At 39.1% G+C, this 144,179-nt stretch overlaps 4 protein-coding genes across 5 annotated transcripts; 2 read left to right on the forward strand and 2 right to left on the reverse strand.

The window, feature by feature from the left end:
- Positions 1-12,992: 12,992 nt before the first annotated feature.
- Positions 12,993-16,973, reverse strand: atox1 (antioxidant 1 copper chaperone). The gene is made up of 4 exons (XM_023287650.3): positions 16,815-16,973; positions 15,164-15,239; positions 14,243-14,391; positions 12,993-14,023 (listed from the first exon to the last, which is right to left on the reverse strand). Exons 1-3 carry the CDS (start codon positions 16,818-16,820, stop codon positions 14,267-14,269), a joined length of 207 nt encoding a protein of 68 aa, XP_023143418.1. The 5' UTR covers positions 16,821-16,973; the 3' UTR covers positions 12,993-14,023; positions 14,243-14,266.
- On the forward strand, positions 14,939-73,955 carry slc36a1 (solute carrier family 36 member 1). 2 transcript variants are annotated; one of them, XM_055016649.1, is made up of 13 exons: positions 14,939-15,082; positions 18,535-18,761; positions 22,971-23,077; positions 24,904-25,018; positions 25,103-25,193; positions 26,419-26,507; positions 28,877-28,966; positions 30,135-30,219; positions 31,358-31,585; positions 34,134-34,232; positions 38,000-38,166; positions 40,506-40,675; positions 70,573-73,955. In XM_055016649.1, exons 3-13 carry the CDS (start codon positions 23,041-23,043, stop codon positions 70,845-70,847), a joined length of 1,446 nt encoding a protein of 481 aa, XP_054872624.1. In that variant the 5' UTR covers positions 14,939-15,082; positions 18,535-18,761; positions 22,971-23,040; the 3' UTR covers positions 70,848-73,955. The 2 variants fall into 2 exon arrangements, with proteins under 2 accessions (XP_054872624.1, XP_035812031.1); XM_035956138.2 differs by lacking the exons at positions 14,939-15,082; positions 18,535-18,761 and adding an exon at positions 21,157-21,260.
- Positions 73,956-84,941: 10,986 nt separating this feature from the next.
- LOC111580153 (ezrin-like) lies at positions 84,942-94,182 on the forward strand. The gene is made up of 7 exons (XM_035956258.2): positions 84,942-85,095; positions 87,914-87,997; positions 88,985-89,080; positions 89,501-89,703; positions 90,416-90,562; positions 93,133-93,229; positions 93,510-94,182. The coding sequence occupies exons 1-7, from the start codon at positions 85,084-85,086 to the stop codon at positions 93,636-93,638; spliced, it is 768 nt and encodes a 255-aa protein (XP_035812151.1). The 5' UTR covers positions 84,942-85,083; the 3' UTR covers positions 93,639-94,182.
- Positions 94,183-98,084: 3,902 nt separating this feature from the next.
- On the reverse strand, positions 98,085-130,757 carry mtnr1al (melatonin receptor type 1A like). Its single transcript, XM_023287659.3, has 2 exons — positions 129,989-130,757; positions 98,085-104,355 (listed from the first exon to the last, which is right to left on the reverse strand). The coding sequence occupies exons 1-2, from the start codon at positions 130,281-130,283 to the stop codon at positions 103,586-103,588; spliced, it is 1,065 nt and encodes a 354-aa protein (XP_023143427.2). The 5' UTR covers positions 130,284-130,757; the 3' UTR covers positions 98,085-103,585.
- Positions 130,758-144,179: the final 13,422 nt, after the last annotated feature.

A 144,179-nucleotide genomic window follows, 5' to 3' on the forward strand; every position in this document is an offset into this window, starting at 1 on the left:
GGGATTTTTTGGTTTCTGACATTTTTGGATAAGTAAACATGCCAAAGGTCAAACTGACCCAAGAAGATCATTGCTGTTCCTGAGAAACAAACCTAACAGGAGGGTTAAATGATGTTACATTCCAGTAGAAGCCGATTAAACATGTGTGACATTTATTTTCTGTAGTGGCTCTGAGTCGTGTCCTGATCATAAGGTTTTGTAAAAGTCTGGACATTATAAAACCCTATTATTTGAATGTTGAATCTAATGGTACTGGGATGTTCTTTGCTCTTCAGTCTGCATGAACGCTTCTGTTGCGATGGAGCGTTTGTGTGTTAAAGGGACGTCTGTGATTTAGTCGTTCCTCAAAACAGTCTGGCTGAGGCGAAACCCTGATGGAGGGTTTCAGGCTGTAATTACACCGACACTGAGGACAGCAGATGAGCTCACTGCCTGACCGCTGGGATTACAGTCCAGGTTTGGAAGGATTTGTAAAGGACACACCGTCGCCCACAGGAGGTGTCAGTGGGAAGGAAACTAAATTACCTGAATGTGAAGACGGAGAAGATCTCTGGTGTGCACAGGTGATGACAAAACATGGCTTTGCTGCATGTGATTTGATTTTGTTCACAGAAACAAGCAGATGATATGGTTACCAGATAGTTAATGAACGCTTTTTGTCCTGTATCGCTCTAAGTCTGATGGGAAAACCATGATCCGGTCTCAAGATCAGGAAACAAGAGATTTTATATCAAAATCAGACATGACTTCATTTGTGATTTGGATTCAATCGTTGGTAGAAGAAGTACTAAGACTTGTACTTCAGTGAGAATATTTATACTACACAAAGTCCTGCACTGAAATTCTACCTAAGTAAAAGCATATAAGCATAACACAGCAAATTAGACTCACAATGGTATGGTGCAGGGTTTACACAGTATCATGAGTATGCCTACTTATTTAGATTTTTTCAGTTTAGCTCACATCTTATTCCATAACATGGATGTTGCAGTGCTTTTATCGTGGAACCAGCTACCTTCACTAACAACTGTAAAAAAGAACAAATAGGAAAAACAACTCATTTCAAACAAATAATACTTGCACATTTCAAAAAAAGGTAAACAAGTACAGTTAACCTTTATATCACTCTACAAAGACGTACAGTGCTGTGAAAAAAGTATTTGCCCCCTTCCTGATGTCTTCTATTATTTCAGACTTCTTACACTTAAGTTTCACCACTGTTCCATGTTTCTCCATTTGTGGATAATGTTATAATATTATGTTATAATATATAATGTTATAATTCCAACTGTGGTTTTCTGAAGTCCCAGAGCCTCAGCAATGGTTTTGTAACCCTCTAGACTGATGAATGTCAATGACTTTGTTTCTCATCTGTTCTTGAATCTCTTTAGAACGTGGCATCATGTGCTGCTTTTTGAGACCCTTTAGCTACTTCACAGTGAAGACAGGTTCTATTTAATGATGTTTAGATTAAACAAACCTGGCAGTGATCATATGTGAGTGTAGATGGTGAAACTGAACCCAATTGCAAATATAACCTGCTCTGGAAAGTGAGGAGTTCAGGATAAGTTACTATGGCAATGTAGTCCTAAAAATCCAGAGTTGAACTTGAAATTATCCTGATAACTTTGAATCCTGCTTCGTAGCACACAGCACTGGGGAGCTGTCATGTTGTTTGTCTTTATTGGAGTTTATGAGTTTTTGCTCCAACTTTTGCCAAACAGCAGCCACTGTGGCAACATGTGGTAATTATAGCAGATCATTATAAGAAACCTGACTGCACGCAACTGGAATGACTAATATTTTTGCTAAAGATTTATAAGATTAGCAAAGTAAAGTACATTTTACAGAACCTGACTTGTTTCTTCTTTAAGTGAATAAGTCTTACTTTAAGATGTTTATATAATGCACAGGGGGTTCTTTAGAGTCTTACCTAAGAGATATTTTTTAATCTCTGCTATAAATAATGGACAATAACACAAGGTTCAGAACAAGCTTCTAGAAAGAATTGCATTTATTTTGCTCTCATCTTATGTCTGCTATTAGTATCGTTCCTTTTTTGAGGGAAAATGGATCTAAGACTGACCCATTCTTGACTGTAGCGCTGTTTTATTTATAATAATGTCAGATCTGCTGGTATTCCATGTATAACAACCTCATTCCAAACATTCTTTCTTTAAGTTCATTTTAAATTCTTGTGATGATGACAAAATGTGCAAACATGACACATGTCAGGCTTAATTTGGGGAAATCTGTCCAATACGACACATGAGTTTTGGGTTTATGTCCTTCATTTGGTGTAAACATCAAATACGCTCCATAAAAAGCTGATAGAACATGTGTCTGATTGTGTCAGACGGCGTGGAATAAGATGATTTTACTGCACTGAAAGGGACGATGAAGCAGCAGACGTCAGCAGCAGCAGACAGCTTGGTGACGTGTAAACCAGAGAGCTGAACGTGGGCTCAGACACAGTGTACTGACATCACACACACACACAGACACACAGACACACAGACACACACACACACACACACAGACACACACACACACACACACACACACACACACACACACACACACACACACACACACACACACACACAGCCTACCCAGACACATCACAGGCTGGGGCTTGAGGCGGTGCAGTAAAAATGTGCTCTCAGCTCCCAGCACATAAAACTTTTTTTTGGTCAATTTTTACGGTGAAGTGTGGCAGGACGGATTTTTTTCTCCATCTTCGTCTCATTATTTTGAGATGTTCACCTTCTGGCAGACAGAAAGAAGAGCTCGGAAATTTGCTTCACACCTTTTCTTGAGATCCCCTTAAACATGTTAAGACTGTTTACTTTTGCAGTCATAACTGTTCTGATGGCTTCCTTTAAGGTTTGGGTCAATTAAACTGTGTTTATTGTGCAATTAGGGAAAATTTGAGACATTAAATGGTTGGGTTTAAAGTACACTATGTGCATAATTTGTGCATAAATTGTGCATAAAACACCACCTTTAGCTGCTCACCTTCTCTCTGAAGCAAAGTAAGCCTTCTGGTGGGCCCGTTTTGGCCCATGGACCACATGTTTGACGCCCTTGCCTTAACTCATTATCTGATTTTTGTTGTTGTTGTTGCACCCAGCCGACCCTAGAGGCAGATAATGTGACCAGAAAGTGCAGCATCTCTCATTTTACTTCTGTTTAAAAATGTAAAATTCCTCAGATATGTTGAGTCAGACTGGCCTGCCTTGGCCTGGACAGATGTGTAATTCATATTTGAGGTATTTCCAAGCAAAGAGGCTTTCTGGGCTTCCTTCAACGTGGGAATTAAATGGATTTCAGAATGCTTCTCCACAGGTTCGTACACGTTCATCTGCACGCTCAGCAAAAAACTCTATCTGAGCTTTTAATCTCTTTCATCAGAAGCACACAGACACAGAGGGAGGGTAGCTGGAGGATGGCTGCTAAATGCCAACAGGCTGCTAAATGTCACAATATTTAAGTCTGGCGCACAGAGAACCGAAATGAACTTAAACTTCCAAGAAAAGAGAATCACATTTACACCGCTGAGCACAACTCAGAGTTGCTGAGGTAGTAGACATCAGTCATGGCTGTGCAACATCAGCCCAGGGCCAAACCTGACATTACAGGCTCCTCTTTAGACTTATTAGTGTAATTATTCTTTCCTTGTGGGCATCTTTAGGCCATCGCAGGCTTGTTGCAAAGTCATCTTGGTTGCTGCAACACATTCTGCCACCACAGTCTGTTACCAGATCAAACCACATACTATACATGTATGTGTTGATGTTCAGATCCCTGTATGTACATGATGTATTCATGTGATTCTGAGGGTCTGTTTTTATCTATTTTTCATGCTCTGTCTATGTTTATGTTTGAATTACATGCATCTCTCTTCAGGTGTCGATTCAAGACAAGATCAGGCTGACGGCAGGAGTTCTAGATAACTCGTATCACATTCTGATCTGTGTCCTTGGCCTCTCATTCAGGGTTATCTGATCCACATATAGGCACTCTTTCCATTTTGGAACCCAAATCAAAGCTGGGATCATCAAGTTTATCTTTGTACATGCCAGCAGAACGAAGCAAAAACAAACTCCACCCGGCTTTGTGCTGATGTTTTTCACTAACGTGCCCCAGCGTCGCCCGAGCCTCGTGTTGATGAAGATTTAGAAGCAAAAGTAATGGAACGTACAAGACCACACAGGTACTATTCTGCATGATTTGTTTGGCTGGCATCTCCCACGCGCAGCGGTTTGTTAGTTTTGTTGCACCTGGTATGAGGGGAGACGCTTGGTGACCTCAGTTGTGAACCATGAGATGATGTTGGTGAGTTTGGTTGGAGGCCACAGTGGGAGATCACAGGTTTAACGAGACTGTGACAAACAAGAGTGTCCCAAACACCATGAAATGATGTTTTTAATGTCAGGATTTTAGCCACTGGGCTCATCAAAAACATTTGTGCATTATTTGTTTGTTTGGGGGACTAAAGGGAAAATGGAGACTGAAGGATTTAATTGTGTTGGATTCATATGTGCTTTTTTATTTCTATACTTTGTAAGAATTTTACCAATTAAAGCCAACTAGTAACTCACTTACTCATCTATTTATATGTCTTTGTAAGCTTCCTCTAAATGAAATGATGAGCTACCTACCCTGTAATTGTGTAGGACTCTCTCATAGACCTGATAGACGTCTTCTGAGGTGTTTGGTACCTGGTCTTCAGCAGCGAATCCTTTGGGCCTTGAGGGTTGTGGCGTCTCGGTTAATAAAGCTTGTTTACCGCAGATGCTTGATCAAGTTGGGATCTGGGGAGATTAGCTTTGGCTTTTTTTTATTGTGTTCCTCGAGTCTTTCCTGAGCATTTTTTTTTTTGGCATGGCAGGTTGCATTGTCTTGCAGTATAAACACACCTGTGCATGTATTTGTACTGCCTCAGTGTTTAGGTGGGTGTGATGTGCTGTCGGTGGTTTCAGAGTTGAGTCTGAGTTTGGAAAAAAATAAGAAAGAAATCAAATCCTAACATACAGATTATTTGATGTAGACAGTATTTACAGTTTTGACTTGTTTCTTTAACAGTAAACATGGAAATTTGTATGTTTTCTGTGATTTTATTAGACATTATGTGAAATTTAACAAAACGGGGGAAAAAAATCTTAATATTGATAATTTTTCCTGCAAGTAACAGCAAATACCTGTAAATAATTATATTTTTGCTGATTTACATATAGCAAATAAATAGAATTTTGCAGTCAAATGAATGAGTTACAATATATAAAAATATAGACAATAAAAAATTATACATAAGATATCTATTATATACACAAAATATCTGCCTGTCTGTCTATTTATTACTAAATAAACTGCTAAATAACTGCTAAATGTAAAACATTTGCATGTTAACTGTGACAAACCTTGTAGGTTAAAATAATGTATTTTTATATTTATATAAATATATATAACGAATGGTGAGCAAATGTAACCCATTCAAAAATAGAATATTGTGTTGGTTTGTGAGTATTGTTGCTGTTGTGTTTTTTCTAGAGTCTTATGAACAAATCAGCATCAGGAGTATCACACATTAATTTTTTTAACAGTAGATATTCTCTTGTTTTTCCATTTTTCATCTATTTAATAATGTCATTTCTTGGTGTGTAGCCATTCAATTTTGGGGTCCATAAAATCTCCTTAAATTTCTTTTTATTTTACACAAACATTAGTAGTTTGCTCTTACCACCCTTGCCAGTTTCTGTGCAAATACAGCACACGTAAATCTTTTTTTTTTCTGCCTGCAGTGACAGAAAAGGAGGGTCATTTATTTAACATTTCCCACATTATGAGTTATGGGCACAGATTCACCTGAATTTCCACCCAGAGCAGGATGATAAAGTTCCACCAAACAGAGAGGAAATCTACAGCGGAGACTCCCGGAGAGACGCGAAGCCACAGGGTCGGCTGATTGTTTGCTCTCGTCAGTCAAACTGCACATTTTCCTGACTGGCTGTAACCTCCCGGTGATGGGTGTGTTGGTTTTGGCGGCCTGGACAGGATGTGACAGCCCCTACTACACCCCATCCCACCTCACCCGGACCCATGGGACACACACGGACACATACATTACTGGTTACTGGTCAGATGAGGACAGAGTGTGTGTTTGTGTGTGAGAATCTTTAGTGTGTTAATATAGAGCCGTTTGACTGATTCTAGTTAAACTAAATCTGACAGAAAACAGCTGAGTCTGAGGCTAAAGGCGACCCTTATCTACACCTGAAAACACCACCCATATGATAGACTGCAACAAATTCACATTTTTAAACAGATTTTAACAGTAATCTTCTCAATAAGTTACTGGTATTGGCACAGATTTTCCCTGTTTTGGTAAATAGTAGATAATAACTTGTAGAATCCCCCAAAAAGCACATACACTACCATTCAAAAGTTTGTGGTCACTTAGAAATGTCCTTATTTTTGAAAGAAAATCCTTTTTTTTTTCAATGAAGATAACATTAAATTAATTACAAATACAGTCTAGACATTGTTAATGTAGTAGATGATTATTCTAGCTGGAAACAGCTGATTTTTAATGGAATATCTCCATAGGGGTACAGAGAAACATTTCCAGCAACCATCACTCCTGTGTTCTAATGCTACATTGTGTTAGCTAATGGTGTTGAAAGGCTAATTGATGATTAGAAAACCCTTGTGCAATTGTGTTAGCACATGAATAAAAGTGTGAGTTTTCATGGATAAAAACATGAACTGTCTGGGTGACCCCAAAAGTTTAATATGCAGTTTTATAAATGGTAATTTGGCCATGAAATTACACAGTTTTACTGTATTTAAATCAACAACAAAAAAACATTATTTTACCAATAATTGCTATTATTTTCACAATTTTTGAATGTTGCATTATTATACCATTATTTACATTATTAGTTATGAAGTTTTATCCTCTGTAGGGTAGCGGTGGAGCAGGAGCATCACAGTCACACTCATATTCACACCTGCAGACAATTTAGAATCACCGCTTCACCTCAGCATGTCTTTGGACTATGAGAGGAAGCTGGAGAACCCTGTAAGAACCCACTGCTCCACCATGAAGCTGAACATGCGATCCCAAAAGTATCTGCAATACTATATTTGTATTTTTCTGGTTTCAGTTAGGATCAAGCAACGACCTTCAGGGCTGAAACATGAAGTCAAAAACTGTAGTTCCACAAATGTCCACTTGAGGTTGGCTCAAAAAGCAAGTCAATCCCAATAGACCCCCAGGTTAAAATGCCCACCTTTATAGCACAGATAAGAATGTTTACAGCCTGGTGCAAAAGTCTGTTTTGGTGTCTATAGCTAATTTCCCTGTATGGGACGGTGACAAAAGGAAGATCATTTTCAAATTGAGAGTGCACAGATTTGATCAACAATTACAGCAAGCAGGCTCTATTTGCTTCAGTATATTACACTAAATGTATCAGCAGTTAAGATTTTCTGTACACACTGAAATACAGTGCCATGAATAAGTATTTGCCCCCCTGAAGAAATCCATTTTTCCATATTTCTCACAGGCAAAAGTTCCAGATCAAACAAATTGGAATATTATATATGTCCATATGTCCAGTCCATCTTGCCCTATGTGAAAAAGTAATTGCCCCCTTATCTACCAATCTACCAAATGACCAAATTCATTTGTCAGTTGGGTTCAGTTTCACCATCTACACTCATATGATCACTGCCAGGCTTGTTGAATCTAAACATCACTAAATAGAACCTGTCTTCATTGTGAAGTAGTTAAAGGGTCTCAAAAAGCAGCACATGATGCCATGTTCTAAAGAGGTTCAAGAACAGATGAGGAACAAAGTCATTGACATTCATCAGTCTGGAGGGTTCCAAAGCCATTTCTGAGGCTCTGGGACTCCAGAGAACCACAGTGAGAGACATTATCCACAAATGGACAAACATGGAACAGTGGAGAACCTTAAGCCTAAGAAATCTGAAATAAAAGACATCAGGAAGGGGGCAAATACTTTCTCACAGCACTGTACGTCTTTGTGGAATGATATGAAGACTAATGACCTTGTACTTTTTTACCCAATCTATTAACTTGGCAGTTGGGTTGAATGTCAATAAAATCATCGTCTAAAAAATGCATTTTATGTATTCTTAGTTTATCTTTGTTTAATATTAAAATTAGTTTGATGATCTGAAACATTTACCTGCAACAATTATGCAAAAATGGCTGATTTCTGTTAGGGGAGGCAAATACTCGTACATGGCACTGTAATTGTTCTGGTGTTCAGCTTCAACTCCACCTGCTATGGAGCCAGTTTCTTATGGACTGTATATTTCAAAGACCCAAAGATTCCTTGTTTCAATCAATTTCAGACTCTCTCCACACTGTACCATGCACTGGAGAGAGTATTTGTGTGAGTGTGGGAGGGTAATATGAGGAATCCTGTGACTGTGCTGACAACCTTGTTATCTGTGGAGTTTGTGCTGTACACAATGAGTCTCTGTTCACCTCGGTGGCTGGTTCAGACTGAGGGGGCCAGTGAGGGACTCTATACCCTCTACAGAACCTAAAACGGTCTCTTTCCAGCCTGGGTGGGTGAGCATCCATTATCCACCATGCTGTCATTTGTCTGTGGACATTATGATTCAAGGAACCTACGTTTTATTGAATTTTTTTTGGAGGGACAACAGTAAACCATTTTGCTTTGGTAAACACATTACACTTTATTAAAGGACAGCTTTGGTGATTTTTCTGTATTTTTCTTACAGTCAGATCCCAATGAAAAGACCAAAACAAACAATGGAATGACTCTACAAACAGGTTTTCTCTGTGTATACAAAGCCTGATTTAACAGTTTCTTCTCTGCTGTAGAGCTCCACTGTTATACTGAAACTACTCAGAATGAGCTGCACATGTTATTTCAGAACAAAAAAACTGGGGCACTTGATTTCTTAACTATTTTATTAGTTGTTTGATCTATAAAATGTCAGAAAATGTGCCCAAACTAGACATTAAATGATTAATATTGTTTCTATGGCTTGAGAAAGTGATTTTTTCATCTTGGTATCCAGCTTCTATATCTCCTCTACGCCTTGATGGTTACAGTCAAACTGGACATTGGTACATGGAGACAGACAATAGGTTGTGAGGGAGAGAGGAGCAGATCTGTCTCAGATAGCAACCTGATGAAGAGATAGACGTCTCAGTATCAGTTTTTTTACATTCTGTTATATAGGCCTACACTTGAAGCTATTTTGCCCTGGAACGCCTGGAATTTTTAATTTTTTACAACATTGTCAGCCTTGACTGAATGTCACTGTTACGTTTCCTTCACGGCTCAGGCGCAGGAAATGAGATGGACAGATATGTGTAAAACAAAGAGTTTTATTTCACAGAGGTTCACAAATAGAACTACAAAACAAAACCGGAGACTATAACCAGAAGTGACATACAGTCACCAAACCTTACAGACACAGACTAACTCAGGTGGGCTGGCAGAATGCAAACACATGAACAAGATTAAACTAACCCACGGAAGGTAACACCTAGGCAGGAAAGATACTAAGAAAATACAGAACCAAGAGTAAACTAGGAAGCTGATACTAACCTGACGACTACGCAACAAAACACCAGAATAACTGGAGACTAAATCTACTTGCGTGGAAGAGTGACTGTACTCATGGAATCTATAATACTCAAATACTAACCTGGAATTAAATGATTTAACAAGAGAACTAGGCTCACAATTTACTACGCAGAAAGTCAATACACTAAGAATAATTCAAAATCTATAAGAAACCGAGATGCTCAGACTGAGACTTAGCTGAGCTAACGGGAAGGGACAGGGGCTGAGAACCAGGGGATCTTCTCGTCAGAGTGTAAAGGATGGGAGCAGACACAGTGTGTGGCTCATGGTGGGGCTCCAGGGTGCAGAGGCTGCAGCAAAAGGCTTGTAGATTGAACGCCAGAGATGGTGGCTGAAAGGTCTGGGTGAGTGGAATCCGGGAGCGATTGAAGATCGAGAAGCCAACACAGGTGGGGAGTGTGCAGATGAGCTGTTCAGCCAGATAATGGGAAGAACTGGGTGGGCAGGTAACAGACGGAGCAGGAACAGGTGGAATCCAGAATAGAAAGAAGCAAAAAACACAATTACCAGCAGCTTAAAAAACTCAAGGGCTGGAGAGAACGGTGCAGAGAACTGACTACTGATTGTAGTGGTGAGTGGCGTCTGATTTTATTGCAGCAGGGATGGTTCTTGATTGGACGAGCTCCACCTGCTCCTGCCTCAGCTGGTGCTGATTACTGATCAGAATCACCTGCTGCCACAGAAAGGCGGGGGGGAGGGAAGAGCACTATCTTGAACCCGCAGTCACTCTACCTCATGCAATCCTGTTATGCATATTATCAGGAAAAGACTCATTCTTTTTACTTTTCTACATCAGTAGGTTTGTCCTCTTGGTCAGCAGTAACAGCTAGCTAAATATCTAGCTTCTACTCCTGAGGAAAAGCTAGCATTAGCATGGATTAGCAACCCTATTACTGTGATTAGAGTAGGGCTAGCAATCAAGCCTTTGATAGTGTATTACTTATTATTGATGAATATGTAGCAGAAAATTATAAAAGAGAAGGTCTATTTTTCAAAAATTTTAAGGCGCAAATGTCCTCCAGTTCTGGAACACCCATAATTTAACGTAATGTAGAAGATAAATAGGGGGAAAAAATTGGTGTAAACTTATTTTAAAGCTATTCTAGTTTTGTCAGTGCAACCTGCTGCTTATGCTAATTCTTGTCTTTGAATCCACAAAAAAAAAGCATTAAATTTGACATTATTTCACAATGTTTTGGCAGTAATCTACTACAATGCTGCGAAATCTTTGTGGATCTGAAAAGATATTCATGAAAACCATCTCAGGAGATACCACACATTGTAACCTGGCACACAACTCCAACACCTGCCTTTCACACTGAGCTGGAATACAACCTGATCTGAGCAGAAATGGGGACGTTCAACCTTTTGTAGGTTGTAAGGAAATCAAACAGCTGATGACATCATGATACTAAGAGAGAAATATTAAAAATGAAATTCATGTAGGACTATCCTCTGCCTATAATTGATCCAAACATTTCCTGCAGAAATCACACAATGTGTTTCTTAGTCTTGCAAAAGAAAAAAAGACACTGGAAAATCCTCGTACAAAAACATACATATGTGGTTTAAAAGTTACAGCTAAAAGACAAATTCTGCATTAAAAAAAACAGCGTTAAAGGCTCTCAAGAAAGTGAGAACAGCTTGATCACACAGCGCCTCCTAGTGGTTGAAGCACTGAATTATTCCAAGAGCTTCACATGAGCAGGAAGAGGTTGGATTTTGGTTGATGTACAGTCTAACTGGAGGATATGTGTACAGTGTATGACAGTGTGTTTATAGACAATATATTCATAATATAAAGAGGTTTTTGTGTTGTTTTTAGCATCAGCGTGGTTTCAAAGCACTATCTAAATCTTAAACAAGGAAGAGTGTTTTTCGTTAGGATTCTTAGAAATTACAAAATTTTTTAATTTTGTAATTTCTACTCAAGTTGTCATCTTTCCAATTCCATTTTTAAGATTTATGGAAGCAAACACCATGCAGTGGTGCAGACGCTCTGGCTGCAGTATTTAAACGTCCTCAATCTCGATTAAGTAATAAATCAATTTATAATGGCTACAGGATGCTGTGGTAGCCATGCTGGTTCATTGTGCCTTCAATTTAGAATCAATTTCCAACAGTGTCACCAGTAAAGCACCCCCACACCATCACACCTCCTCCTCCATGCTTCATGGTGGGAACCATGCATGTAGAGACCATCCGTTCACCTTTTCTGCGTCGCACAAAGACACGACGGGTGGAACCAAACATCTCAGATTTAGACTCAGCAGACCAAAGCACAGATTTTTGGTCTAATGTTCATTCCTCGTGTTTCTTGGCCCAAACAAATCTCTTCTGCTTGTTGGTTTCTTAGCAGCTACTTGACCATAAAGGCCTGATTGGTTCAGTCTCCTCTGAACAGTTGATGTAGAGATGTGTCTGCTACTAGAACTCTGTGTGGCATTTATCTAATCTGAGCTGCTGTTAACTTGCCATTTCTGAGGCTGGAGACTCAGATGAACTTATCCTCAGCAACATATGTGACTCTTGGTCTTCCTTTCCTGGGGCGGTCCTCATGTGAGCCACTTTGGTCGTAGCGCTGGATGGTTTTTGCAACCGCACGTGGAGATACATTCAGAGTTTTTGCAATTTTCTGGACTGACTGACCTTCAGTTCTTAAAGTAATGATGGACTGTCATTTCTCTTTACTTAGCTGATTGGTTCTTGCCATAATATGGATTCTAACATTTGTCAAATAGGGCTGTCAACTGTGAACTAACCTGACTTCTGCACAACACAACTGATGGTCCCAACCCCATTAAGCCAAGAAATTCCACTAATTAACCTTGACAAGGGACACCTGTGAAGTGAAACCATTTCAGGTGACGTCTTCATGAAGCTCATCAAGAGAAGGCCAAGAGTATGTAAAGCAGTAACCAAAGCAAAGGGTGGCTGTTTTGAGGAATTTAAAATATAAAACATGTTCAGAGTTATTTCACAATTGCTTGTTTGCTACATAATTCCATTTATCTTGCTTCATAGTTTTGATGTCTTCAGTATGTATCTACAATGTAGAAAGTAGTAAAGATAAAGAAAAGAACATTGAATGAGAAGGTGTGTCCCAACTTTTGACTGGTAGTGTACCTGTATCGGATAATTTTCTATATATAGAATACTTTCATTTACCCAGTCTTTACTGTGTATCTAAGCAGGAAGGGACACTTGTCTTTTGTGTGTGTGTGATTCCTGCACAGAAACATATTTAGTTCTTCATGCCATTATAGGGTGCATACGTTGTTTTACTAAATAATACAGAAATCATGCAAAACAATAAAGCATAAAGTGTCATCAGGAGGCAGATTTGATTTTATTTTCCCTGTGTGTACACAACATATTGAGACAGTTAATAGAAAAAGCCCAGGATAAAGAGATTATCTTTTCCATCAAAGTAACAAAAACCAAACCCAGAGTGAATTACAATAAAGAAAACAAAGATGGATGTTAGTAAATCTATAAGAGCATGATATTTTTGACGTGGTGTTGTGCTAGATTACTGTAGTGTAAACCTTGATGAAGCTAATTACAGGAGATGGTCCCTGAAAAGGAAGACAGACAGAGTTCCCCCCCCTTCGGTGCAGACCTGCAGACAACTTCATACATGGAGTTTTGAAGAATGACTTTATATGACGTTTAGGGCGGCGGCCCAGTTTCAAGCAAACACATCCAATAGTTTCCTGTTTACTTTATTATCTAGGGAATGTAAGCAAGTTTGACAGGAGTCCTGTTTTGGATATTTAGGGTTTCCTTTTCCACAGACAGTTACACCTTTTTGTATCTGAAAATTGATTTAATTTCATATTTAAGAACAAATGTGGAGTTACTGCATGGCCCTGTCTTGTCCCTGTCCGCTATTCATCAAACAGACGAATCTAGATGCTAAAACAAGACATTAAACATATTTTTTTTGTAAAAAAAAAAATTAAAAAAAAAAATAAATAAAAATCGTACATTTGTCTTAACATATAGGTATGTTAATCATTATGCTGACATTATAACCCTATCACCTCTTGATCCTACTCATGGAACAAAAAACAAAGTGGAGGATGTCAGGTTTGCACATAAATTAGCCATTTTTCTCAGGTGACAAGGCATCATTTGGGTTTTTTTTTTAATCATCCTCCATGCTCACCAGGTGTAGCCGACACTGAGACAAGATCTGCATCCAAAGGGTGTTTTTTTTTCTTCTTTTTTTGTGTGCGTAAAAGCTGGACGAGGCTAGCATCTGTGAGGAGTCACTTAGGGTCCATCAGACGCCTTCTAACAGGAAATTAACTGGGATTACATAGAAATCTTCACTTTGTATCAGCAGCAATGACTTCCTAAAGAAAACACACACAGGCACAAAACATAAAGAGAGATAAATTGATCATGGAAATAGTTATGACTTAGAGGACTAATACGCTTAATGTTCTTTAGATTTAATTAATAAATACAACATAAGTAACAGTAAAAACTACAAATTTCTAGTAAGTTAATGGGGACTGTCACAAATAAACAAAACTGAGAACAAATGGGGAAATAAATAGACTAATTGTCACCTGTTCTACATGAAGCAGGGTCCTTCATTTAGGCCCGATGTACTTGACTTCCTTTCCACACTTCTTCAGCGTCGCCATGAGATCTTCCACTTCTCTGTCAGACTCGATCAAAACCAGTTTCTTCTCCAGGTCGATCTCGAACTTCACATCTGACAGCAGAGAGCACAAAGAGGCACTTTGTTTAATTCCTGGAATCAACAGCGCTGATAAAAAACACCGTGCAGCGCCTCACATGACCACACTCGCACATGGTGGAATGTAGAAGGACCAGGTTCCTCATGATCATGAATTATTCTGACGCTTCATCAAAGCATTTCACCACAAATTAACAAGATCTGACCTGATCGGAGGATTTAATGGAAGAGATTTCCTTCAAGGGCTAATTTTTAAGAACAATTTCCTTGCTATGATGTGATGTAACAGCCTAGATTGAGTCACTGAGACGAGATGCAAAAAGAGAAGTGGGACTTTAATGAGTAAGCCAAACAAAAGTTTAAAAAAAGCATTACAGGATCAGGTGACTTGCTGGCTGACTCAGCATTCAGAGCCAAGAAGTCACGGGTCGGCATGTGACACAAGCTGCCTTTAAGTATCTGAAATGGCACTTTTTTGGCTGCTTAACTGATCTACTGAGTGGAAAGGCTGTAAGGATTAACTCATCCAGTCATATAATCCCAGCTAGACTCATAAACTGTCCACGGTATACAATAGTCCTCACATACGAGCTGGATAGATTCCATTCTCCTGACAGAAAACCTAACGAATGTGGGACTGGAAGTTGGGGATGGAATCAATTTTAAATTTTACTAAACATCAAGCTTGATCCTTGCTCTAGTGCAGGTAAGAACTTCATGTTTGGTCTTAGGGTGTCTCATTCTGTTCTGTCACAGAAGCAGAAGCCAGAGGACCAGTCAGGCTTACCTCCCAGCTTGTTGAGGATTCTGGTAACAGCTCCTGAGCATCCCTCACACGTCATCGCCACCTCAAACTCGTGCTTCTGTTACAAACACATGAAAATCATTTTATTGTAAGGTGGTAACTGTGCTATCAGATACTGTGGCTATTATTTCTTTCATAATTAATTAATTATTCGGTCTGTAAAATGCAAGAAAATTATGAAAAATGTCGATCAATGTTTGACAATGTCTTGTTTGTCCACAACCCTGGAAGGAAAACAAAAAATATTCATATTACAGGAGTTTTTTTTTCTTGAAACTCACTAAAAGATTATCAAAACAATTGCAGATTGATTTAACAGTTGAGAGCTACATGATTAATTACGCAGCAATTCCTTTACTAGTCATATTTATGACTGTTTTATCAGGTAAGGCAATCGTTTACTGGATCACATTCTCTGAGATCAGTTGTGATTAATGCAATATTTCAGCGTGGGTAATGATAGCAGCTTATACATCAATACCAGCACTACCACCATTGCCATTAAGCTCATGGTAGCATAGAATATGAACATAAATTAGAATCTCTGAGTCAAAAGACTGGACTCATAATGTTTCAATGCAAACAGTTTGCAAATTTTTCAGTTCACGTCACTTCTTGAGTTAACACACAATAACTATGTGTAACTATTCACCACTTATTACAAGGTATATTACACTTAATTTTCTGAGGAAAAGCACATTTTACACTTATACTTACACTGTTTCTACTTATGTTTACATTTTAGGACATATTTTTCTACTCGTTTATATTTTTAGGTCATATTTTCCTAGTTATGTGTATATTTTCAGCTCATCTTTCGTATTTGTGTTTATCGATATATTCTGTACTGTTTATATTTCTGATTTTGAATGGGAGCAAGTGTAACATGAGTAATTTCCTTTCGGAAATCTGATTCTGAAAAGTACACTTGATTCTAATTTCAATTATAAATCTTAGTCACTATGTCTGCGTTTGTATAAAAGAGCACAGAAGTTTAAAGTTTATTTAAATCTACTGACTGAAAACTAATCTGGCAAGTCCAAATGTTAGAATTCCTTTTCTCAGGGCTTTTTAGTAACACTGGGACCCAAAAATATGTTAGTTAGTCAGACAAAACAAGTAATTTAAAAACATCACATGGTGTTGAATAATCTTTCACTGGTTTCTAAATAATTGAAGGTTTACATAAAAACATACAGAAAGAAATGTGTAGTGTCATGCAAAACTGTATTTTTTAGCAGCATATTTTTGAGCTGTTGCTACTGTAGTACTTGATAAAGGATTGGCAAAATAAGGAAAGCATATTTGCATTTTAACTTCCACAGGCCTTGATAGAAAAGATAATCTCCAGTCACAAATTGAATTTAGCCAATAAGGTTTAACAATACTAAAACAAACTTTGCTGTGATTTTCACGCTATGGCTCAACCAAGTCAAGGAACAAAATCCACGTTGCTTTTACAAGTTTCTGGAATACATGACAGTAACTGCCAACTTAAAAATGGTTATAACGAGTTTTTGAAAGCTAGCTTATGAGCTACATACACATATCGAGAGTGAATGCTAATCCTAACTAGCTGCGTAGTAAAGCTAAACTTCACAACAAGTAAAGAAAATCGCTAGTAAAAACTCACCGTCATGTCTCAAGTGATGAGGCAACCTGTCGATCGGACCAGCTGTGAACTTCGGCCTCTGGCTGACTAGTAAGTGTTAAAAAAAATGACTGTGAGAACCTCCAGGAATGCTAACTGCCGGCTGAGCTGCTAACTGTCAAGCTAACTGCCAACGTCGCGAAAACCGGATGTCCGGTTGGAAAAATGACGCAGTGTAATTTTCCGTAAGAACATACTTTCATGTTGCTGTGTTTTTTAGTGAGGTATATAGGACTTAAGATGTGCATATATGAATACAGAGCAAGACTAAGGTTTGAAGAAATAAAATTAAAATGAGATAAAGAATTAACAATCCTGTTTACCTCCGTTTCATCCTGAGGGCATTTCAGTTAACTTTACATAAATTAATGGGCGTTTGTCTTTAAAGTTTATCGAACTTTGTGTTGCTTAATTTCTTCAGTTTATTTAGTTTATTTGTACATTCATTTCTTTAGTAAAGTTTTGAATAAGAAGCAAACTGCACAGGAAGCCTCAAAATGTAACCTCAGTGTGGTCTGACTGCCCCGGTGCAGAAAACAAGCGCTTCCAGAAATTATTCCAAAATAAAACCTTGAAAGAAATTTTACCTTCATCGAGTTTAATACCGTTTAATTTCAATACGACTTACAGCTAACAATATTGTGCTTTGTTGACAATAGTGATGTTAACAACCATAAAACGAATGATAATGATAATAATAATAATAATAATAACAATAATAATAATAACTTTTTATTTTTCAAATTAGAACCTTTTTGAAAAACAGTTTCAAGGCGCTGTACAAAGCAGACATTAAAATGCAGGGAATAAAACCAAGCAAACAGCACACTTCAATATTTAAAGACAAGAACAAATTAACAAAACACAAACAGACAAATGTGCCGATAAATTCTGTAAAGATCCAAGTGAAATATTCAAGGACAAAAATAAAATAACCACAGTTCAACAAGGTAAGAGAAGGCTTCCCAATTTAAATGTTTTCACTAATATTTTAAATGAAGATTCTGATATTGCCAGCATGAAAAGCTCTGTGAAGGAATTCCATTACTTAGGGGCAACAAAGAGTGTTTTTTTTTTTTTTAACAAGATCTGAAATGTGTAACTGTTAGCCTTAATATACTTACAATTCAGTTAAACTAAGTACAGAAATACTAGAGATGTATTCTCAGTAAAGTCTGAAAACCTTGCAAGTGGTGTGTGGTCTCAGAAAAAAAATCCACACATTTTTACCATTAATAATGGATTGTGTAAATGTGTAATTTAGGCTAATTATACCTGCAATTTAAGTCAGTTCGGTTTGCTTTATTGGCATGAATGTCAGGTGAAAATATTGTATCAATGATAGTGGTTGTAACTGAAAATTCAAGTAAGAAAATTTATTTTTATTTTTATATATATATATATATATATATATATATATTCTGTATCTATCTTTTGTGTCCTTTAGCCTGACTAAAAAGGTAGGTCTTGAGTTTGCCGTGAAAAAAAGCAATTATCAGCACATTATCCTATACACTTGATTGTACTTGAGTTTATTTAACATTATATTATCATTATGTTATTATTATATTATAACCATCATTCTTGATGCTTTGGCAATATTGCATTGAATTAATCGTAGATTATATTTATATTAAACGTATATTTACATGTTCTCTGACTCTCACTAACTGTAACTATTAATCCGTCGCTATGGCAACAGTACGTGGAGCAGCACGGCGCATGTCCTCGTCTGCGTGTCATGTGACCTCACCGTTGCCTCCGTGACGTGCCTAGCAGAGCCGAGTCCTGTTTTGCGTTTCAATCTGTGTAGCGGTGCAGCGCCGCCTTCAACCTGACATGACTACGATACGAAAATAAGTGGTTAGCCGCAAAAAGCCAGCCCGACAAGAGAGGAGAGGAGAGGAGCGGCCACACGTTATCTCCGAGGTAAGATACCGCTGCTGCTGCTGGCTGTTTACGGACACAAAGATGAACCCGACAGCTAACATTTGCTAACCGAATTTTATGACACATAACCTCAGCTAAGCTAGCTTGAATGTCTTCGTCGATCCCGAGCAATAAATACTGCAGGTTTCTAGCTGCCTTTCTCTTCAACATCCGTGTGAAGGGATCTAATCTGCCACTAGTAGCTCCAATTTTAGCTCAGCTCTTCCTTTCCTGCTATTTCAGTCTCTCCTTTCTCGGAGGCTAATAGCAACTAACCCGTCAATGAATAGCCTCGTTTTACCTGCTTGTCTTAGCTCAATTAATCATATGCAACTACAACTACTCTGGCCTTAAAACCATGCCAGCAAAGTAAAAATCTTGGAGTCATCCCGGACATAAACTAGTCATTACCAAGATGGCTTTCTAGCACTTGAAAAATATTGCCAGACTGCATTCTGTCCTCTCTAAAACTAATGAAAAGACACTAATACGTGCTTTTTTATTAAACTAGGCAGCACAAGTTCTGACTAAGACCAGAAGGAAGGACCACCAAATTTAAAGTCTCTGCACTGGCTACCTGTCTCTTTTAGATCATTTTATTAGTTTATAAAGTCCCTATTGGTCTTGGTCCTTCATATTTATCAGATTTTTGCTTTAATCTTATGAGCCCTCAGGTCTTCTGGTAGTGGGCTATTTAATAAAACTAAAACCCACAACAAAAACAAACGGTGAGACGGCATTTTGCTATCACTGCCCACATCTCTTGAACAGCAGAAGACCTGGATATGTAAAAAAGCAAACTCAAGACTGATCTTTTCAGTCAGGCTTTTGATTGATTTTGTTTATTACTCCGCTTAGAACTAATTTTTACTTATTGATTTCTCTATTTATTCACCTATTTCCATATTTTAGTCTGTTCAATGTATAGTTCATTACTTCATTATTATCATTTCTTATTCTGATTATATATATTTATTTCATTTATTTATTTTTTGTCTCTATTCTAATAATATATGTTTATTTCATTTATTTATATAACTCATTTAATCTTACTTTATTTGATTTTATCTCATCTGGTGTATCCTCATTGCATGTGTTATGATAGGATTGCGTGGTTGGGATGGCATCGGGGTGGGGAGTTGTTTGTACAGTTTTATTGCATTTTTTTGTAATGCACTTTCGGTTGCATTTTATTTTTTAGTTTTGTTTTGTCTGTCTCATGTCCATTGAAGTGGCCAAGACACTCGCATGTCGCCCGCCCAAAGATTAGTTTAAAATGATGGGATTACCCCGTTGATCCTGTCGGTCTGCCGTGTGTGTGTTTACATCGAAGGACAACACTAAGAAACCTGAAAGAAGAAGCTAAGACTGATCAAACTACCTGATTCAGTTTGGCTGCATCCTGGTTAGACCGGGAATGTGCTGTGTAATCTTATCAGCCACCCGAGGAGGTGGATCCAGTTTTATTTGTAGCACCACGCCTTTGAATGTAGAAGTCATGATTTACAGATATTTGGTTTGGCTGAAGAGCTTCATTACAAAATAAATGGAAAGCTTATGAATGCTGACACTATTAGAATAGCTTAGAAAAGTACATTTTATACAACCTTGAGGTTTGATTTAAAGTGCTGTTATTGTGCATCTGTTTCTATAAATCGGTACCAAAGTTTTGGAGGTTTTTTGAGCAAACTGACTGAAATAATTCTAATAAGGGATGCTTTGAATTTCTATTTTCCCCCTGAAATGTCCGCATTTGTTGCTTTTTGTCTAACATTTCAATGTGCAAAAGAAGCACTTTGAAAAATCTAAAAGCATCGCAAAATTATGTGGAAATTTCATTGCAGATTAACTGACAAGGAAAATAATTCTTAGTTAAACCCTACACAGCCTACATCATGTGAAAACAAAGAAAGTAATGTGTGATATAATTCAAAACTGTATTTTCAGGAGCATACTGTAAGCCACCGTCAGTGTGATTCTTGAAAAAAACATTGGCAAGAAAGCATATTTATTATCATGCCAAGTGCATGTATTATCAAGTCATGTGAGTGCATTAATAGAAATAGTAATTTCCAGTCACAATATTCAATTTATTACTGCTGCAGTCTCTTTTTTTTTTGTTGGAAATTGGCTTTTAATTTTATTCCTGTCCTGTAAAGAACATTAAGATACTTGCCGTACAAAGATCAAATATTATTATGAAGCAATATAAGTAATCTATAAATATAAATACTTATAAAGATGTCCAACATGAGCATCAATGAAATAAAGGAGGAAAATTGCACACCAAGCTATTTGGATTTCCCTGTTGCTTGGTTTAGTGTTCTCGTGTCGCAGCACATTGTGAAAGTTGCTGAATTGCTTGTAATTCAGAGACTTTGTTCTGCACACACAGTTACGCTGTAAGTTGTGGTGGACGTCACGCTACACTTCTGCATGCTCACTGAACCACTGCTGAACAACGGCCCATTGCAAAGACGAAACGCCAGCAGAAATCAAGTATGACTTCATGCGGACACACATGAAGCCTCACAGTGTTCCTTTCGATGCTTTACTTAGAATTATTCACAGAGTTAATGTAAGGTAAAGGTGGGATAAATTCCTCATGCTAATGCCTTTAAGTCCTAATATTTGGTCTCATTTAGTTCAAAGTCCGTGTTGTCATTATTCCGTATTATTCCTGAACTCATTATACACTAAATAGTGATGCTGCTGGGATGTATAAACAGTTTTGCTTCTTTAAAGTTACTACTTTGTCCACTTTTCTTGTCATCATATCCCTCTAGAATTGAATCAGCAGGTGGACAGCAAATTTGTTGTGCAAATCGTTGTATGAGCACACAGCAGGTCGTAAAGATGTTCTGTTTGAACTGCTAGTCGTTATCGTGCTCTTACATAACATCATGGCTCAGGGGGCTGGAGTGCCTTGCTCAGAGACGATGCGACACAGGCTGCAAGATACCCAACAGAGAATATTTTGAAGGGTGTAAAGCCAACAACACAGTCTTTTTTGTTTCTTAAATAGTGCCAAAGAGGTTTACCTCATCATCATGGCATGACTAGAAAGTATCAGATGACATTTATTGTGATGATCAGTACCACTAAAGGGTAGAATGTGTTGTCCAAGTGTTAATACATGAGCGAAATTTCACACCTAAAAGGATATTTGCAAATGGCTTTTCAGTTACAGTTTTAAGTGGAGTTAGAAGTCAGTCTGTTCAGCTGCACCAGACCTGTGATTAAGTGTATGTCAGCCTATTATATGTGTCTTTTGAAAGAAATTATTCTCTTTTCTTGCTGCAAACTACTAATTATTGTCATTGTCTACAAATCTGCAAATTACTCCACCAGTTAATTGTTTTGTCTATACATTTATGAGACATTTTTAGTGTCCAGCTGCTACTGTATGCTGTGAACAACCACAGTAACATCATGGTAGTTTACCTGTGATAAACGCATTATGCTTCTCACGGGTTCTTAGCAATTAATGCATCCCTTTCAGTTTCTAGTAGAAAGCTTTTAGCGTGATGCAACAGCATTCGTTTACGTGATCAGTAACCAAACACGTGGCCAGGAAACGATCAGACAACAGTAAAATGAGACTGATATTTACATTTGAATGCATAAACAGGGACTCGGGAAGGAAACCAAACTCTAAACCACAAACATTCGGGTACACACCATAAAAATACAGAGCACAGCGACTTTACAAAGAGATTGGAGGTCCGATATTTCATTAGTTGGACGAGCTAGAAGTAGTTATTTATTAACTTTTTAATTGATTTGCCAGATGATTTACCTTTTCATGATAAGAGCTGAAAATGGTCATTATTTCATAGGTTGACAGATGAATAATTGCAGACTTACTTGAGTTATTTTCTAATAAACATCAAATATGTGCTTGTTTTTTCCTTTTCACTGTGAGGATTTGCTTGTCTTTACTTTTTTTTGCATCACCTTTAATTGATTATTTTAGGGTATTGAACTTTTGAAGAGGTCACTCTAAACTCAGGAACACCGTAAAGGGGAATTTTCCATCAATTTCAACATCTTTAATCATTAATCCATAATGAAAAATAACTGCTAGTTGTTGTCTCTGTCATGATATATGGCTGCATATCTTTTTCAAAGAGCGTGTAACTGCTTTTCATTGGCTCGTTTCCTTGCTGCTGCCAAATCTCACACTGGACTACACTCTGTCTTTTTCAGTGGGAAGCTGTCAATGTTGGACTCCTTGATCTGCCAGCATTAGGACCCTGACGAAACCATCTGACCCACCATGATGGCATCCAGTGATGTAGACATCCGCGGCGAAGGTATCCAAATTATCCATATTGGATTGCATTAATATCAGTATTGTTAAACTTATCTTCAGGCCAGTGAAGCATATTGAACTGAAATGAAATTGATAGTGTAGATGTAGTACAACATGACCTGTGTCCATAGTCACAGAAGGATTATATGTAATCCCTAGTGGCAGGTAGACACTGAATCATCAAAGCGGCTTTCATTTCATTTACAAAATCCACCTGATGCCCCGACTGGTGTCCTCTTTGGCAGGAGGTCACAACAATAAATTAAACATTTGTTATGTTGTTACAGACATATTTATGATTCATTAACTCCTTATGCACGACTACTGTAAAAGACCCTTTGTTCTCAGAGCACTGACAAAAGTGAATTGCATTTTTTTGCCTTTGTGAAGTCTTGCAGACAGTGTTTGTGTTGCACTGATGCATTTCATGTATTGCGTTAGTGTGTTGTTGCAGAACTCGTTGAATAATCCTTAAAAAGCTTGAACATTGTCAATATTTGTTGTGCAGTAGTCTTGGGTGTCAAGGTTGTGGTCTGACCAAACAGGTTTTTGGAGCACTGGGCTTTATAGAGACTTGGGTGTCGGTTTCGTTTCAGTTTTTGTTTTCACACTGTGAGTAGGCCTCTCGTGAAAGCATAATAAGAAAGACTAATTTAAACTCCACTGAAGTCCTGGAGTCTGTGTGCTAAAGCAGCGACATGTCTCAGATCAGTAAACACATTCATCAGCGAGCAGGTAGCAGTAGTTGAGTGTAGCTGTGGGCCAGAGGACAGTGAATACTGTTGTGTGTTTATTAGAGTCAGCTGCTTTAAAGAAGAGAGGGATTTCTCTGTGAAATTAGGTCACTTTGACTTCACCAGTCATGAGATCTTTTTATGTGTTATGGGGCACAGCAGATATCAGACTGTGGACCTTGCAGCGCCCTGTTCAGGTTGAACTAGCATGACTTGCCTTTAATACCTTTAAGATCTTTAATTCTTTGTAATTACAGTACAGACTTTGCAGGCTTTTTCATAAACAATTACCTCTGCTCACCTCACCTTTAAGGAGATTCATAGCATTTTTCAGCTTGTTGTTTTGACATTCCATGCCACAGATTTACTGTTTCAGTTCATGCTTGCAGCTCTCTTTATCATCCTCTGTTTGACAGCAGCACCATTTTCAGAGAACACGCCGTCTTACACTATCTGCTCAGCACCAAAAACGAGGATGCTCTATTGCTGGTGAACATAGTGAAGCATTTAGCAACCAAATATTTTCCTCTGGAGTTTGTCGAGACCAAAAAACTGAGCTGAATAGCAATTAATATCAGACTTATAAGGATGAGGGAAGCTAATTTTAATGTTTAAATGTGTAAATGAGTAGCTGTTTGTCATTATTATACCTAAACAGTGACGATATTTGTCTTTCTGATTCTCCCAAATCGCCACAAAATAAGTCTTTGGTGTAATAGATCGCCTAATACAGTTGTAATTTGGCTTTTGCTGCAGCATTTTTTTAATCACTTGTATATGCTTGATTTCTCTGTCTTTCTCATGTTACAGTAAGTGGTGGCAATAGAACAGAGTGTTTTGTTAAATCAGAAATAGACAGACTGCCAAATGTCAGTCTCATGTTGGTTTTCCCCTGCCACTAATCAGATGTGCTTTAACTGCACTGGGCTGGGCCGTGGTCACACACTGTATGTTTTTCTGTTCAGGGCAAATTGCTAACTGTTACTTTAGGTTAACTCCATGGAAAATGGACTAGTGACTCTCACATTGAACCCGTGTAAATTATGTTTAGTACATTTAATAAAGCCATGCAAAATTCTGTCCATATTTCAAGGTTCTTTGTTCTCCGATCAAAATCCGTCAGAGATGGATGCTCTGTGTCCATCTCCTCCTGGACCATCCAGACCCCAGCGCAACTATGAGAGGATCGGAGGACGGACAGGAACCTCGTAAGTGATATAAAACCTACCATAAAGCACTCGATTGTGTCTGTCAGACTGTAGATGTAACTCACTGTGTTTTGCATTTTTCAGTTTTTGTCAGACTCTTATCCACCTGTTGAAAGGGAACATTGGTACAGGGCTGCTGGGGCTGCCTCTGGCTGTCAAAAACGCAGGGCTGGTGGTAAGTATAGAGAGATTTTATCATCCATGACAGGTCTGGACAAAGAAAATTAGATTCCGCTCCCATCCCTGTCAGATATTCATGACAAAGGCCAGACGTGGTCAAGCAGGTGTTGCAGCCTGAATCTGATGTAGGGAATTTGCAGGGAGGGATTTAGCCGCTGTATTTTTTGTAAAGCGCATATTGCTGTTGTCAGTTGTGAACAGTGACAAACCTCATGGGCAAGTGATTTCTCAAACAGAAATGTCAAGTTGAATTTTAAAAAATACTCTTAATCAGTTAATGTTATTGGTGTTTCTGCTTCCGCAAGCTGTGACACTTGAACCTTGCAGAGGGCTGTTGTTGTGGTGTGAAGACCTTTACATGTAGCACCGCAGTGAAACATTGTGGTCAGAGTAGTGAGAAAAACAGACTGTGCTACATGCAATGTAAAAATATTCTCACGGTGACAAGCCACTATGTTCAGACTTCATATTTAACCTTCCAATATTTTGCACTCACTTGTGAGAACCTTTCATGGATCCTGAAGAGATGAAGTTCAAGCTACTACTAACAAGAAAAGTAATCAAGTTAACACCTTCAAGTTTTGTTTGCGCTTCAACAGTTTTATTTAAGTCATTTTCTTTTCTTCGTGTTTCATAAACCATGTATACAACAATCTCTTATAGAATATAGAATACAGGCAGCAGTAGAGCTAAACTAAGAGTTATTACTGTGGTTGATTAATCCTATTTTCTCAATGAAGGAATCCTGTGGTCGATAATCATCGTAAAACCATGAAAAATTTCTGTTATAAAATTCTAAAAAGAGTCAAAAACCCAATTACATTCAAAATAAACCATGAGACCAAGAAATTAGAACATTCTCACATTTAAGAAGCTGAATCTGTCACTTTTTGGCAGATTTTCTGGAAAAATGCCTTTAGCCTGTTACCAAAATGGTCGCTGCTTCATTAATTTTGATTAGGTACATAGCTTATCAATTGCATCCACTGCTGAGACAAGATTGGTCACTAATTAACACTCTTATGTCGACATTTGCTTTTAATTACACTTAACAATTCAACTCGCAGGACGTCCTCCTGTTTTACATTGTGTTTTGGTATTTCGAAACATGCAGCATCATGAAATGTGTTTAATGTTGTGCTGTAACACTGTGATGCAGACATTAAATAGATCAATCATCATGCTCTTTGTCTGATCTCTTTGTCTGTTTTTCTGTGCAGCTTGGACCAGTCAGTCTTCTGTGTATGGGAATTGTTGCAGTCCACTGCATGAGGCTGCTGGTGAAATGTTCCCACCACCTCAGCGCAAAGTAAGTTTAAAAAAAAAAAAAAAAAAAAAAAGAACACTTCTCACTAAATTTTTTTATCATTTTTACCTACTTCCAGCTGATAAAGCGGCATTTACTCCCCGACAATGCCTGCCTCCAAAGCCACTTCCTCTTCTTTTAGTTTGCACATCACTAAACGTGGACATATTTAGTGTTGCAGCCCTTTTTTTGTAAAAAAAAATATTATATATTTTGCACAAAAGCAGCCTAAACATGCCGCCTGAAATCACAATGGTAGTTGGGTCTTGCAGCATTGCAGTTGTTTATACTGAAAAATTGATTTCTGTTAATCTTATGTAGACAAAAGTCTTCCTAGTGGTCTAGAAATTTTAATAGGGCATGTCATTTTAGGTGTTTTTGCTCCAAAACAGGGATGGAGTGAAAGAGATTAGTGAAACAGATAACTTTTTAGCTTTCTCAATTATCAGCTGTAAAATACCCGGTCTTGATCTCAGCTTCACGTCACAAAACAAACAACAAAGATCTAGTCTTGATACGCTTCCATGTAGTGCAGCCAGGGTCTTGTTCCCTTTAAATAAGACGCTGGACTTTGGTTTTCTTTCCTGCATAAAACCTCTACATGCTGTCATGTCACAAAAGCATTAAGCTGCTTCCTTTTTTCTGTCCCTAAACATGACAGTAAAAATACAGGTTGAATCAAATATAATGAATTTTAAGTAGGGATAACCCAATAAATTTCTTTTTTAGCCCTGTTCAAGTCATTTAGTGTTGATATCTCCGGTCACATCTCATGTGTTTGAGATGAGTCAGGATCAACTAGGATAGTGATCCTGTACCCTGATGGCATTTTAACAGAGCCTGTATCATGAAGCTGTTCTCTAAACTAACAATACGAGCACGGGACAAAATTCCACAGTTGGTGTCATCAGCTACCCACTTACTGATCGATATTGCCAGAGGTTATTAAAAAACATGTTCAGCTCTAGCGTCCTGCCACAAATTGTGGCAGTGCACGTAAACAAAGGATCAACCTGAGGTTCGTGCCGATGCCAATCAGAATAAAATGCCAAGTCTTTGAGATTTGCTCGGGACACCCCTAGTTATAAGCTCCAGTCCTTTGGATTTCAATTTTTTATTTGTCTTCCCTTTTGTTTCCAAAAAGCAGCCTGAAGCTACTATTTTGTCACTGTCTTCAATCCTTCACACTAGGTTCACTGTGGCTTTTTTTATTTTACCAGATAAACACACACAGCTTTCAATCTGCTGGCACTTGTTTACTTAGCTGTTCACTGTGCCAAGCCTGACTTGTTTGTTGTTGCTGGCTGACAGATTACACTCCAAGGTAGTCACATCTTTTTATTCCACTATGCAATCACAAGCACGCTGTCTGTTTAGAGTTCTCCCACCAAGATGTTTGTCAGCTCCACCAGACACGCTATGACTGTGACCTGCCATCAGCCCACCAATCAGATGTGGTTTACAGTAAATATTCTCACCAGTTCAATTTGAAACCATTAGATTATGTAACTGAACCGACGTGGCCATAAACCCAAAGTGTGATCCGTTACCCGTTTTACAGCTGTCAGTGTGTTACAAGCAAGGAGATTAGCACCCTCGTTATCAGATTTCAATTAGCGTGAGTTGCAGTTGGTGCTTCCTGTGATGGTTAACGCGACGGTGCACGGCGTCTCGCACCCTTTGCCCAGTTCACTCAGGGATCTGCAGCAGCCCCGCTGAAGAGGATTAAACAGATCAAGAGCATGAATGAAGAGCTTCTATTGTAGGCTACAGTCGCACCCCAGGTCGAGAAATGTAGAGGAAAAGTGCTTCTGGGAAAATAATGCCGCTCTTCCTCTTTTAGGAGTTTCTTTATTGCAGAGTCAGTCTTTACTTCCCCTTGTTTCTTATAGATACGGAGAAGCTATAGGTCACATTTTCTCAATAACATATATTAAATAGAGTTATCTATCTCCGCAGGGGTAGAAAAATATTTTAATTCCATCTCTGCCCGTTATTAACTCTTTTATTCCCATCTTCTCAGTTATAAGGAGGCTTTTTTAAACTTTATTGGTAGTTTGTCATTTCATAATGTCAAGCTTGTCTGCTCTTACTTTACCGCAAAGTTTCAGTTTCATTTTAGGCCTTCTTGTAGTTGTTCCAGGTAGCTCCTGACTCATAAGAATGTCAGTGACTGTGTGAAACGTGTTGGTGCAGATAAACAAAACACAGCTCAGTCAGTGAATAAGTACACAATAATAATATACATTGGATATCTACGTAGTAATCCCAAATAAGATCTTTGCTGGGATGTCATCTGAGGCTGTTGCAGTTTCCTTGGAATACTAAAGTAATATTGATAAAATCATCTGAATTTTTGTCCACCCATTCAGGGTGAACAGGCCATCTCTGTCCTACGGTGAGGCGATGCAGTATGGGATGGAAAATGTGTCGTGGCTGAGGAGACATTCACATTGGGGAAAGTAAGAGAAATATGTTCTTGTCACTGATTCATGCGTTTTTGCATGAACTCGTTCTTGTTTTTCATTTTTATACATTATTAAAATTAAAGTAATAAATTACTGACAAAGTGTGATAGATAAAAGATGTTTAATTTTTTAAGGTGTCTCATCATTCTAATGTGGGTTTCAGTTAACAGTCCTAACAGAGCTCTTCTTATGCAGAAATGGGAAATTATAATCAATGCGCAGGTGTCAACAGTTGAACTGGTGTGGTTTTAATGGAATTACTTTTATCAGTAGAAGAACAAATATTTATTTCAAGGGTTCCCCTTGTGAACTGGAGTGTAACCAAAAAATTGTACCTACATTTAAAAAAATAGTACAACATTTCTGGAACTTGACTCATTTGCTTTATTGCTGAGAGTTAGATGAGAAGATTGATACTACTCTCATGTCTGTATTGTAAATGTGAAGCTACTGTCAGCAACAGGCTAGCTTAGCTTAGCTGCAAGACTGGAAGCAGGGAAACAGCTAGCCTGCTAATTCAACTCTCTAAAAATGTGATAGTGTTTCTTCAATAGTCTGCTATTTAACAGGTACCTGTCTTTCTTTCAAAGACATGTGCACAAGTGATACACATATGTACAGTGAATTTGGACAGACAGAAAAAGTTGCATCAAGTTACGTTTGCTCCATTTACAAAAGCAGCCACAGAGTTATTGCAAAAATGTACATACACATGCTTGTAGTTTCAGTGAACTTTCCGAACTTCATATTCGGCTGTATTTCTGCTGAGCTCAGTTTTAACATATGGAGCAAATAATGACAAAATATCCTCCCTCTTAAATGCTATTTTATGAGACAAGAAAGAGGAGGTGGTCTTGCAGCAGGAACTTACAGATAAATAGCTTACAGTGCAATTCTCTTCTGTCAGTTAAGGACGATCTCACCTTTTCATTTAACACTCAAGGGTGATTGAGGAATTTATCGCCTGTAATAAAGCGCAGTGCACTGTGCTACAGAGTCGAGAGAGCAATGGACTGTTTCTATACAAAAATCCACGATTGACCTTCAGTTTGCTGCCAGAAGTAATATTGTTCATAAACTTAGTGGTGATTTTTACTGTATAAGCGTATGTTAACCCTTTGTCTCACCTCTCTACTCTTTAATCTCTCTCTGTTTGTCTCAGACGGACGGTGGACTTGTTCCTCATCATCACCCAGCTGGGCTTCTGCTGCGTCTACTTTGTCTTCCTTAGTGACAATGTCAAGCAGGTCTTAATCACACACACACACACACACACACACACACACCTACACACACACACACACACACATACACACACACACACTTTCTGTGGTGTTTACACACCCCAATAAATGCAGTAACGGGCCATGAGCGGGAATCGTGTCAAGGCTGCTGTGTCGGGGACGAGCCCTGTCCATGGGTCGCCCGCTCAACCAGTGGAGCTATCTGGGCCCCCCATGTCAGAAAACATATTGAGGTTGAACCCAAGAAGAAGAAGAATGCAAAAAAAGGGAAAGTGTAGGAATAAGACAAATAAATATGAAATAAAATTACAGAACAAGGCTTCTTCAAAACAATCACACTTGGCTTTGTAATGTTTTGTAACTTCTAAGTCTTCATTTTTATTGTTATGAATTTGAAGTGATAGTTTAGATTCTCTGAGTGAGCACTTTTTAAAAAAAATACGCACTGTGAAACACATTGCTATAAAGATTAAGTTTTAAAAAAATCTAAATGTAACTGTTTGGTGCCAGTTCTTCTGCAGTGTTATTTCTGTTTGTTCCAAGCACTTGTTTATCCGGCCTTGTTAGGTCACAGGAAGGCAATTAGGTGACCTGTGACCCCTGATCCTTTGTTTGGTCTGTGATGTTTTTAAATCCGTTCCTAACGAAGGCTCCAGTAAACTTTGCATGCTGTGTATTTGTATGTTGTCGATTGGAGCTCACATTAACAAAAGTAATCAAACTGTGTCTGCAAACACCTTCTGTTTGCTACTGAAATAATCCGATTCTGAGTAGACGTCATTGGTGCGCTGCAGCTTCTGACCACTAGATGGTGGCATCTGTCTGTGTTTTTTGTGCTTTTTCCTCAGCTGGTACATAAATTGTATCAGGTCTAGTTTAATATGCATTTTTTTTTACCGAAGCATTTAGGAGTTTGTGTTCATGTTACTTTTCAAACCTGCTTGTTATTGTTGTGAAGTACTTGTTCCTGAAATGTTATGTATTAAATATGTAGTAATTTAACAGAAACTTAACTGATGACCATTTTGAAAATACTCTTTTTTGTGTAAGTTATTTCTCCAGGACATCTGTTGATCCTCCTTTAGGTTTGTCCCTCCTCTCGGGCGTCTCTGACCTCTCTCTCTCACCCTACTTTAACCAGGTGGTAGAAGCAGCCAACGCCACAACCTTCAGCTGCCAAATAAACAACACCAATCAGACCCAGATCCTAGTTCCCAGCTTCGACTCCCGTCTCTACATGCTCTGCTTCCTGCCTGCAGTCATCCTGCTGGTTTTCACGCCCAACCTGAAGTACTTGGCTCCGCTCTCTCTGGTGGCGAACCTGGTCATGACCGCCAGTTTGATTCTCATCTACTTCTACTCACTCACGGTAACCACCAGATCTATCTTTTTCTCTCTTTCTCACCTGCTTCACTTAACCTTTGTCAATTCCGAGAAGATGTATCGACTTCACTGGTGCTCATTAGCGCTCCCATTTGTCACACTGACTGTGTTCACATGGTTACAAGAAACTAGATTTCTCAGGAAGTCAATTAAGGCATGTGCCGTACATGCAATGCACTCGTATTCACTTCTACAGAACGTCAGTGTACCTGCAAGTAGTCTGCAGACAGATTTTATCCTTGTAGCTGAACATCTGCTTTGTCGAGAGACAAATCCTTCTGGGATCCTCACAGGACTCCAGCAGTCCTATGTACATCTGGTTTAACATGTATTTTTTCCTCAGTATGATTTTAATGACTGTGTTTCCTAATCTGAACAAAAGCTATTAGGTGGAATTAACATATGTGCTTGCTTGTCTCGTGCAATGTGAGAAAACCATACACATTATTATACTTTTACTCTACATTATTATTATACACATCACAATTCCTATTTTTTTGGTGGGATTTTTCACACTAAAAGTTATACATATAAAGTAATAATGTTAGAATTTTCTGTTAAAGAAATTTGTTGAACCCTGACACTTTGAATTTACACTCAGTGGCTGTTTTATTGGGCACACCTGTACATGAGAGAACACAGGAGTGATGGTTGCTGGAAATGGGCCTTTGTACCCCTATGCAGATATTCCATTAAAAATCAGCTGTTTTCAGTTAGAATAATCATTTACCACTTTAGCAATGTCTAGACTGTATTTCTGATTCATTTAATGTTATCTTCACTGAACAAAAAAATGCTTTTCTCTCAAAAATAAGGACATTTCTAAGTGACCCCAAACTTTTGAACGGTAGTGTATATGATCTGCTAAACAAGATAAAATTATTTAACCAGATTTGTTTCCCTGGACATGAAACTGTGCATTTTGGAACTGACATCTAACTGATCACTACATACAGTACAATCAAGTACTTTATCATTTATGTCGGATAGAAAATAGATTCCTCATCTGAAAGTCCATAATGGAGAGATTCTTTTTTTTCGATTGTGTATGAAGCAGTAATCTAATGTGACGGTTTCTTTATTAACGTTTACAACCAGCCCCCTTAAATGCTCACGTTTCCCCCTGTGTGTTGCACTCTCTCTCTCTGTGCTTCTGCTCAGTTGATTGGATCCTGGGGTTGTTATGGATAACAGAGCAACTGGTAGTGACAGAGTCTCCAGATTATCTGTTTCTCAGCTGTAGAGTATTTCATCACGCAGCCTCTGCACTTTACAGATATATAGCGGTCGTGAGAAATGGCCTCACCTTGAAAAGAGGCAATTTCTTGCATCGGAAACCTTACAAAGATTTAGCACAAAAATATGTGGCCCGTAAGGTGTTTCTGCTGATGAATGACCTGAGCCACAAGTTTTGGGAAAACTGGAGCGAACAAACTACAAGCATTTCAAAAACAGTCACTTTGTTTTGTTGTTTGGTTTGATTCAGTTCACTCTCTACATTTGAACTCTCCCTTTAACACTAGAACGTAAAATAATAATAATGTAGTCCTTAAACATTTGCCTTAATTTACCGTTTAATGGCTCAACATTATCATTTTAATGTTTCAGCTCATCCCATTGACCTTCATTTTTGCAGATGGAAGTCCAGCTGACTCCACTGCACCTTCTCCAACTGCGAAATTTAGTGACTCACATTATCTTTCACTTTCCCACTCAGGTTTATTTACGGTATGCTGCTGATTTCACAACTACTTATAAACGACCCTAATCATGTGAAATAATTACTTTAAGTCATTTGCAAGCTTTGGCCAACAAATGAGTCCCAACAGGCTCAAGGAGGGGCCTCCTCTTTGCACAAGGTGTTGTGATTGCTGATTATCCATAAAGAGGACCTCTTGACTGCTTATTTTATTTCCGTGGATGTTTAGAAATAACACATCAACCAGTCTGAGATTCAACAAGTCTTGCGTCATAACACCTGATACAGCAATAGCAGACTGTAGAGTTAAGTAGGGATGTCCAATACTATCGGCCCACTGATATTATTGACTCGATATTGGCATAAAAATGTAATATCGGTCAATATCGTTATTATTGTGTTTTTTTTGGCCCATCGTGAAAATCGATAAAATAACGCCTGGATTTCTGTGACATTTACCGGACTCATAGAGGGAGGGAGAGAGGGAAAGTTAAAAAATATATATATGGCATAAATATGGCGTTTTTACCATAACTTAAGCTGAAGTAGTTTTCTTATTTTGCACAGACAATGTTTACATTTGGAAAGCCTTGCTGCAATTGAGAATGCATCCAATTGAGCATCCCAATAAAATTAGGCATGATGTGTTAATTCCACAGCAGGATGTATGTGATGTTACCTAAAATTAGTTGAATAGCCCACATATATCGGTATTGGTTGATATCAGAATCGGAATTTGAGAGTTGGACAATATCGGCGTATTGGTTATTGGCAAAAAAGCCAATATCAGACATCACTACAGTTAAGCTTTGCATCTGTTTTTCTTTCCTTGCAGAACATCCCTCATCCCATCAACCTACCAAAAGTCGGCAGAGCTAAAGATTACCCTCTCTTCTTTGGGACGGCCATCTTCGCCTTTGAAGGAATCGGAGTGGTACGTAACCAAAGCTAAAGAAAGCGAGCACCGACGCATTCATACACGTGCTGCTTAAAGCTTATTTATACCTGGCATGAACATGAAAAATGCATCTGCATCTGATTTTTCTAGATTATAGGCTTTCTCATTATCTCTGCCTGCATTATGATTGGATTTCAGTTTGCAAATTAGAGAGGCAGAGTTATTGTAATTTCCCCTGCAGTGGACATAGGCGGTGGTGGCAGAGCAGAGAGAGTGTGGCCAAACTGGAGAGGTGTCACGAAGAGATAAAAGGTTTAATTTGAATGAAACTACTTTAAACCGTTTATCAATAATAATGTTAACGTGAACACAAATAAAAAACGCTTACAAATAAATTAATTTACACACATAAGTAAAGATATAGAAGGATAAAGGAGTGATCTCACCTTGATACACATCAAATAAAGGAGGTGCTACACCACGCTTTTTTCTTTCTTTCTGGAAGACAGTCAGTTCTTGATGTAGGACCAAATGACATTTTGATCTGACGAAAGTAAGTTGTTTCTACTCGCAACAAAAATTTGGTTGGAACTGAGTGAATATTAGTGGAGATACGATTTTTTGAAAATGTAAAAATTTTCATTTTGATTATAAATTACAGATTTTATTATTTTAATTAGTTTATAAAAAAAAAATATATATATATATATATATGTCAACATAAGCTATCGACATGATTTTAAGTTCCAACTTTTTCTTGAGGTTTCTATGATATTCAGTACAAAAATTTGCCAAATTCTGTGAAAAATAAGCAATTGCTGAGGCTTTAAAGATGCTTTAAAAGAATCGCTGAAGTTATCAAATTTAACACAGAGGACATATATTCATAACTGAAAAACTATTTGGAGTAGAACTATGGGATTTTGTAAGATTCCATGGTTTGGGTAGAAGTTTTTGCTTGATTTTTTTCAAGAAAATCTATTACCTCAACTGGGAACTTGCTCATCTGTGAGATGACAATGCTAAACACTTAACCACTATGCATTCATTGACCACTATAGTGAATGATACATCTCTTGAATGTCTTATTACTGTTTGTGTTTATCACACAGGCCTGGTATAACTTCTTTCAGATAAGACATCCACATAAGGTATTACCATGTACAGGGGGTCCTTGGTTTACGACGTCCTCAGCCTATGGCGTTTCATCGTTAGTTGGAACTGGTTCTGGGCAGGTCCTCCATTTACGATGTCCAGCGTTTCATCTGCTTTGTTTACATTCGCTAGTTTTATGCCACTTGGATTGTGCTACATTCGTTAACTTGTATCTTGTAAAATGACTCATACGTGCATGAGAGTCATTGATATTCATGACTTTTCAGAAGAACTGATCAATATCGTGATGCACGTAAAGGCTTGTTTACATTTTTGCAGATTTCTGATTGGTGGTGAAAATCGACTTATGCTGATCCATAGAAACAGAACTCCGATGTAAGTTGAGGACCCCCTGTATTTGACAGGATATCTTAGGATTCTGTTGACTGTTAAAAGTGGAAAGTCATCCACGAAGAACAAAATATTAAGTCTAAATGATTATGCTATGTAATTTATGCAGTTTTTGCTCATTTAAGGAATCCTGGTGCTTATGTCATGTCTGTCTGGAGTAGATTCACTTTGCCTCCTAAATATTAATCATATGGAATCATATTGTTCGAAAATTATTTAACTCTTAACATTGTCTTCCTAGGCAGATTTTACATTATTCTTACCTTTTGGTAATTTTAAAAAGTCATTTGCAGATCATAGTGGGCATTGCAATGTAACATTTTTATGCATACATGATGCTTTTGTTTCTGCTTTTGGTTTGAAGGTGATGATGGTTGCGTGCTTATCATCTTGTTTTGTCTGGGTAGGAACCAGAGTTTAAGTGCTGCTGAACAGTTCCATAGGGCAATACCAAGTAACAGGTTACCATGTCACGATGAGATTTTTAGCTTTTGATTCTAAGACACGCTGATCATAAAGCTCTGCAGCAGCTGTAGACAGAAGCAGAGTCTTCATTGGTATTCAATTAACACCACTCAGTGTGCTGGAGAGAACAGAACACATTTGAGCATGTTGAGTGCAGCGTAAGAGAGCCTTGGTCTTTTGTTAAATGTCAGCACAAGTTTAATTATAATGTCCATTAGTTAAAATCAAGAAGCCATAGCCTGTGAGGAAGAGACAGTTTAGAGTGAGTAATTGACTGGAGTTAAATTTAAATTCATGTCAGTATTATTTATGTGACACCAAATCATAGCTGAAGTTATCTCAGAACATTTCACGTTGTAAGATCAAGACCTTCCCACATTTTGTTGTAGAGAGATACCCAAAATAGCCCTCTTAAGCAGCACTTGCTGACAGTGGGGAGGAAAAACTGCCTTTAACTAGGAAGAAACCTCCAACAGAATCAAGCTGAATGAGGCCCACCATCTGCCTCGACTTGCTGGGGTGACAGGAGAGTGGAGAGAAAAAAGATGAGCAACAAGACGCAACAAGCAAACAAACATTGTAATATGAAGCAAGATTAATAAATTGTTGAAACATGTTGAGGTTAAAGCAAGAGTTTTCGGCATCACACAGGAGGATGCCCTTTAACATGATAGATTAGTTTAGTAACTTATATCCTGCACAGCTAACCTGCTCTGAAGGAGAGGCTCTTTTCCAGACTTTGAGATTTTAATCGGCTGTAAGAAGTGTCTCCCTTTCACTAATTAATCTCCTGATGATTTTTTCAGAGCCGTCAGATTCTCAGCAGAGTGAAAACATTCTATCTGCGAACCTGTTGAGCTTTATGTTCGTCATGCCACTGAATAAAGCCATGCAATTACAGTTGTGTTGGCACGAGAACCTACATGTATTCTGTTGGTGATGCAGCAAATGCATAAATATGTTGTAATGCTTTATTCTGATTTGCTGCCCAGTCTGTTTTACACTGCTGGCCTTGCAGCTAATAGAACAAAGATTAGAAAATTGATGAATCTCTTGATGTTTATTACAGAAAATATTCACTCAGTTACATTCATTTCACTTTGATTTGACCAAAAAACCACAGTGATTTCCATGCATCCTTCATTATGGGACAGTCTCAGATCTGAATGCAAGTTTGAAGTTTAAGAGCTCTAATGTGCAACTGCCACATTAGCAGTAAGCAACTGCATGGAGAGTGCATTCAGGGGTAAATTAATAATAAATAAATAAATATATTAACTTACATGATTAGCAGTTTTCTACCATTCTAGCATTCCTCTTTATACTTCAGTACATTTTTGTATTCTTCTCTCTATTATACCAACCTGCTGATTGTATCCTTTAATGTGAGCATGCACAGAGCCTGATGGAGAAAACCTGACAAACAAAGAAAGCCGATAACCACCATTGTGATACCCATTCTTGAGCCAGCTGATGTAAAGAAAGTTTTGCTTTGTAGTAAACCCCTCAGGTTGGTGCTGAGACCAGTATTTGCAGATCAGAAAGCGAGAGAGAGAGAAAGGACAGAAAGGACAAAGAGAAAACTCCAGGAGAGAGAGGACACCAAGTTAATGACATGCGATTGTAGCGTATAAAGACGAGAGGCATTCAGTGCATAATGGGAGGGCCTGCAGCAGCCTGGTCCTATAGCGGCATAACGAAGGTATGGTTCAGGGTCACCTGAGCAGTCCTCATTAGAAGCTTAATCAAAAGCAAATGAAATGTCATCGCTTTATGTTGTTCCACTGTCCCGTTAACAGTCCGGTTGTGTCTTTGTCTCTCTGCGTTGACAGGTTCTTCCCCTGGAGAATAAGATGCAGAGACCTCAGAAATTCACCCTGGTTTTGTATGTGGGGATGGGCATCGTCACCTTCCTCTACATCAGCCTCGGTACCATAGGTTATATGTGCTTTGGCGAGCACATAGGCGGGAGCATCACTCTCAATCTGCCAAACTGCTGGTAAGATAACGTCTTCATTCTCTTGGTTACAAACAAATGTTAGCATCTCATCAGGAGGGGTTTGACATTGAAGGTCTTCTTTTCTGAAGCTTGGTTTGTATATGTTTCTTAAAGCCTTATAAACTCCCACTTCCAGTCAATTTTAAGCTGAATATATGTCGATTGCCACGGCTCCCGGAGAGCCTGCCACCACTGCTGAAAAAAATCCTAGAGGAAACACTGTAAGACAGGTGAGCTGTCGCACAGAGTCACAGTTTATAGCTGCAGATAAATGTGGCCATCCTCAGTTGAGCTTTCCTTGTTGAGGAAATCAAAAATAAACTGGTCTGTTAGTTATTTGGACAGTTTGTCAGCTGCCATTAGTTTAGATTTAGTCTGTAATTGCGTTATGTATCGTACATCACTTGTGGTGTTGGCTCTCCCCGGCACTGTGGGATATTTCTGCATGAACCTGTAAGAAATATTAATGGAAAAGTGACCTATGTCTGAATGATGAGAGCACCGGCACAGTATTGGATTGATGAAGATAATCATTGTGTTGTTTTAAAATTATGTGCACCTATGAGGAGTGCCATCATGCCCATACATTGTCTGGACTGGTGTTCGTTATATCCAGACATTGTTTTTGCGCATGTGCACGTAAATGAGCTGTAGTTTTAAACATCACTGCCTATTACACTTACTTTTTTTTACACATCATAAATATTTTTTTGTCACGTTCACTTTTGCCAGACACAAAGTCACAGAAGAGAACTGGAAGTGGCTGCAAGCGAACAAGAGATGGACTGCTTTAGATAGCACATCGAACTAGCACAACAACTTAAGGGTGCTGGTATTCACTGATGCCAAACTTGGAGAGGAGAAAACGCAAGTTCATTCAATGTCTGTTCATGGTTGTTGCCTTTTTTCCTCTCTTTTCATGACCCCAATGATAGTTCTGCTTCATCCTCTCAAGTTGTAAACCTGGTTACGATGAGGAGTTGGAGTCCTTGTTTAATTTGTTGTACCCAATGCCATTTGCGTATTGAATGTATAGTGCCAACTGGTGTGCAGCCAGCTGCCCTTACCGGAGGAGACTGTTGTAAATTCATCAAATAGGTCCAGTGGTTTCGCTGACTTTCAGCTGGATATGCTGTTGACTGGTTTAGAAAGGATAAAAAATGTGGGAGATGTGTGGAAAAATATTTATTGTGCCGCGAACATACGCTATCAAGTTTGATACCTGCATCCAAATCTAGCTATGAATTCTTTGCTCTTTAAGTTTTGCTCTCATTTTTAGATATTCCTAAACTAGCCATGTTTTTTGGAACTGTGCAGCATCTGAATGTAGACATGCTAAAGAGAGTGGAGGGAATGAGGAGTTTTTTTTTGCTAAGTTTTGTTCCAGTTCGCCCTCAGGATTAGTACCTGTAGCTGAAGTAGTTTTCTTTGGCTGCAGATTATTGCTGCATATGTTATCTCCTCAGTTCCTTTGTTGTCCAAACTAATTATCTTCTTGGGCAGCAGTTTGCACTTTGGAGATCCAGATATTGAATCAACACTGCATGTGAGTTATGGATATTATTTTATAATTTATATCCATCCATCTCAGATTATTAGTTTTGGTTAATACTTTCCTCCTCTAAAGAGAACAGCACGTCCTGTGAGAAAGATAATCATAAATCTGTAGTAATTACCCACAGAAGTTAGGAAGATGATGCCCACCTCACAAAGCAAACCATACTCATAAGCTAATGTGTGTTGCGGTTTTGTCGAACACAATCATTCTTATTGTCTTCTGCAGAAAAAAACTCAGGCAGTAAACTTAGTGAAACCAAAATAGTCAAATTGGATTTGTGTGCTCATTATTTGCTACTATCACCACAGCTGCAGGGGAGAGACGACTATTGAAAATGCCTTCCGTGACTGGACCAATAGCACTAATTAGTGGAATAGATTGGCTGTTCAATGAGGCTGAAAACTCAAAACACTGTAATTACCAGCATCTCTGTTTGAAACACTGAGTAGAAGACTGTCAATGTTTGTTGTTTGTTTTACGAGGACTACCAATGGATTCCTCTTCAGCTTGTAATATGTTTCTGATGGATCTTGAAAATGAAAATTGAGGACTTGCACTGATGCTTATTTGGTGCTTTATGAAAAGTTTTGATTGGCTGCATCTCAGTAGACTTCTAAATATGACCACTGTGTGTTTTTTTGTTTTTGTTTTTATTTTTTTGTAGCTGTGACTTTGCTCAGTGACACTTTGTTTCGTCAGTTTAAGCCTGTTGTTCTCTGTCTCGCTTTTCCTTGAGTCTTTTCCATCTCTGTCATTTTCTCCTGTCTCTTTCCATCACCAGGACATACCAGGCTGTTAAGCTGCTGTACTGTTTTGGTATATTCATCACCTTCGCTCTGCAGTTCTACGTTCCAGCAGAGATCCTCATACCCCCTGTCGTGGCTCGTGTGTCGGAGAGGTGGGAGATAGCAGTCGACCTGCTGCTCCGCACCGTTTTGGTCATCTTCACCTGTAAGTATAAACCAATCGACCAAGTAGTGCAGTTTGCTGGACAGTGGGATGAATCATTATGTGGCTGCTTGTTTTTCAGCAGCAGGGATAAAAATCTGTAGTGGTGGGGATTAGACCCTCACCATCATCCCAAACAGTAGCAAAATTGCTCTTTTTCGACCAAATTCTCATTGGTAGGACAATCGCTGGTGTTCTACAATTCTACAGTTTAATTTAGCAGGATCTATTGTTTTAGGCAACAGGAATGACACACTTGTAGCTTGGAACTGGTTCAACGTAATGGAGAATGCCAATTCGAACATTTTTTAACGTTTACTGATTGTTTACTCGCTACTCTGGTAATCTCCAGACTAACAGACACCACAGGTGTTTTCCATTATGTACACCGATCAGGCATAACATTATGACCACCTGCCTAATATTGTGTTGGTCCCCTTTATGCTGCTAAAACTCCTCTGACCCAGTGGGGCGTGGACACGGGATGTCTGGAGATGTCCTGTGGCACCCGGATGATAGTAGTGAATTCTGTGGGTCCTGTGGGTTGCAGGGTGGGACCTCCCTGGTTCAGGCTTGTCCAGGGACATCCCACAGATGCTCAATAAGATTTGGATCTAGGAGTGAGGAACCCGGGTGAGCAGCTTAGCTCTGTCGTATTCCCCGGGCCACTCATGAGCAGTTTTTGCAGTGTGTTGGGGTGCATTGTCCTGCTGAGGGTGGAAACTGGCATCAAGGAGTGCTGTTGCCAAGAGGGGTGGGGGGTTTGGGGGTTACTTGATTTGCAGTGTTTAGGTGGGTGGTACATGTCAAACATCCATATGGATGTCAGGACTCAAGGTTTCCCCGCAGAATATTGCATTATATCAAGATGATCAATGTTATTTACTTCACTTGTCAGTGGTCATAATGTTGTGGCTGATCGATATATACTTTCATACTGTACAGTACACCAGAAAAAGATTTATTATGTCCCAATGCATATTGTGTCAAATATAGCATGTCAGAAATAGCCAGTTGTCCTCCTACATCAGGTCAGATATAGCAGTACGCAAGCTAGTAGGCTTCTCTGGCTCTTCTGGCCTACAATCTGTGCAGTTATGTCCCATATGTCGCTGTGTCTTGCAAGAGTCTAAACAAGCTGGAGTTGCCGAGCGTGCACAGACGGACACCAGCTCATTTTTCTGTTGTGTTTTGTGCACTTCAGACTGCAACAGTCAAAGCCTAAGTTGCAATATTGTAAGTCGTAGTGTGTCACAGTTGTATACGTACTGCATGAAACAGTTCATGTTTTCGTATTTTGTAAGGGCAGCTGCAGCGATACATAAAGTAAAAAGAAAAAGTATGGATTACAGCTGAAAGTAGTCATCTGGTGTGGCTGCATTTTTTTAAACAGATGGCCACTTTCCAACCAGCAGTTTGTCTATCAAAGTTCAACAACCAACATGGCAGTCTAAAAACAGCGAGCTAACTTATTGGTTACAAGCCTCAGTAGTATTTGTGGGAGAATCAACAGCTGGTATACGGTAGTTGTATTGTCAGAAACCACACAAAAATGGGCAGCTGATCTGCTCCCAGTCTGTTGTTTTCAGGATTTAATATGCTGCAGATGCCAGCTTTTTATGTTGATTTAGAATTCATTTAGGCTACACGATGGAACATTTAGTTCATCTGCAGATAACATGCAGATTGTTTTTTTTTCCCGCTAACAATCGAGTGATTGAAGAGTTATCCATTTTAGTTGAACAAAATTTTCTTTGGTTGCCTACAGTCTTGGTCATTTCTGTTTTGAACAGTGACATAAAAGCATAAAATATGAAGTTTACTGCTGTTGCTGTAGATTTTAAATTATTTTATGTATTTTTATTGTCATTTTTAGTTACCGTATAAGTATTAGTTAATAGGTCATTATTTTAGAACATATTAATAAAACTGCAGTGCATCATTGAGTAAACCACCTGATTCAGTCTTTTTTAAAGGCACTGTGTAGAATTTTGACCTCTAGTGGCACTACAGAGAAGTCATTTTGTCATTTTGGTCCCCGTTTGGTTTGTTTTTAGAACACAGATGCAAAATAGTGGGCATTGGTGTGCAGATAGCATGTAGGTTAGCCGACATGATTTCTACCCGTGATTTCACACAGTTCTAGTAATCTGCTAGTGGCGATACCGAGCTTTGTAAATGTTTAATGACTGAAACTGAAATGAAAAATACAGTTCACATCTTTAGAATTGGTGGATAGCACTGCAGGTAAAATGCTCTGGTTGCCTCGCCAAACTCCACAGGTGTGAGACAAAAGGCTTAGAGATTGTAATAAAAAGCAAGCAACTGACAGAAGTAGGGAGTCTTACCAGCTCTGCCAGCTGTTATTATTTTGCTGTTCTCTGTAACCCTGTTAGTTCCATATCTCCATCTCTGCTGAAGTTACCAACACTTGATTACTGTACCCTGGCTTCAAACCCAAGCGCTGACTTCTGCTCATTGTACATTCTCATTACGTCCCATACAGTCGAGTTCAGTAGAACGCCGGTATTTCAGTCCTGTGCAGGAACAAGAGAACAGCGTCTATTTTGTGACTCCTTCCTCGCAGCTGTACTGCTTTTGAGCGCACTTCTTCTGTGTGCCTCATTTCTTTTATTGTATTTTTTATTAGGCTCATTTGTGCAAAAATGGAACCGTGACAGTCAGCAAGCCAGTTGGCACTTAAAAAGGATCCCAGCCAACAAATTAAGGTGTTTTTTTTTTTTAATGGCTCATAAAATGACAAGCAGCTCAAGGTGTGCAAGCGGACTATATCTAAGATCTGCCTCTTCGTTTGTAGGCCTGCTTCTAAGCAAGTTATCGGGAAGTAAAAGGAAAGGTGAATCAATTTCCCAGTGAAAATAGAAAAGCAAAGAAACAGATGCATAATTAGAGGGTTTCTGGTCTTGCATTGGGTGTGAAGACTTAGTCAGAAAGTCTAATGAGAGTTGCATCTCATCTCTCAGTAACAATAGTGATTACCAGAATCAGCTAAATTTAGAGAAGTGGAAGCCGATTCCTTAAGAACTATTGAGTGACTTCAGTTAGCACTTTGCGACTGATTAGTTCCAGGTACTCCCACAGGTCGTACAGACCCGTAGTACCTGGAAGACTGCTGTTTGAGTTTCCACTTCAATTGTGGCGATCAGGCAAATTAGTCGGAGAATGGTTTAAAAACAAGGGCTGTAAATGAAAGCAGATGATAAAAAGGACACCCAAGACTCTGGTCTGCTCTTGCTATTTTCTCTTAATTTTTGCTTCACTGTCTGTCATTAACTCTCCTTTTTTGACTTGCTTAGAAGCCAGTGGTCTAACTTTGTTTTAAAGCTGATAATCATTAAAAAAGTCCATCCATCAGGCCTAATACAAGGATGGTGCATAGTAGTGGTGCCACTTCGTCATTTTGTGAATACACAAGTTGCACTTGCCGTGAGCTGACAAATGAAAAATGTTGAGATCTGCAAACTACACCCAGATAGATACTGACCTGTACCATAAAGTAGGAAAATCGCTTGTTACAACACAGGGTAACCCTCTGAACTACATTCACTGGGGGCCCATTTTCACTGCAATATAAAGTCCTGCACCTATATGCAAACTATGGCTAGGATTAGAAAGAACTCAAAATGTTTTCTGTGCTGCATAAAATGTTATAATTCTATCAATCACAAAAGAAAACCAAAGTTAAATTTCTTAATTTATTTTACAAAAATTGGGAATTTTTAAAAGGAAATATGTACAACAATTTGCTAATAAATTGAAGGATCCACATGCTACATAAATTAGCCATAAATAACAGTACATATAATGATAATAGCTATTTGAATTTATTTACATTTTACAACCTTTACAAGCTTTTTTCACACAACTTTGCAAATCAAATGTAGAGAGATATTTTACCATGCTGAATCTTCCAACAATTTGCTGACAGTTTGTCTCACTACTGCTTTTTGAGCCTGCTGCAGTTAGTTATTGACCCAGTATGCTTTTATTTTCTCAGTTTTCACAGTTCAGTAAAAAGCATGCAGAATATTTGTCACGTTGGTTGCAGCAGACTCACTCTTTGCTTCTAAGTTGCGTCGAGGAGTACGGCATTTTGAGTTGTTTTTTTTTTTTACAGGATCTGGTGGACTACAGGTCTCATTTAATAATTTTTCCAAAAATAAAGTGATTGATAAAATATCACAATTTTAAACTTACTTTTAGTTATTTTTTTTTCTGATGAAACCGTGTGCCACCTGCAATATGTTTGTGGTCCAATAGACAAGTGAATTCTTTCTGTTGTTTTCAGTTTCTTGCTCTGATAAAAATGCACTGACAGATTTTGGTACAGAGGGTTACATTCCTGAAAATATTAATGGTCCCTTGGAATGGCAGTGGAAATGTCCTAAACATGCAGAAAGCAATTCCAGTGCAGCTTTTTATCTGCCAAGCATGGAAGAATTTAATCAAACGAGTCACATTTATTATAGCCCTCCGTTGTTGGAACTTCTGCCTATTGCTGTTTTCTGCGTTTGTTTCTGCTCTTTCCAAGATAAATTAGTTGAGTGCCGTTGTATGTTTCGTTCAGAATCCTTTTAAAGATGCAGTATATCATATTTTTGAATGAAAATGGAACAGTGAAACATTTTTAGACTTCTCTCCAATTACTGTGGGTACTGCATTAGTTGAAATGTGGAAAATTTTGTTTTTGGCCGTTAATAGTAGACGTAGAGGTCAGATGGTGAGACCAGTAGATTGTACAGCTGTTCTCATGGAAAGAGAAATTAAATAGAGGGCAGCATTGCTTTTTAAAATTCTGTTTCTGGCCACACTGAACCAGCAATCACATTTAGTATTCATGCTTTATATGAATATGTTGATCTGTATGAAAACACAAAGTGCCACCTTGGAACACCTATCTGGTTATTTTTCACACGGTTCCTATATTACGATGCTCCAGTTTCCGTGGTCCTGTGTGTCTGCAGTTCTGTGGGCTTGTGTGTGTGTGTCATTATGAGGACCAATTTCCTTTTTAAACAACTGGAGTCAGGATATTTTGGTCCTCATCTTCTCAAACCCATTTAAAGGCCTGTTTCCAGGGAAGCTGGAATTAGGTTTAGGTTAGGGTTGGACTTGTGCTCTTTATTGTGATGGTTAAGGTTAAGATACAGGGCTAAGGATTGTACAGTGCCTTTAGAAAGTAGTTTGCAAGTTTTCCCCTTTACCTGCTTTTCAACATTGAATCTCGATCAGTTTGAGCTTTTCTTGACAAGAATTTACCAAAAATATTCTATCATGTCGAAGTGAAAACAAATGTCTACAAAGTATTGTCGATTAATTAAACATATATAAAATCTGAGCCACTGACACTCGTGTTTTCTTGTAAGTTCTGGTTAAAGTTGCCAAATCAAATTGTCAGTAATTCAATGTTGAGGATCAACAAAAGGAGAAAACTTCCAACACTTTACTCAGGCAGTGTATGTTCTCACAAAGTTGGCATTGAAACATGTGTGTCTGTGTAGTGGTCAGCACTTCAGGTATTTCTTTCTGTTGACCAACACTTGATTGCCTGCACATCTCGAAGAGTGGGTGTGTGTTTCTGAAAGTGTTTTGTGCATCTACAGCTGCATGTGTGTCCATCCAGGCATGTAAGTGGGTGTTGGTATAAAACATGTTGTCCCCGGCCTCTCCTTGATGGGATAGGTGCCAAGAGAATGGAAATGAAACCCAGTAACTTCACCGCCATGCGTTCTCCCAAGTCATGGAGAATGCATGTGTCTGTGAGGCACATGCATTCTCCCGTCTGCTCTCCTCCCCCAGTTTCAAGCAGCAGCAAACAGTTCCCTGTAATAGCTCTGCTCAGCTATTTATAGCAGCAGTAGTCCTCAAATTGCTATTGATTCCCATCTAGCCAGAACTGCTGATTTTTAACTCTGTTGTCGCCTCGTGTTTCCCCAATCGGACTGCTGTGATTCGAGATAGAGATGCGGAGGCACGTTGAAGTCAGCAGGGGGCATACTTCTACCTATTTAAAGATCATTTTATTGACTTTAAAGCAGCGAGGGTTGATTGGTCCAATCTTTGTGAGAAGATCACTAGAGTGAGATAAGGATGGGTGTTTGTCTTTGAAAGGATGCACAAATGTTTTTAAAATCTGCTTATACTTTATCAGACGACAGGCACATTCTTTCTTTTAAAAGAGGTTAAACCAGAGGTGTCAAACATACGGCCCATGGGCCAAAACCGGCCAACAGAGGGTCCAATCCGGCCCGTGAGAAGGCTTTGCAAAGTGTAAAAATCACAGACAACATCAACTGCAATTTTTCAATAACAATAACTGCTATTTCAAATTTGTCCACTGTACTGCCACAACTGTTATGTATTTCTTTACATATATATTTTGCACATTTCTAAGGCAGGGAGGCAACTTAGCCTTCTTCCTTAATGGTTCCCACTTTAGTGTGTATTGTGTGGTGCTCAGGATTACTACACAGATGTGGAAATGAATGTAAATTTAAAATAAATTCCAGATCTTTACAACTTATTTCGATCATAAAGTAAAATATTACAGTGTTCAGTTCCAGATACCTGTGACAAAATGTTTTGTGCCTTTGCAGACACGTTGTGATTTGTAAGTTGTACTGTGTAAATGATAAACTGAGGCATAATATTGTGGAAATTGCACTTATTTTTCTTGAGAAATTTCAGGTTGTTCATAGTGTTTTGTAAAAAGATAGTTCATTAAATGTGAACATTTTCAGAATGTACTTTTTTGCACTAAAACACAGGAAAAATTTTAAGTTGTCATTATTTATAGGTTATGCTGTGATTTTACTGGTCCGGCCCAATGGAGATCATGTGGCTACATGAACTTAAATGCGTTTGACACCCCTGGGTTAAACTATAGATTCCAGGTTTATTGCTAATTTCTTCTTTATATTCTTTAACCTACTCCGGGCATGTACTTTGCTATGAACTGGCTGCCTCAGCTGAACTTTTTTTGTGGTCTTGTTCAGGAGTGATGGTTGGAACTAAATTTAAATTGTCTTGTAGATTGCTGGCTATACTGGATGATCATGACGATGATGAAAAAGAAGCTAAACCTCTGTGTCTACATGTCGGTCTGGTTTTCCCCTTTGCTCTCCTTTCAACATTGAATCTCGGTCAATTTAATTTTGCTTTTTGGACCTGGAGACTCCATGTTTTGGTGGAGGAGATTCTAGTGACGACCTAAAAGCACTACACATCTCCACTTGCATGTGATTGCCTCTTCTGCCTTTTTCAGCAAACAACCCAGACCAGAGGAAAAAGGGGAAAAAAAATATATTGAAATAGCAATAGATAGATGTTATTGCAAAGAGCCCCAGGTAAAAGTAGCCATTAAATAGCTTAATCCAGTAAGCACGCTCATAAAACAGTCTAAGACAGGCTCCATTGATCCTTCAAGTGAGCCAGATTTTTTGCTTTGATTACATTCTAAGCAAGCTGTGATTGATGGAACTAATTAAACCGCGAACAGGTGGATGTTGAATGACAGTCTGACATGATACCGACCAGTGCTTCTTTCAAAAATGAGAGACAGTTCACTGTCGTTCTTGAGGCTCTTTTAAGAAAGAGAGACAAAGTCAGGCCTTCAAAACAGCTTAGTTTGTCAAAAACAAGGAACTGAAGGAGTAATTGAGTTTGCAGCAGGCAGAGTAAAATCAATGGCCAATCTTCAAGTAATAAGGAGGATAAGGAGGAGGAAGCTCAGGTTCACATGTTATTGTGTTTACAATGAATATACATGTAGGCTCAGGAATCAAATCAGGAGCGTTGTGGTAGAATGCTGATCCGTTATCCTTTGATAACATAAATTAGATTTCTTTCTGTATTTACAAGTAAGGGATTTTTTTCTGCATACGACGCACCCTTTCCATGAAATTGAAATGCTATAATCTACATTATCCATCCATCCATTATCTATACACCACTTAATCCTCACTAGGGTCATGGGGGGGCTGGAGTCTATCCCAGCTGACTCAGGTGAAGGCAGGGGACACCCTAGACAGGTCACCAGTCTGTCACAGGGCCACATACAAAGACAAACAATCACTCTCACATTCACACCTACGGACAATTTAGAAAGATCAATTAACCTCAGCATATTTTTGGACTGTGGGAGGAAGCCGGAGAACCCGGAGAGAACCCACGCATGCACAGGGAGAACATGCAAACTCCATGCAGAAAGATCCCGGGAAAGCCGGAACGCGAACCAGGGACCTTCTCGCTGCAAGGCGAAAGTGCTAACCACTACACCACTGTGCAGCTCCTAATCTACATTATATTTAATCATAAAAGCATGCGTTTTTAACTTGTATATTAAATTAAAGTTTGCTATCACAACAGCAGCAGCACAATAGTTCCATGAATTTGTATGCAAGCACAAAACAAAGTGGTCTGTAATTACAGTGGTTAAGTGCTTTCTAACCCGAGGGGGTTACCTGCAGATTCATCCCTCGTTTTAAGTTTGTACCTATTAAAGTATAGTTCTCTAAAAACTCTTTAAATGAAACAGTCAAAGAAGGAAAAACACTCTGACGGCCTGGGATGAATGCATACAAGCAGCCATTAACTTTTTTAAAACTCAATTTTAATCCACTTCTGTACTGAAACTATCCAAACACTTGTTTTCATTAACTGTCTAAACAGTTTCAAAGCACGTCAGGGCAGCCTGTAAAAAGCTCTCTTATCAAACTGGGATCAGCTGCATCAGTGGCACACTCATGTAAAGTAAGTTCCCTAGCTCGTGAATAGTCCATCCATAGCTGCATGAGTACGGTGCAGTGTTTTTAACCCTTATAGCTAGCAATATGCAATTGCTTTCACTCTCTGGGTAGGTGTTATGTGTGCACTTGTGGAGATGGTAAGTGCTTTGTATAGAAGCCTCACCTGAATGATGAATATTATAAACGCAATTTAAATCAGCCTTCAGGGAGATGCGAAGGCTTCATAATATTGCAGATACATGTGGAGATCTCAGTATGATTTTCATATACATGCAGGTTTCACAACATCAAGGAGTGCTTAAGGTCTTTTTATTGTGCATGCTTTATTGGACAGAGTTGCACAAAGGGGATGGTAACTTTGAAAATAATTACCAAAGTCTTTCCCTCCTAGAAATATCCAGTCTCAGTTCATTGCCATTCCCTCCTCACTGCACTTCACACGAATGAAACCTTGTCATTCGTCTTCATTTCCTTTATTAGCTGTGATTGGGGCCTGCAGAGAATTATGCAGATGGAATTTGCCATGCTGTACAGGTCTCTGCACATGCATGCTGATAAGCTAATAAAAGGGAATAAATGCATACATGTGCCAATTCATGTCTGCAGGTCATTTGCAAGGCAGCCTTTGTTTTCATTGCCGATGAGTGAAACGTGTGTGTGTGTGTGTGTGTGAATGTGAATGTGTTGTGAATGTGGTAACGTTGCAGCAACAAGAAAAGACTTTTCCAGCAGGATAAAACAGATGCATGTTTGAATGAAGGAAGGTAGCGATGGGGGACCGGTCGCTCCTACATGCACATGTGCGAGTAAGAGATTGCTTTTGGTTTTGAATCGGGATGCAATGCGAGATTGAAGCAGTGCAGTGTCATCTGTGTACGAGTAGAGTAAATCTTGAAAAGAATACCTCTGAGAGTTTCATTTTTTGAAACCAGAACAGATGTTGGTTCTTGGTTGTCCAGAGAAAGAAACTTTTGTCTTCCTTATCCTTTTGCTGCTGCTGCTCCAGTTGTATTTTAGTGATTTATCTGCTGTTGAGTGAGTGTCTAGTGAAAGGCAGACAAAGAGAGAAGCTCTCGAAATGCCCTCCACAACATTTTCTTTTAATCATGCATAGAGATGAAGAGTGTATCTTAAAATTAAGATGGAGTGTCACCTTGACACCACCGCTCCAACTGCAATACCAGAGACTGTTCAGGAGAGATGTGTAGCCCTAACATTCACCTGAAGAATGATAAATCTTAAAACTTCTTACCTTCCCTGAAAGAGAGGAAACTTTTATGTGAATAAGTGTCTGGGTTTTGGATGTCTCGGTCTTTAGTGCAAGAAGTGTGCCATTTTGTCTTGTTAACTGTGAATGTCCCGGCGTTTGTTGTTTAACATTTTCAAACATCTTTCCTCGGCGTGAGATCAATCAGCCCATCGCTGATCTAGGTTGCAGCGTGCGTCGAAAAAATGGCTTTCAAATAGTGGAAAATGTCACGGGAAGTGCAGCACTGACTGATGTCCCAAATTTATTCTCTTCACCAAGAGCTCCCGTGACCGTTTACATCCGCTGACTTTTAACTGGCAGAACGGTAAAATGAACCTTGATGTTTCTAGTTGCTACAACAACAAAGCTTCATCTTCCATTTGTTTTAGTTTGAGCTCAAACAGTCAGATAAGAGTTAAAAGAGAGGACGGCCCTGAGCAAACTCTCCCTCTCGTAGCTCCGCTTTGACTCGTACTCCCACTCGAAAGGTCAGTTCATTTCAATGCAGGAAGATTTCTTTTGAAGTGAGCACTCTATTCTAATTTAGCAGAGATAGGCTGAGGGGTGGAGGAGCTTACTGTTGCTGTTACTGCTGTTTTGCATCAGGGATCCTCTGAGTGGCAGTGCTAGGAATGCTACATGGCTCAGCCTACATTAGTAATGCTGCATTAATCAGGTTGTGGCTACTTGGGGAGGGCGCAGAACTCTACAACAAGTTGAAAGTCAGAAATAGTTGATATTCTATCACCTGTTTATAGGTTCATGCGGATAAAATGTTCAAAAACAGTTGTCTATTTATGTGTTTGTGTGTTGAATTGAAATCCTTCTTATTGAGAAAATTGTATATTTCTGCTGCTGTTTTTCACCTTTTTCAGTAGCTCATCCGCAATAAGTTAACCTGTGTGCAGTTTTGTGATTAGCAGGTTTATAAAGCTGCCTCCTGTTGGCAATAAGAACATGGAATGAACCAAAAGTATGTGTTGAAAGACTATAAAACACTTGGTAGAGCTCAGGGGAGCTGCAGAGCTAATGACGATGGGTAAATGTTTCTTTACTTTTTCCCTTCAAGTGACACTTTAAACATTACACTCAATCACGAGACCTATTTTTCAAATAAAACGTGGACTAGTAGCGCTTTAAGTAAATTCTAATATTGATCTACCCCTCTAGGGAAACACTGTGCAAATGTGTTACGTACTTTGGGTGTCCATGTGTGTCATCAGTTAATTCTCCAGCATAGCACAGCTTCTTACATCCTTAAATTAACTGTTAAAGATTTGGATTTCCAGCAGATAGGCAAACTTATCCATGGTGAATTGAATCCATCAGTTTTGGACAAATTTGTGCAGAGGGGTTTGTGATAGTAACCTGTCGTGAACTTGAATGGCATCAACGATCATCCCTCCTTCAGAGTGTGCATGAAAAGGAAGGACTGTCTTTTGTGTTTGCGTTTAAGCTTATATATGATTGCTCTGACAGTTTCTGGCCTTGACAACTCCCAGTGGTACTATAAGTGTAGACCCTGTAGTAGAAACCAATTTGCAACACGCAGACTGCATCGATTTTCACCGCTGTTAGTTTTTCTACAAACACATACTCATACTGTCAGAATAATTTGCAACGTTCTCCTCATGCTATCACCTTTAAATGGAAAGTCCAACCTAAGTCTAGACAATTCATGCTATGCATAATACCCCCACATTAACAGGTCTGTAAATGACAAAGCCATATTTATCCATACGGACATATTTTCCGAGAAACGAGCCAAAACAGAATCAGTGTTGTATTCCCGTTTGTACGTCTGCTATATTGCCTGCACTGGTCATTTCATTTTCTCTTTGAAAATGCTTCCTTTGTGTGAGTCACTTTGCCACAGGCTTGAGCTGAGCAGCTAGCGTGTGTTGTTAAGCTGTTGATGGGAACAAGAGAGGACATGAGGATGTCGTGTGAGCCTCCTCTTCTTCTGGTTCTTTCTTTTTTTTTTATACTTCATCCTGGAGCACTGTGGCACAAAGGTGGCGTGCCACTGGGACTACATGCTGAATGTTGTTGGACTGTAGTGCTGTCAGATTTTTACCCTTTCAGAAACATGATGTGTGCACACATTCACCTTTACGTCTGGTGGAGCAGATTCACCACTGCTGTTTGGCCTTTGCTTTCTGTGCCTACTTCAGTAGGATTATCTTGTGCCTGTGAGAAACAGAATCAAACATCAGTTGCAGAGTGATGCGAAGAACCCTTTGTTAGCCTAAAGATCTGTTTTGGAAAAATATTACAAGAAGCAACAATAAATTATCAGGAAATAGAAGAGCACGTTGAACCACTATCTTAGTTTGAGCAATTAATTAAAATTGGAAAAGAAGCACCACATTTTAATACTTTGAAGTGAAAAGAAAATATCATTTCTTTTTATTAACTCAATTTATTTCAGGTAAATTTTTTGAAAAAGGATCGAAAAGTGGACCTGAATCCTTCATGTGACTGTTAAACAAGCCTCTCAGCAGAATGTGGGACCCAGCTGCAGGGATTTGTTTCCATTCAGTTACAAGAACATTACAGATTTGCAACGATAAGGTCTGGTTTGTTTCAGTTTATCCCAAAGGTGTTAAATGGGTTGACATCAAGACTCAGACCAATCAACTTCTTTCACACCAAGCTGGGAATATATATTTTGTTACTGACCTGGGGCCTTGTTATCTTGAAAATGGAAAGTGCCTTCCCCAAATTCATGCTACAAAGTTGGAAACTCACTGCTTTCTACTGCGGGGATTGCTGTTGGGGCAGCCCCAACCTATAAAATCCCTTTCAGGGCTGTTTTGAGGAGGACAAAGAGTAGACAAATTTAATATACAGAGTGAGCCAAAAGGAGTTGTTTCACTATTTATTTCACATTTTAGATCTAATTTATCCAAACCATAATTCCAAACTAGTATTCCATATCCCTTATTCGCATTTTGGAAATGCTATTAAGCTATTTCTTCCAATTTTGGTTTCGATTTTTAGGGTTTTTAGGTGCGTGCATCATTGCAAGGAGCCTGTAACACTCCTCCACCTTCACGCCAGGCAATTTATCGCATAAGAAATACATTTGAAAGCACAGGTTTGGTGGTTGATTTACCGAAATCCTACCTGCTACGTGTAAGCCTACTTTTGGCCAAACCTGTGTTGCAAAAAGGTAATTTTCAAAGCCGTTTTTCCGTTAGTCTTAATGTCAAGTTTGTATTGTCTTCCCCTCCTCATTGCACCTCAAGCTGGGATGGGTGATGTAGTATTGGCACCAAGCAGACATCATCATATAGAGTTCACTTGGCCTGTAAAAATAGCAAAAAAAAATGAAATCCTTGCCTGTAATCCTTCCCACAAATCAAATTCTACTGTATTTTATGTACGCATATATACATAGACATGTCTTCGTCTTAATGCAAGCATATTTTTGTACATTTTCAAAACAGAAATCTGAACATTGGATGAATCATGGAGGTAAAATGTCACGAAATGTCAACGCGACCAGTGCATGACAAATCTGTGTTCCTTAATGTCTTTACACTAAACCTAACCCTTATTGTTCCTGTGTCTGAGCGCCATCACTTAAAACTGCTGTGGTGGTAAATAGCAAGATATTACCTTTGTCATTATCACAGCACCCATTGTGAGATAAGGTATTGCAGATTTCACCTGATTATCACCAAGTGGCAGCAAGAACAATCAGCCCTAAAGGTCGCATCTGAGAAACGAATCAGAATGCAATGTCTGAATGTGACAGTCATGCCTCTGAACTCGCCTTGTCTTAAAACGACAACCTCTGTCCCTAAACATCCAAACCAGCAGCTCTCTAAGTGTGTCAGCCAAGCTAAAAGAAGCACAACCAGAGCAGCCGGACTGCAAGCAGACAGGTCAGCCTGAGGATTTCTGTCTTTAGCTTGGACCTCCTGCTGGGCGGGGAAGGTCAGGCTCGCCCTCCAACTCCATCTTCCTTCACATCCAGTCTTCCTCTCTGCTCTCGTCTCACTCTGTGTCTAGATCAGGGTTGCTCAACGTTTTCTGGCCAGTGACCTAAATTTGACGCCTTAAAAACCAAAGCAAGACAGCAAGGTGTAGTCCTGTTTTCTGGAACTTAAAATACATTATGTTGAAATGATGACAGATTTCGTATTATTTAAGATACTAAAACTCTACAGTTTTATTTAGCGGATGATTTTATCCAAAACAACATACATCTGAGAGTAGATACAACACAAGCAAGGATCTAGTCAGGAGAAAACAACCTGGATAAGAGCCATGAAACAAATTCAAGTGTGATAATAGGACCGTGGTGCACACAGACAGTGCAGGAGGAAATAGGACTATTTTTTCAGGTAGGAGGGAGCTGTTTTCATTCTAGTTTTGAATGCAAATGTCAGAATTTTGAATTTTATGAAGCAATCTGAACAGTGGGGTGATGTGGGCTGTTTTTAGCTGTTTGAAAACCAGACGTGCTGCTGCATTCTGGATCATCTACAGAGGTTTGACCGTGCTATTCAACATCAGTAGTTAGTAGCGGTCGTAGAAATCTCATTTGATCGAGCCTGCATCCTTAGCAACGTGCTTGTTTTGTCATCTTTTATGCTCCATCCCTGTGACCCGGTTGCTTGTAGCTTGCTGTGCTCTAATTTTACATCTCTCCATTGCGATGTCAAGCCACCCACAAGCCAAGAGTGAAACCTGTGCATACGTTTAAATAAAACAGCACAAATATTGAGTTACTCACCAAAAGAAGCAGTTCATATCAGGTTGTTTGATCACGTCAACAGGAGAAGGTGTTTACACCTGAAACTTGCACTCCGCTGTGAAAAGGTGTTCAGCAATGATAGCCAAGATATGGGTATCAAACTCCTTTCTGCAGGCTGTACATCTGAAGTGCCTTCTTGAGACATAACAGGACGAGAAGTTCTGTTCCCAGAGCAGGACATGCAGGTCGAAACTCTGGGAGAAGTGCCGTGGTCATGAAAGCCTTTGTTACACTTTCAAGGCCTCTCAGAATCCAAGAGTGTCACCTGAGGTCTCTCAAGTGTGGACAGCTCAGTGTGATGTCATGTCAGGAAAGGACAACAGCCTGTCTCTGATCCTATTTCTTGTTCATTGTCGGCCTTGTTTGGCAAGGAGATATAGTTACGTGTCCAGTAGGAGCCCCTTTGGCTGCAGTGCAGGGCTCCTTATGCCATTATTTTTATTGTACTATTCTCAAAGGTGCTTACAGTTTAATATGGTTGTTCTTCAAAGGAAGAATCCTCAGAATTCTCCATTTAACTTTTTGTACGACTTAGTAAAAGAATACTGAAGACACTTTGCCAATATTTCCACTGTTATTGCACAACATTTAGTAGTTGATACTGAAAACAAGGCTTGGGTTTCAGAAAAGAAATATGATTTATAACAGGGTATTTAACTAAAATTCAAAGAGGTCCGGTCAGAAAAAAATGTATTAAAGCAAAGATCCGGAACATCATACTTTCTATTTTGAGTTAGTGTGATATACAGTACCATTCAAAAGTTTGGGGTCACCCAGACAATTTCATATTTTTCATGAAAACTCACACTTTTATTCATGTGCTAACATAATTGCACAAGGGTTTTCTAATCATCAGTTAGCTTTTCAACGCGATTAGCTAACACAATGTAGCATTAGAACACAGGAACACATGTAGATATTCCATTAAAAATCAGTCATTTCCAGCTAGAATAGTCATTTACCACATGAACATTGGCTAGACTGTATTTCTGATTATCTTCATTGAAAAAAAATGCTCTTCTTTCAAAAATAGGGACATTTCTAAGTGACCCCAAACTTTTAAAGGGTAGTGTGTATAAACTTTTAAAGGGTAGTGTGTATGTGAGAATAATACTGGTAAATATGATAGATACTCTTGCAGTACCCAGTCGATGTACCTAAGAGCATTAACTAACACTTTAGTGCATAAAAACGTCCCAACAACAATTAATGAGTTTTATGTTAGTCTTCCTGTGTATATTCATAGTCCCCAGAGGATGGGTCAGTATGTTTTCATGTCGACCTTTTCAGACAGTTTTTTCAGAGAGGATGAGCCGTTTTTGTTTTGTTAAGTCACCAAGTTTTTCCACAGAATCTGCCACAATCAAAAATCTAATCAACTTTGTGTGTGAGATCAGGAGTGCACGATTATGAGCAAAATGGTGATTCCAATTATTTCAGTCAATATTGAGATCATGATTATTTATCACATTGATTTACACAATAAATAAGGGACACAATATTTGTGGTGTTGCTTCACATTTAAATAGACAGCACTGCTTTTACTTCCAAGTGATACATTCCTGCTAATCTACAAACTTTGCGTCAAAATGAGAATTTCATGTGAATTCAAAGCATCTTCTTGAAGCAAAACATGTTGAAAATTGTACTCAAAACACCTCACTTGCTGAACTTCTGCTTTCAACAGATTCTCCCATTTACTAGTGTTACACAGTAGATGCTAGCTAGGAGGCTCTACACAGAGAAGCCTCTAGTTTCCCTACTTAGTTACCTCAGACAGCTGCCTGACCAAAGATTTAGGGAGTCACTAATGAACACTGCATCCTCCGCAGGCCACTCTCCCGGGCTCAGACTTTCAGTTTCATTATTGCCATTTGAAAGACTCCAGCATCTCTTTCTGTTTGCTTCATTTTTTGGCATCTCGAAGGTATCGCACAATGAAATGCTCCATTTCCAGCAAATGACATGGCAGGCTAGAAAGGTCTCTTGATGACATTTTCTTGTTGTACAATGCCCCACAAAAAAAGTGGCAGCTCATCATGCTGTGGTACCAGAATGTGTGGTTTTGTGTTGTGCATCCTTTTATTTTTTTTCGTATCACTGTATGTGATTTTTCCCTTGACGTATTTGACTTTATTTCTGCCCTTTCTGCTCTTGTTCCATCATGTATACCAGACCAGCCAGCAGACACATGTCTTTGTGTGATGTGATTTTATTTTTCCTCCCATTTTCTGGTGGCTGAGACACATGTTTGTTTTCAGCACTATTATACAAAATAATGGTAGGATTTGCTGTTTTCAGCATTAAAATTAAAATTTCAGTTGCTATCTCTCAACCCGCACATAAATGTGACCCGTCTTTACACATAATTTGTTATGAGTGATCTTTTCCATCTCAGTCAGGAACCACAATTGCTCCGACCACGGCCCACTCTCCATTTTGCTCAAGATGTGTGTCAATTATTTCAAAATCATGGCTTGAGAAGAGATTTATATGGATTTATTCATGCAACCAGACTCTAGACAAGCAGCAGACATCCTTATTTACCATACTTTACCTTACCACTATACAATTTAGAGCAATCATTTTCCGCAATTGCTGTCTTTGCTGTAGGAGGTAAACAGTTGCGGTGCTATTGGTGTTCCAGGCTGTGCACATTGCACTCTCTGTTGACGCTTATTACACCGTTCACGAATAAAATCCAAGCGGCTGTTCAAGGTTAAATCCCTCTTTATTTAAGATCAACACTAAGAGGTGTGTTTTTGTATGTCCTGGAACTTAACAGTCTTCTTAGAGGAACCATGTACTTGCTTTTACTTGACGTTTATTGTGAGCTTCCGGTTCCATGTCGTTGTTCTATGTTTTGTACATTTATGTCCTCATTTTGCATTTTTACAGTGATTTCCAGTGACATATAACAACATAGCCAGAAGATCAGATAACACATTGCTTTTGAGCATGTTTTAAAATACTGTAAGTTAAGGCCAATACAGCAGTTCAGAGAAGCACTGCACTGCCCATTGGTGTGTTTTTAATGAGCTCAGCCACGTACGAGAAGACAACCTCCGACGATTTAGTTTGTTCAGTAATTTTTTTTCCTTTCTGCCCATTTTTAAGCCCCTTAGTTGTCACATATTCCCTTCCCATCAATGTAAACAGGGTGCTACTGTTGGTTCACCATGCAAACCTTCTAAGAACCAGTTTGCTTTACCGGCTGACGAGCTACCAAAGAAGCGCGTCATCATCATCTGTTTTTACAGATGTTGAAGCTCCTTTTACTTTGTTCTGAATGTCTGATAAGGTCTTTATTAATCTCATTTTTGCTACCATTCAGTGTTTTAATATCACTGCTCACTGCTGCAGTAGTTGTGTTTCCAAAAAACTGTCAATCAAATTTGAAGCAAACTTTTGAAATGCCACAAAAACTTTAAAAATTTAAATATGAATTGGGTTTGCTACCATTAACTTAGCTTAATAGCTGCATAGTGTCATCTGAAGGTGGGAGTTTAAGCCATTTTATGCACGACTAGTAGAAAAAGCTGGAAACAAAGCAGTTTTTTGTCAACCACCTCAACTTTTTGAAGAAGAAGAAACAAGCAAATTCTGATATCTACAAAAGAAAAAGTATAAGGAATATGGAATTTGTTTCATTTGAGAAATCCGTTATTACTATTTCATGTTGGTTGCTATTTGACATTTAATTTGACTGATCAGCTGTTTCGCGAAGACGTGTAAACAGCTGATCAGTCAAGTTAAATGTGAGCTGCGGCAGAGCTTATTCACAAATGGTTTCCATCTCCCATTAAGTGTATTAACTCTTTTTCAAAAAAGTCCAAAGCCATCTCATGCGAGTATGCAAACTTTTTGGCAAAATCCGGTAAGTTCATTTGAATTTTGCAGTTTTATTAACTTTTTGGCGGGCTATACTTAAAAATGCTCATAAAAATGTATTATGGAAATATGGCTCAAGTTTGTGGACTCCACTCTATGCACTGGGGTTCTCAGCAATGTTTATAAATGCCAGCTAGACATAATAAAACATTAAACGGCGAGGAAAATTAGATTAATAATGGCTTCATTGGAGTTGCACTCACTGCTGTTTCATAATCAAACCATCACTAAAAATCAAGTTTTTCTTTGTCATCTTCTTTGCATTAGGCAGACTTGAAGCTACACTTGCTTAATGTGGTTCTTTGTTGCACACCAGAACCACAGTTCCTCCAACCAGTATTCCTGTTTTTTTAGAGATTTAAATCTTGACCAGAAGTGGACGTCAAGTCAAGTAAATTTAAAGCAATGCTGTTTGATCACTGACAACAAAAATCCTTAATAGCAACTGCTTGCAAATCTGTGCATGTTTAAATAATTACAGATTTTATTTTGGATGCATTTTCATGTTAATCATAAAAATGTATTCAGATAATTCAAACCACAGGGGTTGTTTGTCGGCTGAAGAAAAGAGTAAAGGGAAATCTGTTGTACTTGGCTGTAATTTATCAGAACAAATGTCCATTTCACAGCTGTAGGTGTACATTTGAAGAACTCAATAACATGTGTTGCCATTGTGACTTTTGTCAGGTGAGAAACCGAAACATTACTTCCAAAGTTGTGTAGAGCAACATGGAAAACTGCTAGTAATGATGCCATTTTCAGGGTGGTGGTAATCGCATTAAACTAAGCCATGGGCAGTCGCGACCATTCAACACATGATGCCACAGTGAAAATGGTTTTCCTTGAGACGGAACAGCTTGGAAAAAGGTGTTGTTTGTCTTGTTAACATGTTGGAGTTTTGCAGCTGCTCTTCATCTAACAGCTCAGTGGCAGTTTCTTCTTGTAATATTCCTCCAGCATTGTTTAAAACACATATCTCCCTGTATAGAGTAGCAATATTTATTATATTATGTATTATTAGAATAGCAGTCCTGCTAAAGTTCCTACTACTATGTCTGCTACTTGTAGAAATTACTTTACAATTCATTACAAACATATTTCAAACAACTGAATTTATGATACTAAGATACTGTATATTTTGTTTTATATGTCTGTTGCTGCTTTGAAGATATTTTCATTTTGCTGATGCTTTCCTGGTTTAGTAAAGGTTAAATAAAAATGTAATAATCATCACAGTCCAAATTGATTACATCCCCTCCAGCAGAGTGTCACCTCCTGATTAAATAAATCCTTGCACACACTCATAGGGAAAGAGCTGCAATGACAGCTTCTGTTACCTTGTATTTTTATAAATTCAACCATGAGCCACGATAAATTGGATTGGTAACTCACGGTTGTGTGTCCTGTTTCCACTCGGCCAACAGTTTTCATTGCTCCCGCAGTGTGTCCCAAGGGCTGCAGTAATCTATTTAATTTCCTAGGAAATTCCAGCCGTTTTCTAGAGGCTCAAGAAGGAAGAGTTTAGTGAGGACACAGCCACCCGCTCTAACAAAAGTTTGTAATTGCATAGCAAGGAAACATTTGTACTTTTCTACATTCCCTGACCAGACATTCCCCCTCTTCTAGTCAACAGATAATGTTTTTTAGTTAAATGAAAGTTCTTTTTATTTTGTGCTGCAGCCACGATGACTCATGTTGGCTTGAGGTATATACAAAGGACTGCTCTGAAAATTAAGGTACATCGCAGAATGGTTCACTTTCCTCAGTAGCAGAAAAGTATACATACAAATACAGTTTGTCAGCATGACTGCCAAGTTAGTTAACAGAGTTGTGTGTATTTGAAGGTTTTAAATTCAAACTTGTCTTGTTTAAAAAATATGTTTAAATATATATTTTTTCAAATTAGAGATGCATCTATATACATAACCCACCTTTTAAATAGGAATAGTGCTATACAGTGCTGATTTTAGTAGGCCTGCAGCTTTTTTTCTAATTCTGATTCTTTTCTATATTGATCAGTTTTTGAAACTACACAAAAAGTCAGTGGTTCACTAAAACTATTACAATTCGTCGAGTTGGGGAAGTGAATATCTGTAGTAGATAGCTGTTTAGGCATGTCAACCTCATAGATTAGATTTAATAAAACGCTTGGAACAGGGTGAAACACCAACGGACATCGACATTGTTAGATCAAGTTATATATTATTATATTATATTCTGTTATTTTCTTGTAAAATGACTCATACATGCTTGAAAGTCATTGTTATTCATGACTTTTGTGAAGAACTGATCAATATCGTGGTGCACCTAAGAGCTTTGTTTAGATTTTCTCCGGAGTTCCAGCTTACGACAAAAATCGACTTACATCAATCTGTAAGAACGGAACTCTGACGCAAGTCTAGGATCCCCTGTATAGTGCCAAATAAACACTAAAAACCTAAACTAAAACAATGCAAACAAGACGAAAGCAGCAAATTCTCACATTTGGCAAGATGTGACCAAGCAGTAGTTGACCTTGTTTCTTTACAGACGACTGAAATAATCAGTCTTATTAAAATATATTTGTATAACACATTTTTAACAGTTTACCTAATTGCTGCATGGTGTTCAAATACCATGATGCACTAAAGTAAAACTAAAGAAACCATGTAAATATAGGAACAAAAAATAATAGAAAAGTTTACAGCACCACAAAAGATGAAGCTGTACTCAAATCAAATGCAATTTGCTGTCAGTCAACTAAATGAATCAACTTTTTACTTCAGCACTGGAATTAAGCAGAATCTTTCACACATATCACCCTGCTACCTACCACCATTGTTTACTCCTTGGAAAGATGTTTTTTGCCATCCTTCTCAGGTCTTGTCATTTTTCTATTACATCATTTCTGTCATTTTATTTATTTATTGTAGCAGAAAATGGCTCGGCGCAACTGAAATATTGCTCCTTAAAGCAACAGCGTAAAGTGATTAATCCAGAGCACCTTTGGAGAGGAGTTGTTCCCCCTCTGTCGGCTCATTGGGGCGAAGACAAAAGTTGATTGCTGACTCAACGTAGTGATGGAGTGGTGAGAAAGATGGAGGTGAGCCAGAGGTTATGTTGATAGAGAAATGAAGGGCAAGAAGGGGAAATGAAGGGAGAGAAATTATTTAAATGAGGTGGCAGAGGAGGTGTGTTTGATGCCAAGTTAATGATCATTAGAGATCATGGCTGTTTAGTTAATGATACTCTCAGCTGGCACTGATGTGACTGCACCACAGAAATATTGCGCATCAGCATATTTAAAAGTTTTATTACCATGGCTTCCTCTTTGTCAATGACAAATCTATAAATGATGTTGCAGATTGGACTGCCTTGTGGTTGGAACATCGCAGGATCCTGTTATATTCAGGGCCACGAATAGAACACTAAACCACTGCGTGTTTAAGGAGCGCAGCCGATTAACACATTATTGCTGATACAATAACGTCCGACAACAACATGTGGCTACCCATTGTGCTGAGCTCCATCTACAGCATAACAATCTTGTTCATTTGAAAGAAAGATGCAGCAGCACATCATATAGTAGCCACCAGCAAGGACGACTGTTTGTAATTGCAGGATTTGTATAAGATCTTCTGGCAAATTCATTATGCTGTGCATAGAAAAATCAAGGAAGATGCCCTGTGTGTGCATTTATTCAGAGGATATTCCATAAATTAGCAGTAGCACTGAGGTGGGCAGGTCGAGCAGCTTTTAACTACAGTTGATGCATTATCAGAGTCCATCTTGGCTATGGAAAGTCATAATATACAATGAGATCATGGCGCTGGTGCAGCAGATGTGCCAACCCAGATGCCCTGGCAAGGAAGTTAAAGATCATTGAGCAAAAGTGTTGGCTAAACCTTTGCAGCAATGCATTGTTTGCCAAATATACATAAACTCACGGTAATGGTAGATTGATTTGTGATGAGTCACATAGTTCAACTGGTAGCTCTAAAATGCCTCCATTTATTGTTGTAAATCTCTTTCTGCGCAGCAACAGGACTGTCCTGCCTGCCTCGCTGCTGTCAGAACAACTTTTTTTGGAGACACTATGCATTCTTAATGTTAAAATGCTCCAATATCAAAAGCTCTGTTCCCAGCTATGCTTTGGCCACATTCACTGTAATGAATGCAGTACATACTGTCAGACCTTTAGTCATATCTCTCTGTTTGCCACAGGCTGAGGACTTACTTGGATGGATAGTACACACAGTAAAAAGAAAATCCACCGAGGGAGCAATATATATATCCAACAGCAAGGGTGCCAGACCCTTCCAGTTTAGTCTGTATAGATTTTAATGTAATGATTTAGGTTAAAGTATGTGTTTACGTTGTAATTTTACTTTCTCTTCTGATAAATGGCATTACTATTGACTTCTGAGTCATTTTGAGCAGCATTTTAGGGAATGCCAAATATTTAATTTATTATTTTACTGACTAAATTGATCACAAAGCAGGATGGATGGTGGACTGCCTCTGCCTATCATTAAGGTGTGTAAACCCCTAATCTTGCTTGTCTGTATAGACTTGATCTACTCAAGCAAAGTTTTTGGAGGTCTAGAGCTGCTGTGAATAGAGAAAGATGGGCTCAGAGCTTCCTTTTTTTCCCTTCTGGAGTGTCCGTGGAGTTTTATCTATGTTCTGCTGCTGCTGCTGCTGGCTCCATGCTGAGCACACCCACTTCTAGCTAATTAACATTAGCATATGCAGACCTTGACTGTTCACTTGCTGTTGGTGTCCATGAAAGCAGCCTGGGATCTGTTGGGCAGACGTCTTTAATGGGCTGCAGTCTGCTGTGCAGCAGATCAGCCAAGGCTGGGTGTCCCAGATGAAAGTCAGCTCCAGCTTCACGGAGCTGGAGGCAGCCGGGTTCCTGTGGCTCCTTCCTGGGTGGTGTTTGCTGGCAGCGAGGTGAAGAAATGAGACAGTAGGATTGCATCTAGTACATTCTGACTAGCTGTGGAGAAAAGGAGACTAAGGCCCTCCCTACCAATCTTTGATCCAGCATCAGAACATCCCCTACTGCTGGCCAGGGCTTTGTGGCTCTGAAGGTAATTGACTCCGTCCGGCTGAAGAGCTGTCTCTCTCAGTGGATTTAAAAGCTGTGGGCTTGGTTCAGAAGCTGCCTGCTGACAGTCTGAAGGTGGCCAGACCGCGACTCCTCTTCATGCCTCTCAGTCTGTCCTTTATTTTCTTCTTGTGGCTGCTTATTTGAACTGGCCTCGTCTGGCCAGTCTCTCTGTTGATGCTGATGGGTGTAAAGATAAAAGCCCAGAGTTTCTAGTTGTTCAATAGTGTATAGTCCCAAATGTGGCAGTTAAAAATAGTCAGCCCCTGCTTTGTGTAAATGTTATTCATGAGCGTATTCCGTACTAAACACCTTTCATACATTGTCCAAGTCTAAATAAACAACAGTAAACTTACTACGTAATAACTATGAGACATTTTGATATTAATTAGAGACTGCAGCAAATCTTGAATTATGTCTGGTCCTCTGTCTGCACTGACTCAATTAATCTCCAAGCATTTTTTTCTCCTTTTCAGCGCTCCATATTTGAAAGGCAGTGCCACTGTCAGTTCCTACCAAACATCAATTTTGTGATTTGTAGAACAAAAGATGTCTAGATGTCTTTTTATCTTCAAATCTGAGTCAAATGGGGTTCAAAAATGGAAGCTTTTCAGTTGGCTTTGTAACTGTTGTTCTAACTGCATTTGAATTACTAAATTTTAGGTATTTAGGTATAAACTGCTAGTTTATACTCCAGAGTCCTCCTTGTTAGTCCTTTTTTATTTTTCACTATACTAAATTTTATTAACTGTATATATATATATATCCTGCCATTTAAAAAATACAAAGGGCCATTTTATGTCCGAGTCAGTGTTTTTTGTGCAACTTTTTTTTTTTAGTGTACTTGTTTCTTTATTGCTCAAATGCAGAAACTGTAGGTGACTTTCTCAAACATTTAAAATACTGCAGATGTGACGTCCCATCCTGACCTTCCTGTTTTACTTTCCCCGATATCTTAAAACCCTCTACATAGCATTTTGTCTTTCTCATTTGTCTTTGCCATTCATGCCACATGACATTCTCTTTGGCATACCGAAGCCCAAGCCAGCGGATGTGAAAAAAAATGTAGTGTGTTTTTTTCTTTGTTTCTGGAAGATTTTAGGTTGTACGGCCAAATTAGTGTGCTCTCAGCGTTCCCTCTCCAGCCCTTTGAAGCTGCCTGATGATCCACGTTCTGCCTCTGTCTCAGGGGAAAACAGCCCACCTTTTAGCTACAGCCTTGTGCTTTATTTGCTATGAAGGCTCAGCATTTTCTTTAAGTAGGCCCTCCCCCTTGCAGTCCTCCTTCACAGCAGTGCCTGCCTTGTTTGATGGCTCAGAAAGCTTCAAATGTAGTTTGAAGAGCACCCTTCAACGGCCTATCCCTAGAAGTGACAGGTTTAGTCCCCGGGAGCGTGTGGCGGCGAGGTGCTTTCGCCGCACTCGGCGCATGAAAGCTCGACCTTGCCGTCGCCCCGTAGGTTAATTTGACAGACTCGAACGCGCAGTGGCAAGCAATTGATTATGGTTCAAAGAGTCTTTTATCAGCCGCTGGTAATGTGTGCCCGATGTACAGAGGGAACAAGAACACCTGACTTGTCCTCTCTGCTCACTGTGGAGAAGATGGTAACGGACAGAGTGTGAGATGAAGAGTGTGCGCTTGTCTGTGTGCAGCAAAGCAGGCCTCTCTTTTCAGGTGTGACCATGCGTGTGATGCTGGCTCGTGTGCACACATTTGGAAGTTTAAGGTTTGTTGAGGAGTTGTGTCAGCAGGAACATAAGGGCGCCTCAGTTGTGACAGTGCTGTGCACCGCCTCAGCAGCCGCCTGTTTTTGTCCGAGTTTCTGTTTACGCCTGTCTCTATAGCAACCTGTGAAGGTGAGTGGGGTCCCCGGTGACTTCAGCAGCATGGCCTCCGCTCCCACCGACACGTGAAACACAATCACACCTTTGTTTTCACACAGTAGGAGTCTGTCCCCCTTCCTTCTGAGTACATTTTCCTCCCCTCTTCCCATTGCATTGTCATCGTTCTCACCTCTTATTCCTCTGCCTCCCTTCATCCCAGAGTATGTTCCACCTTATTTCTCATTCATCTTCTGAACACTCTCTTCCCTGATACGTACTGCAGTTCTGACTTTTCTGCCTCCTGTGTGCGGTAGAGAAGATAAAAGCGAGGAAACAGACTCTTTGGCCACTTCTACAAGGCACTCGCTCATTTCCTTATCTAGATCTTCTGTTTCACACGATTCTTCATATGAAGCACAGAGAGAAACAGAAAAGAGGCTCTCTGCCAGGTAGATTATATTCCTTGATCACCAAAATCAAAAGGTCACAGCCTTAAGTAGTTTCAATACACAGGCAGAATATTTTAGCTTTTTAATGAGCTTCCTAAAAATCTCATCATGCACAGAAATCCTGCACTCTGGTAAGACAAATATCAAGAGCAGGGAGAGCTTCACAAGTTGATACTGGAGCTACAAAACAACGTCAGAATCTACTTTGTGGGTGCATATTTAGACAAAGCTCACATCAAAATGGATCCAAATAATAATAATAATAATAATAATAATAATAATAATAATAATAATAATAAGATAAAATATAATAATAAAAAACCAAATAGGATACTGGAAGTTTGAAATCATATATGACAAATGCGTAACTTTTTACCTGGAACAACATTGCCAAGTCACTCTAGAAACAGAATACTAATTTATTTTTTCAACATAAAGCACCATTCTCTTAGTTTTGGCATTTTCCCCCAAATAAAAGCATTTAGTGTCATAGGCACTGCATTGTTTTCCTCTTGGCTTCTTTTTCTCCCATCAGACTAGGGTTGTAAAGCTGCTGATCACAGCCTATAAAGAACTTCACAACAGACCACATGCAGAACTCAGATTGGTGTGTATGTGGCAGGTAATGCGAGAAATTCCTGTGGACTGCAGGTGTGCTGGGTATTATGCAGTTTGCTGTTGTACCGTGGATCAATTTAGGTCCAAAATCCAGCAGCATGCCACCATCAATCATGAAGACGGAAAAGCTGTCATAAAAGGTTTAAAGTTCTGCAAGACTTGTGTAACTCGCAAATGCATTGTCAGTTTTTTGGCTTGTGTTCTGTACGTGTGTCAACATGCAACACTTTACAGGAGAAATTATGTGAGGAAAAGAAGGAAACTATTTGGTAGATGATTAGTCTTATAGAGAGGATGGGACAACCTCTCACCTAAAGCCACCTGTGATCACAGATGTGTATTGACGGGATCTTCTAGGTTTAGTAGTGTTTGATAATTATGTGCACTCTTTTATTGATATTTTTCTGTAGTTTAATGGGATTTCAATGTATAACTAAGTACTCAGCTGTCACAGAAGGCTTTGTCATGGTGATCCTTTACTAACTAAACCCCCACAATGCTCTGCACTTACCAACGTGGTACTGCCCAAAATACAAGTACCTGGATCAGGTCACTACAGTGTTAAACATTAAGGGACTCCACTTATTGGAACAACCAGGTACTAGAGCTAATCTACAATATATTTACTGACATACATGCCCTTTGTCTTCTACCTTATCTGTTAATGTATTTCTAATCGGTTAATTGATTGACTGTTGATCATTGACATTCCTATTTTGATGTTAATGTGTGGAGTTGATCTGAGGGAACTGACTGGCTGCAGAGCTGGTGGAGAAGCAAGCTGCTTGTCCAAAAAACTCTGCAAATGAAGGGCATATTGCTCCATTAGTTTCCCAGTTTGTTGCATTATTATTGTATTTGGTACTGCTTGTTGTTCCCTTGTTCTGACCTGTGCATGTTGATCTGTTACTTCTTTGACTGTAAGTTTTGAAGTGATGAGCACGGACTGAGTAAACTGCAAATGATTTGCCCCTCTTGGATCTATAAAATTGTCTGAATCGACACATAACAGGGCAGAAAATGGTATGTGGGCATATGCGGGAACCAGATTTCCATTTTTGGTGACTTTGAAACAGTATCCTGTCTGTGGTAGATCCAGGTGTCAGCCATGGATCTATATAAAAAGAGACCTTCAACAGGGACTTCTTTAACAATGATTAATATTCTTCTCCCATGCTGCATGAAATTAAACTGTACTTGACTCGTCACACTGAGCCATGAATGAATCCTCACACAGAAGAATCTCCACAACAGCGCCTCAGCATTCTGGGACATTACCAGCAGGCAAACAAGCAGATGACTGACATTCAGATATTGGTAGCAGTTCTGAGTCCTTCAGGGGATTATTAGCACTGCGGTTTTAATCAGTTTGGTACAGGAACGAATTTAACCTCATTACAAGCTGTGTACCACCTGTAGGTCGGTCATTACAAGCCTATGCCGTGCATCCAAAATATGCTCGGTGTGATCATCATGTAGATTTCGATCAGTGAGGAATGCAATGATTTCAACAAGCTTGAAGCTACTCAAGAGAAATTGAAAGAGGGAAGACACGTGCAAGTGGTTCTTATATAGAAGCTAAAATGTGCCTGGTCTGACATTTATATGATTGCACAAATACAAGAAGTAACATTTGTTCAGAAAACTACCTCAAAAAGTCTGTCAGTTGAAAGTTGCAGCAGTAAAGCAGGCGTTGTTTTTAAAGGTGTTACTGCTCACTGTGGGTTAGTCTGCAGGCTGCTTGATCTTTTTAAGCTGTGACGAATCCTCCTCACAATCGTTACAAGTCTGTTAAGCAAAATCAATTCAATACCTTTAATACAATTGCTTCGAAGTTCAGCTGCACATGCGATGACTAAGACTAGGAGAGCACACATTACACCAATCTTAAAGTCTCTGCACTGGCTAGCAGTCTGCTCTGCAATTGATTTTAGGAGCCTCTTATTGGTTTATAAAAGTCTTTGTGGCCTTGGTCCGACCTGTTTATCAGATTCGCTTTTATCCTCCAAACCTTCCAGAACCCTCATGCCTTCTGTTGGTGGCCTTTTAATTAAACCTAAAGTGGAAGCAAAAACCCGGAAAAAAAACACGATGATGCATCCTTTTGTTTTTGTTTGTGTCAGTAACATCCTTCCTGAAGACCTGAGGGCTACAGAGGATGTTATTTTTCAAAGCAAACTGAAGCCACACCTTTTTAGTCCGGTTTTTAATTGAAGTTAATTGTAATTCACAGCATTTATTGAAATTATTTGTCTTTTAAAAATTTTAAAAATTGTTTAATAGAGTATTTTGCTCATTCCGTTGCATCAGCAGCTCCAAGCATGCTCTGTCCCTGACTCATAAACAGCCCGTCATGTGCCTTGATAACAAAGCGTGGTGCATAAACATGCATTTAATAGGGTGTTGTTCGGTTGCACTATCAACTTGCAATACAACCCTAAGGGTTGAACACTGCTAAGATTCAATTTTATTCATATAGCACAGATTCACAACATATACTGCTATTCAAAAGTTTGGGGTCACTTGAAAATGTTCTTATTTTTGAAAGAAAAACTGTGTTTTTTCAATAAAGATAACATTAAATGAATCAGAAATACAGTCTAGAAATGTTAATGTGGTAAATGACTATTCTAGCTGGAAACAGATGATTTTTAATGGAATATCTCCATAGGGGTACAGAGGAACATTTCCAGCAACCATCACTCCTGTGTTCTAATGCTACATTGTGTTAGCTAATGGTGTTGAACGGCTAATTGATGATTATGTTAGCACATGAATAAAAGTGTGAGTTTTCATGGAAAACATTAAATTGGCTGGATGATCCCAAACTTTTGAACGGTAGTGTATGTCATCTCACAGCGCTCAGCATAGTAAGGTACACACCTCACCAATTATAAACAGAAAACAGAAAACCCAACGATCCAAAGAGTAAAATAAGATCTTCCAATGTACTGCGGGACCATTATTCTAGTATACTCCAGCTTAATTAAACATTTTTCTTGCTGGCTTGAGGTCATTAAGCCTCATACAAGTCTCTGTCATGGTGCTCCTTTACTTGCTAAACTCCCACAGTGGTCTCTGCTTGCCACCTTATTGATTGTAGCAGTTGTGGAAAAAAAAAAGTTAGAATAACTGCTATTTAAATAAGCCATTGATTGATTGATTGATTGATTGACCTGAGTGCACACAGCAACTCCTGTTCATCTCGTATTTGTCTTTCTGTTCCCGTCTTCCACCCCAGGTGCCCTCGCCATCCTGATCCCGGAGCTGGACCTCGTCATTTCGCTGGTCGGCTCGGTCAGCAGCAGTTTCCTGGCGCTCATCTTCCCACCCATCCTCCAGATCGTAACTTTTCACACGGAGGGCCTGTCTCCGCTGGTGACCGCCAAGAACGCCGTCATCAGCCTGATAGGTCTGATCGGCTTCCTCGCTGGAACCTACATCGCCATTGAGCAAATCATCGCCCGCAACTCGCTCAAACACGAAGAGACGTTCTCCTCCTACATGGTCCAGTGATGGAGTGATGACTGTTGGCAGGTGGAAGTAACCCACACAGGCCGTTCTCAAACCATTTTAGGGCACATTTATCATTTTTTTCTTCTTTGATTTGCTGCTGTTGGACATGGCGGCTGTTTTAAGATGAATTTGTGACATGGCTAAGCAGTATGAAGCTGTACGGATTCGTGGTGCTCGATGTTGTGTCGTTACGTCACCGCAGTACTACAGTGTCCTGTTGTCCTACCATTTTGTGCAATCTAACAGTAACATGGTAAAAGCTTAATAATTCCGTCAGGTGGAAGATACCTGCAGAAAGGTTTTAATGAACAGAGGGTTTGTAGAGGTAATTTATCGTTTTAACAGGCTGATTATGATCATGTGTTAAGCGTTTCAGTCCGAAAATCTACCTCAATAACTGGTATCGGTTTGAACATTCAGATTAGACGCTGTTGCTAACATTGAGTTTTAACCATCGTCCCGAGCGTTTTCCAACCAACCACCAAGTCATTTAGAAAAAGGAGAAAAATTTCGTTGCACTTTGATTTATGCCTTATTCAGTCAAGCAGTGCACTACGTTGGTAGTAGTATCAGGCGACACGTTACACTTTAAATCAAGTAACTTAACAATCACTGTTGGGGGAAAAAAAACTATTAAAATTCAAGGGTTGGGTTTCAGCTGCCCCCTTTTCACCAAAGCAAACTGTGTGCCAGGTCTGGGCAGAGTTGCAGATCTTCCAAGTGCTACAGAGCCACTATATAGCCAGGTCACTGCATACACTACCGTTGAAAAGTTTGGGGTCACCCAGACAATTTCACATTTTCCATGAAGGCTCACACTTTTATTCATAGAGCTGCTCCCCGGTGGTGCTTTTAGGGACGGAAGAGTCCAATTCTCCGTCCACGGAGGTGACGCAAACGTTGACCTGCAACGACAAAAAGCTCATTTTAATCAAGTTTAATCAATCTTTTTAATTCCCACCAGGCACGTCTGCTTATCTTATCTCATTATCTTTTTATTTTTTTAATTTTTTGAAAAGTTTGGAGTCACCCAGACAATTTCACGTTTTCCATGAAAACTCCCACTTTTATCCATGTACTAACATAACTGCACAAGGGTTTTCTAATCATCAATGAGCCTTTCAACACCATTAGCTAACACAATGTAGCATTAGAACACAGGAGTGATGGTTGCTGGAAATGTTCCTCTGTACCTCTATGGAGATATTCCATTAAAAATCAGTCGTTTCCAGCTAGAATAGTCATTTACCACATTAACAATGTCTAGACTGGATTCCTAATTCATTTAATGTTATCTTCATTGAAAAAAACTGCTTTTCTTTCAAAAATAAGGGCATTTCCAAATGAACCCAAACTTTTGAACAGTAGTGTACGTCTGTCCAAACAGCTCTTTAACTACCGAAGCTCGCTCTAGTTTATTCTGATCTTCTGTTGAGGACCACAGCAAACGAGACAGTTCTGCTTGTCCCATGTGCCACTGCTGGAAAGCCAATAAAATCCTCATCTGTCTAATTTTCCATGCCGTTTCACGTCTCCAGTCGAGAGCGAATTCTTCTTCCTTGGACCAAATAGATTAGCTGTGGTTTTGTAAAACAAATGAAAGTCCCAAAGTTCTGGTTAATCTTTTTGGTCACGATAATTCCCGACTTAAGCAGTTCTTGGATGTATATCTTCAAAGTATTGGTGCAACTCTGGAACCGGTTTTCTGAACTGGTTTGAAATTAGATGCCGTCTCCAAACCTGCCTTGGTGGAAAAGGGGTAAAAGTTCCAAGTTTTTCAGAAATGAGGATTCACTTTTCGTCTTTTACTGGTTACACACGTGTCCAAACTCGTTATGTTCAAATTCAATAAAGGGAAATATAGAAGACTTCATGATGTAATTATCACCGCTACGTCTCACAATTCTATTAACTGTAAATAAACCCTGAACAATTTCAAAAACACTGCAATTAACCAATCGAAAGTAAAGTTTGTAGAAAATTAGCAACAATTTTCAGTTTTGAAAGCGTTTCTGTGGTCTAAAAACTTCAATTTCTGTTCTAAAACAACTAATCAGGATTTGATTTGAACCTTTACTCAGAAGCACAAAGACAATCAGTGAAATCTGAACTGATACCCAACTCTAGAACAAAACCCCCCCACCAGATCTTCTAAATTCAGCTCTATCAGGTCCTGATCAGAAACTCATCTGTAATGTGTTCATGTAGGAGCTCTTCTGTGTAACACCTCGTCTTTAAAGCTTTTATTTTTTTGATTCTGTTCTTTTTTTTTAAATGTGTTTTTACGTTTTAATGTATTTACTAAATTAATGGTCGGGTATTTTTTTTTTTTTTTTTAATAGACTTTTTATATTCACACACACCATGCATTTTTAAGACTTTCAGACTAACTTTGAAAGTTTAGTTTAATTACAGAGAGGCTCTGCATGTAAGATAATGTAACACGGATGTAATATAATGCACTTACGAGTTTTAACTCCGAGCTGTAGGTGCTAGAAGATTTGTAAATGATCCATTCGCATTATTAGACCGACAAAGGCCGACATGTACTGTAAGTTCACTGTAAAGCTTCTGTACTGTTGTGTGTCTTCAGTGTTTGTGTGGCAATATAACATGGACTTTTTTTAATCTTTTTTGGAAGAAATGCAGTGGAAACTAGTTCAAGAAGAAAGAAAGAAATCTATGGGCCTTATGTGTAAAGCATTTGAATTAGGTTTTTTGTGTGTATATACAGTAATATACCCATCTGTTGCACATATGTAAATGTTTGCACACGTACAAAGAAGTCTTTTTAAATGAGAAATACCCATAGTTGTCCCACGTCAAAGGATTTACGTGCTAAAATGGGAATGACGAAGATGTGCGGCTCCCCAAAGAAGACTAATTTCCCTTTGCTTGTGTTAATTTTAACTAATCTTTCAATTAATCTCTTGTTTAGTTCAGCTGGAAAATCTAAAGATTTCAAGTTGAGCTGCAGATCGTCAGATTGGACGGGCTGGAACCTTCGAATGTTTCCGATCTTTATTAGCTAAACAGTTTAAAGTCCATTTTTATTTCAGCACTCTTTATTTCTTCATTCCTTTCTCAGAATAAATAACATTAAAGTACCGACGTGCTTTCCTGTCTTTATTTTAGACAGCTCTTTAAAGTATTGGTTCAACAGGTTTAACGTAGGAAACATTCATTTGCTTCGGTGTCGGCTGTGTCTCTTGAAGTCAGTCGGCTTGTTTTGTTTTGCTCAACAAAGACTAACAGCAGCAACTGTTTTATTTCTTCCCCTAAATGTGAGGTCATTATTATGGCTCACATTAAAAGAAGAATATCCAGAAATCCAATTTGAAGCTGCACAGATCGGCGCGGCGGTACATTAGTCAGCTTTGATTTGGTTTGTGCAGCAAATATAAAGCAGATTGTGTGTCGCAGCAGCGCTGCTTAGCAAATTTCAGTAAAGGAAACAATGAGGGGAAAAAATTAATGCTTCACATCAGTATTTTAGGATGGTCTGTTTGTCTCATGAGCCTGTATGCAGGACTAAGTTTCAGTAACAAGCCGGCAAATGTGGAAAGACTTCCTGTATTCTACACATGGATTTACCTCCCTTACATATTTAGAATATTTACATGAACTCAGTTGGTGACAGAGAATTTCCCACATTTTTATTTTTCAGATTTTCCTTATTTTAATTTTAAATATCATTTTTCAATGATATTTTCAGTTGTTTTTTTTTTTTTTTTTTTTACACTTTTGCTCTCAAACATCTGTGTTCAGTACAAAACATTCCAACTTAACAAAAGTAGTCGAGAACAGTACAGAAATGCACAGGTGGACTCATTATTAATCACAGTAGTACCATGTAACCTCCTATTATATGTGTTTCATAACAGATTCTATGCATTTGCACATACTTCCTTAATTTCGCTGATTTCAGACAGCATGCAGCAGCAACTGTGTCGGATTCATGTTCGGAAAAAAAAGCCACGTCTGAGTCACGGCGGTCATGTTGTTCCAAGTCCTAATGCAGCCGAATAAATGCATGAAGACACTCCTGTGGCTGCAGCCGCTCAATTACATCCCAGAGGTTAATTCACTGGTTAACAAGCTGGAGGGAGGCCGCTGGGAGTTCAATGATCCCTCCAACTTGTAGCCAACTCCAGTTTTTCCCGGTATTTTAACTTATCGAACGGATTTTCTCTCAAAAGAAAAACTCCACCGAGTGTTTCACGGACTCTGTGTACAGAACATGATCATAAACGTGTTTTTTGAGTCAGCAGAGAAATATATTTGCGCTAACCTGATTGCATTTGCATGAATATTTATCAATTTGAATGTAGGTGCTGTAAAGGAAAGCAATTACACATGACCACACATTACATTACAGCGCTGTTTCCTGCTGTGTAGTGAACACTAAAGTCCTGTTTATTAACAACCATCGATGCAACACATGTACAGAAAATATCACTTTGGCTTTAGCATTCAACTTAATCTAATTAAATCTAAATAAATATATGAAATGGGCCTTTAATTTTAGAACACACCATAACGGAACGCCTTATATGCACATTTCTGTTGCAAGATTTAGTGCAATTATTTTTATTTTGCTGTCCTGAAACATAATCTGGTATATATATATATATATATATATATATATATATATATATATATATATATATATATATATATATATATATATATATATAAAAATTATTTTAATTGGAAGATAGATGAATATGAAGCAGTAACAAATTCTGCATTAAAAATGTCTAAGAACAGTGTGTAAAATGCCTACAGAGCAGCAGTTGTTTGCAATATTGCACTTGCAATGTGTAATATTTGTAATCTGCATATTGATGTATTTGACAGTCGGTGTTGAAATGGATTTAAGTGTGGATTGAAAATATCCTCCTAACAGACACGTTTGTCCAGCACCTCAGCAGCTCATAACACACCTTTCTGTTAATAAAATGTTTTAAAAACCTAATAAAGTTCTTGTGTAATCACCAATAATGCAGAATGCAGACTTTACCGGTCTTAAATCTTTAAATTCTCAGTGTTTTCTTCTGGTGCAGCTACATTTAGAGGATAATTCCAGTTTATTTTAACGCAGCATGTTTTCCATTAAAGTTCACATACAGCTGTGGACATGTGAAAGTAAATTTTGGAATTTCACAAACCACTGAATGTGGTGCAGTGCTGATTGTAAATCTCTGTATTTCACAGTATCCCAGGAAGCAATGGAGAAAAAGCTTCTGATGCTCAAGATAAAAGGAAGACTTGGAATCTACAGAAAGCAACTTTCTTTTTGCACCAATGTTTTAAAAGTTTGGTTTTTAGCCTGACTGACTGATTTAGCTGTAACCTGAGGCAAAGTGGGTGAACAAAGCACTGGAGGAAAAGCTGGATGTTTGAAGAGGACGTATCTATTTAATGATCCGTCTTGTCTTTGGGTTGATGTGCAGAGCAGCGAGTCCCAGCTGGAGTCTCTGTTTATTGTGCAGCAGTAACAGAACTCCAGACTCACTTTTCTACTGGTAGCACTGATGCTACCTATACTCTCAGTTGGTTTCCAACATCCTCTTAAACCCTCACATGTGAGCCACAGTCCATGCTGGTAGGCGACTGCAGCGTCTCACCACTTCAGGAGCCGAAGTGCACTCAGACGTGATGTAAAATTAGTTTGAAAAGACAGAAATAAAGTATTCTAATGTCAGAAACCAAGGGAATTTAGTATTTCTAAGATTGGAGTTTTCCTTGCACAAAGTACACATTAAATATCAATGACTGTTGTTAATATTTATTCATTTTTTCCAACCTAGTTGTTGTGATGGTAACAGTTGTGACAATGCATCAGCTTTTCTTCTTGTTTGGTCAGTCAGTATCTTTCTGCCTCCACCATCATGTGTTGGACCTCTCAGTACTGTTTTCAACCACAATGGCTAACATAGCAACCAACCAGAGTTTCTCCAGATCACTCCAATGATTGTTGATGAATGCAATTGTTATGATCCAGGTCTCTAGGGTTGGCCAGGTGCAACAGAAAATCGGGTGGTATTGGTCTGGTAATGTAATTTGCAGCAATATACAATGTTTGGTGCGACTCCTCGTTTCCCATAATCTCCATGACGACGGTAGAGAGTACAAAGTTAGGCTGAAATAAAGTGAAATCATGCTTTAGGTACCAGGATCTGATTTATTTGACAACACACTTCCACCGTGTGTTGTGGAAGTTCAGTGAGGTCGAGAGAGTATGAGAAGGCAGATACAGAGAGACACACTGGAGACTCAGATGACTTAGATTGTGAGTAATGTTTACTGATATCAGGAGAAGTGACACCAACAGAGCAGCAGTACATGAAAGCAATGCCAGCATCAGTTCTGAGGATTCTCTCTGATCTTCAGGTATATATTGTAGTTGGGAGAAGGTCAGATTTCAGACCAATATGGAGACAACTCGTCTGCTTAGTCACGTCAGAACAGACTATATCTAATCCTGACCAGGGCAGAGAGTCCTGGTATATTTTCCTCCTACAGCGTCTGCCTGTTGGAAGACAATTTGGGATGATGTCAGCTCACAGCTGCAAGGAAATACCTTAGAAAGGGAAAGAGTAATTTTTCCTTCACACCCTGTAAAACACTGACTGTATTAGATTAGATTCAACATTGCATTGAACACAAGTGCATAACCCTTTGATGTGCAGTGTGGGTCAGGAAATACCCATTTTCCATTGGATTTGGGTCATTTTTGACCCATGTTGCACATCAAAGGGTTAAACAACAAAATACAGTTTAGCATCTAACCAGAAGTTCAAAATCAGCAGTAAAGTGCATTATTTACAGTATCATACATCCAGTGTGTTACAGTATGATTAGAACTAACAGTATGGATGGACTTATATATGGATACAATATGAAATAAATCATCCAAACCTACAAGTAAAGGCAGTAATAGTGGTATGAGTCATTCTAAAGTGTTTCCAAACTTCAACACGTTACTTTCATTACTTGTGTAAATGTAATCCGGGTAGATAACCTCAGGTCACTAATAATGTGTTTTTAGACAGTATTTTGAGCTTGATTTGCCTGTTCTCTCAGGAGAATTAGTACCTCAAATTGGCCACAAGGTGGTAGTAGAAGGCCATTATTGTCCTTAAGATTGAATTTGATAAGTTTCCTTAGTGCGCGAGAAAGTGCTCGGGGTGATCATCTTACCGAAATACGCCATCTTTTCTTTCTCTGTGTGGATGCTACGCTGGAGCTAGAGCTGGATTTACTTAGAAAACAAACAATAAAAGAGGTATTTTGACACTAAAGTTAACTGCAGAAGTTACGGAAGTAGACAAGAACCATCAGACGTCTTTGAACCACGTAGAAATCGATATTCCGGTGAGTTATGGGTGTTCTTCAAGGTTTTACCTTAGCATGCTAACGCTAGCAAAGTGAAGCTAAAAACAGGAAACACGAGCCCCGTAGTCTGTCTAAAAACCCGTCGGGATAACTGATAGGAATTAAATGGTTTTCCATTGATATCTGTTAACTGTTTTATGTATTTACTGAGTTGTATGTTGTTGCTACTTGAATAATTTACTGTGTAAAATGAAGGATCTCCACTCGGTGCTGGCTAGTTAGATGCTACATATGTTCAAATGCTAGAGTACATTTCATGCGGCCAGACTGAGTTACTGAGTCTTAGTGTTGTGTTAAACTGTAAAATGTGTTGCATTGTCAGCTGTAGGCTGAGGGAAGAATGCATTTAGATTCAGAAGGTTATATTGTTCATATGTGATATGTTGTATTGTTATGTGTACAGCCTGTTACGAGCCAAGAAAGGACTGGCAGAATGGCAACTTTATTGAAGTAAATGTATTGGACACTTATTATGGATTGTATGAGTAATTGCCCTGCACATCCATGTAGGCTGTTTTTTTTTTTTGAGGATTCTCTTCAGCGGGACTCTGATCTCCATCCATCTGCCACTGTGTGTTGATGTCCACCCACGTCCACATCTCCATCTCCATCACACTAGGATCGGCCATCACCTCGGACCGTCTCGTCAGATATTCATTATAAGGGGGAGGTAGGATCTTTTTCCTGAGTGCACTCAATGTTTGTTTTTTGTTTGTTTTGTTTGTTTTGTTTTGCTGTTCCAGGGGTTTGGGTTTGATTTTCCTGGCTGGCCAGTTGTGGGTGAACAAAGACATTTTAATCCTTGGAACTGTTGGCGGACTAAATTGTGATTATCGTGATCTGTCACTGGATACAATGTTTGGTTGTTTCAACATTCATGAGTTCAATTTTGTACGGGGGTTCAGTATATTTCTTTCTTAAAAATTTACAATCTGTTGTCATTGTGTGTTTTTGGGGTGACTGTATTCTTAACAAAATTCCTTCCCGAACCAGACTTACACCTTAAGGTGTTAGAACCGAAAGGGAGGGTTACATAATATCATAAATGCATGTTTAAATTTAGTTATAATAGAGGCAAACTATAAAACTACGGTCCACTCTTGCTTTTTTAAAGCCTTTAGGTCGATGGCAGGTTGAAAAATAAACACTCATTTAACTTGAAAGTCATGTCTTAAAACAAGGATTTCTGGTCAAGGAGATGTGGTCTTAGCTTGTTGACCATTCCCCTCCTCAACACTGTACTTTTACAAAAAAGAAATCGAAATGACTTTTGTTAACCTTTTCAGTTCATAGTTAGTAATTCGAAGATCTAGATGTAGGGTAGCTAGCTCCTCCTTTATGCAGCTCATAAATATAGAAGTAGAGAGTGTATCCAGAATACACTGCACAAGACTACCATCAAAATCTAACCACGGGGATCCAACTTCACAAGGAAATCAAACAAGAAATCGACTTTGAGCTCTACTTTGGAAGAAAATGGAATCTTTGACTGACCAGTCTGACTTTGAAAAATCTTCCATCAGAAAAATATTTTCCACTTTCGTTACTTGTGTAAATATCATAAATGTGTGTTGAAATTTAGTTATAATACTATCAAACTACAAAATGCATGTCTGCATGTCAGCGTTCTGCACAATGCAAATCCCAGCCAAATAAACGACCTTGGAGCTGCACTTGTGAGCATTTCTGCTTGGCTCGTATTCCTCCGCTCCACGTCCCTGAAGTACAAACGCTTTTCAACATTCTCCGCACAAGCGCTCGGAGTAATCCTTCTCACTGCCTAATTGATACAAATGAGAGGGTGGTCGATTGGATTGGGGAAGGGAGATAAAGGTCCGCTGGGGTTAATTTTGCTCCGTAAAGCTCCACGTTGCACTTGCGGTCAGCCAGAGATGGAATTTCATTAACCCGAGTGGGAGCAAGGGAGTCTCTAATGTAGACCGATGTATTCAGACAACAGCACCATGCATGTTAGATGTGCTGGTTGATAAAGACCGTGTGCAGACGCATTTAGCTTTACTCTGCTGAAAATGGCCTATAGAGTGTTAGTAATGAATATGAAGTTGTTTTATTGGGGTGCGTTACCCTCCGCAGCTCACTTCCCTCTCATAACCGTCAGTGGGGTTAACCGTCCTCATCTGGCGGACAGATGTTTTCCATAAATTCACCTCGTCTTCTACCTGCTGAAATGACTTTTCTTGTTGTCAAACCAAATCGAGACAAAAAACACACTCTGATGACACCATTTCCGACTCTCTATTTTGCTGCGAACTGAGACCCATTCACTCACGCAGCACAGTGGAAGGCTTTTATCGCCACGCACGGCATTAAACTGAAATTATGTGCACATGACAGCTAAGAAATGGCCGTCACTGAAGGAGGACAGTCCAGCTCATCAATATCAAGATCACTTCAGCAGGACAGACGTTCCTGATGGCCATGCTGCTATCACACTGTGGTTTATGTTGCTGTTTGCAGCCGTGGAGCCAGACACTTTTTAAAGAGGCGTCCAGGCCGAGACCATTACTCGCATAGGAGTGGTGCAATTTCTTGTTAATCCTTGCATAGATTTTTTTTACAATAACACAAAAATTCCCAAGTCTGAAAATACAAAATTTGAAAAATTCCACCAACAGAATTTAGCTTCGGGTCCTGAAAAACAAATAAGAAGCAGACTCGGTGTCACACGTTGAAGCTCCTCATTTATCATTCAAATCAGCCGGAACCACATCTAATTTGAGATCTTTGTATGGCGTTAATACGACTCTGTTAATTTTAATGTCATTATGTAATTACACACAAGATAGTGTCGATGAATCACGTTCTGTCTGTGGAAGTGTTTGCCTGATCAATGAGGCCCCTGGTGCCTACAACTCAAAGGCTGGCAGATGAATCAGAGATGCTCCACACACAACATTTTCAGAGAACAGCTGAAGGGAATTTATTGGATTTTGTGTAGCTCTCGCAGAAGCCGCAGAAGCCTGCATCGTTTTCTACAAATACAGTGCTACTCTCCTATACATGTAAACAGACTGACCTCTAAACAGACTCTAATGTGTAAAATCAGTGGGGTTCATCTTTAAATCTGTGCTTCAGTCCCCTTTAAACCATTGAACCAGTTTTAATGCTGTTTACATCGTTTCAAATACACTCACTGGCCACTTTATTCGGTACATCTTGCTGGTTAAAGGTTGGACAGGGAGTCCAACCTTTAACCAGCAAGATGTTGCCTTCAGAACTGTCCTAATTCTTTGTGTCATACTTTCAACAAGGTGTTGAAATCATTCCTCTGAGATTTTGGTCCATATTGACATGACAGCATCACGCAGTTGCTGCAGATTTGTCGTCTGCACATCCATGATGCCAATCACCACCTCATCCAAAGGTTCTATTGGATTGAGATCTGGTAACTGTGGAGGCCATTGGAGACAATAAACTCATTATCATGCTCAAGAAACCAGCTTGAGATGATCTGAGCTTTGTGACATGGAGCATTATCCTGCTGGAAGTAGTCATGAAAAAATGGGTTCACTGTAGTCATTAAGGGATGGACATGATTAGCAACAATACTCAGGGAGGCTGTGGTGTTTAAATGATGATCAGTTGGTACTAAGGGACCCAACGTGTGCCAAGAAAATATCCCCCACACCATTACACCACTAGCAGCCTGAACTGTTGATACAAAACAAGAGGGATCCATGCTTTCATGTTGTTTACGCCAAATTCTGACAATCTGAATGTCGCAGCTGAAATGGAGACTCATCAGACCAAGCAATGCTTTTTTTTTTTTCAATCTTCTATTGTGTAATTTTGGTGAGCCTGTTTAAATTGTAGCCTCAGTTTCCTGTTCTTAGCTGATAGGAGTGGCACCCAGTGTGGTCTTCTGCTGCTGTAGTTCATCGTCTTCAAGGTTGGATGTGTTCTGCGTTCAGAGATCGTATTCTGCATTCCTTGGTTGTAACCAGTGGTTATTTGAGTTCCTGTTGACTTTCTGTCATCTCCAACCAGTCTGCCCATTCTCCTCTGACTTCTCACATCAACAAAGTATTTTCATCCACACAACTGCCTCTCACTGGATATATTCTGTTTTTCAGACCATTCTCTGTAAACCCTAGAGATGGTTGTGTGTGAAAATCCCAGTAGATCAGCAGTTTCTGAACTATTCAGCCCATCTGGCACCAACAACCATGCCACGTTCAAAGTTTCTTAAATCCCCTTTCTTCCCCATTCTGATGCTTGGTTTGAACTTCAGCAAGTTGTCTTGACCACATGTCTAAATGCATTGAGTTGCAGCCATGTGATTGGCTGATTAGCTATTTGTGTTAAAAAGCGATTGAGCAGGTGTACCTAATAAAGGGACCGGTGAGTGTGTATTATTCGTCCAAATATTTGGAGGGCTCTTTTATTAAATTACAGACATTATAGAGCTAAATGTAAGTATCATTCCTCTAAAACTTCCAACCAAAGTGGTGATTTAGCACCCGAGGCGCTGCACCCCAGGCGTTTAGTTAACTGCACAGGGCCGACTGCGACTCCTGCTGTTCCCCCTGAAAACCTGTAAGACTGTTGTTTTGGCTGTAGCTGAAATATTCTGAAGATGGGAGAGCAGGCGGCTCCGTCGGCGCCGTCAGGAGACTGAGAACGGGGAGATAAGGACAGCTTCCCCGTGGACACTCGGTTTAAAGAATTCTCCACTCCCGAGTTCTCATCTTTAGAGAGCCGTTTTCCATTTCAAAACTCTGAGAGCGCCGAGCTGAGAACAGAATAATGTGCTTTTTCTGTTTAAGAGGATGATCGTCTTCTTTGGAAACGGTGGGTGGCTCGCCGTGAGCGATCTGTCTCTAATTGAAAAGCATCAGCCCCCGTGCAGAAAATTTCAGGGGTGTTGCAGGATACTCGGTGTAAAATAAAATATGTGACTTTTCTGGCAGATAATCACCATTTGCAGCTTCACAACTTTCTCCAGTAATTACCGCTTGAATCCTTCCTATGTGGAAGTACTCTGATGCAGAAATACTTGATGAAACGTCCAGGTACTTATACCTGGAGAGCTTCTCTCTGCTGAGCAGCATCTGCACATGTTCAGCTCTGTGGGTCTTAGCGGGTCAGCAAATTTGTATTAATCCTGAAAATGACCCACGGTGGACACATTAGCAGCTGGACTAGATGGACTCCACTGAAACGCAATCTGTTGATGTGCCGCCAGCAGGTCCAAACAAGTAAAGCAGTAATTACAACCATTTGGCTGCTACTTCACCTGAAACTTGCAGCAACACACATAAAGAGGCCTGTGATTTGGTAAACTCTCACAGTCAAAACTTTGCGTGGACTCTTGCTGGTTGTTTAAGATTGTTGCTTAGCACTTTCGCGTCTCCAAACCCTGGCAGTGATACTTTTGTAAAGCAGATTCAGCCGCCAGCTCAGTGTGGTCAGACTTTATTTACAGATGCTACAAAGCACCCATACAAATGATTTATGTAACGGTCACAGCGGATCTGACAAACACTGAGCCGCTTATTCAGTTACGGTTCTTATCCCGGTTTTGATTGTGTTGTTGAGGATGTGACTTCACATGGACTGGCAGAGATCACGTTCTACATTTTCAAGGCAAGATTTATGTCACATTAACCCTCCTGTTGTCTTCACTTATGGGCACCCAAAAAAATATTGTTTCTTTGTCTGAAAAAAATCCAAAAATTCAGCAAAAAAAAGTCCCCAAATTTCTGAAAATTTGCAAAACCTTCAGGAAGAAAATTCCAATAATTCCGTAAAAGTTTCCCTTAAAAGTTTTATTTAAAAAAAAAAAAAAAATCCCCCAAATTGGGCAAGAAAATTCTAGTAAATATTTTTATGAAATGAGTAAAAATCTTCCAAAAAAATCCTAAAAATATCTAAAGTGACTACATATATAACAGTAAAACTTCAAATATTCAAATTTCGCTGGATTTTGGTTGATTTTTATGTGAATGTTCTTAAGAAATATTTTTAATATTTCTTTTTTTCCACCAACAAATGTTAAAAGATTTCCCAAAAATGTTGAAAATGTGGACATCAGAAGTTTCACTGTGAAAATATATTATTTTGTCCACATTTTCAAACTTTAAAACGGGTCAATTTTGACCCGCAGGACAACATGAGGGTTAAAGCAGCTGATTTGAGTCGCTCACAAACTAATCTAAACCCAGACCAGACCTTTCTTTATCCACTCATTTATCACGTTGCGTTCACTGCACTGCTTTGAATTTGTCTTTTATTTCACCCACTGCAGAGTTTCATGGTAAAGATGCTTCGTATGACGCCCTTCAGTTTGAGCATCCAGAAGATGAACTCTCGACCTCACCCAGCCTGGACTGCAGTGTTGTGCTTCCTCCCATGGGTGGAGACACTGATATCTGGCGCCATGTTGCAAAACACACCTCCTTTATTGAGCAACAGAACCATATTAATGGCACGTTTTGTCCTTGAATGCACCGTTCTTGCACACTTTTGTAACTATATTTTTGGACACTTTGCAAAGAAGAAAATAGAAGCAAAAGACCAGCTTGGATAAAGTACAATAAAAATCATGTTGCATCACCTGTATCACTGAGGGCCATAAATAGCAATAAAACCTCTGGACTGTGAACTGTCCTATGAAGAGCAAATCCCTTAATTATGCTGAACTTTGTACCATAATACAATTTAAACATGTGGGTTCAATAAAAATTCAAAGGATGCCAGCCCTGCACTTGAGTCTGCCAGCGAGTAGCCGAGCAGCGCTTCTTTATCAGCCGGAGGTCCTGCTGGGAGTCGACGGCTTTGTTCTGCTGGAGCTCAGACACCAACCGGAGCCAAGATGCCCAAAACGGTAAGACTGAACACCAGCACGATTTAGCCACAGAAACCGAAATCATATTTGTAAAAACAAGTTTATTTCTGCTGTAAAGCTGGACATGTCAACACGAGGGTCTATGAGGATTGACTCACTTTCAGAGCGAGCCTCAAGTGGCCATTTGAGGAACTTCAGTCTTTTCCCTCAGACAATTGTATTCCCAATTTTAAGAGACAATATAAGGCATGACTGATTAACAAACTTGTGAACACTGAGAAAATCAGGCACTTTAATTATAAGCACTTCACTAAAATAATAACACTTTAGGGTAGGTTTAACTCAGCTAGAATAAAATTATTGTCATTGTTTTTATACGTCTGTAACCCTCTATGTTTTTCTTCTATGTTTGGTACACCAGATGGAAATCAGCCTTGTGCTGAATCTGGTTTATTTAAGGCAACCTTGTGTAAACAGTTACAAGATTGTTCATTAACCCTCGTGTCGTCCTGTGGTTCAAAATTGACCCGTTTTAAAGTTTGAAAATGTGGGGGAAAAAAAATATTTTCACAGTGAAACATCTGATGTCCACATTTTCAACATTTTTGGGAACTCTTAACATTTGTTGGTGGAAAAAAAGAAATTTTAAAAATGTTTCTTAAGAACATTCACACAAAAATCAACCAAAATCCAGCGAATTTCGCTGGATTTTGGTTGATTTTTATTTAAATGTTCTTAAGAGAATATTTGAAGTTTTACTGATATATATGTAATCACTTTAGATATTTTTAGGATTTTTTTGTAAGATTTTTACTCATTTTGTAAAAATATTTACAAGAATTTTCTTGCCCAATTTGGGGGATTTTTTTAAAATGGAATTTTTAAGGGAAACTTTTAAGGAATTATTAGAATTTTCTTCCTGAAGGTTTTGCAAATTTTCAGAAATTTGGGGAATTTTTTTGCTGAATTTCTGGATTTTTTTCAGACAAAGAAACAATATTTTTTGGTGCCCGTAAATGAGGACAACAGGAGGGTTAATATGCACAAATAAAGAAATGAAACGTAGAGATTGATTCTGATGGATCGCTGCTGATATCTGCAGTCAATGATTGGAAAGGAGGCATCACTGATTATCTCGTGATGATGGTGGTGGAAGGTTTCATAACCCACATGTTCCAGTTGTTTCTTTTATCTTTATGACATTCGGGGCGTGCTCAAGTTAAACTTCATAGAACGCTTATGTAACTGCTGCAGGCCCAGTCAGGTCACGCTAGATTCACAGTAATCCTTAAATGTTCCACATCCTATGAGCCTAACTGTGACATTACATAGCCAGTTTTATTGTTTTATTTTTTCAGACAGAATAAACTGATTTTCACCACCAAGACTTTGCAGCGACTGTTTTCATATTTTAATCTGCAACCTTGTGATACCTCTCCAAAGTCTAAACGAGATCATGAGCACCGGTTTATGAACAATTCACTTCACGGCTCCGTCGCACACTTACACTAGCGTTCAAAAGTTTGGGGTCACTTAAATGTCCACATTTTTGAAAGAAAAGCATTTTTTTTTTCAATGAAGATAACATTAAATGAATCACAAATCCAGCCTAGACCAGGGGTGTTAAACATGTGGGCCAAAACTGACCAGATTACTTATAGATTACAGAGAAGACATTAACTGCAGATTGTATATTTGTAAAACCATGAATTTAAAATAATTTCCAGACCACCAGAAATTTTTATCAAAAAGTAAAATACTAGATTGTTCATTGTTTTTTCATTTTATGTTGCATTTGTGTAATATTTGTCTTGTTTTTTTGTCTTGTTTTTGTCGTTTGTCTCATGTTTTTGTTTTCTCGTTTTTGTTGTTTTGTGTTACCTTTTTGTCTCACTTGTGTTGTGTTTTTGTCATTTTGTGCTTTGCTTTATTTGTTGTTTTGTGTATCGTTTATGTCATTTTGTTTCTCACTTTTGTCATTTTTGGTCTTGTTTGTCATTTGTGTAACTTTTTGACTCATTTGTGCTGCTTGTCCATTTTTTTGTCGCTTTGTAACTTTTTTGTCTCTTTTTTGTTCTGTTTCATGTCATTTGCCTCATTTTTTGGTCCTATTTTTATAATATTTTGTCTTGTTTTTGTTGTATTTTGTATTCTTTTGTCTGACTTTTGTCCTTTTAATCATAAACTAAAATACTATATCGTTCAGTTCCAGATAGCTTTGTTCCTTTGTAGACACTCTGTGATTTGAAAGTTGTAATGTGGAAATGATAAACTGAGGCAAAATTTGTTGAAATTGAATTTATTTTTCTGATTAAATTTCAAGTTGTTTATAATGTTTTGTAAAAAGATAATTCCTTAAATATGAACATTTTCAGACTACTATTTTTTTGCTCTAAAACAAAGGAAAAAATTGGAGTTGTTGTTGTTTATAGATTATTATGCTGGGATTTTACTGGTCCGGCCCACTGGAGATTAAATTAAGCCTCCACTAAAATGAGTTTGACAACCCTGGTCTAGACATTGTTAATGTGATAAATGACTATTCTAGCTGATTTTTAATGGAATAGTTCCATAGGGGTACAGAGGAACATTTCCAGCAACCATCACTCCTGTGTTCTAATGCTACATTGTGTTAGCTAATGGTGTTGAAAGGCTAATTGATGGTTAGAAAACCCTTGAGCAATTATGTTAGCATTCCTGGAAAACATGAAATTGTCTGGGTTACCCCACACTTTTGAACACTAATGTATTTCTGTTGTTTATTTCACAATGTAATTGTCACCAAAAAAAAATCAAGCTGCATCGTGGGAATTCAAAAACATCTCACGTGATTAAAATGAGCTTTTTGTCGTCGCAGGTCAACGTTCGCGTCACCTCCATGGATTCAGAATTGGACTTTTCCATCCCTAAAAGCACCACCGGGGGGCAGCTCTATGAGCAGGTATGAAACAGTTCACAAAGCACTAATTATTAGAATTATTGATGATTTATGGATCACAGAGGATTTTATACAGACTGAGACCCTAAAAGTTTGAGCTTCTGTGTTTGCATTTTGCAGCTGCATTCATTAAATTCTGCTAAAAATACACTTTACTGGCAAACTAGCTGCAGTGATACAACAGTCTCAAAATACTGCATTACAAGTAAGTACACTTAGAATAAATATACTTAGAGTAAAAGTATTGATTGAGCAGACAATTGTGTATTTTTTATTTCCAATGGCAATAGAAAATAATAGAATTTCTTTATTGTCAATGTGCAGTTTTTAATGAAATTCACTCAATTTAACACGAAACAATAAGAAATAAGCAAAAATAAATAATTTGCAAAAACAAGTTTAATCTATGACAACAGTAAGACAGCTTATATGGTGAATTAAAATCAATATAAAAATAATTGTGTAACTGTAGTGACATTTAATTATGTTGGCAACAGTGCAGTCCAAGTCCAATTTATATATAAAACTAATGTATAAAACAAATATGTCATAATCAATTATAAAATAATAAAATGAACATAGAATAATATATGATAAATTAATAAATTAAACATGTAATAGATATGTTTAGATAGCGTGGTATAGTTAATAATAATAAAATTATAAGGACATTTTTTCTTATGTATTAAATCATATTAAGTTAAAATGTGTGTAAAAATGTTGTAGAGTGGAAATGGTGGAATGTCATGATTTTAAATGCATGTTTTCATGATATTTTAATTCTCACATTAATGAAACCTGTCAAAAACTCAACAAAGTGTCCAATAAACAGGAAACAGCTTCATAATCAGTATTTACACTAAAAGGTGACGTCAGCCTCAACAGTTTATCCAGCAGCTGTTCTAGATGTTCTACAGGCTGCAGTCTATGCAACCTTCAGAGGATGAATATGATTATTCTGTTCATATCTTTTTGTTTTCTTTTCCTCAGGTTGCCAGAACCATCGGTCTGCAGGAGACGTGGTACTTCGGGCTGCAGTTTGTCGACAACGAAGGATTGCTCAAGTGGATCAAAGATAGGAAGAGGGTCAGTTTGTGATAATAAACATCTAAAAATACATCAGGAATAATATGATAAACATATAATAAATAAATCAATAAAATGAATATATAATAAAATATTTTGATATAACAAACATATCAAATATTAAATTAATGCATTATAAATCCAATGAATATATTTAAATGATATAATACATGAACAATAATAATATAATAAGCAATAGTAAAGTAATAAGCAGATTTTTCTTTTATACTATATCATATTTAGTTCAAAAATATATATAAAATGTATGATATATGATAAATTAATATATTAAAAAATCTGATTGATATATTTAAATAATATAATACATTAACAATAATAAATAATAACAATATAATAAGCAATAATCAAGCAATAATAAATGAACAATAAAAAACTGCATGATTTCATTCTACCTTTCAGGTGACGGATCACAAGGTGAAGAAGGAGGTTCCGCTGCAGTTCAAGCTGAGGGTGAAGTTTTACCCGGAAAATGCCGAGGAGCTGATCCAGGACTTGACCAGGAAGCTCTTCTTCCTGCATGTGAAGGACCTCATCCTGTCCGACCACAACTGCTGTCCCCCGGACACGGCGGCGCTGCTGGCTTCCTACGCCGACCAGGACAAGTTCAGAGACTATGACAGAGATTCATTTATTCATTTATTTCATTTTTATTTTATTTTGTTTAGTTTAATTTTATTTTATTTCATTTATTTATTTTTTAATTTGTTTTATTCTGTTACATTTTGTTGTATTTTATCTTATTTCATTTTTATTTTGTTTTGTTTTATTTCATTTTTACTTTTTGTTAAATTTCATTGAATTGAATTGAATTTTATTTAGTTTTGTTTTATTTTAATGCATTTAGTTTTATTTTATATTATTTCATTTTTATTTTGCTTCATTTAGTTTTATTTTGTTTTGCTTAATTCATTTTTTTGTTTTATTCTGTTACATTTTGTTTTATTTTGTCATTTCATTTTTGTTGTTTTATTTTATTAAATTTTTTCTTTATTTTGTTCAGTTTCATTGAATTTAATTGATGTCTTATTTAGTTTTGCTTTATTTTAATGTATTTGGTTTTATTTTATTTTGTTTAATTTTTTGCTTTATTCTGTTTAATTTTATTTTGTTTTTTTAATTTCTTATTTTTTGTTTCATTTTATTCTGTTATAGTTTGTTTAATTTTATCTTATTTCCTTTTTATTTTACTCTATTTTGGTAAATTATTATTTTTTGGTTATTTTTGATCTGTTCTTTTCTTTAGTTCTTGTTTTCTCACCAGGAAGATGTGGGTCTGTGCATATGTGACAAACTAAATTAGTGTTTTCTGATCAGGGAGGAGGCCATGATGGAGTACCTGAAGATCGCTCAGGACTTGAAGATGTTTGGCGTCACCTACTTTGAGATCAAGGACAAGACGGGAACTGACATGTGGCTGGGAATCGACGCTCTGGGACTCAGCGTCTACGGGAAGCTCAACAGGTGAGACAGAAAATCGGCATCATAGCCTCCGTTTACATCATAAATCTTTATGTTTTTACGGGCTGTTGGACGTTGTTCTCTAAAAAGCTGTATTTTATCAATAACGTTACTGTATTTGTGACGTTTACTGACCTGATAACAGCTGTAGACTGAGGGCAGCGCCCCAGCGGTCATCGACCTTCTTCCGGTCAGTCGAGTTTTAAAAAACATTTGACCACCTGGTTGTGGTTTTTAAACGGTGACATAATTCTGTTACTGCAATCAGCTTTGTCATGCACAGAGGTCACTACAGTGTACAGCTATTCAAAGGCTGTTTTCTTGCCTGTGCATGAGTTTTGATGGTATAGTTGCACATCAGTCACTATAGTGGATCCTATTGTATCATTTCATGCACTGCCACTGATTGGCTAGCTATTGCAAATTAATTAACAAGAAAAAAGAAAAAAAAAAAATGACACCAAGATGGCCGACAGGCAGCCGGAAACAGCAAGTTGCTCATTTTCTTTTGTCCAAACTTTCTATAAAAAGAGACCCTTGCTGGAAAGAAAAATATGGTGACATCAAGTAACATCTAAGGAGTCATGAAATTGCAAAATTTTCCAAGTACTGATTATATATTGGGAAGAAATTATGATTAATCACATGTCCACTAAAGAGTACATCATGCATCACGAGCTATATTTCCAACTACAATTCATTGGCTACAATTAGGCTATTACTGCTGCTGTTCTTGAAAATATGTCATCTGCAGGAACTTATTTTGGCTGCAAATAAGCTATTTCATGTTTTTAGACTGTAACTTGAAATTTTTGTATATATTTGTATTTTGTAGAGCTCAGGAGCAGGGCGTAATAGACAGGCCGACAGGATAGTAGATGAATTACCACAGTCAAGTGAGAAGTTAGTAGAAGTGAGGAGGAATAGCTGCCAGAAAAGGAGGGATTAGTAAATAGTAATAGTGGTGACAGTGAAGCTGAGGACAGTAAGTCCAGAAAGGATGCTGAGGGAGATGAGGCTGAGGATGCATCACAATATATTATCCCAAGATATTATTATTAGTGTCATGCTATCCTCAATTCAGAGACAGGTCCAATTTTCTGCCAGCGGTGTGTGTACTCTTTCTGTTATGACCTCGCTAATAAAACAGATTTTAGTTTGATTTTGAAGTGCTGGCGAAGTTTAGAATAGTTTCCTTGCAGTAAAGCTAGCCATAAAAGCATTCAGTGTAAGTTAGTGCTGGGGCAGTACATCCTGATATGGCTGACAGTTGATGGATAATGAGCGAGAGACTTGGGAATCTATACAGGAGCGTGAATCCCTCAATGGTGTTTTATTTATGCATACATTATATTATTTTATAGTTCACATCACATCTCACAGTTCAACATACTGTATATCATTGTCTTCATTTGTTTGTTAAATCCATATTTCTAAAACAAAATGTATGCTGTCCATCTGAGTGGACATGTAAATATATTTTTATAAAAATGGGTTGGAAAAAAAAATGAAGTTCAAACCTTGTTTTTCATGCCTAAAGATGAATAAAAACAATTGGTTAAGAAAAAAATCCTTACTGAGTTTATCATAATTCATGCATGAAAGGGTTAAATCACTTCAAACCCATCATCAATTTCCTTTGATTATTCCTTTTTGCCTTTTCTTTATGGTTTCACACTTTTTCTTTTTTTTTAAGTCCATTTGTTCTTTATTGCATTTGTTGTATTGATTTATTTAGTTCATCTTTTCAGTTCAATTCAGCTCAGTTGATCTCAATAACGTTTTCTGGTCCCCTGGGGGAAATTTAAGGAAATATTTTATTAAAAATGTATTTAGGTAAAAATTATTTTTTAGAAATATTTTGCCATGTTTAACACTTTATACTTTAATAATACCAATACATGTGTTTATTGTAGAAAATTTACAATGTTTTATTTGGAAGTAATTTATATCAATAATAATGATAATAATATAAACTAACATATTTTTATTAGTAGTAGCAGTAGTAGTATGGTAATTAAAAATGATAATAATAATGTGAATATGAACAAAATATAATAATAATAATAATAATAATAATAATAATAATAATAATAATTATTATTATTATTATTATTATTATTATTATTATTATTATTATTATTATTATTATTATTATTATTATTATTATTATCATCATCATCACCATTATTTATTACCACACTACTACTAGCACTACTACTAAAAAATACAAAACTAAAAAAATATTGTGTTTATTGTATAAAATATACAATATTTTGTTTAAAGTTGATTTATAATAATAATAATATAAATAATAATATAAATTAACATATTACTATTATTATTGTTACTATTGGTGTTATTATTAATTTACTGTAAATAAAATATACAATATACAATAAACACACATTTTTATTAATTATTAGTAGTATTTGTAGTAGTAATAATAATAATCATAATAATTTGTATTCTAATTATTATTGTTATTGTTGCTGCTGTAATTCTTTTTTGTTTTTCTTTTTTTTTAAACTCTTAAATATGTTCAATCACCTCTTTTGTTCTCTGAATTTCAGGCTATCTCCAAATCTTAGACTTCCCTGGACTCAACTTAGCAACATTTCTTACACCAAAGCGGAATTACGCATCAAGATGCTGGACAAGAATGCTCCTGTAAGTGTTTCATGTGTATTGGCAAGTTAGTTGAAGTGAAAATGGCATTAAACTTGTATAATCCTATTGTAGATGCAGAACATTTCCCTGCAACACTTAAGTCCTTGAATTGACATAAAGAGGGCATTTATGTATTAAAACTATGGAGGAGACCTTAGTTTTTAGTAATCAGTCACCAATGATACATCCAAAGTAACTTCTTCTAAAACAGTCAAACAAATGCATAAAACATCATCAAACCACCCCTGATGTGTGGTTTTTCTTTCTCATGTCTTCCTAGAATTATGTATTTTACTCCTCTCCCTTGAGAACCAACAAGCAGATAATTGAACTGTGCATGGGCAACACACAACTGTACAACCGCCGCCGCCAGCTAAAACCGAACCCACATCATGAGGACGGACGGTAGTGGGTTTGCAGCGAGGACGTTTGTGATTCAAGATCTGCGCTGACCCTTCAGTAACCATCGTGGACGGCTCTCCAGCTGCACGAGGTTAATCAGTGGACGCCTCTCTTGAGTCCATTAATCATCTGACGTTACAAATCTGAACAGCACTTTCTCCATTCCAGGGTCAGCACATTCAAATTCAAGCTCATGCCTCGCAATGAGCAGAATTAATTTTATTGCTGTGAAATCCTGCTTTTTTAAAAAAAATTTAACTTCTTTAGGCAGATAAAAAGCAACCGCAAAGAGCAACTTGGATGATTTATACTTGGTTATGTAGAAAAAGATGAAAGTGGGAGGAAAGGCGAGAAGATGAATTTGTCGAAAAAGTAGAAGATGAGATGTGATTATCTCGTGTTTCCTCTTCCTCCTATTTTCCAATGTCCTCTGTAGACGCATGAATAAATGAATGAATTTCACTTGTATTTCTCCATCCATCCATCCATCCTGTCATCCCATGACACTCGGCCTCCTCTCACTTATTCCCATTAAAGCTCCTGTCACCTGCTTCCTTTTCTGTATTTTTTTGCCTCCATGCCAGCAGCAGCCATAGGTCCATGTGAATCAGTTTAATACTTTAAGTTATAAGCTTGGTTTACTCCATAGAAACATCAAGACTTTTTTCCCCTATTTTATACTTGCCTCCTCCACTCTCCTTTCCCTTTTCTTTACCTTCTACCTTTTGTCTACTGCTCTTGTCTTTCTTCTGTGTCCTTCCTCTCCATCACTCCCACATCTCCCATTTCAGCTGCATTCATCTCCCCTCCTCTATTCCTTCCTCCCCCTTCCTCCTCCTCTTTATTTTAATCTCCACTGTTTCATCTTGCGCTGCTTCCTGCAGCACTGATCTGTGCAGCATCACATCAAATCTGGCTAGAAAGCCTGCAAGGATTTGCACCGTCCTGCAGTGAGATCCTACACGCCGCTGGAGCATTTTTATGTGATTACTGGCACATCAGGATAATCTGGTACCTAATGTCTGTGCTATATTCATGTGTAAATTCTTCTGTTGAATCTAAACAAGCCCCTCAGTGATGCTGCTCTTTGTTTCATTCTTCTGGTCTTCAATCCAAACTAGAATGAAAAGACACATTTTGGCTTTAAGTTTCTGAAAGTTTGAACCGTTTGATCAGTGAGATACATGCTCAGCTTCATGAGAATTACTTTCAAGTTTCTGTGATGGACTATAGAGATACAGTGAAGAACAGAATTACAAATTTGACGACTCTGTGTTTTTACATTCTGTGGCTCGGATTTTTTTTCTTGCAAATGTAGCATGCATTTTAAACTCACTAGTTGGTCTTGGGTCTATAAGATTGCAGTCAGACTCATTTAGGTGATTTGAGTCAGATCTGCTATACATTTTATATATTGAATGGCCATAGGAGCTGGAATGTTGAGACTGAAATCAGATCAGACTACTCCCACTTCTGGACTCTGCTTATTATTATGCATGTGTTTAACTCAGTGGATTTTGGGACAACACACATCACAGCAACTGTACAAGAGGCCGGAACTTCCCAATAACGTATTCATGTATGCAGGGACAAATGGACAAACAAGTGGTTTATCTCATCAGCCTGATTATTTGCCGTGCCCGCCACCTTCACTATATGCAGGTCATTCCAGAATTGGAGGACATTTTACGTCCCACCCATCAAATTTCAAATAATCCATGTACAAAATACTAAAACATGCAGTTGTTGTGTAAAGTTACTTGTCCTGAGACCAAATCTGAAAAAACTAGGAGAAAAGAATGTTTAAAAATATTTTTTAAAATACCAAATAAGTCTGGAGTTCCCCCTAAAATGCAATTTTTCTCTTGTCCCACCCTCCTGATGACCAAACTGAATCTCTAATAAAACAGTTAAAATGAAACCTAATCCTCATTTTATTGGTATTATTTTTTTCATTTATGACTCTTGTAATTGTGGGAATTTTTTTTTTAAATCAACATACTATTTTAAAGAATAATTATCATGCATATGTGTGTATATTATATATATATATATATATATATATATATATATATATATATATATATATATATATATATATATATATATATATATACACATATATATATATACATATATATATACATATATATATATACATATATATATATATATATACATATATATATATATATATATATATATATATATATATATATATATATATATATGTATTCATATCATAAATATGTAGCAGAAATTTGTAAAAGGTTTATTTTTCAAAAAATTTGAAGCCCAAATGTCCTTCAATCCTGGAATGACCCATGCACTTTTCTACTTCACCTCCTGCTTACTGACCCTTAAAAATGCCAATATAGGCTCTCCTAGTTATTCACCCAAGTCAGAGCCTGTATGCGGCCAGTTTTTGCATCTAACAGCAAAAAAGGAAGACCTAACCAAGTTAGACATGCTTTGTCAGTTTTGAAGACAGGAGTCAGGTTCTTTTCAGTTAACAGTGTAAACATATGAATCTATTGGTGAGTGTATCAGCGCGTTAATTAGCGGTGTAGTAAGTTTGACCGGCAGCCTGTTGTGGCTGGAACAGCATGCCGTCTCTCGCTGGCTAAGTTTTCACTGCTGGCTATTTTGTGAAAGACTTTCAGGCAAGCTGTGTCACTTTGGGTTGAAGACTTAAATCTTGCAATTGACAGTTGCAGCAGAGCAGATTATTTGAGGCGTTTACTTGATTTTGTAAAGACACTCTAATCTTCTGTCACCTCCTCTGCCGTCTTATCTAACTGCCCCCTCAGCCTTCACTCCTATCGGTTCTCCTCTCCCCGATTTCCCTCCTCTCTTCCCTTTATCTCGCTCCCCATCTTCCCTTTTGATTCCTTTCCATCTCTCTTCTCCCCTCGGCGAGGACGATAGTTTACCAGCGGTGTTGCCCCCGGCGACAGCTCCTCTAAACCGAGAGGACAGCTGTCAGATCGTCCCGTTACCGCGGCAACCAGCCTCAGACAACAGAAGATGGTTTAAGGATGGATTGTGTTTCGCTGAAAAGAAACCAGACAGCTGTCAGTCTGCTGGGAGGTTCCTGTAGACTGAAATTATAGAGAAAGAAATGTTGATATAGCCAGGCATCAGATTTCACAGGAAGTCCTGACTTGTCCACGGCAGAGAGCCAAGAGTTGAGGTCATTTTTGGTCACTCAGCACACTGCTGTGTCCTTCAGGTTCTGGTGGAGAGCTTCCATAGGCTCTTGACAAACTTTTCTCTCACAGATAGCATTCAAGTACCACCTAAGGACCAGGGATCCTTAAAGTCCTTCAAGTCCTTGGAGAAGCCACCTGCATCCAAGCACTGGTGTTGTTGATACCTTCAGGTCATCCATGATTTTTTTGATCTGGGAGAAGCATCTCTACTCACCGATGCTGCTTCTCCTCCAGAGATATTCTGGTTGAAGAACCGGTTTTGTGCTAGAGCTGGGAAACCAGGGTGAAATTGAAGCAGAAATGTTGTTTCTTTTAAAGTTAATGTAGGTCAGGGAAAACCAAGTAAGATCCTCATAATGTTTTGTTTAACATAAAGTTCTGATTGTTACAGAAACATGAGCACTGATCAGTTTGGGGAAAAATGCCCAATTTTTCTGACAGATATTGTGATTTGATTTATGAAATAACTTTTTAAAGTCAAATTTCAGTTCAATATTCACTCTGTGGCAGATTTATTCTCAATTGCAGCCTTTGCGATTTGCTAATTGCAATGTTTTAAATAGCAATTTTGATTGTATATAGTTGAATAATTGTTCAGCCCTATCAAATACAGACAAGTAAGTGCATGACAAATGGTATGCAGCATCCATAAGGTTTTCACTCACATGCTATTTTGTGCTTCAGGTCCAGGAATTTTTTTTTTTGCAGTCAAATAATCTTAAATTGAATGTCTTTTTATAAAGCACTTCCACTTCCAGACACTTCGTTGCTATGGAAAACATTATCAGGTCAAACAAAGACGTGAGAGAGGACAACCACAGTGCTAAGAGAATCTGACTGCATCTACACTATGCTATGTAATCATGTGTTTTGTTGTCGAGGTGGGTCTTTTGTGGATGGCGCTGCTGTAAGAAATTATGGGATGGACCTGTCTATCCTATGCTGAAGGAGATAAGAGAGGAAACACTGAAGCACCTTCCATAGCTCTTATAATGACCGCCACTTTAGAATTTCTAGGTTGTTTCATCCAGCTAGAAACCTTCCTCAGGAAAAAAAACACAACTTGACCACAGGAACCACAACAAAACTACCTCTCTGTTGGTGGAAAGATTCTGACAATAAAGTCATTTTCAGCACAGAATTAAACATGAAATGTTTTTCAGCTGTGGCGAGCTTGATTTGCAGTAAACAGCGATGCAGAGTTGGAAGCAGTGTGGAAATAAAGCGACAAAGCCGGCAGCTCACAGTGAACGTTCTTTTATTAAGACATGTTTTCCAGGGCTTGGTGGGTTTCTTTTGTCTCATCAACATTACAGACATTCAGAGGAAACATTCTCCACGGCGATGTGCAAAACAGCGTATGAAAGGAAAACAGGTACATTCTCATTTACTGTTGGCTTCCATTGCAACTGGCTGGCCTTCAGCCACAGACACAGACACGTTTATTATATTTTCTTTTTTTTAACTGTTCCAAACACACAGACGACAACAAGCTTAGTTCATTGCATTGATTTTAAGCACTGAAAAGAAGAAAAATGAGATCTTTCGATGTACACGACTACAGGTGAAAGGCAGATGCTATACTTTTCAATCCTCAGTGGGCCAATTATATCTGCTACTATCCTCATCCGGCTTTTCTAACCAGCCCACACCAGGGGTCCATTTACTGGCTGCAGCTCCTGTGGATGTAAATTCAGATCTATGTGCACAATGAAGGTGGGTTTCGACACTGTGAGCTCATTCTTTGATTTAATATCTCATTTTCAAAGAAAAACATTTTTTTTTCAGCCTTATGACAGCTTTCTATTAACATCTGGGGTCATTAACTGGTAGGAAAGGTTTTGATCCTTTGGTTTATTTCATTCATGAATATGATTCAGTATCTAATCTGATGCAGACTGAAGTAATAGTTACATGTGATCTATATGTCTAAATGTGTTATTTGCTTTCTCGCAAACACTTAGATTCTCGTGTATGTGTGGCAAATATGAAGCTATGACCACAAAGACTGGAAATGGAGGGAAACTGCACATCCAGTTCTGTCTGAAGGTAACAAAATCCACTTTCTAACTATTTGTAAACTCACTAAGGACACTATTTGATTTGGTTTCTATGGGAAGTCACAGCTCCCATCCAGGAAATTGTTCCTTATAGGTGTAAATTGTAAGTTTTGCCTTCTTTTTGTATGAATTAGGCAACAAAAAGAAAAAAAATCATCAGGTTAGCGTTTTCCTTCAGCTTCCAGTCTTTATGTTCTGCAAATCTAATCATAATCTGGCTCTAGCTTCATCTACTTTATCTAACACTCGTCATGATGACAAATAAACTTCCTCCAGCAATGTTTTTGAGCAGAAGAAATGAAAACCCTGTGGAGTTGATGGAATTCCCATGTTGAGGTGAGACACCGTGGGCAAAATCAGCTTTTTCATGCACCGGCCAATTTTGAGATTTTGGATATTTCGCTTTCATGTCACGTTTCAGAGGAACGGAATGAAAACATCCAAAAAATACTCACATCTAGGTGTTTTTTCTTTACAACACGTTTTCTGTTTGAGGCTATAGATTCCAATTGCAACACAAATCTTTAAAAGCAGTTCCCCCAAATTATTTTAATTTCAGTAGCAACCAAAATTTCCAATTTTGTTCCTGTCTATGTTCTAGAGGTTTTTACAAAGGGGTTGTCCACGTATTATTCATAGCCTGCTTTATATAACATTTTATTTGTTAAAACATCACAAAAATGGATTTCTTTTTCCTTTCTATTAATAATATTTTCTAATTTATGGAGCAAGAAAAAGAAACATCCAAAACCCCCCTCTATAAAAACCTTTGAAGTTTAAACATGGCTTTATCCAGTGATCAGACTTCTGTTCCATATATGCATGCAATTTTAGAAATGTAATAGCTCATTTGCATATTTGAAAATACCATTACAGAAAACTTGCGATACAAAACAATAATGTAAGTAATCCAATGGGAAAGTTTAACTTTTTCTTTGCCCTATTCACCTGTAGTGTCTCTTTAGTGACTTAGTTAATCAGTTGAAAGAACAATTTGACATTTTTTTTGGTTAATATCTTTCACTTTCTTGCTGAAATGAGAAGATTGATGCTGGTTAGAGCAGCTTGGCATAAAACCGATCTGGCTCATCTCCAGTGGTAACAAAGTCCATCAACCGGCCTCTCAAGCTGTCCTATAAACTTCCCAAATTCAGTTTTATATGTTACGATGTCATTTTACCTGCCAATTGCCCAGTTAGTGCTCACCGGGTAGAAACTAAAGAGCATTTCTCTTTAAATTTCCCGGTAAACATCTTAACTAGGTTTGGAACTGGCAACATTTTGGCACGAAAATGGAGCGAAGGCATAAACACACTCTTCCTTCCAACAGCTGGCCCTGTTGCCAATTTAAGAACCCTTAGTGGACCTTGAAACTGGGGAAGAACTGATCCCAGAGCAGCCGGATCCACACACACACACACACACACACACACACACACACACACACACACACACACACACACACACGCACACACACACACACACTGTGAACTCATTAAAATGGGTCTGAAGCACAGGCAGATTATCACAGCAGCAGCAGCAGCAGCAGCACCTCCACTTATTCATACACAGGCTATACTAATCTTCCACTTTCCAGGAGTGTGAAACACAGTGATGTGGTCAGAGTACCATTCAGAACAACTGTAATTTAATTATTTATATTCAACAGTTTTTTTCCTCTTGTCTTTTTTTTGCTGTTAATTCTCGTGATTAATGTTTGGATTCGAAGGGTAAAGTAAATGTGCTCGCTGCAGGGAGGGAGCTGAGCGCAGTGAACGAGCTCTGCCGTGTTTTTGTGGGTTTTGGGAACTCAAGCTAAGAGTCTGAATGAACGCGGACACAGTATTGCTTCTGAATGGCCGAGACACCTTGTTTTTCTCCTCCTGTTTCTGCTCGTTTGAGAGCATGCAAACACGCCTGTGAGGAAACATGTTCAGATGGGATTAGAGCAGGATGCAGCAGAGGCGCACAATCCTTCACACCTGTGCGTGTTCGTTTCCCAGGTATAAGGAGGCGGTCGTGCGACGAGGCGAGACCGTCCTGAAGGACAAACAAGTCGGTGCCTCAGGGGTACAAAGCAACACAGCTTTCAGCAGAGAGGAACGACTCCGGAGGTGGTGAAGAGTTTTTGTTTTCCAAGTCGTAGTTTCAGAAGTTGGCACTAAAAGTCAAGTCCAAGTCTTAAACTTTGATTTTGAACAAGTCATTATGGGCTCCTAAACTACCAGTTAAAGTTTTGTTGTTGTTGGTTTTAATCAGCAGATATATACTAGTAATTATCAGTAAACTGTTGTTAGAACCTTGAAAATGTAATCAACACAGCTTTTCCTTCTTACCGTCTCTCCATGAAATGTGACAAAGTAGAGAAAGGGATAAATTAGAGGTTGTTATAGCAGTTTGCGTGTCTTATTAGACGCTGTAGGGCACTGTTCGCTGATTTTGCATGAGAACTCATTACGCATGAGGCACAAAGAATCAACCATAGATTATATGTGAAGGTGAACGTAGCGAGGTTTGGCCACTGGAGCAGCTTTGAGCTCTTATTTTCAGCTTGTGGTCAGCAGCATTATGGATATTTCACCTTTCACACTCTGGACCAGGGGACTTTTATGCACCAATTTGTGCCCTGTAAGTACAGGGTGTTCCTAAAGTCTAGACACATGGGAAATCTCATAATTTTTTTTTGACTCCACAGATTAAATATGGCTTTGTCGAAAGAAGAAAGAGTTGAACTGGAACTTCTCAGTGGACATCAATGAACATATCAAAAGATAGCAGATGATTTTAATGCATGTCATCCAAGGAGGATTCCATCTGTCTTTTCCACGGTGACGAGGGTGGTTAAAAAGTTTAAAGAAATGGGCAGTGTCATGGACAAATCCCATTCTGGATGACCAAATGTATCAGCTGAAACTAAAGAATTGGTCGTGGCTAAAATTCATGCTAGCCCCCAAAAAATCCCTAACCCTAACCATAACCCTAACTATCGATATGTCTATTTGATATGCCTAAATTTGGCACGTGCACGTTCTACATTCTGCAACCTAGATCGGGATCACATTTAATCATTTATTTAGACACCTTGGTGAACTAAATGGCAGCTTTCTGAGCCTCCAATCCCTATTAACTGAGCCATATTTTACAGCACAGCTATTAGCCGGCGCCAATTTAGTAACAGCAACTGTAATGAATTAGCTGTTCAACTGTGAATGACATCAATTAGGCTTTTTTTTTTTTTTTAAAAGCCAGCAACTAGTGGCAGTCTGTGCCTGTACACTTTAAGGTTCTTCCACATTGATTCCATCCTCATAAGAGCAAATGTTACGGTTTGAATCCTTGTGAACTTACTTAGAGCCTCAAAAAGCTATTTTCATGTGCACAGTGTCATCGCAGTGTGGATCTTATTGGACAAACTGACTGCTTTCCTTTCATTTCATTTCACAATAAGTAGGGATCCAGTTTTTCTTGTGTTGATTTGAATGTTTAGAGTTGGGATTATGGTTGATACAGCAGGTCAAACGGCAGCTCCACTGATTACCAGAACCATCACAACACTTGACTGGTTCGTGAATAGAACACAATGTTGCTTGTATTTCCCATGATTGTGGAAGAACAAGGTGTGCAGGCTCTGAAATTACATCATAGATCCATTCTTTTTTAAAGAACCTTTCTGCGTTTATCAAGGAGAAAATGTACTAAATTGTCTAGAAACCTCTCAAATCACTGCTGTGGAATTTTCACGTTTTTTTTGAAAAATCTTTGTGCTTGTGAATCTAATCAAGTCATTTCAGGTCAAAGGGTCAAGTCACCGGTTTAAGTCCTCCATCCTTTTCTCCCTCTTTGTCTTCCACTGTTCTTGGCTCAGTCCTCAAAAAATCATTAATACTGAATTTAAAATATCCAAGTAATTAGGGTAAATAAGCAGCCAAGAAGACTCTCAGCTCCTACTGGAGTTCATGTTAGATCTCAGTGTTCGAAATGTAGCATCTTCAATCGCTTCTTACTTCAATACACTACTCAAATCTCCCAGAAGCACCTGTTTGTTTTTTTTTCATCATCTTTGCTATTTTGTCTTCAGTAAACAATCAAGAAACAGAAACAGTCCTTTTAAAAAATCACAGTATTGGAGGATTTCTGCCTTGAATCTAGTTCACAAAGGAGGTTATGCATCAAAATGAATCCAATGAAAGAATCACAACATTTTCAGAACCCAACATCGAATTGAAGTAGGAAGTTGGTTAAAAATATAAGCAGCAACTCATCAACGGTAATTCATGACTTCGTTAGCAAAGAAAGTCGTGAAGAAACACATTACTAAGTTAGGAGTTTCTCCCAAATTCTGGTCTCTGCCTCCCCTTTCTGCATTTTTTAAGTCTCTCAGTTTCCCTGAAGGCATCACTGATAACTCAGTGTGGCCTCATTTATTTCACTTCGTCTCCACCCTCCACCTCTCCTCCTCCAGCTATTTAAGTTCTTCTATTTTTCTCACTCATTCTAAGTGCTCTTATTTTCCTCTGCCACAGCTCTTTATTTGTTTTATTTTCCTTCCATTAGTCCTGTTTTCTTCTCTTTGTCATGGTCAAGTTCTTCTTTTTCTCTTGCTCATGGCTTTTTAATGGTGTTTTCTTGTGATTTAAGTTAAAATAAACCCTATCTGTAGCCTCTGTTCTAAGTGTTTCATCTCAGCAGTGGAACTTGAAGATGATCAGGACGATCCTCTTGTACTCCTTCCTGAAGTTGTGGTTCAGAACGCCGTAGACGACAGCATTGAGACAGCTGTTGAAGTATGCCATAAAGTAGCTGGCCGTGAACAGCCACTCCGGTATGGCCCGGCTCAGCCTGGAGTCCAGCGCCACCGCCAGGCCGATCAGGTTCAGCGGCGCCCAGCAGACGGCGAAGAGCACGAACACCACGAACATGGTGAGGAAGTTGCGGAGGTCGTGCGGTTTGATTTTGGACCGTGAGTCCGGCTTGACCCTCCGCCTCACCTGTATGACCAGGATCCAGATGCGCAGATAGCAGTAGGTGACGATGCCGATGGGCAGGATGAAGTGCACCACCACCACTGTGATGGTGTACAGCGAGCTGACCGACTGGGCGAAGGTGCAGGAGTAGACCCGTGGGTCATACTGCAGGGACTCCACGAACCAGTTGGGCACGATGGCGAGGATGGTGAGTGCCCACACGAGCACCACGTAGCACATGGTGTTGCTGTTGGAGAAGAGTTTGTCATACTTGAGGCTGTGGCAGATGTAGCAGTAGCGGTTGATGGCGATGCCTGTGATGTTGAAGATGGAGCCGATGACGCTGAGGCCCATGAGGAAGCCACTGATCTGACAGTGGATGTAGCCAGCGATCCAGCCGTCGTGGAAGATGGCGGTCAAGACCAGCGGGTAGGGATAGATGGCGACCACCAAGTCGGCGAGGGCCAGGCTCACGACGAAGGCGTTTCCTGCACAGCAAGAAGACAATAAAAAAAAAAAGAAGTTAGGTGAAGTTAAATCTCTAAGAAAGTCAGCATCTGGATGAGTCAAATTAACAACACAAGGAGTTCATAACATCACACTAAATGCATGCTGGACAAACCTCAACCACCTCCACTCAGAAGATGTTTATTATTTGGGTGAATGCAGAATGAAATAAATTAAGCCAGTTCCTGATCAAGAAGAAGCCAGGAACCAAGAATTATGGCCATGAGTGCACAAGACCTACCACCCTTTGTTAGAGTGGCCACTATTAAAGAGGTGGTTGCCATGTGGAGAAGTACAACAGGAGTCTGGGCAGGCAGAGACCTGCAGAAATTGGATTATGAGAAAAATGAATTCCTGTCAAAAGGGAAAGAAATATTGGAGTGTAAAAGAACAGAAAACAACCTGTGTGGTCTGTTGGAGACCGACCACCCTAGCGGTGCCATGGAAAAGACCTGGACAGGAGAAACCAAGCCGGGTCAGAACAAGAAGAAACAATGTTGAAGGATCCACCCTAAACCAGTCACATATGTTAAGAACAGTCATCTATATCGTTCACAAGAGACCCGTTGAGGAGGACGGAATCCTAAACATTGACGTTTACAGAATACCTACACAAGTACCAACATTTCCTGTTTGATTTATAGTCTGGGGCTCAACGGGATTTTACAGCACCGAGCTGAGAATGTCCCATGCAGACTTGTACATCGAGGAGAAAAATCAAAAGCTCCACGAATGCAATACACTGTAAAAAAAATATGTTTGCGTACAATAGATAGATAGATAGATAGATAGATAGATAGATAGATAGATAGATAGATGGACAATAAATAAATAAAGCAACAGTTAGCAAAAAAATTGTTTGAAAACTGAAGTTGTTCCAACTACAAATTTCACATTATATAAAATATATTTTTAAGTGCACAAATTTATAAGGTGACAGATATTTAAGGAAATTCAGTTGCTCCAATTAGATTTTGTTCAGTATTTTTTTTGCCATTTTTATGTTTTTTGTTCATGAGGTAGCATTTACGAACAAAATGTTGTCAAATTAACTTTAGTTTTTTTTTTTAAATTTTGAACTGCAGTTACAATATTTAAATCTTCAAAACAAAAACAACACATGTGAGTTTTATTATTATTATTAATAATAATAATAATAATAATAATAATAATAATAATAATAATAATAATAATAATAATAATAATAATTATTATTATTATTATTATTATTATTATTATTATTATTATTATTATTATAACAATATTAAATTAATGCAATTACCAATATTATGATGCCAACCCAACCCAAAGTTTTATCTAAATCAATAAACTACAACTTGGGAATAGGTCCCTGGGCTGCTCTAATATACTATACTATAATATACTATACTATAATATACTATACTATAATATAATATAATATAATATAATATAATATAATATAATATAATATAATATAATATAATATAATATAATATAATATAATATAATATAATATAATATAATAATTTGTCCACCAATCAGTCCAAAATTCAAAGTTATTGAATTTCCAATTATATAAAAGTAAGTAAAGCAGCAAATCCCCATACTGGAGAATCTGGGAACAGAAGAATGTTTGGTGGTTTTGCACCATAAATCATAATGAATTAATAAAAATTGTCAGTTAACTTTTCCAGTGTGGACTTTCAGAAAGAAAGTGATTAATTTCATGCAGTGGCGGCTTTCGGTGCTTTTCATCCTTGGAGCTGTGAGTCATGCTTCAAAGAGAATCCTCAGCTGCTCTGCTGCGCTTCCACATTCAGAAACTGATGCTCATCTGCCAAGACCATCTCCGCAGACAGCCTTCTGAATGCTGTTAGAGAATCAGCTCCACAGGAGGAACATGCAGGCTGCAGCTAATGATTCTCATCATCAATTATTCTGCAGAATATTATTTGATTCAGTCGATTAGTGTGTTAAATAGAGGAGCTGAAACTGAGAATTTGGGGCATTTTTAACTGCTTTAACTTAAAAAACAAACTAAACAAGTAGCCGGTCATCAGAATCTAACTGCGAGCTATTCTCCTGACACTCGGTAAATAGAATAATTGTCTAAGATCCTGCTCATGAGCAAGGACCACACCGTCGCTAAGAGCCCCACGGTTTGTTCATTAAAGGAGAAAACAAGTGTGACGCTCATGAGAAATAAGTTAAACAGCTGCTGTGGAGAAATGGCTTTGTAGAGGATTGGTAGCAAGAAAGTCCTCACTGAAAGAAACAGGAGAGAGGAAAGAGGAAGGAAGGTGAGACAGCACAAACAGATATGCAAGGCAGGTAGCAGAACTGTTATAAAGGAATGACCAGGCACTGAAAGACTGAACCGAAATTTGGATGCCGGTTGTAGTTGATTTTCCACATCCAAAAATTAGTAGTCCTTCAAAAGAAAGCAAGATATTATGTTCACAAAGACCTACATTTTTAAAAAAAAACTAAATATTCTTAATGTACAAGAGGCTTAAATGTCCTTTTTTGTGGTACAAACTCTGCATTATCTCAATTAATTATGAATGAATTTTCATTTTATCCCCTTTCGGTCTTTAGTTATGTGGAGTAGCAACACAGACTACACACAAAAAAAACCCCTCATGCACGTCAAGATTCTGTCAATATTAAATGGAAAAAAAAGGGATTTCCTCCAGCATACAGCATCTATTCCTTCTTTTTGGAGACAGAGAGGCAGCTCGCAGGTTTCAGGGCAACAAATGCAAAAACAACATAACAAGGTGGAAGAAAGTTCCTTCAGAAAAGCAGCTGAATGGAGCAGAACACAAACAAAAGCCAGACAAAAGCAGGAGCACCGAGCGCAGAGCGATTGTGAACAGGAAGAGCAAACAAAAATAACAAGTCTCTGACAAACAAACAGATGCGCCGTCAGCATGCAGACACCATGGAGGCGAGCTCCCAGTCGGATCACATTCCCCCGCAACTTCACTTTAATAGCATCTGGATCATTACGCTCTCCAAACCTCATCACTGCCGCTTTAACGGCTCCACCATCATTACAGTCTAATGAATACAACTGTCCAGAGCTACTTGTGTATATTCAGTCCAACAATCTGCACTCTAATCACTTTAGACAGCGCCAACGCACGCTGTCCAAAAAAGTTTATAATAATAGATGGTTGTTGTTTCCCTGGAGAGGCCTGAGCACCAGTTTGGAGCCACAGTCACAGGTGGATTACATTTTATTCCAGCCAAATACTGTATTCTTTGGAAAAACTAAAATTCAAAAAAGTTGATGTGTTGTAAAGGTCTCTCTCCCACATGGGGAAATGAAGTTTGAGGGCCTGATTTAGGAGTTTAACATTTACCTGCCGCCCCGAGTGAACCGTGCTGCATTTCAATTCTATTTTCTCACTGGCATTGTGCAAAGCTCCCTTCATGAAACCGTCCTGTGTCTGAGCTGCATTAGTATTGCATGTAGCTTTCTACCCCAGACGTACAGTATTTACCCTGAAACGTAATGGAGTCGGTTTGGTCTCCGGTTCAGGTTGGTTCCTTCAAGTTAAGTTGTTTTTTTTTAGCCCAAACTGAGCTGCTTGTTTTGGTAATTCCACCTGTTGTTCTTGTCATATCCCACTCCAGCTGATTTTAAACACGTTTAAATAAAATTCTCTCTGTCATCAATGGGAAAACTAACTATAAAGACAAACAGTTTTTGTACCAGGCTGTAAACATGTTTATTTCTGCTGTAAAGTTGGACACTTCAACATGGAGGTCTATGAGGATTAGTTCATTGCTTTGTTGCAGAGTTTATATCGGCCACAGCTGTTTTCATCTGGATTAAACTGTCACAACATGCAAAAAGCACAACTTTATGTCCATGGTAACAGCAAAGATGTGTCTTGTATCTTGTAAATGAATGTATTTCTAATATCCCTTTCCATATTTGGTAACTAAACTGTAATTTACATGATTTATGGATGGGTTTTATATTTAAAAGAAAGAAATAGTATCTTCTGCAAACGATAGAACTCTCATGGCTGAGTAATTTTGATGCTTAACTTACATTTCAGTTACAATGTGGGGACTGCGAACTCTTTTTTGGCAAGTGGAAGGTTCCTTTGAAGCTATTTCAACAGCTAAAAAGAAATGGATTTACTTTGACAATTAACTGTAATATAGATATTTTTTCAGGACTGTTTGACTCAGATATTAATATTATGTTACAGTTTACATCCATCATATGGAGGATTAACGGAAAACGCACAGCCATGAATTAATATCAGTTATCCTTTATTAAGTTACTGGTCAAATGTGGTTTACTTGTTTTTGTTTTTTTTTTCTGACTCACCTGCAGGACTAATGTCTGGGAGGAGACCAGCCAACACTTCCTGGATTTATGCAGCCGTCAGAGTGACATCACTGGGCCATACCAAGTTTTCTCTTTTGATTTGGATGTTTCTTTTGTATTTAATGGTATTGATTTTAAATGTTTAGCTTTCAGGAAGACATTTAGAAATGCCTGCAAGCTTGTAGTGTGTACAATGATGTTGTTTACAGATTTGTTTGCATTCAGGTTGTAGAATCTGCCACCATGCTGTATGATGGTAGAGCTGAAGTGAGTAGGTGTGAACTATAAAGAGTAAAAATGGTGTTCCTACCAGAGAGAGGGGGTGCTGTGATGCCAAAATGTGACTTTTTTGAGTAACTGCGAGTTCATTTCAAGATCATTTTGTCTTGGTTTAAGTCTCACAGTGATGGAGAGGCACTGTAAAATAAAAAAATTCTCCTCTTTTTGCACAAAAGAAGTGTGCTGAGTCTGCCTGCCTACCACCTTCCTTGACCTTTATGGCCAGACTACTCTACAAATGGTGCAACAGCTGTAGATGCATATAAACTGGGTGATAGACTTGACCCTTCACAAGACCCCTGTTATTGCAACAGCAGTGCCAACATGATAAACACTTGTTGAGAATTTGTCTGTTCTGTTTGGCTCAGAGCATCCAAACTTCTGTTCTGCACATCCACTACATGCATACTTACACACAACAGATGGTGTTAAATTAAATTTGACTTGACGCACTAAAACAGTTTGACGTGATGGATGACGCATCCTCTGACTGCAATCCAGTTCCATCAAAATCTGATATTTTAGGCCTTAAGCAGGACGTCCAATCAGGACAAACCTAAACATGCCCCGTGTGTGAAATTTCAAGGTTAGCCGCCGCTGGATTAAAACCCTCCGATGGCTGAGAGGTGTGTCTCACGTCTCAGCGGCTGAGGTAATGGATATGTTTTGGTGGAAGCTTTTATCAAAGTGCATACTTGGGGGAGTGCAGTCGTGAGTCACAGCAGACTTAATAACACCTTGTTCTACCTGCGTTCACTATTTATCACCCCCCGACTCCATCTTCATAATGAAGAAGCTTCATCGTTGACATTCTGGACGACAACACTTTGTCTGCTGCGCGTCAGAGTTGGGGAAGAGCTGTGGCTTCCAGCACAGAGGCAGGGGACTTGTTAGCCACCAGTCAGTATGTATTAGTCACTGGTTCTGTCTTTATTACTGCGTTTGCCCTTTGCAACTATATCTCTCCTCTTGTGTAAGCTGGAGCCATATGTTAATAAGCGAGGAAGAAAATTGCTGCCGGGGTTAGAGGTTCAATTCCCCGTGCAGTTCAATGACTGACGAAGACATTAAGACAGCTCTATAAGGAAATAATTAACACAAATATTAGCAAAAAAGACCAGAGAGGGATGGTGGTAGAAAATAATCATGTAAGATAATGTATTTGTTAGCCACTGACAGCTGCACATCAGAGGTCTTTGCCTGTGGAGATGATGTCCTACAAAGAAATCACTTTAGTCTTTGGTCAAATCAAAGTGAAATTAATGCTATTGATTGAATATTCTCTGTGTGATCTGATCCGTTTTCTATGATCTGCAACACCTGCAGTATAAAACAGACTGGTTCAGCAAATCTGGATCAAGTATTAAAATATATTCATGAATTTTCTGCATCCTGTGGAAACTTGATGCATACACTTACTCCTGCTTTGAATCCCAAAACTCCAAACAGAACCTCATCTGGAGTAAATCTAGCTAAGTTACAAGAGAGCCACCTTCAGGAAAACTCTGGCTTTAAGCTCACCATAACTGCTAATCCATTAATCTCACTTTGTATCGCAACCATTGGTATTCAAGTAGCACTTATTGAAGCCCTTCCAGCCTCTGCCAAGATGTTCTTGATGACTAGTTCATCCGCTGCCTGTCTTACTGGTTGAGAAAGGGGGAAGAGGCCTGAAAAACCCTACAAGATACTTCTACTGGTTTGCATCGTCTCCATTTGTTGTCACAACACTGCTAAACACTGTGTGTTATCGTCTTCCTTTGTTGTTTCCAGAAACAGAGCAATAAATAGACAAAGGAAGGTTATATATTCAGAAAGCTTCTGGTCCTTTGCTGATGCCTGCAGCCCATCTGTCCAGTGAAGCTGCGGTTTCTCCTCTACTTTAACAAAGGCAATAAGCTGCATGGTTACTTGTCATGTACATGCATCCTGGATCTCTGGGCAGATGTCCAGGAGTCTGTTGCCCCCCTCCAAACCTGAACATAGCACTGGCACCACCAGACGTTTGGACAACAGCTTATTATTGTAATTATCAAGGAATAATACTGAAGATATGAGCTGAATATATGATTTGTGTGTAAAAAGTAAAAACTGATTGTTGACTAAAGATGTTAAAAAGTGTAAATACAGGCAAGTACCATTGTTAGTTTAATATTCAAAAGAAAAGGCATTGCTATTGCTTCTGTTCTATTTCTGTGAAGAGTAATTGTATGTGATGTAGGGAGTGTCTGCTCCAAGCAGGCTCTAGCTAGGGCTCTCCCATTTCCCCTCCTTTTCTGTTTTCTGTAGGTGTGCTTGGCATGAAGGCTGCAGTGACAGGTGTGGACAATTACAATCAGCAGCAGCAGAGCCGGACAAGTGGAGCTGGTCCAATCAGAAGCCATCCTCTCTACAATAAAGCCTGACTCTACTCAGCATTCGGTGCGGGACCGTGAAGGATCAACAGTCAGTCTTTGCACTGTTCATTCAGCCTCTGAAAACTCCTGGTAACTCTTGTCTTTGTTTCCTCCTCGTCTGGATCCCGTCTGTTCGTGCCCACCTGCTCCCACTGTTCGTGGATCAAGAAACCCTGTCTGCAACAAATTCCTCCGACACAAGTCCGGAACTCACCTGGTCAGCCTCCTCCGTCTTCAGACGTCACATCACCACGTGCCTGTCGCTGCAGCCTCCAGTACACCTGCCTGAAACCCTGAGCCTCCTCTGCATCCATCTCCCCTCATCCTGCTTTCCTCCCCGTCCACAGTCCACTCACGCTGACCCTCGCCACGAGCATTCCAGACTAGTGAGTGTTGTTCTAGATCGTAGTTCTAGTGCTTGTAGAGTATTGTACTTTTCTAGTTTAGTCTATTTTGTCTATGGATTCCTACAGAACTACGGAATCATTATTTAGTATCTGCTGTCTGTGTTCCAGCGTAAAATAATCTGTTACCAGTTATAGCCTGGTTCTTGTTTCACTAGTATTAACTTACTTGATCTTCGTTCCTAGAAGTTATTTACTTTACCTTCGCTTTCCTACATAGGTAGTACCTAAAGTGGGTCAGTTTTTGTTTATGTATGTTTGTATACCGCCAACCCACTAGGGGAACTCTCTTAGCGGTTGTTATTTAGTTGCGTTCTCTTGGCGTCATTTCCGGTAGTAGTTTTCCGGTCTTATTTTGTAGTTTTTGTATTCCATAGAATCTGAATAAACCTTTGTTTTGAAAAGTCATTTGGTCTCTTTTGTCAGTCCTGCATCTGAGCCTCACTGAACCCGTAACAGGGAGTTGGGTTCAAGAAAGACATGCTATCCAGTTGGATTGTGGGAAGTGTAGGATCCGTTCAAGATATCTCAGTTTTTATTTGGTTTACTTTTTAACTTGAAAGGGTCTCCCGTGAATCCCCCAAGTGTAATACTGAAGTGCCAAACATTACACATCAGTTCTTCCCAACACAGTTAGCACCAGGAGAAACCTCAGCTCCCTACTGATAAATGAAACACAACCCGCTATGCTAATCAGCCTGTTCATTAAGACAAATGATGACTTAATTGGCAAAGATTCCTATCGCCGCAATGTGATCTTTGCCTCTTGAACGCACTGAGAAGTTACAGTAGTTTCAAAGACATCGGTTTTTCCACATTGAAATGTAAATTTATGCAGCGAGCGGCACCAAAATCTAATCAGATCATCTGCTCTGCAGAGGGAGCAGCGCTGTGAACTTTTTCCTGCAACGTGGTGTTCCTGAGCTGCCGTGTTCATAACTGCATGCCCCACACAGGAGATGACAGCAGCATGGTGGAGCTTCTAGTAACAGCAGAGAGCCTGTTTTGAAGCGAGTCTCAATTTTGTTCCTTCACTTCACTTGTGTGTTTTATTTGTTTTTCTCAGCAGAACCGCCGCTGCCTCTGATCCTGACGGCAGCTCAGACCGTCGCTGCTGCCAGAACCTCGTTGAAGTGCAACAGCAAACACCGCTGTCACCCACAGACGGAGATCAAGCTTCGGATTCCTGGTAAAAGCAGCCACTTTTTCTGGCAACTGACATCCTTTGCATTTGGAGTATTGTAGAGATGCATGAGCTGGTGCTGCTGGCTATAAAGCTGCTGTTGGTAGCATTTAGAGCAGCTGTGTCAAACTTGTCTTAGTTTAGGGGCAACAATCATCCCAATTTGATCTAAAGTGGGCCAGACAAGTAAAATCACAGCATAATAATCTATAAATAGCACCAAATTTTTTCTTTTGTTTTAGTGCAATAAAATACATTCTGAAAATGTCACAGTTAATGAACTATCTTGTTACAAAACATTATGAACAACCTGAAATTTCTTTATAAAAATAAGTGCAATTTCAACAACAGAAGCATTCAAAGAGCGCAACGCTTCGCCAAGGTTGCTTGGTTGTTGGTCATTTCTGAGGGGTGAAATCGTGGCAAAAATCACAGCACCATAGACTGTGACCATTTAATATAGATGTACCCACAAACAAAATGACCTTGTGCTGAGCACAGGCGTGTGTTATGCATGTGTACGTTATGTACGGATACCGAATCATGTGATCTAAATATGTAGCGGGTGGCGGGAATTAATGGGACTCAGAAACACCCCCACAATTTAAACAGTTGTTCCTTGTATTATTTCCAATGGATAAGTTTGCAGCAGTCGATTTGTAGTAGGATCACAATCATGTGATCGTCAGCAGGCAGCGGATGTAGTGTTCACTTCTTGTCACAGTTACGGTGCCGCTGTGCCGCTATCTCACAATGACACAGAAATCTTCAACAAATCAGTGGATCCAGACTATAAGCTGCATCACTGCCGAAATCTGAACACTTGGTCCGTGTGTCATTTCTGACCTTCCCTGAAAATTTAATTCAAATCCGTTCATCCATTTCTGAGTAATGTTGCTAACAGACAGACAGAAGGACAAACGTACGCTGATCATCACATAACTCCACAGCGTTCCTTTGTTGAGTGACAACATTATGCCTCAGTTTATCATTTACACATTACAACGTGTAGATCAGAGTATCTACAAAGACACAAAACATTCAGTCACAGCTATCTGGAACTGAACAATCTAGTATTTTACTTTATGATCAAAGCAACTTGTCAAGATCTAGATATTATTTTAAATTTACATTAATTTACACATCTGTGTAGTAATCCATGAGCACCACACAGTAGAAAGTAAAATGGGAACTATAAAGAAGGACGATTAAGTTGTCTCCCTGCCTTGTAAATGTATTAGATTCATACAGAAAAATACCGAAAAGTTGAGGCAGTGCAGTGGACAAATTTAAAATTGCAGTTACTTTTATTGAAAAATTGCAGTTAATGTCGTCTCAGTAAATTTTAAACTTTGCAAAGTCATCCAAAGCCAGATTGGACCCTCTGGTGGGATAGTTTTGGGCCGCGGGCCATATGTTTGACACCCCTGATTTACAGGGTCATTCTGAGGCAGATTTCAGAATCCAATTCCTCAAGCAGAAGCACTTCTAGTAACACTTCTCAGTTTGTCAGTTACATTTTCTGTAAACTTTATTACACAATATTATGGTTTAAACATTTAACTTTTCTGGACTTTGGTATAAAATTCTGGATCCCTTTCATTTTGTGTCCTTAGTTCTTTTCTTATGCAAAGCTTTCAAACTTCTTTTAAACTAAGAATGTTCAGAATTGACATCAGTAAACATGGAGGATAAAAACTTTTCATTTCACCAAACCCAGAAAAGAAAGCTGCCATTCAGTTTATTGGATAGGTTCATGTTAAATATTTGAATAAAATATTTCAGACATCCATCTGCTGACACTTCAATGATACGTACACCATGTGATTACTCCATGTTGCTTTGTGTAAAGGGTCAAAAGCAAAATAGTTGGGAGTCACGGCTTTAAAACAAGGAGCAGCAAACTTCCACAGAGTTTTTACTCAAAGTCCAATCTAGTCTGACTCACTGGATGTGAACGAGAGCTGCCATTTCAGCCACAAATTTCACCTCCCATGTTACCCCTTCACCATGGAAACAACAACAACCTCCAAGCGGAAACATACATGCTGAAAATGGCTAGTTTTTTAGGATTTTAACCCTGCTACAAGACTGCGTGAATATGTTCCACCATAACTGATCCCCCAAACACTAATTTGCAGGGACACCATCACTGCATCCTGGGCTTAGCACCACACAAGAAGATGGTGACTGGTTTGCAGAGATGCAAACAATCCAGAGCTTTTTTTTTTTTTTCTTAAAATAGCAGAACAATGATGATAAGGTGCAGCCGGATTATTCTGTGGATATACTGGACTGAACTTCCTTGATTCTAGGTTAGGTCTCAGCAGTACCTGAAGCAACTCGCCCATAACACAGAGCTGTTTAGACTAACAGCAGCACTAAATGACACAGCTGTCCATAATGCCTGAAACTACAAACTCCTTTCATGAGGATTACCGCGGCAGATTAGTTTGAACACCCTGTTCTAGTACGAAGTGAAGACCGGAGATACTTAGAACTGTTTGTAATTCATGCTGTCGCCGGCTCATCAGGGCTGATGCTAACCACCTAGATGCTTTGCATCAGCACAGCGTCTGGCTGCTGCTGAAGCTCCTCAACCTTTGATCAACGGATGGCTTCGGTAATTAGTGGAATGACTGTCTGCGGTGGAGAGAAAGCTTTAAGGAAGCTGATGAAGAACGCAGGAAGGCTAATAGGTCTTTGTGATTTATTTGTGTTCAAAGAAATATTCATCAGAGTGAGCAGTGATAATGCTCAGATTTGTATTCTGTAAGCAGCTTTTTTGGCAGAGAAGTGTGGGGGTTTTTTGTTCCAGATTTGCTGTCATATTTTCCAAATGAGTGACTTCTGTTTCAGTCTTTAAAGGCAGCAGAACACCAGCTGGCAGAGGACCAAACTCTGCAGATATTCACTCTTGTGTAACTGCCTTAAGACTATGCTTCCTTGGGGATCCCATAGCCAAACGGTCATGAAACATACAATGTGTGCACAAATGCCATCGACAGCGAGTCCCTGGTTTGATTCTCAGCTGGCTGGACCTTTACTATATATCATTCCACTGCTCCGTGTCCCCACATTTCCTTTATGTCCCAGCAGCTCCTGTATTATATAGGGAAATACTGAAATAGTATATCGTAAAAAAAAGTGCTTTCCATTTCTGTGTGAGTTCCAGCTGGCAGCCCTACAAGTTACAGTTCACCTTTGTTAATTTATTCTGCAAATTTGGACAGTCAGCCAACAGAAAATGTTATCTTAAGGCATCTCATTTTCAAAAGTGAAGGACACATCATCCAAAATGTGCATCATCATCTTGATTTGCACGAAATGACACGATACGACTGCAGTGTAACCCTCGTAAAGTGTTTACAGTCGCTGCTGATGCCTCGCTCCTGCCGTCAGCCTGTGAACAACCTTCATGTCGATGCTGAAGTGGTGATCATGACTGAAAAGCTCAGGTTTTTTTCATGAAACTGCTGGAAAACCAGGCAAATATGTGATCTCACATCAGATAAGCTACATTATTTTTGGTTATTAAAGCCAGATTTAATGGATATAGTTGTTTAACGGATATTGTTATTGCCTTTTTATTGCACAAATATTTTGAGCCGCAAATCTTTCCCATTCCTGCTGTCCATCTCATTAAACAGAAATATGACATTTGTTAACGGAAATCTGCTGCTCTTTTATTGGGAGAGCTGATGAAGCCGTTTGTTGTGGAAGCTTGCTGATTGGTTCATGTCAATCATACAGTTGCTCCTTCAAAAAGTTGAAAATGGACGGTTTCCTGACAAGTTTAACTTTAAATTGTCCATTTAGCTACAGTCTTGTTTCTCCTCAGTGGAAACTTGTCACTGTTAGATTCCACTGTATGCACAGAGGAGATCCAGACGGAGCTAAACCTCCCTGATCAACAAAACATCAAATCCTCTGCAGCTGCCTTTCAAACCTACAGAGGGTTAGGTGTTTGATGTCCAAATATGAATGTGGACTTTAATGACTGTGAGGTACGAGCTGAATTTCACTTCAATGACAGAAACAAACACTGCGGATGAATTGCAGAAATAAATTTATTTCCAGAGTCAGGATCTGAGGGAGCAGCGTCAAAGATGAGCAGTGATGTTGTGTCTCGAATGCCTCCAGCAGCAGCAGCAGCAGCGTCCTCACCAGCGCGGAAAACAGACAGAATTACGGCGAATGATAAAGCATCTAAGCTGTTAAAGGAAATTAGACAAAATAAATCACGGCGCTGTGGCAGCTCGGCAGAGCGTCTAGATCCCCGGGCAGGTGTGCGACAGCAGCGGGACGAGGTCGGGCAGGTGGCTGGGATCAGGTCAGCCTCATCAGACATGTTGTCAGGGAGAAAACGGAGGCCGTGACTTCATGTCGCACGCTGCGGCCGAGCACATGCCTTCAGTGCTCGGCAGACGTTCGCTGGGTTTTGAAGCTTCCTGCCAGCTGTTGTTGTTGTTGTCAGAACATCTCTGCTCTCTGTGGAACAGGAAGTGTTGCTACTGTGTCTGATTATTTGGAGTTAACCACAGCTAAAAACTCCAGATGCAATGGATTTGAGCTGAATACCAAGTCCTTTGTTTTGAAGACCCTCAGGTCCCAAACTGAGGGGTGGGACTCACCAAGGGGCCGTGAGATGATTTCCAGAAATCAAATATAACTAATAAATGTCAGACTTTAGACATTATTTTTGCAAACTTCAACAAAACTATGTCCCTAGTGCTACAACTTACATGTGGAAATGATTAATTTTAAGTAGGGATCAGTGCCAAACAGGATATACTTCATGTTTTTATTCTGCACTGGCTTTAATCTAAGCCTGCCCTTTAAATGTATCTGCTGATGGAGGCCATTAAGCATAACAGAAGTCTTTGTCATGGTTCCTGTTGCTAGCTTAACACAGTGCTTAGTCCTCCTGTGCTAGATTTGAACGGAAAACCAATCCTAGAGCCCAGCAGTTCCCAAATTCGGGGTTCCTGTCATAACATCTACTGCCACTAGAGGGCACTGTCACAATCAAAACTGTAATAAGCTTAAAAGGAATCATAAATGGAAAGTCTTGAATTGAATGTGCCATTTGAAAATCTCAACAGCAGTGTCTGTTTCTTTAACACAGTGTCAACAGCTCTAATACATACTAACACAAAATGGGACTATTCAAGAGTCTGTGAAGGTGATAAAGTTAATCAAAGTTGTCAAATGAAAAGTTTTTTCAAGGTATTCAGCAGGTCAGTTGTTCAGCATTTAGAGGACTTTCTGCAGTTGTTGTGTGGATTCAGTCTGACTGATGAAAACTTCATTCCTGGTGCAAATGCAGCATCTACAAGCTTACCTTGTAAATTATTTCAATCCAAGGAGCCATAATGTGAAAAGGCATTTCTGCCAGTTAGACTCTGAGGACGCAAACATCTCTGACCTGTTCGTAGCTTCTTTTCAAAGCTGCTGCTTTCCAAAAAATCCTGCACACAGTTTTAATTTCTACCTTTTGACCTCTGTGGATTTATTATCAACACAAACAGCCATCTTAATGGGTGACTCTCTTTATTTGTCCCATGACATAACACTTTAAGAAGCTACATTAGCCATTATACACATTATGCACCATCATTACCAGTAATTTTATAATTCTTTCCAAATGCAAAACACCTTAAATGGGTCCCAACATTTTCTAAATGGGTAAATCAATTCAGTGAACTGTCATATAAGAGACAAAAAAAAAAAAATTCACCTGAAGCTTATTTTTAAATTTTTAAAAGGCCACAAACTGACGTTGAGCTTTTGTACTAATTGTGCACAATTTAGCCCCCTCTGCAGAACTAAGCCTCAAGCCAATGTTTTAGCCCTCTCTTTCGATATAAACAGGGTTGGTGTTATACTTTTAGCAAGCATTTGGAACTCTTTAGTTTCTGGAGGTTGGTAAAAGTTCTCTCTTATGTTAAAATTGTGACCGATTAAATGGCAACGGAAGACTGACACAATTGTAAATTGACTTAAAGAACTGTAGAAATTGTTGTGGAAATCCAGTGAGGTCAAGATAGGATGAGGAGGCAAACACAGAGACACACTGGAGACTCAGATGTCTTAGTTGTGAGTAATGTTTACTGATATCAGGAGAAGTGACACCAACAGAGCAGCAGTACATGCAAGCAATGCCAGCATCAGTTCTGAGGATTCTCTCTGATCTTTGGGTAGATACTGTAGTTGGGAGAAGGTCAGATTTAGATTGCAGACCAATATGGAGACAATTCATCTGGTTAGTCATGTCAGAATAGAAAATATCTGATCTTGACCAGAGCAGAGTGTCCTGACATATCTTCTTCCTACAGTGTCTGCTTGTTAGAAGATGATTTGGGATGACGTCAGCAAACAGCTGCAAGGAAATACTTTAGGAAGGGGAAACAGTAATTTTTCCTTCACACATGAGAGTTCTTAATTTAAAATTTCAACAGCTGTTGCACCCAAATGTTTTCCAGTAAAAATATTAGGATTGGCATTACATCACAACCTAACCAGTGTAAATACTGGGATTAAGACCCTAAAATGTTATTAATGGTGTGATTTCACCTGACTAATATACATATTAGGGATTGAAACCCTACAAAAATGACACAAACAAATCAACTTTGGCCATAATACATAGTAAGACTGAGACGCTACAGCATTATTAATTACATAGCTTAAGCTAACTAGTTTAAGTGTTAAGGCTGAGACCCTACAACATTAATCATTATGGAGATTAACCTAACTAATTCAAGTATTAAGGCTAAAACCCTCCAACAGTGATAATCATGGAGATTAACTTACTAATTTACACGTAATAAACCTGAGGAACCAATCCCTTCGACTTGCATGGTTTTGTATCACTATCTGCCCTCAGAATTGGCCCAAACCCAACCAGAAAGTCCAGCTGTACAAATCTACTTCAAATATAATCATTAAAAACAGTAATTAATGAATAAACACTCTACATTTGAGCTTTTGAGTGTGAAAAAGGTTCCATTCTGTTGTTACATGGTGTTCACAAAGGAGGCCGAACAGATAATTTGCATCTTGGAAATCAAACGGGAGCTAATTAGTGAAGTCCTGTTGTGCAGTTATTGGTTGCCTGTCCATCAGTGCTCTGAAAGCCGGTGAAGATGCTTTCACTGCAGCGAGTATCACACAGCGTTTTGCAAAGGTGTGTTATCTGAAAACCCAGAGGGGAGTTTCCATAAATATTACTTTTGCACGCTGGCCAGCTGTGACCTTGCTGGGGCGAACGCAGTCACCCAGCGCTGAAGCTGTAGCGGTTTAATGACGGGGTGGCGGTGAACTTTACACCTCATCTTCTCCTGAACTCTATAGTTAACCAGCAGAACTCATTTGGAGAGAAGAAAAGGAGAAATTAACTCCGGTACCTACCTTCAAGACCCTTTATGTATGAAATCAATTTGTGGATCCATCAGTGAAACTCCCACGGTCGACCCATTTTGTTACGGGTTAGCAGCTTTTACACAGAAATTACTATTAGTTTCATAAATAGTTTGGCCAGAGACGATGCAATTCAACTTTTAACAGTTTCCTGGTCTCTGGAAGCTGGTGTCTGTACTCTGCACATGTCTCACTTGTGTTTGGAAAAGTGGGTTTTTAAAAGTCAGGAGCAACACGTGGAGTGGGATCATTTGTCTTCAGGCAAATTTAGCATTTCCTGATAGTTCTTGAACACACCACCAGAGAAGCAGGTTGACTCCTCCCATGACTGAGGGTATATGAAGCACCTGTGGCATCATGGCCGCCTTTAGTCTCTGCTGGCTGGTTACCACATGTGCTCCTTTATGACTCATGACTGAGGTAGGTGATTTAAGTTGGGGTTGTTTGAAGGGTTTTGGCTGTTGTAAAGAGTTTATTCATTCATATGCACGTGCTGATTAAGTTGCATTTGTTTGACAGTCTGCTGTTTGCTTCATTTATGTTTGTTTGGGTTTGTGATGCCACGATGCTGCCAATTCCATTCAAAGACACCATTATACTAAGTACCTGTTCATACCTGTTAATGTGTTTTCTTGTTGTTTTTGTTGTAGGCTTTAATTTTGCCTTAGCATGCACTAGCTTTGTTTTATTATGCTGTGTTAGCCTTCGATCTGAATTTTAGATTGAGCCAACTAGTTTCTTTTGGTAATTAACCCCCTTTTAGTGGATCTGGTTGCCGGCTGGTGGTGGAGTTAAGGCTTTCTAGTGTGTTTTTTCTTTCACGGGCTGTGGTGGAGCAGCTTATCTTACACCAGTTTGTAGTGGCTTGCTCTGGGGGTCAGGCATATGGGTTCTGTAAAGCGTCTCGAGACAATTTGACTGTAATTGGCGCTATATAAATAAAATTGAATTGAATTGGTTGTGAATTGCTGTGAGCTCATGAGTGGTTGGTGGTTTGACACTCCAGGAACATTCAGTAATTGGCCACTTTCCCCCTGCTGACTTCCATCTGCTCATTTTATTCTGGAAGGGTTTCTTTTTAATTTTACCAGGAATCCAGCATCCACTCGTCATGCAAGCAATTACCAAGTAAATGTAATTTCTTCTGATTTTGAACCACGTCTCTGTCTTCTCTCAGTTAACAAACTTGTGTGACCCGTGTATGACTAAAGGGGAAGTCCAGATTTAACATAGTAGTTCTTAGGGTGAGAGTCTTCAGGTGGTGTCCCCCGCTACACATGAATATCTGATTTAAGTACCACAGTAATGCAGATTGTCCTATTTCTGAAGAACGATTACTGATATTGTGATCCACTGTTGGATAGATTGTGAATCAACAACATCTAAACCTCTAGTGGTTCATTTTATTGTCTTATTTGGCAAAACTATAGTTGTCAAGCAACTGTAAGGAGAACATTTACCATTTTACTGTTAAACTGTCAGGTTTCTTGGGATATACTGACCAGATTGGTAGGTTGTGCTACAAGAGCTACTGGGGATTTTTGTTTTGCTTTGTTTTTGAGTTGCTGCAGACTTTTAGAATGACACGCTTTGTTCAGATTACATGGTGACTCTTTAACAAGAACAGGGCAGGTGCTGCTGTAGAAAGGACTGTTATATAAAGGACCAGTTATCGGGGCAGCTGTGCACTCAGGTAATAGATCAGTTTGTCCACTAATTGCTAGCTTGGTGATTCGATCTCTGGCCCCTCCACTTTATAAAGTCTTTGGATCGTTGTCGGGCAACGCACTGAATTCTAAGTTGCTCCCGATTGTGAGTGGGTAAATAAGAAGCACATTGCAAAGCACTTTATACAACCATGCTTAGGTTAATAGGCATTTAAGGCCAATGCATTAAAGGGAGTGGAACATTTGATTGGATTACATGGGGAACTTAAATTTGTTAGTTAGCATGACTTACTAGATACAAACCTGCCACTGGCTGCTCATTTTAGATGACTTTATCTGCTATCTGCATGCCACCGTGTTCAAAATTCCCCTTACTATGTGAAACAACATCAACCCAGGAAACTGCTGCACTGAAAATTTTAGATTTTTGCAGTGGTTTTTGTTAGTTTTTATTTTTTTAGCGGCTTACCCATTTTAATGACTGCTCGTCTCCTTGTGTGCAAATGTGCAACAAAAAAACTTTCACTTCTCCCTATTTTGAGGGATCACTGAAGCTGCATCCTTTGCTTAACTCTGCCCAAATCAACTGTGACTGGTCTGAAGTAATACAAACAAAACCCCACATAGCAGAATGATGTTCAGGTGCAGTTAGATTATCTTGTTCTACAGAATAGGCTGGCAAAAGCAGGACTAAATCACAATTCATATATTAGTGTATAGCATAGTCCACATCACACTTGCAAGATAAACCATGCAGTAAACTGTATAGCATTCTTCAGTTGTATCACACTCAAATTAAATGCTGTGGAGAGGTGAGTCAATTATAAACTGTATTTATCCAAAAAATGTTAACATTGTAGTGAACATTGCTTCAAACATGGTGCAGATAACAACAAATGTCCAATAACTGCCAAATTTCATGGAATCATCAAATGCTTGGGCTCAACAATCATTAAGTTGATGCAACTACCAACAACATTATGTCAAACTAACATATCAAAATAATGTAAAACAAATGGGGATCTTTATCTTGCAGTCACACAAATAGGTCAGTGGTGGGATTAGGTTCCTGAATTACTTTAGAGTTACCAGATAAATTAAATGTATCAGTCGTGTGGTGGGAACTGCGCTGTTTTATATTACATAGTGCAGTTGCATTTTCTAAAGCATTTCTGAAGTCACAAGCACAGCGAAGCATTTAATGCAGTCTGAAATAAACTCACCAACCAACTGATATGTCAAAAGAATAATGTGTCTAAACAGAAGCAAGCTGTACTATATCGGATACATATCATATTTTGCACCTCAGAGCTCATTTTCTGGTTTTATCTGCCAGTTGTGAACATTTATTAAGCCACTGACAATAAACCTGTGTGTTTGTTCTTAAAGTCCCTCTCTGGTCATTGATTGAACCCTGAAAATCTCATCTCTGCGCATCAAAGTTACATATACAGTTTGTGTTTCAATAAATATAATTCTTTTCTGATTTAAAATACCTTAGATGTGACTGTGTCATTGCGTCCTACAATGTGCAGATCCATGAAGTTCTTGAATTCCCTCTACCCCTCTCCTGCAGTACTATATTCCATAGCATATTACCAAACCTTAGACCTAAATATAGCTTCTATCTGTATGTTTGCTCATGTATGTTTAAATGTGGTCATCAGACCCCCCAAACAGCTCGCTGCCACCTTCTGCAGCGAACTCCCTGATTTACATAATAAGCTTCATTAGCTGAAAGCTTCAGGGCTCCTTGAGATCCCTCAGAGTGATCTGCTATGTGATGCCACCACGAAATTGAAGGTCAGAGAAGAATCATAAGCTTATTTTACAAGCAAATCCCCTCAGTTGGTGGCATTTCAGTGCAGACCCCCTTCCCTGCTGGTTTCCAGCTGTCAAACTGGTTGGTTCTAGATTCAGCATAACGCTTAGAGAGCAGCCATCTGCTCAGCTTCACTTCTTACGACGCAGAGAGTGACACCACCCACCATCCCGACGCTTAAAACTGACCAAACTCCATCTGCGAGGGACTGCTGACATTCATCACATGACATAAATATCTGAATATCACAGATGAAGTATTATCCCGCTGCTTTAGAACAGATAAACTCAGTAGTTTTAGGAAGTTGTTCTGTCATCAGTCAGAGGATTTCAAACTGCTTTTAATCCAAAATCTCCAAGAAGTTTTCGACCCCTAGTTGCATCATGGAGAAATGTTCTGACGAGAGTCTTAGAAGTTGAGGTGTTGTCATTTTAACTTACGTGGTAGATATGGTGCCGTTTCCAGGAATTAAAAAAGCTTTTCAATAGAGACTCTCTTTATTGGTTGGGTAGTGTGGTCAGTGCTGTCGACACAAGCTACATTTTCTGAAGTGTCGAGCACAGCGGAGCTTTCAACATGCTCTGAAATGAAACTAAAGGTCAATGCCTTGCACCACAACAGTCCTATATGTAGCCAACAAGAGCATTCTGTGAAGATTCTGTTGGGTGCACCACAGACTCTTCAGGATTTACAAAGATGCTTGAAACTTGAACACAGCATGAGCAAAAGACTGCTGTAAGCTTTACTCAGTGTGCCTGAATTTAGTGAGTGCAAATTGGATGCAAGAAATGAAGTGTTCGATGCACAAAAGTGAGTACGCCCAGACACTTGCTTGATGTGACTCCTTCAGTATTTGAACAAAATGGTAGTTAGTTTGCAACCTTTCTCTGGAGGCATCTTCAATGAAGTGAGGCTTCGTTTACTGCAGCGTAGCAACTGAAACATGCTACTCCAGCTTGACAGGTGCACGTCTACCTGTTGTAGCTGTCTGCTGCCAGTTAGGGGCAGCACCAAAGATGTGTTGAACAACTGGAAATGTTGGCAACTCTTGTTTGTGTTCATGATGTTGTTGGTCCATTTGCTTTTTTTCACAATGGAGTGAAACCTGTTGCATCAGACGTCGCAAACGATGTATAAACATATGCATTGTTCATCACACTGGGGGACCCTTTATGATTTCTGGTTTGAGGCAGCAGGGGGCAACCTTCAGGGGCTAAAAATGAAGCCATTGCACAAAACCTACAGTTCCTCCAATGGCCACTTGAGGCTAGCTCTAAAGTCAAATCAGTCCCGATGTTAAACTAGCCAGCATTACAGCAGAAATAAACAGGATGCAGCCTTGTATAAAAACAGTTGCAATCTCTATAGCAAATTTTTCCAATCATGACAAGAATTTGGGATGTAAATTTTTATACAACTCACTCATTTAAATTGTATTAAGGTTCAAAAATATGCACAATACAGGTCCACTCACACTTGACTAGGAGTTAGAAGTCAGGCATTGCCAACATGCTATCGGCTGAAGCCACCACACTGAGCTTCACTGAGGATTTGTCCCTCTTTAAATACATCCTATAGTTTGTCAGCTTTTCAACTAACCATTTTTTGACCTCTGCATTACGCAGTGCCATCGCTGAAGGTCGACGCACTGTTAGGTTGCTGAAAGACTGCATGCAAGTGCATCTTTGTAGCCTCTGCATTAATTGAATTCCCATAATTCCTCACTTTGTGTACATGGGGATCTACACAAACAAACACAGTAAATCCTCCTTGAGTGGCAGCTAAGCTCTGCAGGTAGCTTGCCAATCAGTAATGTTTCTGACCACGGCGATATGACAGACATTCCTTGTATCCAATAATTAACAGCTGTGAGCATTAATCTGCTAAGAAACACGACAATACACCTCCAAAGGAAAGGAGGAAGAAAACCATAACCCTAGAAACAAGAGTGCAAAAGAAATAAGCTTCACACTATTCAGAAAACTGCTTCTCAAATGGTCTGTGACGGCAGAAACGCACTCACATTTGCTCAGCCCCAAGGATCCACACAGTGGGCCATGACGAGCAACAGCGAATGAAAACATCAGCTTCTTTGTTTGCAAGAAAGCTCCACATGCAGCCTCTGGATTCTGAAAGGGCATCGATGCATAAAGAGGCACGAAAAGCAGCAGTGTGCTTCAGCTTGCATGACTGTTTTTGCATTTTTCCCAAGCTGTCTCTTCTTGAGTGTTTAAAGGCAGAAGCGGTGAATAAACATCAACTTTTCCCTGCTAAGTTCTGAAATCAGCTTTGCTGCACACATGCTCACGCCACACCAGACAAACAAACTTTGAGACAGGGATTGCACTCGTTCACAGATGTTTCTAAAGCTTCATCTTCTACTTTGTGCTCCAGTAAACACTTTGTAAAAGATGGAATATAAGCAAATGCAAATCCTGAGTTTTCTTAAAAGAAAGGAAAATCTGACTAACAAAATACTTGTTCCTCCGAGTTTCCTGTAATGCGAGAAGATATTAAGATGTCTCAGGAGGCTCTAATGCATCTGAGCTGCAGAGGTGCTTTTCTAGACCTACAATCTAAAGACTTTGTGTAGCAGCTGGAACCCTACTTGGTGCTATTCACGTTGTCTGCAGTGCTAATGAAGGAAAGGTGTGTTTAAAAATGCATGTTCATGAATGGATGTGGGTGACATTTTGAGATCATCCCGAGCCCAGTCTTCTGCAGATGACTGTGTCCAGGTGAGAATGTCCTCTGCTCGGGAAAAGGTTGATCCGCTGGCCTCGAGGTCGGTCGAAACAGTGGGGCTCATTCCAATTGCTGTCCAGCCGCACAGAGCTTGAACATTGATTGATTTTAGGTGTTTTTTGTAGCCTGAGCAGGTGAAATAAGCATTTGAAGCTTATGAATAAAGGCAATCTGTCAGGATTGTGCAGATGTGGAAACGCTTGTATGATGAACTGTAACAGGACTTCACCTATTAATGTGTCTCCGATGGGGCAGATGGACAGGAGATGGGTGTAGTGGGAGGCCAGGGAAATGGAGAAAAGAGAATAATTCACCAGCAGGAGAGGAGAAGGAGCAGGAATTGAAAAAACAAGAAGATGAGAGGCCTGACGGGGCAGGAGAGGAGGACAGAGAAGAGTGATAGAGGGGAGAGGAGAGTGATTTAAAAGTGAGGAGAGCGGGAAAAAAAAGAGGACACAGAGGAGAGTGGAGGAAAGGTGAGAAGATGAGTCTAAAGGAATGAATCAAGTGGAAAGGACAAGAAAGGCAGGATCGGAGATGGGAGAAGAAATGGAAAGGCAGAAGATAAATTGAGACGAGGGTTGAGGAGATGGGGGAAAAGGGGAGCGGGAGAGAGATAAGGGAGCAGGAAGGGAGATCAGATGTCTGAAGAGGCCAAGAATAAATGAGAGGGGTGAACTATTCATCCAGTTTTCCAACCCCAATCGTTGTTCCCGCTCGGGGATTCCAGGGATCCAGCGGCGCATTGATGGAAAGGCAGCAAACAGGCGATTCATCTTATTTTGACTGATGCTACAGGACAGCTTTGATGAGCTAAAGGGCATGAGAGAATATGCGCTGATTTATGCTAATTTATCGCCATGACAAAGGGTGGAGCTGTGGAGCGTGAATGATTGGAAGCTGCACATTTCAGGTGACAGAAAATTATCTTGGATAGAGGTGAAGATGATTAACTTCCAAACTCCACCAACTCTCAAATCCCTTTAGTTTTCATTTTTTTTTATAATCAATACAGACAGATTTTTTCTATTTTCGTGTCTCTACAGGTGAGAAGTTGGCGCTGCGTTGTGGCAGTAGCTCAAACAGGGTGCATTTAAATGAAAATTTGTGCATGTTTATAATTCTTGACATCTTCTGCGGGTCAAAACAAGACGAGATTTGGCTACGGAAGACGCACAAAACAGCTTTTCAAAAGATGTTTTTCAAGGTGAAGTGGGTCAAAGATACCGACTAGCAGTCAACACCTGAAAACATTCACTTTTCAGACATTTGGACCATTAAATCACGAACAAGCACATCAAGAAATATGTGCAAAATTGATTAAAAAATACCTTGTGATCTTTAATTTTGCATTCTTTTAAATGAGCATCTAAAGAAAAGAATTAGTGAGGTTTTGTGAAGTTAAAGATGGGCTTTTGGTACAAAGTTCTACTAATATACTGTTTGTTCTTTCATTAGAAATACAGAAAAAGCAGGAACCAGGTGAAGAAATGACCTTCTAACCAAGCAGCTGCCAACTTTTTGTTCTCGAAAGCTGCTTAACTTTTAAATTTAAATTGTTGAGAAAACTTATATGAAGGAAAACGTAAAATCTGGCATTGATTACTGTGATGGTTTCACATTCTTCTATGTGTTGTAGCACAGGGTTAAGGATTTGACACATTTATCACCTTACCCATTGCTTTTTCTACTTCTATATTGGCTGCTGTAATAATGCGACTGCACCTCCAGGATTCATACCTAAAAGTCCTGTTTTAGTCAGACTTTTAGGACTAATCTTTCTTTACAGAGCAGGTGTAAATGTGAGCTGCTGAAGGGGAAACACTTTGCCTTCCAGGACCTCTCCTTCTTTTATTTCCCCGCACACGATCTTCTCAGTGTAACCTCCTGTTGATCTGAGTCCATTAACACACAATCTGTGCTTCATTAAGAGTCATTCGGGACTTTTATAAGAGGAAACTTCTTCTTCCACATTTTCATATTCAGACATCCTGCGAATTGACTTTCCTGACTGTTGCTGCTGAAGCTCACAGGACCTTCACCGCTGCAGGATGAGCATAAACGGCACAATAAGTCATCCTGTTATTGTTTTACGATAGCAAGATCTTTACCATGCGCTTGATATTTTCTACTTGGGATGGTTGCGTGTGAACATGCTGCGAAGCGAGGAATAACAATTAGAGCCCGGATTGATTTTCATTGTGTGTATGTTTGAGTCATCTTGAGTGCCCGGGTTATTTATGCACAGCAGTAGCTCTTGAAGGTCTGCAGTTGGTCTGGAGGCTACTATCAGATTTACACATCGATCAGAGTGACTCGCCAAGCACGGCCGGACCGAGAGCCAGGAACTCATGTCAGAGCTGCCATCACACACTGATGGTGACAAATTTTCTGTCGCCGTTGCATCTTTCAAAAACCACAACAACATGTCAGCGTTGGGAGAGCAAACATCTGCGGCAGCCGAGCAGCTTGTCAGAGTGTCTTTGAGTGAAACGTCAAGGTCTCCCAGAGTGACAGCAGGCAGGAAGGATGGAGAAAGTTACAGAGCAGAGGAACACATCTGTAGCCTGATCTGCCCTGTTAATAATGTGACAAAGGAGCGAGGAAAGCTGCAGAATGATTTCAGATCAGTGGGCAGGTTCACTTGGCGTTCTATTTGCTTCTGCTAGACAGTTATTTATACAGGACATTTAAAAGGGCAACTGTTGCACCCAAGTGTCTTTTGAGTAAAGAAAGAAAAGCATTATTGTTGTTACAAATTATTTTACAAGTTTAAATACTGGGGTTAAGACCATGTAGAGTTATTTGATATGAATTTGCTTGAGTAATGTACATATTTAGGATTTAAACCCTACAAAAATTATATAAAATACTACTTTACCTGATTGTAGTACATTATATGATAGTATATTCAGACGGTAAATCATACTAATGTTGTCTTTTGTTTCACAATACTGAATGTTAAAAGACATTGTAATATTTGTTGTTTTTTTTTAAAATGTCTCAATTTCTTTTAATGTCCCTGCAGGAAAATAAATGGTATTTCATGTGATAACTCAAAATATTTTTTTTTTTTTTTTTTTTTTTTTTTTTAAGGTTTAAAGGTAGCTATTGGAAAAATGTAGGAATATCATGCGAAACTGTTGGTTTAACTTCACTACAAGCGCATCAGTGGCATTTCCTCTCGAAAATGGAACAGAGTTAAGCAATAAACTCCTCGATAATAGTAATTGTATCTACTGTGTGGATTCCACAGGGTCTTTACAGTGACCACAGAGAGAGCTCATTTAAACTCAATCTGTGGAGTTTCGTCAAACATCTGTCTCCACCGTCGATAAACCAACAAACGCTCAAAGCACGCACCTGCCTTCCTGAGTTTTCTGTTCCTGAACACGGACACGATGACCAGCAGGTTCCCGATAACATCCACCACGATGGTCGTGATGAGGACGCCGGCCAGCAAGGTCACCACCCAGGGGAAAGACTGGTGCTGCTGACCCGGGGCCCCTTCGTCCCCTGCGGGCGTGGTGTTGCGGGGCCCCAGGGTCCCCTCCACCATGGTGGGCTCATGGTCCTCCAGGGACATCAGTTGCGGAAGGTGCCTCGGGTCGACGAGTCGCATCGGGTCGTGGCCGCGGAAGGTCGGTCCATTCAGCATAACGCACGGAGGTCAGACTAAGCGCAGCCTGGAGCTGTGCGCATGGCTGCGCGCAATGGCACCGGAGCAAAGCGTCCTTTACGCGCCCACGTCTCCAAATGAGGCATAGCGGGACATTTCAGCGAAACTAGTTCAGTTTTGTCTTTGATTAGTCACCAGTGACAATGTGGGCATTCGCCATTCACCTGGAATCTTCCCAGCCTGCCTCCTAGTTCCAATTAAAACAGGAAAAATGAATGAAAACCGCTTCTCAGATCAGCCGCTTCGTGTGGTGATCGCGTCCTGCGGCGCAGCTGGAACGACGTTTCCGCTCCGAGTCTTCATTCACAAATCCGCTCCGTGATTCATGACGCCAGCTTCATTGAGCTGCAGATGCCGCCGCCGTGTCTGTCAGCCTGCCGGTTTCACGGTCATTCACACGCACGTGCTGAGAGCAACTTCAGCTCTGAGCCTCTGAGTCGCTGCGGAGCCGCTTTACGCGCCTTATAGCATCCAGAGGCGGTGCGCGCGCTCTCTCCCTGCCTCCCCTCTCTCTCCCTGCCTCCCCCTCTCTCCCCCTGCCTCCCCCCTCTCTCTCCCTGCCTCCCTCCTCTCTCTCCCTGCCTCCCCCTCTCTCTCTCCCTGCCTCCCTCCTCTCTCTCCCTGCCTCCCCCCCTCCCCCTGCCTCCCCCCTCTCTCCCCCTGCCTCCCCCCTCTCTCTCCCTGCCTCCCCCTCGCTCTCCCCCTGCCTCCCCCTCTCTCTCTCCCTGCCTCCCTCCTCTCTCTCCCTGCCTCCCCCCCCTCCCCCTGCCTCCCCCCTCTCTCCCCCCTGCCTCCCCCCCTCTCTCTCCCTGCCTCCCCCTCGCTCTCCCCCTGCCTCCCCCCCTCTCCCTGCCTCCCCCCTCTCTCCCCCTGCCTCCCCCCCCCCTCCCTGCCTCCCCCCTCTCTCTCCCTGCCTCCCCCCCCTCTCTCCCTGCCTCCCCCCTCTCTCCCCCTGCCTCCCCCCCTCTCTCTCCCTGCCTCCCCCTCTCTCTCTCCCTGCCTCCCTCCTCTCTCTCCCTGCCTCCCCCTCTCTCTCTCCCTGCCTCCCTCCTCTCTCTCCCTGCCTCCCCCTCTCTCTCTCCCTGCCTCCCCCTCTCTCTCTCCCTGCCTCCCCCTCTCTCTCTCCCTGCCTCCCTCCTCTCTCTCCCTGCCTCCCCCTCTCTCTCTCCCTGCCTCCCTCCTCTCTCTCCCTGCCTCCCCCTCTCTCTCTCCCTGCCTCCCCCTCTCTCTCTCCCTGCCTCCCCCTCTCTCCCCCTGCCTCCCCCCCTCTCTCTCCCTGCCTCCCCCTCTCTCTCCCTCCCAGTTTCCGCCTATTTCTGACACACAATCACTCTTCATTCACCACAGATTCGCTCTGTTCTCACGTTCTCGGCTTTTATTCCTCCTCCTTCTCTTTCCAGGGTTTTGATCCATCCTGATGCTCTCTTTCTCATTCCACTAAAAAAATATTAATAACTTTCCATTCATGCCCTGAGAGATCCTCACATTTATTTTATTTTTCTTCTAAATGAAGTTTGATTATTTTTCCTTGGTTTTGTAAACATTAAGTAGAATGCAGTTTGTCTTTGCTGCTTTTGAATAAATGTTCCTCATTCATAAAACTGAGTCACCCTATTGCTATAATTCATTGTTTCAGGTGTCTTATGAACTAGTTTATAAATGTTAAACCGAGCTGGTAGATCTCAGGTATAGATTATAAATAATAAAAAGAGATGATTATTTATGATGTATGTGGCTGTACATTATAAAAGATCTTTCAGTTTGCAGGGAACTACAGTTAAAGTTAATGAGTTAATGTTGACTGCAGTGGCAGCACCATATAAATACAATGTATATACTTGCAGCAAAACAAAAAACACAACTTTTACTATTACCGTTCAGAGTTTGTAATTTTTTTCAACATTTTACTGTTAATTTATACATTTAATCAATTTGTTGAATTAAAGTGAAATCATAGAAAAAATATTAATTTACATGTAAATTGTAAAAAAATAGGTCAGAACTGTAAATGTCAAATGTTTGACCATATAATCACACAATTTTTCAACATATCTAGCTATCATCAAATTATTTTAGAAATATGACATTATTTAAAACTAAAATTATGTATATTAATGATTGACAAACACTAGATAATTGTTACAATTCCTCTTACAAATTTTCCCTGCTTATATTAATAGATAATATCTAATAAAATCAGAGAAAAAAGCATTAATTTATGTTGACTGAGAAAAACAAAACAACAAAAAAGGCAACAACTGTTTACAATTTTATTTAAATCCGTATTTTTACAAGTCATTTGTTCTTTTAAAAGCTTTGTTCATTCACACCATTAGTATCTACAGCAGCCAGCTGTTCATGGACATTTTTTTCTCTTTAATCGTATTTTGGAAAACGGGTGTTTTTGCTTTTAAAGCTTGGCTGTATTTTTACAATATGATGTGCGGCATCAGACATGTCATTCTCAGTATATTTCTTATCTCCCACTTCATTTCCTGAAACGCTTCCATTTAAACTGCTGATGGAAAGAACCCGATTTTAACTTTAGCTGCTGTCTGTGTGTGTGTGTGATCTATATGGTTGGATTTGCTGAAGGATTAGCCAGTGTGTGTGTGTGTGTGTGTGTGTGTGTGTGTGTGTGTGTGTGTTTTAAGTGCCTGTGATATCATATCAGATTCAAAGTGGCCTATCATAAATTACAGAGGCCACTGTAAACTGGCTGCTGAGTGCCTCAGACACATTATGCAGCTGTACAGGGTAATAATACCGCAGGAGATATTTGGCTGTTGGATGACGGCCAGGCAGCTAATGGCAGATAAAAAAATGTTAAGGCAATTATTATAAAGCACCCTTCACTGTAATTGCCTTTTAAATTTTGCTTTAGGAACAGTCAGAATGTGAAAAAGCCCTGATGCTGATCTCAAACTAATATTTGCCTCCAAACCTCATCTAAAAGTAAAGGGATTTGTTGTATTTTTTTCCTGTCTTCAAATGTGCAGTTACAAGACAGCAAAACTGCATTTCTTTCTAGAGTTCACTTTTAAGCTAAAGGTATAAATAAAGACAGTTGATGCAGCCTGAGTTTCTGAAGGTGGTGCTGTTTTCTCTGTTTACCTTCCACATTCCTGGGTCTCATTAACCCTTAGATGCACCAGTGATTGGACCCTAAACTCTTCCATAAGTGGGTCAAAAATGACCTGTATGAGAATCAATGCGTTTTTGCGCCATTTTAGTCATTTTGATTAACCCTCCTGTTGTCTTCATTTACAGGCACCAAAAAAATATTGTTCCCTTGTCTGAAAAAAAAATCCAAAAATTCAGCAAAGAAAAAAAAATCCTGAAATTTATAAAAATTTGCAAAATCTTCAGGAAGAAAATTCCAAAAATTACTTAAGTTTCCCTTAAATATTTTATTTTTAAAAAATCCCCAAATTTGGTGAGAAAGAAAATTTTTTTTAAAAAAGTAAATATTTTCAAAAAATGACTAAAAATCTTGAGAAAAAAAAATCCTAAAAATATCATCAAGATAAAGTGAACTTAAATGAAATGGTGATTCATCAGTTTTAGAGAAAAATTAATCCTTTAGATTAATTAATCGAGAAATGGATGTAAGTGGCAGCCCTTGTTGAATCTATGAATGAACATTAAAGTGTTTTATCAAAGTCTTATTATATTAGTTATTAGCAAACCCTGTCGCTGCTGTAAGCATGAGGAATTTGTCATCTTTAAGAGCTCAACAGTTGAACTTTACCATCCAGAGCTCCTGTTCAGAGATGATACAAAAGATGTGAGTCCAGCTCTCACTCTCTGCTGTTCACACTGAGCTTGGCTTTTAAGTTTCATCATTCCCAGTGAGCCGTGAGGTGACAAATGAACAAAGTGTTCAAAAAAAATTAATTTGAGTCCGTCACAGGAGCTCTTGGATGATAGGTGTGTATGATATATCACACACAGGCCTCGATCTCCTGATTTTTAAGACAATTCATCGCTGATAATGAGCCTCTGAAGCCCCAGAATAATATAATTTTATCTTTACACACAAGGTCTGAGCTTATTCCCATCCATAATTATTTTGTGCAAATAAGATAAAAATAATTCATCTTTCCGGACTTGGAGAGCTAAGTATGTTGGCACAGGATTTTGCTGTTTAATTATAGCTGGAATGGCCGGTTGGGGCCCTGTAGCTCGTCATCAGAAGCAGAAATTCCAGCCTCGGGGCACCCTGTAGCTGAACGGTGAAATTGCATTGTTGGACCTTTCTCTGCTCTGGGTGCTGTCATCTGTCTGCACTCTGTAACAAAGACATAAATATGCCCCAAAATACTTTAGCTGACAAGTAAAATGGTGAACCGTAACAGTAAAACCAACTGCCTAATGTGTAGGTCCTACCCAGCAGGGTGCAGATACACTTTAATATGTAAACCTTTGTGTCCATTACTTACTGTGTTTGTCGAAATAAAATGAACTTAAATAGTCATTTTGCATTTTTAGAGAACAGTCAGCATTTACACTATCGTCAGAAGTTTGGGGTCACTTAGAAATGTCCTTATTTTTGAAATAAAAACAGTTTTTTTCAATGAAGATAGCATTAAATTAATCAGAAATACAGTCTAGACATTGTTAATGTGGTAAATGACTATTCTAGCTGGAAACAGCTGATCTTTAATGGAATATCTCCATAGAGGTACAGAGGAACATTTCCAGCAACCATCACTCCTGTGTTCTAATGCTACATTGTGTTAGCTAATGGTGTTGAAAGGCTGATGATTAGAAAACTCTTGTGTAGTTATGTTAACACATGAATAAGTGTGAGTTTTCATTGGAAACATGAAATTGTCTGGGTGACACCAAACTTTTGAACAGTAGTTTATGTCTTGACAGTGTTGAATCCTTAAGACTGCCTTTGAAGGAGAAAACAGCAGGATGATGCCCTGAGCACTGAGGATTATTTCACCTAACTTATGTTAGCACATGGATAAAAGTGGGAGTTTTCATGGAAAACATGAAATTGTCTGGGTGACCCCAAACTTTTCGACGGTAGTGTACATCCAATTGATTAATTGGTAAAATAGTCTATTTATTATTGCTATTATCTCAGTGGGTGTTCTGTGGCGTCTATCAGCACATCCTTTGGTTCCTGGTGTGTTGGGGTCTCTGTGGATTATCAAGTCAACACCTTGAGCTCATGGTCGTGTTCCTCAAGGGCAGGAATGTCAAACTCACTTTAGTTCAGGGGTTACATTCAGCCCAGTTTGACCTGAAGTGGGCCAGACCAGCATAATAGCCTATAAATAATGACGTCAAATTTTTCCCCTTTGTTTTAGTGCAGAAAAGTACACTCTGAAAATGTTCACATTTAATGAACTAAGTTAAGCTTTCCCAGTGGAGGGTTAGGGTTTGCCCAGAGAGCTGCTGTCTGTCTCAGCTCTCTGCAGGACTCAGTTTAGGAATGGGGGTCTGCTACTTAAGCAAAAAAAATGGTATGTTTTTCCAAAAAAGAAGCCAGTTATTTCCTCATGTTATCAATAGCTGCAGCCCTGGATGAAATAACATTCTTCCAAAATGGATTCCCAGCCCTTATCTGACCTGTTGGTTCAAAATCTTCTGTAGGTGTTCAAACTGTGGAGACCAAAATACGATTCACATCATTTTAATGCTCATTTAAAAAAAAAAAAAACTCAGTGACCCCTCATACCCTACAGATGGATGCATTATCATCCTGGAAGAGACCAGAATAGAAATGCCATGGGGTAAAAGTGATCATTTAGAAGAACTTTTTATTGCTCTGCAGTAACCTTCCCTTTGAGGGGACAAATGGACCCAAACAACATCAGCAAAAGGGTTCAGGTTTTCCCTTTAATTTCTCATTGGTCAGGACATTTTGGATGATCAATGAAACACCAGACATGCGGGAGCAGATTTTGTGCGCTACAGATGTGCTTTGCTGTGTTTTCAGTCACAATCATCAGTGTGTTTAGATCAGCAACACAGTGATAACCCTCACAGGTCAGCAACACATCAGCTACAAATCCCATTTTCAGATGATTCTAGCAGTAATGCACTGCTTTATATTCAACATGTGCATGAGAGCTGCTCTTACCTGTGCAGTAGACAAACTTCCAGATGTGGCCGTGAGCTGCTGTTGCATCACATAAAGCAGGAGTGAACACCGAGTGTGTTTTAATGTCAGTTTAACACTGAATGTTATCTTAAGCTGCAGGAGTTTTAAAATCCTAACACATTTTGAAAGCAGGCTGCATCACACACATAGAGAGTAACTTCACAGATATTCTTCTGTCTACTCTCAGACCTGCACTCACCTCTAGGCTGGAAAATAATGGTGCACCAAACACTACAAGATATTAAGATTGTGGTGGATGGATGAATGGATGGATACTTTATTCATCCTCTTGGGGAAATTCAAGTAGGAGCAATCAGGGAGCAGAGCACCGCCTCAGATGATCTTATGTGGAAGCAGATGTACACAAAATGGTGCAACAGCTTTACTTTCAGAAATAAATATGCAGCAACCAGTCTGGATGAGGGAATGTTTGGGAACCGCATTTTCCATGGTTTAGCTGTTCTTCAGCGAGAACTTAAGGTTAGATTTTAATGATCAGTTTCAATAACTTTAGTTAAAGTTAGCATCATGAGCTAGAATGTTTAGTTTCTGCTGCTCTGGCACTTTCCTGATCATTTGAACCAAACTAATTTTAACTTGTAAATATCAAACATGTCTAATATTACTGAGTGGCCGTGATGAATCTGGGAGCAGACTAGATCAGTAAACTCCTCACATGACCAAATAAACTGGGCCCAACACCGGCTAAGACCAAGACCCAAGACTTCTCACAGATTCCCACAGATTTCTCCTGCACGTGGTTAGGAAAGTGAAACAGGTCAATCAGCCTAAACCTCCTATAGTCTGAGTCCATGAACCCCCTTTTTCTATCAAACTGCTATGTTTAGCTGGCAAATGCCTCAGAATAAAAATGAGTGCATTTTTCAAGCGCTACTGACCTGATTAAGGGATCTGAAGAAAGCCACAAAACACAGTCAGGGTTTTCTTCTGGTTCAGAATGTCTTTAGAGGGGCAGCTATGTTCCAGTAAATGCTACTGGTTTGAGTTTAATGAGTTTATGACCATTATATGACAGAAACAAATGTAATTTTCTGTTATTTCTGACCATTTGATAATCAAAAAAGTCTATAATGCTTGAGTAAATGAAACCCCAAAAAACAAAACTGGCTAAATGAAAAAACCTTTTTGGAAATAGTATTTTGGCATTAGTGATTTTACTTTTGCAGCTGTATAAAACCTCTTTGAGAAGCTGCCATGCAGGAAAAGCCCTGCATAATGTCAGTGAAAAATCTGTTCCAAGGATGGATTTTTGTGATTAGCATAGTTACAAATAGTTTACAGTGGGAAAACTTGTAATGACACTTCATGCTGTCGTGTTTTACTTTCTTCACAACTCTTCCTTGGTGCAGCTTTGGAAAAAAAATGCACAAAATAGATAGCAACGTTTTGCACTGGCTGAACCACAAATGGCACACAAATCTAGCAGATCTATATATAACAGAACATACACTAGGGTTAAAACAATTCAATACAAGAATGTATGGGTTGAAGTCAGCAAGGAGATAGATCTAGACCATTGGCAATAGTCCAAAACAAAAGAAGAAGAAGAAGAGCGCTGGGGTGTAGAAAGACAAGATGGTGCCCAGAGAATCTGAATCATTCATTTCCACATCAAACGCAACGTTCGGCAAGTCTTTGGGTTTTCATCCAAACAGGCCAAATACTCTCGTCTTCTTCATCTGACATTCACTTTGTTGGTGCTTGAAACGCCCGAGTCTCCGCTGTGATTAATGCGGTCCAGTGTGTATTCGCTGCATGTAAGCAGTCACCAGCACACATTACATACCCAGCATGTACAAATGCTCCTGAGCTTCTTTGGGATGATTGACCAAACGCTGCCAGCTTCGTGATTGTTGACGGAGAGACGCACTCCTGTATGATACACCTAAAGAAAAAACTTGTACACACAGATGGAAAAACTCACCGGTTGCGCCTCATTAACATATTCCATCTCCCCGTGAATCATGCATAAATAACACTGCACTGATTTCAGAGCACGTTCACACTCAGCATGTTCTGAGAGGTTTGTTTAGACCCTGAGGCGTTCACACCACGAGTTCAGTCAAAAAGCAGCAGAGGCACACCTGAAAATGGTAAATCTATGTGTGATGACCAGCTGTTGGGCTTGTTAGAAAAAAAGAGACAAGAATAAAGCGTGGACTGAGTTAAAAGTCAGTGAAAGATCAGAAAATCCCCAAAGTTTTAGATTTATTTTGTTGTAGGCGCTTCACTGCAGCAGCAGGGGTGCATACTTTAACAAGTGTTAGGATGTTTTTGAGCCTAAACACTTAAATAAGTTGGTAGTTGCTGCCTTTAACAGAAATCTATGGTGAATATCTGGTTTAAAACTAATTTTTTCATGATGGATTGTGGTCACAGTTGCAAACAGTTGATCTAGTTGGGAGTTCATTGGATGTTAATTTCAAATTTGTAAATGCACAGCAAGGATATCTGAGAGTGTATTCTACAACACTGGTCACTTGTCACCTCCCTCCTTTTACTGGAAGCTGCCTGATTTTCTGGAAACTCAGCAGCTAGAAGTAAAGGAGCATCACCCTGTGGAGTTATTATGAAGATGGTCAATTTAGTTTGATGGTCGGCTGTATTTAGAACAACCAGAGCTACATCAAATGGAAGATGAGACTCGGAGAATGGAAGCAGAGGAAAGTAAATGATCATTTTCCTGCACTTGCTGCTCAGCCGAAGAGAGAAATTATTGCTGCCAAGAGTGGAACCTGTTGATTTCAAATTTTTAAAACCTCCACGTGTCCTTGGATGAGAACAATCCCAGCTGTGGATCTGCGACTGATGAAAGGAAGGTGTTACAAAATGAACTGGAAGAATCAGCCAAATGGAATTCTCATTCTCTATACCGATGGTGTCAAACATGAGGACTGTGGCCCCCCAGAAGGTCCAATTCGGCCCACAGGATGATGTGATGGAATTTTAAACACTGACTATATCTTGTTGAACAACAACACACAAACGCTCATCTATTTAAGTGTCTTAACAAACAAAGAGCGCTGTCGTTATTGTAGTAAGGACCGAGGAGGAGGAGAACGTTTTACAAGCTTGTGTAATTTTGTAGTCGTCTAATAAAGTGCTCTGAATTACTGATGGTGAAAATGTCATGCAGAGAACACGTACATACGCTACTAAGTGGAAACCTATTACTGCAAAAATGCAAATCCTGACCGTTTTCTTGAAACCGTTTCCTTGTGCTTCCTGCTTTTAGTAAGTATCTAAACTCTTAACCCTCCTGTTGTCTTCATTTATGGACACCAAAAAATATTGTTTCCTTGTCTGAAAAATATTTTAAAAATTCAGCAAAAAAATTTCCCAAATTTCAGAAAATTTGCAAAACCTTCAGGAAGAAAATAAAAAGTTTCCCCTAAAAATTTTATTTAAAAAAAAAAAAAAATCTCCAAATTTGGTAAGCAAATTCTTGTAAATATTTTTTTTTTAAAATGAGTAAAAATCTTCAAAAAAAATCCTAAAAATATCTACAGTGATTCCATATATATCAGTAAAACTTCTAATATTTTCTTTAAGAACATTCACAAAAAAAATCAACCAAAATCCAGCGAATTTCGCTGGATTTTGGTTGATTTTTTTTGTGAATGTTCTTAAAGAAACATATTTTTTTTTGACATTTCTTTTTTTCCACCAAAAACTGTTCAAAAATTTCCCCAAAATGTTGAACATGTGGACATCAGAAGTTATATTTTCCACATTTTCAAACCTTAAAATGGGTCAATTTGACCCGCAGGACGACACGAGGGTTTAAAAAAGAAGATTATAGAGGAGTTGTTTGTTTATAGGTTTGATTTTGCTAATGGAAAGAAAAATGAACCATTAAAACATATTTATGTTTCATCTATAAAGTGACTCATAACAGTAATGCTTTCCTGTGTATATTTTATGCTTTGAATACAGGTCAAGGTATCTACACTGAGCTGCTCTGCCTGTTGGATTCAGAATGCATCACACATGATGCACTAAAAGCTCACATAGAAATGTCTCAACACAAACATCCTCATTCTTACAAATAAATATGTAACAGCTGTGACACTTTTAGTGACCTCTCTTACTGACTCGACATATTTCATGTAATTCGGGTCCATTTTACTGCAGTAAATCACCCATTGTTTCCATTGTATACGAAGCTATAGGTGCACAACAATGAGGGGTATTTTTAGACCATATTTCCCAGAAGTATCTGCCGCCTGATGGGAGCGGTGTGGGGCTGTGAGATAGGTTTATTTCTCACCTTTGACCCCTCCCTCTGTCCTCTTGGCTCATTACTGCCCAACCAAATTGTGCGTGAATTGCTGTGCAGTTTCCACAAAACGGATTTATTAAACTCCCACGGCAGAGCTCGGTCTCGCACAATGCTCACCGACAATCATGCAAGCACAGATACACATATTCCCATGAATTCTTAAAATGCTCGTACGCATGCCGCTGCAGAGCTGTGTGGACTACATTAGTGCTCTACATTAGCGTTTGATTTGAGTGAGTTCTAAGAATCAGTGCGGTGCACGGCTGTGTTTGTCTGAGAGACCGAGGCGGGGGTTTGTTCATTTCAAAGCATCTACAAACGGGGACACAGTCTTGCTTTTTATTATGATAAGTAGAGTCCAAATCTGCATATTCATAAGCATCGTTAGGCTCTGAACCATCCATAATCTATGAATTGCTTATACCTAATCAGGTGTCTAGGTTTTATTTCAATTTCACAGCTCCACTCTAGACATATACATACATACCTATTAGAGACTAATGAATAAATCAGCAGAGAGACATGAGTGCAGATAGTTTCATATAGGTCACAGGTGTTACTGAATGGTTCACTTAATATGACGTGACGTGTGCAGACCTCACAGTCACCTTGACCAGATCCAACCTGTGGGAGATTCTTGAGAGATCTGTCACCATTGTCATCATCAGTATCATCATCAATGTCACCATCATCATTAATATTAATATCGTCATCGTCGTCTTCGTCATCAGCATCAGTATCATCATCAATATCATCATGAACATCATCATCATCATCAATATCATCATCAGTATCGTCATCATCAATATCATCATCAATATCGTTGATATCATCATCGGTATCGTTAATCATTAATCATTATTGCTAAAGTTCATCAAAGCCAGGATTTCTTTGCATTAACTGTCTCTACCAAATCTGAACCCCACTCAGAGACTGTGGATTTCACAGTGGTGTTTGTCAACATTCTTTGTTTACCAGGTTTTCCTCATCAGACTCTGAGCGTCTTACTGTAAAACTTGGCATTTGATGCATCACGTGACTATTAGAATACACAGCATTGTTAATGCAAATGATGCAAAAGAAGAATGCAGGCAGCAAATTGTTAGTCAAGTAAGAAACCATATGTATATTCTCAATGCGGCTGCTTATTTCTACCATGACAGTTGCACATTAGAGCTCCGAAACTTTCAATTTCATACATTTAAACATGATCCTCAGGAAACTGCATTTAACTAATTTATTCATTAACTTTTATTTAACCAGTAGAAATCCCATTGAGATTAGGGACATCTTTTTCAAGGGAGTCCTGGCCAAGATAGGCAGCAGAAACTACAAAATAAAAAATATGCATGCCTTTTATTTTAACCATAGTTTAAAAATGTAAGTTTTTCAAAATTTTTATGTTGACTGCATTTACTGTCAATTTACTGCAAACAAAAATAAATGTATATATTTATATTGTGATCAAAAGGCCTCTCACTTACAAAATGTGGCAATTCAGCTGTTGGGCTTATTTTGGACTTGTTTGCATAGAACTGGTTGCTTATTTCTATCACGAGATCTGGCAACACTGATCACCAAATTCTTTTACGTACAGTCTACGATCACAGCACGCTTTTTTTTTGTAGTTTTTCAATACAGTAAATCTTCCTCTTAAATTCAAGACCCACTTAGATGTGATGACAGAGGTCACTTTTAAAATGAACTCTTAGGGATTGTCGTCTCCCTTTGCCTGTGTAACAGTGGTGAGATTAACACACACACACACACACACACACACACACACACACACACACACACAGGCACAGTGGTCGCTCTAAGTGGATAATGAGGACGACACCCCAGGTGCTGAAATAATTGAAGCTGTTTGATGTCTCATCAAATGTTATTCACACACATGCACACACCTTTGACACACGCACGCACGCGTGCATACATACGTTAACCTTTCCCCATGAGTATGACGAACACTAAAACACACACATGCTAGTAGGATCACAAATGAAGACTCACACACACCTCAGACACACACCTCAGCCGTGCTCGATGGACGTCTCATCCTTGATGCTGTTCAGGGAAATTCAACAGACGGGCGTCTAATGCGGCCTGACAGGAGTGTGTGTTTATGTGTGTAGACGTCAGTGTGTGTGTTTAAGGGTGGATAGACGCCTTTTAAAAGAAGAAAGAAAATATACTGACTCTATTGAGCCTGCTTGGTTCCAGTTTACATCTTTGCACCAAGTCGCGTCGATGGTGTAAGGATATGCAAACTGAGCCGTATTCACTGTCGCAGAAGGTGCGCTGCTGATTTGCATGGCACATGGAGTCTGAAATAATAATGTTGGTACAGTGTCTGTTGAAATTCACAGTCATTTTTTGCAAAAACAGGTCCCCAGAGGTAGACTGAAGCAGCTCAATTCTAGCCAGCTATGCATGAATTTTTCCCTTGTTCGCCCTGCGATTATATTGCAGAGCGATAAGAAAAATTCAAGATAACTGTTTGCACAAGACCAGGAGTCTATCAGCATGATAGTGGCTCTGTGAGGCTATGCTCAGAATATATATTAGCATTATAATGGTCACTGTGTTATTAGGATGTTAGAATGCTAATGTAATCAAGGAACAATAGCTCAAATATAGTCGCACCAATGGAGAGAGAAATTTATTATCTGCATCCGGTTATTTAATGAATCACTGAAGTGGAGTGTATGTGCTCATATTAAACTTTATGCTATCTTGAATCCTCATACATGCGTAGAGAGAGGTTAAGTCGAATCAAATTGGAAACTCCCTCTTGTACTTTTGTGAATAACTCAATTAAAAGAGAATTTCGAGGTTCCTGTGTAACCCTGAGTAGAAAAGTATGGACGTGTCCCTCAGCTGGAGTTATCTCACAGTCTATGACATGAAAACCATCTTCAACACAAAGCAGATAAGTGCGTCCTTGATGAAAAACCAAAAGAGTCCTGTAACTGTATTCAGAAAAAGTAGTAGCGCGCATACACAAAATGATACGAACAACACTGCATGTATGAGATGAATTTATGTCATGTGTTGTGTACTGAGGCAGTTGTGCTTTGCTTAAGGTGCATCTTATCTGTAAATCAGTGGCATCATAACATTTCAAAAGCATTACATATTGAATGAAAGTGACTATATAACAGTACAAGACGAATTTGTTAAGCAGCAGTGGCTTAATGAGTCTGTAATGGGCCCCGATGCAAGATGATCAAAATGGGCCCCACTCATCACAACACAATACACTCCCCCTCCAAAAGTACTGGAACAGTGAGGCCAATTCAGACATCTGGGTTCGACATCAAACAATGAATACGAGACAAGAGATCAACATTTCAGCTTTTATTTCCAGGTATTTACATCTGGATTTGACACACAACTTAGAAGACAGCATTATCTGTAACGGAACACCAAATTTTTAGGTGAGCAAAAG

Source organism: Amphiprion ocellaris, chromosome 13, assembly GCF_022539595.1.
Source record: "Amphiprion ocellaris isolate individual 3 ecotype Okinawa chromosome 13, ASM2253959v1, whole genome shotgun sequence".
NCBI classification, from domain to species: Eukaryota; Metazoa; Chordata; class Actinopteri; family Pomacentridae; genus Amphiprion; species Amphiprion ocellaris.

What these genes read in the sequence shown, in the direction of transcription:
- slc36a1 (XM_055016649.1), top strand. Translation starts at nt 23,041, where the DNA reads ATGATGGCATCCAGTGATGTAGACATCCGCGGCGAAG. An exon ending in TTAGTGACAATGTCAAGCAG is followed by an intron (nt 30,220 to 31,357) that starts GTCTTAATCACA and finishes TACTTTAACCAG; the next exon opens with GTGGTAGAAGCAGCCAACGC. An exon ending in CGTTTTGGTCATCTTCACCT is followed by an intron (nt 40,676 to 70,572) that starts GTAAGTATAAAC and finishes CTTCCACCCCAG; the next exon opens with GTGCCCTCGCCATCCTGATC.
- atox1 (XM_023287650.3), bottom strand. An exon ending in AATCCTCAACAAGCTGGGAG is followed by an intron (nt 14,392 to 15,163) that starts GTAAGCCTGACT and finishes CTCTGCTGTCAG; the next exon opens with ATGTGAAGTTCGAGATCGAC.
- mtnr1al (XM_023287659.3), bottom strand. Translation starts at nt 130,283, where the DNA reads ATGCTGAATGGACCGACCTTCCGCGGCCACGACCCGATGCGACTCGTC. An exon ending in CAGAAAACTCAGGAAGGCAG is followed by an intron (nt 104,356 to 129,988) that starts GTGCGTGCTTTG and finishes CTTGCTGTGCAG; the next exon opens with GAAACGCCTTCGTCGTGAGC.
- LOC111580153 (XM_035956258.2), top strand. An exon ending in GTCTACGGGAAGCTCAACAG is followed by an intron (nt 90,563 to 93,132) that starts GTGAGACAGAAA and finishes TCTGAATTTCAG; the next exon opens with GCTATCTCCAAATCTTAGAC. An exon ending in TGCTGGACAAGAATGCTCCT is followed by an intron (nt 93,230 to 93,509) that starts GTAAGTGTTTCA and finishes ATGTCTTCCTAG; the next exon opens with AATTATGTATTTTACTCCTC.